Genomic DNA, 144,179 nt, shown 5'->3' on the forward strand with positions numbered 1-144,179 from the left:
GTAACCAAATTAAACGATCGTGTACCAAACAATAGGCAAATCTAAATGATCGTGTAGCAAATATATTATGCGCGCGTTGTTGACGGCGTGGTTGACGGGGCCTTTTTGGTATTTTACACGGTGGGCCTCTGGGCTTTTTCCATTTTTGGAATTGTTCTATACAGTGTAAATACTTTGTCACTTTTATACTTTTGAAAAGACCCCTTATTATTATTATTATTATTGTTATTATTATTATTATTATAAATGAAGAGATTCGGATTGGGTGCGCCATCTCATTCCATCTTCTTCTTAATGTTGAGTAAACCTTAGTAGCCAGCCCTCCGATCAGTTGTCGTCACAAGCTTCATCTTAGCCTCACCACTCAATGTCATCACATGCTTCTACTCCCGAGCTGGTCTTCCTTGTCCTCTCAGTTGTTCGTCCTTTCAATCGAACCAACACGAGTCGACCGCCTTCTGCCGTTTAATGGTAACATTAGTTGGCAGAATTTTGAAGTGCATAAGAAGATGACTAAGAATTTGAAGAATAAAAAGAAGATCGGGGCTTCAACAACGGTAAAGTTTGAAACCCATAAAGAAGTCAGATCACTCTTGTTTATCTCTCTCTCTGTTTTGTTCTTCTCATTCCCTTTATGATTGCTCAAAACTTGCTATGCCATTGGGGTTTCCTTCGTTTTGCATTGTTGAGAAGAGCGAGCGTAAATAATGGGAAGAGGGATATTGAGTCTTAAACTCATTCCCAATCCCAAAACTCGAAGAACAATGTTTCTTAAGAGGAAGAAAAGTCTGATGAAGAAGGCCTACGAGCTTTCCACCTTTTGCGATGTTCAAACTTGCCTTTTCATTGCTTCTGACTATGACCCCTTCACTTGCTTCGAAACTTGGCTCCCAATCACCACCAAATCCATCAGATGATCCGTTCTTACAAATCCCACTCTTTCACCAAACCCAACTCCTCTTATGAGCTTAACCGCTTCTTCTCTGATCGCAAGAACAAAATCCTAACTCACACATCGAAACTTCTCCACAATGTTAGGGATCACCAATCCAAATATCAATTGGTGGAGTTGTTGGCTGCTTTGGATTCCAAGATTAGTGTTGGTAACAACATGATTGAGTTCATGGAAGCCGATTATGATGACTTGATTGACCAAGCAGTTGGCATGGATACACCTCCTTCCCAAACAGAGGATGAGGAAACCATTTAATTTAAGATTTTCGACTTTTTGAATGAGCCAGATCAGTTTGAGGATGAGGAAACCACTGAATTTAACATCTCCGACTTTTTGAATGAGCCAGATGAGTTTAAAGAATACGATGTCGAGGGTTTCCAATCTCTTCTTCAGGACAAGTTTCTGAAAACGTTGGTTTAGAATAATCCCATTCTAAACTTTGATTTTGATTACTAATTCATTCATTACATAGTTTCTCCACGAGAGTTTTCTTGCTCTCTCTTCTCTTAGTTAATGTATTGATTTTCCATAATGAAAAGCAAGTTTTAGTTTTCTATCTTAAACCTTTTAACAACATTCCTAGAAATATCTTAAACCACTTCAAATATTCTAAATTCCTTCGATCATTACTTGTTTTCCTTTGTCTTCGATTATTAGTTGTTCAGTAAACTGTAAGAACATATGCATTGGTCGATCAATTCATCTATCTAAAGATGTATTCATGTTCATAAGGAGATATTAAGTATTGTACAATTAGAACACTTGAAACTATGTTCCAAAAAAATTTCACACTAAAAAATAAAATAAAATAAAAATCATTCTTGATGTGAGGTAATGTTTAAAGTTCTTTAGTATTGTATATAGTGAGATCACGTTGAACACAAATCAATTCTTACATTTACTTTGTGCAACCATAGCTTTCAAGGTGCAATTAATTGTTATTATTTGAGCCCGACTGAACTCCAATGTCAAAAACTTGAATAAATTAAACTTTAGCAGGAGAAAAGACTAAAAATGAACTTGACAAAGAAAACCAATGTTGATCTTTCAATCTCAAAAGTATATTTGTGAAGTCTTTGAAAGAAGAGACCCAACATCTTTTATTTTAAAAACCAAGAAAAAAGAGTTATATAAGTGAATAGTGAATAGTGCATACTAGGCTAATTTTAAATCAAAAGGTCTAAATGATGACAATGACAACATGTGGATCACTCAACACAATTTGATGGCAAACAACACAAGAGACAGATTTTGCTTTATGTGTGTAACAGTCATTGCATGTTCATAGAGTGTTTTCTTTGTTCTGAATTCTGATTGTTGGTTGTGGACTAAAAATAATAACCCTAAATGCAATAATAACTAGCTTTTTAATATGTCTAAACAAAATGCTTTCCTTCTCTTCTTCATTAGCATCCAGTATATGTAACACTTCATTTCTACCTGGTTTTTAACCTTTCAATTTTAACTTCATACCCATTTGATTTAAGAAGTCCTAAATTGCACTCATGTTACAGTATGTATTATCTCCCTGCCAATAATTCATGGACAACTCAATTTGGTTCAATCGTGCCACAACCAAGACCTTTAAAACCTCATGTTTTTTCATCATGACCCTTATTCTCATAAACATCCCCTCATATTCATGGATCATGGTTAGGTCGAAGCTTAATTAGCTTCCGTCCAGTGTTCTTCCAATTTCACTGTCACCATTTTCTGATTGCCACAAGTACCCACATATGTCGCAACACACCTAGAAGATCAATCATGCATGCATATCGCTTGATATTGAATTTTATTTCTCAATCATAAATCACATAGACAATCCAACTACTCCGCAAATGTTATATTATTGGGTATGTTGCATGACATCTTTCAGTATGAGAAAACGTAGCTTTTTACCAATCCCTATATGGTCACTCCAAGAACTATAGAATTCCAAGTAACCCCTATCTAAACTATGTCATGACAACATATGGGCAATTTTCAATGCATCCGTGCTTTATCTAACATGCCTATATGAGGATTGTAAATACCTAAAATGACTGAGTTAGAAAATTCTTCTTATATAAGAATCAATAAATTTCCTCTATTCAAGAGTAGCCAACCAAGCACTCTAAGATACTACACTTATGTATCTCTTGGAAAAAGTGTTAAGTCTCATAAGAATGAGTAGGTTTAGGCATAACCTCGTCCCAAAAAAAAATAAAAATTTCAAGGTAGGAAACTAAACAAGTCTTTGGTATTTTCAACCGAGTCGCGTTTTAATTACCTAGAGATGATAGAGCTCCAAGATATTTGTTCTAGAAAGTGAGCTTCATCAAATACTCACCCCTCCTTCATATTAGATCTCCTTATTCTTTAGTACATATGGGGGAAAAAAATAAACGATGGTTAAGACAAGAATCAATTACGACTTTTCAAGTCAAATTATGAATTAGTTTCCCATATTAACAATTAGCAGAATTGTACAAGCATTTCATATCCAGCACTACCTGCTACGATCTCATCCACCACAACTCCAGTTTTATGCATTCCAACCAATGTTATACCTCAACATCAAAAATCTAATTCTGCTCATAGCAAATCCAAGTAACCAAATCTTTGTTTGACATTTCATCAAGCAATTATTAGGGCCATTGATGCCAAACAAAACAGTCATTGAATTCTAAGAATTAAACTTCTTTATGTCTAGCATATTTGAACATATAATTACTCTATCACCAAATCCAACACAGAACATTCATCAAACATCTTGCACGTATCAGTTCGTATTCAAGCAAAAAGAAAAGCAATTAATGGAAGAATTTTGAATCTAAACAAATGAATCAAAATTCAACTCCTAAACATAATTATTCCATTGTTTTCCCTCCCATTATAACAAACAATTAAAATAAAATATGTGCGTGTAATTTATAAGGAGCCGTATGCTGCAGTAGCATAAATTTGCAGTGGTGTGTTCGAAGACTTCATTTCCTTTTAAATTTTTTGACAATATTAGGGGCACCTTAGCTAGTTTCATTTTTTTTTTAATTTTTAAAATTAAGCCATTCTCCCTCTAAATTTCTTTCTCTGCTTTCCACTCTAAAAAACAAAAACAAAATTTTAAAATTTTTAAAAAATATATAGATTTTAAAACGTTGTTTTCGTTTTTGAAATTTTGCATGGATTTCAACCCTTGTACTTAAAGAATGAGGTATACCATAGCTTACCATGAGAGGAAATAATCTTAATTTTCAAAAAATAAAAAGCAAAAAACGAAATGGTTACAAAATGATGCCTTGATAATTTAATATATTGGGCAATTGTTTTAACTAGTAAAACTGTTAAAAGTATTTACAAATATAGCATAATGACACTTACCACATCTATCAGTATTCATCAATGTTCATTATTGTCTAAGACTTATAGACATTGATACTTTGCTATATTCCTAAATATTTTAATTCATTTTATTATATTTAAAAACATAGGGGTCTTTTCAAAAATATAAAAAAACGGTAAAATATTTACACCCTATAGAATAATTTCAAAAACAAAAAAAGCTCAGAGGCCCATTGTGTAAAATACCAAAAATGCCCCGTTAGCCACACTATCAATAACGCGCGCGTAATATATTTGCAATCGTTTAGATATGATTACAATTTATACGCGATCGTTTAGATATGACTACAATTTATACTCGATCGTTTAGATATAGCTACAATTTATCTTTTCAATTCCATCGTTTAATTTGATTACATGATCGTTTAGATTTGGGGACCCAAATCTAAATGTTTTTTTTCTTTTAAAAATTTGGTACACAATTTTTTTAATTCTTTTGGTACACAATCATTTAGATTTATTTACACGATCGTTTACTTTTTTTAAATGATCGTTTACATTTGGCTACTCCAATCTAAATGATTTTTTTTCAAGATTCTTTATACACAATCTTTTATTTTTTTTACATGATCATTTACATTTGGCTACTCCAATCTAAATGATTTTTTTTCAAGTTCTTTATACACGGTCTTTTATTTTTTTTACACGATTGTTTATTTTTTTACACGGTAGTTTACATTTGGCTACTTCAATCTAAATGATTTTTCTAAAGATTCTTTATACACGATATTTTAGATTTTGCTATTTTTTGTACACGAAAAAAAAGAAAAAAAGAAAGACGATGGAAAGAAATCGCAGCGAAAAAAAGAAGAGGAAAAGTAGAAAGACGATGGAAAAGCGAAAAAAAAAAAGAAGAGGAAAAGAAGAAAAACGATGGAAAGATTAAACGACATAAATAAAGAATTGAACAATAAGAAAGAAAATGGAAAGAAATTGCTGAAAAAAATAGAAAAGAAGAAAGACGAAATCGCAGGAGGAAGACGATGAAAGAAATAGCAGGAGGAGGATGAATCATAAAAGAAAGATAGAAGGGCAAATCTGGAATATTTAAAAAATAACTAACTTTATGAGCTTTGTTATACGGGCCGTAAATAGTTAGGTGTTTTGTTACATTTATGTAAGTTTCTCTTACACGTATTCATAATTTATGAGTACATAAATACTCTCTATTTCAAAAATTAAGTTATACATTTAAATGTTCTCAATCGAGAAAGAGTAAAAATTGCATGCATAATAGATGGTAAGTCTAAGTATTTTGTGGACTCTTCATTTTGATATATTTTAATCCTTCTATTTTATTTTAATGATGTTTGTTTTGGTTTATGTATTTTTAGATTTGGTTAATTTTGATCTTTGTACTTGTAAAATATTGATTTCTACCTCTTGTTTTTCATAATACTTTAAAGTATTAAAACAATCATTTTTTAAGAAATAAAGGACCAAAATATAATTTTGAAAGTAAAAAAGAAAAAAAAGAAAACAAATGTTTTCAAAGTGCACAAATCAAAATAACAAAAATTAAAAGTAAGGGACACAATAGAATTTAAATGTAGATTTTGCAATGACTCTTTCTATTGTGGGTGAATGTTAACCTATTCAAGAGAACCCAATCGAGAGCCTAAGCGAGTCAAGTGGGAGCTTGGTGGACCCATGAAGTGAGCTTAAGCGAGATTTTGTGAGAGCTTGGTGGACTCATAAGGGAAACTTAAGAAAAGCTCATAGACTAGAGAAAGCTCAAGAGAAGTACCCACATGGGAGAACTTTGATTGCTCCGTGGGATCTAGAAGAGGGCTTAAGAGCACCATGGGGGAACTTAGACAACTTAGGGGACCCATAAGGTACGCTTAAGAGAAGTTCAAATGAGCTTAGGAGAGACTTCAAGAGGAGCACCCATAGGGAAAAGCGTAGACAGCTCTATAGGACCTATGTAGTAAGCTCAAAAGGAGCTTAAAAGCACTATGAGAGAGAGCTTAGACAACTTAGTAGGACCCATGAAGTAGACTCAAGAGAAGATCAAAGGAGCATACGAGAGAGCTCAAGAGAAGTATGATTGTTTAAATGTGTATTTTGAACTTAGAGTTGTGCAGTGCTATGTATCGATATCTTATTCTATGCGATGAGGCATGGTCATTACATGCGAATTACTAAGTCCTCGTTGGGTACAAGTTTTCTTACTGCTTGCCCATGTATAAGTGAAACAATAGGTTTCCTAGGTAATTTAGGGTCGAACACAGGGAATTGATATCAAAGGTTAGTGCTAGGATATCCACTCTTTATCTAGGCGGTATAAAATGACTAGTTGTACAGTATAAGGTGTAAGTTTAAACTATATCTACTTATCTACACTAGAGAGTCTATAAAAGGGGGTTTAGAATGGAAGTTGGATGGACAGGTGAACTAACATGTATGTAAGAAAGAGTGAAGCTAACTTGTATATAAGAAAGAGTGAATGAAAGTCTCTGCATTATTAGGCGATGAAACTATGCGACAACCTTAATGAGATACAATTGAACTAACTAGCTTATGATCAAGGCAAGGACCTCTCACTACCTTAAACATCACATTTGCTCGCCTCTTGGGATGCAAATGATAAAGTTTGGTTAAGCGAGATAGATCTAGGAGGGTTACTTACAAGACTTATAGTACTTCCCATTTAAGGGTGGCAACCTTTCGGTGTCAAGTATCCACACTTGTTCTCCTTTCGAGAAATAAATAATGGAAGTCACCTTGCCAAGGTGGAGTTTGTCTTCAAACTCCTGCTCACGTGTGTTATCCATACTTGCTACTTGACCTCTCAGATAGTTGGCGATATACACTAGCCAGGTGATGATTATAGCTCAACCAACGCGATAAGCTTTATAAGCAAAACTTCTTATCAAGAACTTATTACAGACTTAAATTACTTCTAACACAATGACAAATAAATAGTAAAGGAATGTAGGATTGAAAAGGTATAAATATGCAATGTATTAAAGAATGTATGCCTTCTTCCACTGTACAACATGAACAACATACATTATACAAAAATATACAATGGAAAGTGAAGAAAGGGGAATGTTACAAGTTAGGGGAAATGAAAATGGTGGATTCTTCTCTATTAAGACTCTAAGCTTTCACCTATAGACTGATTGGAGAAGAATAAGAATAATTTTTATAGATGGCAGATAGGCTACACTTTTTCGCCCTTCTCTAGGGTTTGGCTCGTTTAGGCCGAACTTTTTACATGGTGGGGATGGAGTCCTTCTATAAGCAACTTTCAACATGAAACTTCTATTTTTGTAAACATGTCAGCATCGATTGCAGCTTTGTGAAGTCATGTCAACTCCAATTACCGTTCTTATTTTCTAGTGAACCTTCCTCCTATGATGACGTAGATCCTCGCTTAGAAATTATACTTGCCAGATGAGCTTTCCTGACGTAGCCTTTTCGCAAGGTCCTCTGCGATTCACTAGTTTCTTCTTTTGTTCCTATTCTTGTGTTAAGGCATGAAAAACACGGTAAAACAGGTATGAAGAGTTATGTATAATGTATTTCCAAACACTTATGAATTTACAACAGAAGCTACGCATTTTAACACTGCTACTATACATTTTGGCTTCATTATTCTATCTAAAAGGCTATAATAACTTGTATTTCTACAAGTTATCACACCCCCAAATTTAGAATAATGCTTATCCTTAAGCATCACTCCATATCATGCTTGTCCCCAAGCACAATTCCTCCTCAAAGTACCTTCTTCCTTGCACTTCTAAACTTCTCAAAATGCAAGTCAGTTTTATTCATTATTTAGAGTTTACTTTCATCGCGTACTTCTCACTGTGGAAATATTTCTAGGTTCAAAACGCAACAAGCTTAATACTTAAAAGACCCTTGTTCATTCCCCACAAGAATCTTATTTTCAAATTTTAGAAATGGCTAAAGTTTTCGAAGAGTTTTGAATCCTTATGGTAAAAAATGTTTTTATTTACTTATTTACATGACTATTAGTGTTGAGTGGGAAATCATAGGCAACTCTATGAGTCCGTTCCTCTTCTCAACTATAACTCTTATCGCCTATGATTACTCAACTCTCAAACTTTTACTTTGAAGTTTTGCTTCTTATTTTTGGGAAGAGGAGGCAACATTTAAGTTGTTATTTTAATCGAATAAAATAAAGAAATATTTTTTTTTTTGGAACTTTTGTACTTTTTGGTTTTGCTTTAACTTTTGTTAGAACGCCTCATTTTAAATGCCTTAGAGGGTTTCCAAAAAGTTTGAAAAAAGCTTTAGGTCGGACCTTACACACCCCAAAATTTAAATATGGTAATGTTTTCATTGCTAAAAATGAATGATAAGATTTATCACAGAAAAATCTTACAAAAGAGGTTTGAGGTAAAGCTTGATCGCCTAATAAACTTTAGAAATGTTTCCTAAGTAAGTTTCCTTCATAAGTTAAACACCTAGATAACAAATGAAACTTTCTTTCAAATTATTTATTTCATTGAAGTTATCATTAAGGTGCAAGAAACAAGTAAAGTTGTTCTTAGATGTAGGAGCCAGTCTCACGACAAGAAAAATTAAACGCATAATGGTAGCATAAAAAAGTGTACTTGTATTGCAAATATCATAAATGCAGTATGGAGGACGATTTCTTGCATCACGAACTGTAGGGTCATGTACGTGAGAGGTTTTACTACATTTAGTAGAATCTTTGGCATAGGAATGGTGCTGCATATCAACAAGTGTTATATCATAGGATAACACTAAATTGATTGTCATTCCATGTGGTGAGTTGCTCAACTAAACCAGTTAATGTTTCATTATATTCGATGATGCCTTGATTATGTGTTTGAAGTTCTTGATTCTGCGCTTTGAGCTTAGTTACTTCTCCCTTGAGTTGATCTATTTGTGCCTGACTGTTAGCATTTGCGTTGTCGCATTTGAGTTCAAGATTGCATAGTTGTTTTTTACTCCACAATTGTATTTCTTGAAGATTACTTTGGCACTGAATTACATCTTCAAATCCTTTCTCCATTGGCTTACATATACGTAGTAATCAATGAACTTGAAGACATAATCCTCGTCAACTTCTTCCTCATCTTCCCTCTCCACCTCCTTCGACTTGTCTTTTCACATAGAGATTTCTTTAGTTGATTTGGGCAGTGACGGGAGGCGTTTCTCACCATCTTCCTTGGGGATTATTTTCTTTTCGCCTTGGAGTGGGTTATCAATAACCTCCTCTACGACATCTTTTATTTTCGCACCATAGTACTTAGAGCCCCCTCTTCAGACTCCTTAGACGCGTCATCCATAAATGTTGTTGGGTCAGAAAGGGATTCGTGGAAAATTTCTGGTTTGATCCTTCAAGGTTCAATGGCATGGTTTGTTTGGTTAGGGTTGCGACAAGAGTTCTTTGTCATGGGATGAAGGTTCCTGTTGAGTTATACAAAATATGGGCAAGAACTTTGTTGGGTTCTTGCGCTGGTGAGAAAGAGATGGATATGAATTCAATAGGTGGTGGAGGACGTTTGGATTTTGAAGGTTTGGATTTTTGGGATTGCAGGGAGGAGTCGGACTTTTTGGTCTTGGAGGAAGGTGGTAGAGGTGAGCCGGATGGTGAACTTATTACCTTGGCCTTTGTTTTAAACTTGCTTTAGAGAAGCGAGGTGGTCTCGGTAGGTTTTGGAAGTATGGTAGACGCGAGAGGCAATGGGTCTTGAGGGTCCTTGGCCTTTGCGATCTTCACCTTCTTTGGGTTTGAGGCTTCCTCCTTGCCCTGCTTCTTTCACTTTAGTGGAGTTTCTATTTCTTCCACCTCCTATACTTCTTCTTCTTGTTCTTTTTCTCTAGCTTCCACCTTGCGAATATGTTTTGTTTTTCCTTCGTCTCTTGTCTTTAGTTTCTTAGTTGTCGCTTTGTTCTCATGTATAGCTATGATGCGGCTTAAAGTTGGCGGGTTGCACATTCCATTTTTTTCGCATGCTACTTGTGGAGACTTCTCTAATTTCGGGCGTGCTTTGAAAGATAACTTTTTAATGAGATATGAAAAGGGTTTGGCTCATCGCGGATGCTGAACCCAAACTTCAATATGCTCATAGATTATCTCGCCCACGTTTACTTATATCTCTTCCACAATGCAGTATAGGAGCATTATTCTTTTAAGTGAAATTGTACTGTTGTCGCGAGTGGACATGAGCTTCTTCTTGATGAATACCAACCAAACCTTACCACGGTCTTCAAGTTATGTAGGGGGAGTTGGTACTTCCCGATTGCCATTATGTCCCATTTCGTTCTTGGCCATGCAACTCTTTCTAACGCGTCTTGCATGTTGCGGTCTGATGGTTCATCAAATATTGGGTGCCCAACCGCCATATAAGCTAGCCCAGATAATGTGTTAATCGCTTTTGGCCCAAAATTTACCTTCTTCCCTTTAACAATGGCATAGTGTCTCTCTGTGTTGATGCTTCCATTGTAGAATAGATTCATGACGCCTGACCTAATTGTCGTCACCCGTTCGAAGAATTGTTTCCATCCAAGTGCCTTGATAGGTGACATCGAGAAACGAAGGCAACTGACCTTTAACTGGGAATAGTCCCTTCTCAATCATAAAATGTTTGCCTAACTCCTCAATGGAAAGGACACCTTCTTGTTCGCTTTCTTGGCTCTCCTTTTCTTGCTGAGCCTTTTTATTCTTCTTTTCTCGCTTCGTGGCATCCTGACCTCCGACGCTCTTTTTTTCTTTGGTTGTTTCTCCACAACCCCATCCTCCAAAGAAATGAACTCCTCTAGTTCCTTTTCGAACTCCTTGTCGTACCCATCAGTAGTCTTTTCTTTTCCTTTGCTCTTATTCACGAGGAGGGCCATCTTGTCCACTTCGTTAAGGAGCTCTTCTCGCTCCCTCAACATACTTTCTTTCTTTTCCTCAGCCAAGGCCTTAATGCCTTTAGCATTAACCTTAATCTTCAATAGCCATTTCTTTAGCTTTTCTGTCTTTTTTAGGGGTTTCCCCGCCACCTTATCAAACTTAGACTCAGCAATTCACAAGAAGGCACTTATCTTTCGTACTCCTTCTTGTTCCTCCTTGCGGAGCTCCTCTTCTATTTTCTTCCACTCTTCTTTGTTCTTCCTATCATTTTCTTTCTTTTCCTTTTGTAACCTTTTGTGTTTCACCTTCTTTTCTTTCTCCTAATTTTCTTTCTCTTCATTAGTTGCTTCTATTTTTGGTTATTTGCCAAGAATCACCTTTAGCATTGCATCAATATTTTCTTGGGTCATCTCTACTTCCATGTCGTTGATGACTAGTGGTTTTGACTTTTAAACTCTCACCCCTTGATTCTAACTCGTTTCTTCAACATTAGTGGTCATGGTGTTGATTTGTGCTTGTTTCGTCACAGGTTCGTTGGAATGTATTCTCATAGTATTGTCTTGCACATTGTCACCCACAATTTTCATCTTCTTCTGGTCATACTCCTTCATGGTTTATTGGTTGCCGACCATTTGGTATGAAGTAAAAGGAAATTGGACGAGAAATAAAAGCTAGAAAGAGGAAAAGTTTACTTAGCTCACCAGAGATGACGATCGAAAAGCTCAAAAAGCTTCAAGTCCTTGAGTGATTCGTACGACAAAAAAGTTGAGATTAGGTTTTGAGAAGGGTTTATAAAGGCAAACTTAATCGTGGTTAGGATTGGGTTACTGCGTGGTTTGCATTATGCATTTTAAATGTGAAGCGACGTTCTGAGAAAGACGTTTGGGCTCTTGATGTGCAGCGTAATCATTAATGTTAAATTTTAAATTCAAAAAGTGACGTTTGATATTCCCCAAAATCTTAATCATTACTAACGAAACTCTTTACTTTACACACTTTGCGAGAAGACCAAAATGCCTAATGCGTCTTGCTATGAACTCCTCTCGCAGAGTGGTTTCATCGTGCAAACCTTTTTAACTCGCCTAATGAATGCATGATGTAAATCGTGTTCCTTAACTTGTCCAACTAAAAGTGTATACAACTTAGAATTATGAAATAATTACAAGTATAAAATAATTACAAAAATACTAAACAGAATTTAAGGTACTTAAAAGTTGCAGATGCAAGTTGTAAAATAGATAGGGAAGGTTTATACGTTACAAAAGCATCCTTTCTTTAGGTTTTCAGTGTGGAAGACTATGATCTCATCGCATAATGCTCCCCATAGTCATCCTAACCGCGTTGTCTTCTCCTGAACTTGATCATTTTTTGCATGACTTGTTGCATCACGATTGTTCATCGCAATGCCTAAATGATTGTTTTTGGTCATTTCTTTGCGTAGTTAATTAAAATAAAAATCTCACTAACTTTTTGCATAGACACTTTCTTTGACGCCTTAATAAAGGTTCTTGATTTCTACTGATTAATCATTTATGATTTTAGGCACTTGAGAATCTCAACTTCATTTTCATTTAGAATGCATGCATTGAGGTTCCTCTTGTCATTTTTTGAAAGATGCACTCAACCCTAGGGCTAGTCCACTTAATCGTAGATTACTTTGGTACTGTAGACCTCTTCACGTGATCTTCGGCTGAACGCATGATTCACTAGCATCAAGTGTTTTGCGCAAAATCAAAGTGAAACCTTATTCCTAATTTTGAAAAATCAACTCCCTCGCAATGACGGCAAAAATGTGATTGTTTAAATGTGTATTTCGGATTTAGAGTTGTGCAATCGCCTAATAGAAGTTGGATGGACAGGTGAACTAACTTGTATGTAAGAAAGAGTGAAGGAAAGTCTGCATTATTAGGCGATGAAGCTATTCAACAGACTTGATGCGATACAACTCAGTTAACTAGCTTATGATAAAGGTAAGAAAAACTTGTTGAGTATTGTTATGCTCGGACTCAGGGATGTTCATATGCGTAATAAATCTATGCGATAAGTCATCGGTCATGATCATTGTATGCGAAGCATTTACTATGTATCTCTTTATCGCATAAGACCTAAGTCCTTGTTGAGTACAAGTTTTCCTATTGCTTGCCCAAGTATAACGAAACATTAAGTTTATCTGGATGACCCTTGTTGGAGACAAATTTACCTTCTTGCATGTTACCACAACACCCGTTTATACTTCTACAATCTTTTCTTTATGTTCTTGAAAATTACTAATAATTTCTTTTGCTAGGTCTAGATTCAAAATGTTGTCACTAGTTCTCTTAACCCCAACTTACCCTTACTACTTTAATTCTATTAAAGTTAGGTTTACAAATAACTTAAAATGTTTGTTTTGGTAGTTATAACCCTTCTGTACTCTCAATTGCAATTATCTTGCTTTTATAATTTTTACACATATTGTTGTGTCAATTTCAATTCTTGCATACCACTTGCATTGTTTGACATCCTTGTGACTGTACCATAACGAAACCAATCTTTCAAGGGTGGATCCACTTGATCCAGCAGATTCTTCAGGTTTAAACCTTCATGATCTTGAGCTCACTTCATGTCTTCTAATTGGTTTTGGATCCTTTGCAATTCAATGGCCAACAGGAAACTATCAACCTTTTCATCTTCCTTTAATTGAACTTTTTTCTTTGATTAATGAGCTCTCGCAAGTCTATGCCTAGGTCAGATTGTTGGAATGTGACTCGCGATCTTCGATCCATGCTTTTTAACTGACTACGAGCTTAGGTAGTCTACATTAAGACTAACAGTTGGTAGTGAATCACCTTCTCAAGTTCGAATGCATTGACTTTTTATTATTTCTACCTAGGATCAACTTGTCCACTGGTCGTGGTCCTCTAGTTTGTGATTCTCCAACCTCTTCATTTGTTAGAGCCTTCCCCTAAGCTTGCTCTTGGATCACCGAAATAGTGCCCTGATTTTCCAACACCACTAAATCTTGCTTCTGCTACGCTCAACAATGGTGATATTCAAGGTATACCTCAATCACTTTTGCCAAGGTTTCCATGATAGGATTTGGATGCTTGAGTAGATTCAAAACCTCGCCTAAACCTTAGTCTAGCCCTTTTACTTTGTCAACTAAGACAATATATTCGTTAGTAAGTTTCTCTGTCAGCTAACGAATTTCTATTGTCGTAGCGCCCTGATCTAAGACAGGTGTCTTCCTAGGGTGGTGATCACAATTGGATTCATCATTGACATCTTCAATCAAGTTCTCATTGTTCATGTTGTTACTCATGGTGTTGATTTGAAATCTTAGAGGTAAAGCACAAGCAAAATATATTCTTACAAGGAGATTCATCCGAGTGCTTGGAAAAATAAAAGAAGGTAAGCATGGGTGTAAATTCTAGCCACATACTCCAACGCTAAAGCCAGTCTAGTGCTTATGAGGAGTTAGACAATAGAGAAGATAGTAGAATATTAAAGCGGATTTTAACATTCCTTCGACCCATGACCTTTGTTGTTTATATTATGTGGTCATTCGTAATTGACGTTCAGGTTATAATTGGGCCTCTTAAACTTTCAGAACCATTGAGTTGATAATCAATGAATAGTTATACTACCATTAAGACAGATCCATGAATTCTTTTAATGACTAATTACACTTTTCTGTTTAGAACTTGAACAACTTTAATTTCAATGGCTCAGAGGTCTTCATCTGTGGATGCTTTAAGCTCTCTTTGGTAATGCCCTAGGAGTGCTTTCCCTTGTGGGACCTTCACTTTTTAGGAGGTTAGACTCTCCCTTGTGGGTCCTCCTCCTACGACTCCTTTGAGAAGAGTCTCTCTTAGATTTTGTTGAGCTCGTCTTAAGCTTTCTCCTAGATTTTATGTGCTTACTTCTTTTGAACTTACTTCATGGGTCCAATGAAGTTGTGTAAGTTCTTGTGGGTGCTTTGATAACTTGTAGAGATACAAGTTATTATAGCCTTTTAGATAGATTAATGAAGCCAAAACGTGTAGTAAAGGTGTCAAAATGCGTAGCTTCTGTTGTAAATTCATAAGTGTGTGGAAATAAATTATACATAAGTCTCCATACCTTTTTTTATTGCGTTTTTAGTGTCTTAACCCAAGAATAGGAACAAAAGAAGAAACTTGTGAATCGCAGAGGACCTTGTGCAAAGGCTACGCGAGAAGAGCTCGTTTGGCAATTATAATTTCTAAGCGAGGATTTACGTCATCACGCGGGGAAGGTTCACTAGAAGACAAGAATGGTAATTAGAGTTGATATGCTTGACAAAGCTGCAATCGGCGCTGACTTGTTCAGAAGGATCTGCAACAAATACAATCATCCAACACTTGAAATACCAACACACTTTTCCACACTTCCATAAAGTACTACAACAAATACAATCTTCCAACACCTATATATAATCACATATTTAAATAAACACACTATATCCAACCACTATAAGTGAAAAACGAAAATCTAAAGATAATATATAAGATCATGATTAATAACTAATGTATATGTACACTAGCAAGTTCCTCCTCTAACTTTAGTATATGTACAAACTATATAACAAACAACAATTAGTACGAGATCGCCCGCCCTTCTAAAAACTATAGGATTGCCCGTCCCTACAAAAACTTAATTCAAAACTTCAAGCAGAAAAACCCAAAATTGAAGTATATACAACAACCAATTCCTTTACAAACTAAAATTAACTACTAACTTAACTCAACAAAAAAAACATGTAAAAGCTTACACAAATCGGCCAACAAAACTTGACCATTTTGTTCGAATCTCGTCAATCTCCTCTTGCATATATGCATTTTTTGTATTGAACTACACATAGAGAGAAAGATATTGAAAGAACGAGTTTAGATCATAAATCGTAACATATAAAAAGTGAAAGTAGAAACTTACAAGGCTAGTAATAGGAGTACTAGAATTATGCACTATCTCATGTATGTACTTTTGCACATAGTACCCACACCCTACAAAATCCAATTGATGAGGGAACTACATGTATATAAATTGGAAACAAATTATTCTTATGTTTCATCGAAAATAATTATGTGTCAATGCAAATTACCTTTAAAAGTTTCCATTTTGGAGTTGACCGATAGTGTTGTATATCGTGTTTAGCTTGCCTTATCTTCAACCCTCTAAATATTTTGAAACATTAGAAGACAATAAAGTAAAATAAGAAGTAATAAAGTGAATACACTTACACATTTATGACTCCATGAATGTCTTCATTGACTTACTTCAAAGAGAGTCCAAGACATAAACGCAATTTTCTTGAAGATCGATGACATGCAACATCTAATGAAAACTACAATAAGCAACATCTTCAATGTTAGTACACATTTAAGCTCAATAGAAAAAAATTAATGTGTTCCTCTTCTTTATTTACTCGGTATTATATGGAATTAGAACTATTTGTTCTAAGCTAGCCGCTTCTCATTGGTTGGCTAGATTTCTGGATTGAAGATCACGATCCTTGATATGTGACGATATTTTTGATTGGTCAATAACAAAAAACTTCCTTGCACATTCACATTCATCCCAAAGATATCTAAGTAAAAGCAATCATAGTTAAAATATGAACAAAATAACTATAGTAGTGGTATTGGAGATAAAGATAAGTAAAATTTGTCTTATACTTACGTAATGTACGCTAGTATACATATATAGCCTATTTCAACCATGCTGCAGTAATGCAACAAGTCTTCACGAGCTAAATAAATAAATTTATCTCTTCCAAATATTAGCTATTTTATTGGGATGCTAATCATGTCTGCATCCTTCATGTTGTTCACGACATGTCTATTTAAGAGCTTATTAGTCTCGTTAATGTCGTGTAATCTAAAGAATACACGACATCCTTCATGGTTGAATACTTCTACCACAACCAAGGTTATAAATTCAAAATACATCCATGAATAAAATCAAAACTTAAAAATAGTGAAAAAGAGACAAACTTGTTTGTCATCGATCATAGAAACAAGCCGACGAGACCATTCAATAATGTTACCTAATGTTTGATTTATGGTCTCTATCTTGCCCTTCACTAGATTGGGTATAGTCAAATTTTCTCGCTTCACCACCTCTACTAAAACTTTAACATTGGGACAGCCAATGTTATCATCGAGTACCGTGGTTACTGCAACGATATTATTAATAGATCCTATAGACAACTTGCATGGTGTTCCCTTTACAAATATTAAAAGCATCGTTAAGATCAATTGATCCTATATCATTAAAAAAATTAAAAGTGACAACAAAGTCAATTACCTCCACTCCTTTGTTGCTAAGTGTGTTGCTCATATTCTTATCGGCATCAAGACCTATGTTAATACTTCCAATGGACGACTAAGCATCCTCTTCTTATAACTTTTGCATCTCGAGTCATCCTCTTCTTTATGACATATTTCAACTTCAGAAGTTATCATTTTCTCCTTCCCTTTTACTGTGTTGAAATATTGTGATTGAGAGACAAAGCCACCCACGCCTCTTACATGTCTACCGTGCTCCTTGGAACCCAATGCATCAGTTAAGATGTCCTTATTTTTATGTGTTGCAACTAATTCATCCTATAAAACAATGCATCAGTCAAGAGGCCCTCATTTTTAAAAATAGGAAGAAAAAGGCTGAGCACATAAAAAAGCAGCAAATAATCAATGCGATAATTAAAGCAAAAAAGAAAAAAGGAAAAGATAGAGAATAGAGATGAAAAAGAAACCTTGGAAAGGTGAAAGTGGTCAAGATCTAAAAGAAGAACAAATAATTTGGTTCTAGACAAACGCGACAGCTGGGCATGGTGAAGGTGACGGCGAGCACAACGTAAACGATGACTGAGCACAATGTAAATGACGATAGGGAAAAGGCAAGGACAACTAAGCACAATGAAGTCTAACAAAAAATAGACGTCCGAACGATTAGGCAAAGGCAAGGACGACGACAGGGCACAGACAACGATAGGGATGGAAGAAAGTGATGTATGCTTGTGGTGGTGGCGGCAGTTGTCTGAAAAGAGAGGGAAGAAATCGATGAGATTAAGAAGGGTGAAAGAAATTTGAGAAAGATGAAAAATCATGTGTGGGGGTTTGAGAAAAGAGTAAAGAAAGAGAGAAAGTTGAATTTCTTACGAAATTAAAAAAATAAATAAAAGGAGCTTTAATGTCGGTTTTAAATCGAAACCGACATTAAAGCTCTATCTTTAATGTCGGTTTAAAACTGACATTAAACATACGCTTTTTTAGAATCGACATTAAAGACCGTTTTTCATTTTTTTCCACCTGACATTAAATGCTAGATTTCTTCTAGTGTTTAAACAAGCATGTTCAAATATGCTAGACATAAAGAAGTTTAATTCTTTGAATTCAATGACTATTTTGTTTGCCATCAATTGTCGTAATAATTGTTTGATGAAATGTGAAAGAAAAATTTGGTTACTTGGATTTGCTACGAGCTAAATGAGATTTTTTATGGCAAGGTATAACATTGGTTGGAATACATAAACTGGAGTTATGGTGGATGAGAGCATAGCAGGTAGGGGTGAGCATCTGGAGGTCGGGGTCGATTTTCTGACCAAATCGCCTCGAACCGACTACAAGTCGGCACGGAAGTTGGAAAACCGGCCTCGACCGCCAGTTCTAACAAAACCGGCTGGTCCAACCGGCGGTCGGGTCGGTCGATTTTCCTACTTTTTTTTCCCTCTCATTTCTTTCTTTCCTGTTTCTTCTCCTCCGCCTCGTTCCTTTTCTATGTTTCTTGCTTTCTTTTTGATAAACAAACGATTTTTAAAACTAAGAATGACGTTATTATGTTTTATTTTACTTTTTAATTTCAATAGAAAAGTCTACGATATATATTCTATATTATCTTAAAATCATATAATTGTGATTGAAAAATAAAATCAAGTTCTATTAATTTCAATGCTTAGTTCATAGGTATTACACAAATTAATAAAATAAACAACATAAAAATAAGAATCTAAACATACTACCAAAATGAAATATATATCAAATATTATAGGGTTAGAAACATCCAAGTTCAATTCACTTCACCACATTACTATTAAGAGTCACAAATACAACCAAAGTATGAAACAAAACTACTATGATAATCTAGTCAATAGAAATATTACAAGTCTTGGATCATAATTAGATAATAATCACTTAATCGGTATTGACAACTTATCAAAATCTGGAAGGTCTTGAAGCTCCTTTTCATTCTCCATAACCACCTGGAATCCTACATAATCAATATGAAGAATTTACTAAATAATTTAAGATTTCACTAAAGTTACACATTACAACTACAAAAGATATCATGTAAAGATTTGAAAATACCTTCTTCAAATTTTGAATCCTCTTCCAATTCATGTTGAAATTGAAGATGTATTGGATCAGAATTTAGCCAATTTTGAGTACATATGAGAGCCTCCACTGTTTTAGGAGCCAATAAGCAGCGTGATGAGTCAACAACACGTCCTCCAGTACTAAAAGCTGACTCAGACGCTACAGTAGAAACTGGAATAGCCAAAATATCTCTAGCCATATGACCAAGAACCTTAAATCGATCATTGTTCATCTTCCACCACTGTAGTATGTCAAAATCACCTTCGGTCCTAACATTGGCTTCCAACAAATAGATATCAATCTCCGATGATCCCTGTTCGAAAGGTGTAGTAGAATCATCTTCAAATTTCTCAACAATCGTGTCGTAGACAAAATCTTCACCCACATTTTCATTTGAATCAAAATCAATATTAGCATGCAAGCCTGAAACAGTTTGTGTATTAGTTGTACTAGTACTACTACATCCTTGTCTACTCCCACTTCGAGTAGTACTATACTCATGAAAGAGACGTCTACAACATTGTTCCACTACATTTCCCATGGATTCAGCAACCTCGGGACCAAAAAAATTTTTCAAACAAAAAGATACAAATCTTAATTTCTTTCGAGGATCCAACACAATAGCAACATACAACAACAAATTATTCTTTTCATTGTTTCCCCAATATTTCTCAAATTTTGCCTTCATGTTATTAGCCATTCCAACTAACAATGCATTTGCACTACCCGCATTCAAACGATCGTGTTGATTATGGCAAGCGATCATAAAGATCATATCCATACAATCGTGTAGTTTGTTTGAAATGATGAGAAAAGGACTTCAAAATCTAAATGATCATGTAGACTATGCTAAACGATTGTGTTGACTTCGTAAGCGATCATTTAGATCGTATCCGCACGATCGTGCAGTTTTTTTATACAATGGGAAAAGTCTTTGAATCTAAACGATTGTGTTGATCGTGCTAAATGATTGTGTAGACAATGGTAAGCGATCGTTTATACTTCTACGTGATCGTTTAGTTTTTCTTACACGATCGTTTACATCTTCTTACACAATCATTTTGACAACTTTTTTTGTTACATTCAGACAGATGTGAAGGGATGAAAACCCTTTACATCGGAAGAATTATAGAAACCTAATTTTAATTGGAACCTTAAAAAATACCAATACATTGGCAAAATTATAAAAATAATTTTTATGATTAAACATGCTTTGAAGAAAATACAGAGAAGAAGAACTTATGCTCGTTGACGACTTTGAATCTATCAATCACTAATTTGGGCACCACCACTTGGAAACCTTCATATTCTCTGATTGAGATGGTTTGTGGGAACCAAAATTGGATTTAGGAAATTTTTCGGAAAGAACAAATTTTTTTAGAGAGAATGGGAGGATCTCGCAAAAATCACAGAACTCTTTCTGTTTTGTTACGCAAAGAATTCCTTCATTTTCACACGAAAGAAGTGGGAAGTTAGAGAGAATAAATGGGAACGTGGGTAAACGTATATTAACTTAATAATTATTAAATTAATATATATTAAACAAATTAATTAATTTAATTAAATAATTAATTAAATCATGTTTAATTAATATTTTCATTTAAATCATATTTAAATGAATATCTCTCGCATAACTATAGTTTTAATTTAATTAATTTAATAAATCAAATTAAACTAAACTATTAATTAATTCTCCAATTAATTAATTTCTAAATTCAATATCTTATATTTAATTTAATAAAAAATTTGAATCATATTCAAATATAAATTTCTCTCATGAACTATAGTTTTAATATGTATCACATACAAATTAAATTTTAACCTATAATTTTAATATGAATCTAATTCACATTAAATTAATATTTGAACTCATTCAAATATTTTATTCTCTCATAATATAATTTTGAATCATATCCAAAATTAAATTTATATAATAAAGTCTAATTAAAATATAAACTTTATATTATAATGTATCAACATACATTATATTAATTTCCAAAGTAAATTTGAACATTTCAAGTTACAACCAATATAAATAAATCCCATTACTCTTTATGAGCTAGGAAGGGGACCTAATGGACCTACATATCAGAAGCTACAACGATATGAGATTAATTAGCTAAACTCATTAACCACATTAATCAATATTTGTTAACTGTGTGTATACTCCACTAAAGACTCACAGCTGAAGTCTTATCACTGTAGATATATTTCTGTGTCCACGGATATAGACCAATACCAGTAAGTTAGTCCTTCACAAGTGTTCGTAAAACCAGCTGAGTCAAATTATCATTTTGCCACTGGGTTACTTCTAGTCCTTAAATAACAGTGCTCCTCTAGTGAACAATTTGTTTATGGTCCAACCACTAAACAGAAACCCCTCTCATGCCATAGAGAGGGTAGGGCCCTTTGTTCAAGTCCCGGAGACACCATTTAAGGGAACACTTATCTACTTATCCTAAAGGTGGAAAGAAGTGAATTCCATCTTGTGTGATTATGTTCCCAGCTCCCCACTCGATCTTGTCCCCAAAATGATAAGCATATTGAGTCGGCAATCTGGCCACTCTCACCCGTACAAATCAAAGAACAATTCCTCGCAAACAGGAGTTCATAATACACTCAGGATTAAGACTAAGTTACCTAGGTCTTCCTAATGAAATAGAAACCCAACTAGTTAACAGAGTTACATCTAGTGATTACTATTTTGTGGTCTGGTCTTATGCAAACTCATTGCATAGGATACCTCACTCGCATGTCACATACATGAACACATTAGATCAATGTGTTTGTATCAAATACAAAGTGAGCCGTATCCATAATGTCAAGAGGATAAGGTACCCAACCTGAACCCTATACTATAGACCCTATAAGCTAATTTTGAACTTTGATCCCCGAATGTCTCTACATACTGTTCAAGACTCATCAAACAGCTTAGAATGTTAATTTATTGGTTTTAGGTTATTAAGACAACTAATAATATAATCAATAACACTTATTGAAATTATAATAATAAAACACTTTATTAATAACGGTCAATTGATTATATTTACTATCTACGAGTTTTAGGACATAAAACCCAATGATGGATAAGAAGAAGAAGTAGCTGAAGATGAAGAACAAGATAATGAAACATTAGATGAAAATGATATTCCACTATCTCTGTCTATCTAAGAAGAATAAATAACTATCATTATCTACAATTCATTGTTCTTATTATTTACTCCAAAAATTTCTTGCAGTTGAGAGAAACAAAGAGAAGATAAAAGAAGAAAGAAAGAAAGAAATTTGGAAGAGGAGCTGAAGAATCGGGATGAGAAGATGAATAAATTGCAAAGAAGAAGAAGAAAGAAAAGTGACGAATTGTCCGCATCTCAAGGGCAATTCAGAAATTTAAGAGATTATTTTACTGACTCCCTTGGCTTTTTGATTTTGTTACACGGGCCGTAAATATTTTTGTGTTTTTTTACATTTATGAAAAATAACCTATTAATTATATAAATATATACTTAATCATTTTAGTTATATAAATATGAGGTCTTTTAAAAACTATAACAAAGTGGCAAAATATTTATACTGTATAGAATAATTTCGAAAATGAAAAAAGCCTATAGGTCCACAATGGAAAATACCAGAAATATCTCATCAAACACGTCGTCAACAACGCGCGTAATATATTTGGTACATGATCGTTTATATTTGGCTATTGTTTGGTACACAATCACTTAGATTTGGTCGTTTAGATTTTGATAGCCAAATCTAAACGATTTATTTTTTAAATTCTCTTTACGCGATCGTTTAATTTTATTATACGATCGTTTATATTTGGGTAAATTATTTTTTTCAAGATTCTTTTGGTACACGATCGCTTAGATTTTTAACACAATCATTTGTTTTTTCAAGATTCTTTTGGTACACGATCATTTAGATTTGTCTACCCTAAACCCTAATCTAAACGATCTTGTTTTAAGATTATTTGTACATGATTGTTTAGATTTGCCTATTTTTTGTACACGACATTTTTTTCAGTCTTTTATATTTAGTACACGATCTTGAATAAACAAATAAAAGTTTGAAAAAAATAGATATTTTATATTTGATACACGATCTTGGACCAAATAACAGTTTGGAAAAAAAAAAGAAAAAGAAGAAAGATGATGGAAAGAAAAAAAATCAAATCGCAGACGAAGAGAAGAAGAAAGACGATAAAAGGGAAAGACAAACTGGAATATTTAAAAAATAGTTAACTTCATGGGCTTTGTTAGTCGGACCATAAATATTTTATCGGTTTGTTATATTTATGAAAATTTTCCTATAAATATATAATTAATAATACTCCCACCAATAAAATATCTCTACCTCGTATTAATTATATATAAATATATAATTAATAATATTTCTACCAAAATTTCACATTCTCAATTTAATTAAAATACTACCAAAATATATTTAATTATTTTCAAATTCAACAAAACCAAATAACTTCGAACTGAAATAATTCAACATAATACCCAATAAATTCGACATAAATAAATAATTATTAATATAATTAAATCCAAAATTACTTAAATTTTGGGGTGTTAGATTTGTTTACAAAGACTCTTATGGCTAGAGTGTTCGAGGGTCATCTAGAAAGTCTAGGTCTTGCGAGATATGTATATTAGGTAATCTAAGGAAAGTTGGAGATGTGTAATTGCTACGAGGATTTCCTAGTTTATTGTATTAGTATATATATACGTTTTATGTAATATACTTGTATAGTTTACCATTTTCAATGTTTGTAGAACATTTTATTATGTACATCCCATAGTCTACCACTATACTAGAGTTCTAGTCCAAGTAGAAGTTTATTAGGTTTTATGTCCTAGAAATCGTATAAGTAAATTTTGGTTCTCTCCTTCTCTCTCTAATCTATTTTTTAAAAAAGCATGCTTAGCCAATAAATAGCTTTTTATAGTAAATTTGTTTCTTTGTTTATGTATGTATTTCCAATATATGAGTATTTTTAATTCCAAATTAAATTGAATAAAAACTCATGTTAAGTTCTTCCACGGTAAAGAGCTTTATTACATGTGTGTACAAAAGTATCCAACAAAGAGTTGAAATTAATTAGGTAATTAATTAAAAATTTACATAAGCTTCTTTTAATTTTGTCAAGTTATCTAATATATAATATTTTTCATGTAAATAGATCGGAGACACTAATGGAGAACCTATTTGAATTAGAATTTAGGAGCTAACTTTACTTGACTAATATGGATTGGTTATGAATGAAGCTACACAAGAGAAGTACAAAATGGATATGTCTGATGTCATTTGTTAGATTTTGAGTTAAGACCATCAATTTGACATCTTTGTCGCTTTGTTCTTGAAATGAATGACTTGAAGAAGTCTCACGTCAATTTTTGTTTTTGTCTATAGTTGAATATCAATCAAGACAAATAATACATTTTGAATTAAAAATGTGCAAGTATTTGGACCAAAGAAACACAAATGCATTGTGGTAATGCGGTAGTTGTTACCCCTTTTGAGTTGTTTCATCTAAGGTATGCAATCTTGAACGTCGCCTTAATAAGTATGAGTAACATTTTACATGAATCTGAACCGCAAAAAAAGTTGAGGTACATGGACTCGAGCATCAAAATGAGTGAATTAGAAAATCATTTGAGAATAAATTTCAAACTATGATGGAAGAGATGCGTAAACATGTTTCTAGTTGGTCGAGTGTTGTAATTTGACGTTATAGAATTTTGATGGTTTTTTTGTGTACTTTTGTATCATTATTGAAAAGAAAAATAGCAAATTTAAAAGTTTACTTTGCAAAAATGACAAAAATTTATTTTAATTGTTAATATGGCAAAATCGAAAAAATGGAAAGAAAATTATTGCTACAAAGTTGCCTTACATGCCCCTACTCTAGTAAAAAAACCTCATCTTCCAAATAGTATCATTCTCCAAACTCAAAATACCCCTAATTAAATCACGCTTTCCAAACCATACCAAATCTGCTTTAATATTTCCCGCAAAACACTAACCATCCTTAATTCCCTACCCTCAAATCCCAAAATTCCCTCCCAAATTTCATCTTCTTTCATTTTGATGGTCATCTCAAACTTTCCATCTCAATCAAATAAATGGGCGAACGAGGAATTCCTTTTGTAGCGAAAATATCATATTAATAATTTTATTAATAATATATTTAATAAAAGAATTTCAAATTATTAGAAAACGAAAATATCAAAACAACGAATAACTAAAATTACGTTTAATTAAGAAAAATCTCAAATTAAAAAAAAAACAACAAATTATTAATATAAATCAACAAAATCCCAACAATATAACCAACAATAATAAATTATTAACATCTATAAAGAAACAAAATCCCAACAACTTCAAATTAAATATATAATAAAAAATAAATAACAATTTGCAATTTTACTAAGAAAAACCTCAAATTTAAAAAATACAACAAATTTCAAATCCCAACCGAATCATCTTTAAATTTATAAGACAACTTTTCCATCTTTTAAAATTATGAATTCAATAACATAATCTTATTTTTTTAAAAGGAAAAATATGCTTTTTACTTTACATGTAGAGAAGGAAAATAGCAGTGAGTAGCCTTTTGAGGATATGGTATAGCAAATATAGCACATTGTTTTAGAATTTTGCAAATATAATAAAATTCTCACTTTTTAAAATACTCTCCATCTTAAAATTGTTATTATTCCCGAACTACGTATCCTTCAATAACTTATTTCTTATCCTCTTTTTAATTCTCTAATCATCTCTTATTTCTTCTCCCACTTTTTAAGGACGTAATAATCCTTTCTTATATGGAAAAAAATGATTTCTTATTCGTGTCATAATCTTGAATATCAATAGTACATTAATTTAACTTCGTTTTTTATTTTTCTCTACTTTCTTCAATGTGTATTTTGAAATGAGTTGAAATACTGAAATGATGATCTCTTGTACCCTCTGTGATGAGAATGCCTAATACTTGTTGTGTGATATGGTATGGGATGTCTTATTCTTACTGTGTGATCTGGGATAAGATGCTCTATTCTTGCCTTGTGATCTGGAATAGAATGCCTCATACTTGCTGCGTTATATAGTATGTGATGTTCTTTTCTTGTTATGTGATCTGACATTGGAAGACGTGTTATACGTGATGGAATTGATGAAAACTTGCTCAATACGTTGAGACTACTTCGCATAGCTGCAACTTGGCAAAAGAGCGTAGTAAATGCTTGAGCTGAGGAAGGGGGTACAAAGATGTAATTAATATGAAGAATAATTATGGAATATGATGATGTGATTATAGCGAATAAGTTTCTGCACAACATGAGCCTTATCCTTGATTTAGAAGGAAATGGTTTTCCACGCGATTTGTAAATGTTTAATAGTGAGATATGAACTGTGTTAATCGCGTAACAAATTGGGATGAATTGCTTTAAACTCAATATTCCATTATATATATAAATGCAAAATATTTGTATCACGTGTTTTGGCTAAATGGTTGTAACGCGTTAAGGCAAAGTTCGATTTATTAAAAGTATTAATAAAAGACCTCATTCACTAGATGTTTCCATAAAACCTTTCAAATGTTTTGTTTTATCCCTCCTTAGTTGCAAACGAAATCTAGTGTTGAACTTGCAGCCTTAATTGCCTACTGTTTCATTCTTGAATGCATCATTTTCGTAGTAGTCACTGTCAACTCGTATAACACGTAGAAGCTAGGTGAGAAGAATCTAAATGTTATTTTGTATTGTGTATAGTTCTTTTGAAGCAAACTTTGTTCTAAGTGTTGAATGTACTTTATTACTCAAAAATCAATGAAGCCTTTTTATTTCCTTTATGCTCACATTTCGTACTAAAGCTTAATTAGTTGTATTTAATTTTGCTAACTAGGTGTTTTGCATGTTATCTCGTAGAGGGACTTGCGTAAAATGTCTAGGCGGTCACGTCTCCACTTGGTTGCATAGAGTGACTTTTGGAGAGGGGCATGAATGATAACTTGGAAAAATACAAGTTATTGGCCTTTTAGATAAAACAATAGAGTCAAAACATGAGATAAATGACCAAAATGCATAGCTTTTATTGCAAATTTATAATGTTAAGAGAATGCAACTTACATAAGTCTCCACGCCTGATTAACTATGCTTTTAAGTGTTTTTTACACGTACGATAGTGGAAAGAAGAAATGAAACGAATTGCAAAAGAACTCGTTCAAGAACTCAGTGATAAGAAGCTGCCTGGGGATTTACATCGTTAGGCGAGATGCCAACACATCGTTACACGAGATGATTCGCTAAAAGACAAAAGTGGTACTTGGAGTTGATGTGACGTGAAACGGCTACTTTTTATGCTTTGCAAAAGATAAGGATGGCAGTGCAACAAAGCATTAATTTTTTGTTGCCCAAATATGCTTATCAGTACCTCCAACTTCACCATGAACAAGAAAAAGAGGGGGCCTCCTTTAAGGAGGTCGGTGGAAGAAAAGTTTTAGAATCCTTCCCTCATTTGTAGTAGAATTTTCTTTTCCAATACCTTTTCTTCGGTCAACTTCTGAGTGAGAGATTAAAGAGAGAAGCTCACCAACCATTTCCCTAACTTGTAAAAGAGCCAAAGAATGCATGATAATGCATTATGCGCTCAACACATTTCTTAACTTTCCATTTTGTATCTTTTAAATGTATTGTATGACCGTATTATTCTTATGGCCGAGAGGCTTACATTTATCAATACAGTGCATATTTATCTATTGTTATTCTCTCATCTCTTTACTGTTCATTGCCTAGTTGAAGTGTTTTAACTAGTTTAAGTATGTGATTATGTGCTTGATAAGAGTTATTTAATTATAAGACTCATCGTGTTTAGCCTGAGATTAACTCTATGGCCTGATTATCTTTAAAAGAAGGAATCAAGTGTTGGTCATCAACTACTCAAGAGAGTAAGTAGCAAAGACCTCGTTAAACACACGTAGAAAGGAGTTTGGAAACAAACTTCATTTTGACGTTTTTCCTCCAATCGTTTGTGTCCCGAAAGGAGAAGAAGTGTGGTGTTTAAGGGCCAATAGGTTGCTAAAACTTGTAAAAATACAAGTTATTGTAGCCTCTTTTATAGAATAACGAGGCCAGAATATAGAAGGAGTGTATTAAAATGCCATAATTATGTTTAAAAAGCATAAGTATTTAGAAATACATTTTACATAAGTATCCATGTCTATTTTACCGCGTTTTTAGTGTCTTAACGCAGGAATAGAAACAAAAAGAAGAGACTAATGAATCACAGAGGATCTTGTACAAGAGCTATGCGAGAAAAGCTCGTCTGGCAAGAATGATTGCTAGGCTAGGATCAACATCATCACGCGAGGATGGTTCATTAGAGGACAAGAATGGTAGTTGGAGTTGATGTGACTTGACAAAAGTTGCATTCAGCACTGACATGATCAGAAGGATAGAAGTTTGCCACAAAAAGTTGCCTATATAAAAGTTTCCTTCTATATCAAGAAAAAGTATGCATGAATGGGCTAAACCTTAGAGAGTAGTGGAAAGGATTCCTTTCCATCGTCTGTAAAGAGATTTCTTCTTCTCTTCGATCATGTTGTGAGTGAGAGCTTAGAGTTTGAAGGAAAGGAAGTCCATTTCCCTTTTTTCCTAACTTGTAATCACTTTCCATTCTCTTTTCTCCCCATTTTTGTATTCTTTGTAATATATGTTGTTCATATTGTACAATGGCCGAAGGCCTATATTCTTTTAAATATATATTGCATGTTTATATCTCTTCAGTTCATTAATCTCTTTACTTTTCCTCTGTTAATGTATTATTTTTAGTTTAGGATTTATGAGAGATTCTTGATAAGTTGTTTTGTTTATAACTCTTATTGCGTTAGTTAAGATATTTTCATCACTTGGCCAGTGTATATCGACAACTACACGAGAGGGCAAGTAGCATGGATATGGTTAATTTGTGCAAGGAGGAGTTTGGAGACAAACTCCACCTTGGCGAGATAACTTCCATCATTTGTACCCCAACTGGAGGACAAGTGTGGTGTTTAAAGACTCCGAGAAGAGCTCGCCTTAATCATAGACTTGTTATGAAAGTTATATCGCATCAAGACCTTCATGGCCTAATCGCCTAGTAATACATAGACATTCCTTCACCCATTCTTAATACAAGTTAGCTCGCATCTTTATTTCTGATTACATTTATTCATTAATTATTCTTTATTATTTTATATCACCTAAATGATAAGTGAATCCTAAAACTAATCTTTGATATCAATTCCCTGTGTTCAACTCTCGATCATTCAGATAAACATATTGTTTTGCTTATACTTGGGTAAGGAATAAGAAAACTTCTACTCAAAGAGGACTTAGCTCTTATGCGATAAAGAGATACATAGTGAGTACTTCGCATACAATGATCATAACCAATGACTTATCACATAGAATTATTTATGCATATAACCAACTTTGGGTTCAAATCTAATATTATGCAACAGTTGCTTGCCTTATATAGAGAGGGAAATGTAATGTTTATAAGTAAAGAAACCTAGATATATCGCTTGACTTATCTTTATCATTTATGTCTCAAAAAGAGAACAATGTGTTTTTAGGCATCAAGATTGGCACCCCTTAATTAAAAGATAGCTAAACGATCTATATCACATCAAGAGGCATATCACATGGCTTAAATCGCCTACAATGCGGAGATCACTTCCTTCTTCTTTCTTAATGCAAATTCGTTCACACTTCATGATCATTTCATTCCACCTTCTATAGAATCCTTGGCATAAATATTAGGATTAGTATACTTTTACTTTCATATTGTATAGATTTATATTGTCTGGAATTAGGAGAAGTCACTAAGTTTGATAGAAATTCCCTGTGTTCGACCTTGGACTTACTAAGAAACCTCTTTCTCCGCTTGCACTTGGCTGAGAAAGAGGAAAATTTGCACTAAACGTTAATCATGATGAAGTTAGCCACGGTTAGGTAGGACTTGCACCTTTTATCGCATAACCCTAACCTAGACGCCAGCTCAGTCGAACTATTAAAACCTCACATGATACATCTACGAATGAATTTTGCATATCACCTAACGAACAAACAAGCAATGACACATAATCCTAGTTTGTAAAAATGGGGGAAAATAAAAATTTTGCTACTAGTTTGAAATTTAGTAAAGAAATATGTTGCTTTCTAAAATAATCAAAACTTTTCGATTCATGGAAAAAATTCTTTTGATATTTTAGATAAATTAAACTGAATATAATAAAATGATTTTTTTTATAAAAAAAAACCAATATTTACTATTTTTTAAAGTTTATATTTTGATATTTTTGGAAAATAATTAAATAAAAGCAAAATATTATTAAGTGGCACTATGAGAATATGTTTTAGCAATAATAACACCAACTTTTCATTTTTGCAAATTAGCAACGTTTTCATTTTAGGTTTCTCCGTTTCGCCTACTTTTCTTTTCTCATCTTTTCATCGTCTTCTTCTCCTCTTCTCCAACGTTCTTCTCTTCTCTCTTCAGTTTCTTTCTTTTAGTTTTCTACTTTTCACCTGCTTCTCTTTTTATCGTCTTCTCCTTATCTTCTTCTCCTTTTCTCCTCCTTCATTCTTTCTCTTGCAGAAAAAACATTTTGTTTCTACAGTATTTCTTCTCCCTTTTTTAAAGCCCTAATCATTCTTTCTTATACTTATGTATATATTTCTCTAATTGTTGTCCAAAATTGATCATCATCCTTTTCTTCTTCTCCTTTTGTGCATCGTTCATATTTATTATTTATTGAAATTAAGTTTACGATTTATTCTTCCACATTTTATTTGTTCTTTTATTTATTTCTCACCTCTTTTATCAAAATTGGTAAGAGAGTTTTGTTTTATTTATTTGTGTTTGGTTATGTTTTGGTTTTAATTTGTATCAGTTTTGTATATCAGTGTTATAATGTACTTTTATTATATGTATTCATTGACCACTACACTTACTATATGTGTTTATGGTTCAGCTTGCAATAATTATTTTTCATAATTGTCAATGGGATGAGCAATAATGCTATATGGATGAAAAAATAAATTGCGTTTTGGTTGATGGAGTGATATCATCGTTTCATTCTTTTTGTGAACTTGATACATACTGAAATTCAAGTTTAGTCATGTATTGAACTTTCAGTTTTGTCTCCTACAGGTAGTAATGGTGTTCAACATGTTCTTAAGATTGTTGAAGATATGTGACTTGGTTCTTGACATTGGTTAAGGATCAACCTACCCAATATCCTTTAGTTGATCATTCTATGATAATGTTTTGGATGTTTCAATTGGTTCATCTTCTTCTTCCATCGTTGAGGCAGATTTAGGAGGTGAATTCGCAATTTTTAAAGATGTTGATATTACCAATATTAAGGATGAGTTGGCTTTTAAGGAAAATATTTTTTTTGTAGTAAAGACTAATTTTGAGTTTAAGAACATTGAGATCTAATTCAAGATCTATTGAGTTGGGATGTAATGAAAATGGTTGTCTTTTATTTATTAGTGCGAGACCCTGATCTGGAGAAAGGAAGTTCTTCAAAAAAAATCCTTGCTGGGAAGTCATCCTGGATAAGTATGACATTCTGCGGAAAGGATGAGAAAAGTGAAAGGCAGTGCAAAAAGAGATGCTTAAGTCTAAGTTCTATCACGAGAAGGCAAGCTAACGACGCGATAAGAATAAGCTGACGAGGAAAAAGCATGCGTTGAACGCCAAGAGTTAGGCATTTAGCATAGTAATATGAGAAGAAGTACCTATGCTAAGAGAGTGAAGCGAGGAAGTAAGTGTCTTGTCATGATGACTTGACAACTCCTGATAGAAGTAAATGTCTGTTACTTCACGAGAAGATAAGATGGTCAGACGATTAAAGATTTTGGCTTTCCAAGGAGATAAGGTATGTGTCTTGAGGTAATGTCCAATCGCCATTGATGATTAGCCTACGTGTCGAGTTTGGGTTGGTTGCATGGTGCGGCAAAGTAGTAAGGTGACACGTGTAAAGCGTTAAAGTGTAAATAGGACCAAAGGATAAAAGGAAAGGTTGTTCAAAAGTGTTGGAATTCTCAAACAAAGATGTCAAGGGGAAGTCCCTAATGTTGAACTGTCGGTTGAGAGAACTGCCAGGTGAGAAGAGGAATCCAAAAGTAGAGAACGAAGGGATTAAGGCTATGTATTTTTGTGAGCGATCCTTATAAATGAATAAATATTTATGAATGATGAAATAAGATTTCAATGTGATTTCTAAGTTGTTATTTATGGTTAAATGTCCTCTAAGTTGTTATTTATGGTTAAATGTCCTAATTAGTTAATGTTGTAAGCCTGTTATGGGAAAGATACATGGTATTGTTGATCATTTGAAAGTACTATGTTATTGATGTTTATTATATGATATTGTTATTGTTGTGTAGTATGTAAGGGAAGTAAGTCGGGAGGTTAACCCTTCTATTTTCCATGATGGTTTGTAGTGTGAAGAAATGAGATCAAATGCAATACACTGGTGGAAATCCCTAGTAAGTCACATGACGCTAGTTAAATGTGAATCCTAGGTTTAAGCGAGGGGAGAATCCTAAGTCTCAATGATGAAATTGTTTATGCACGGGGTATTTGTCACACTTGTTTGCTGATCAATCTATTTGTGGTTTGATGCGATGAGATTTATCTGATGTGGTTTAATCTTGTTGATTATGTGTGTTTTCCCTAAAAACGTATTTCTAAAACTCATCACTCACTAAATTCATTTGACTTATGTTTTAAGTTTTCCCCTCCCTAGGTTGTCAGGCATTGAAGCCAAGTGAAGGATGGTTCTCAAGCGTTGTTGCCTAGTTAAAGAAAGAAGGCAGAGTTACTCTTTACTCTTACATGGCATGTTAGCCATGACATCTCGTCATACATCTAAGGAGCCAGTTGGTAAGCGGATTTCTCCTTAGCATGCATGGCTCGACTCTCTGAAGACAGGCGAGTGGATTACCCAAATTGGTGAGGCCTAACCCGAGAAGCTAAAGAGCTGAGTCAAGGAAGGGATAGCCTTAACGCGGTCTGCTAAGAGAGGTGGTTGAGCACCGAGGCAAAGGATGAAGTGACACCTTTACACCTCTAGGTACTCGCCACAAAGAGCAGTGTTTAGTGACGAAGAAAGGAAAGGAGACCCCGAAGGATGTCCTTGAGATGGATTGTAGATGAAAAAAAGGAAAAAGGATCGGGATTGAAGTCTTATACTTGTGAGCACCTTGGCGTGAAGAGAAGCACGTTGGTGAGAAGAAGAGGGACGGTGTGAAGATCAGACTTGGTTTTATTTTATGCAAAGTAAAGTTTAAGGGTTGTATTTTGTAATGTATGAACTCTGTAGGTGTTCTGTTGAAGAGTTGTTTTTCGCTGCAGAGAGTTGCGGAGGTCTCTAAGGCTAAATGGAAGAGCTTTGTGAAAAGAGACCAGGGACGAAGTTGTTCCGCTTACTAGGCGTTCAGCGCGTCATCTCATGGAGAGATACACGATAGATGTCTTGGCGACATATCCTCATCTAGTTGCATGGAGCATCATTTGGGGCAAGGCATGACAATTAGAGAATTGCATTATAAAAGAAGCTAATTATGGATGATTTGAAAATATGTTATTCATCATAGTTGCTTAATGATTGTTCATTCTTTTCATAAACAAGCATCTTCAAAATTTGTTAGTCAATGTAGGGTTGATTATTTGAGGTATAGTTATTCTTCTTCAACACCAAAAGATATCATCCACCATAAGCGTATGAATTATGGAGTTTGATCTGTTAGTTATTATAAAGCTTGGAGAGCAAAAGAATCTGTTATGAAATTGTTGAAAACAGATGTCGATGATTCTTATGCTTTGATTTCGAGGTTCTTTTCAAAACTAAAAGAAATAAGTTCAGGTTTGTTTTATAACCACTTAATTTAGTATATTGCTCAATTTATTTGTGTTTATATTATTGATATTTTTTTCATTCACTATTTTACTTATATAGTTGGTATACGAGCTAGTTGTATATCAGTTGACTGATATACCTATTTTGAAGCATATCTATTGTATGATGTATGCAATTTTGACTATATGTTTTAGTATTTAATGCATCTATTAAATTGATTGTTTTATTTTGTTCCTTTTTTGTAGGTCCATTTGATGCATACGAAGTAGATCCAAATGGTCATTTTAAATATTGTTTCATGACTATTGCATCATCAATTAATGGTCGGAGATATTGTATACCAATTATATCAGTTGGTGGGACATTTTAAGTGTTAGCATGGTGGAACATTGTTAACTGCAACAACCATGAATGGTAATAGTAAAATTTTCCCTCTTACATTTAGTATAGTAGATTCAGAGAATAATGCTTCTTGGAAATGGTTTTTTGAACAATTAAAACTTTCTTTTGAAGATCGAGAGGATTGGTTAATATTTCTAATTAAGTATTCAGAAGGGTGTTTTAGATGTGTTTCCATCGGTAGAATATTGTGTTTGTGTAGAACATCTTTTGAAGAGTATCAAGTTGTCATTTAAAGACTCTTTAATTAAAAACCTTTTTCATCAATATTCATATTCTTATACAATAGATGACTTAGAGTTATATATGAGATGGATGGAGTGGATATACCCATCAATTAAAGGATATCTTAGGAAAGTTGGTTTTGAGAGATAGTCACGTGCATAATCTAGGAAAAGAAGATATCAAATAATGACACTACTACAAATCTGGGCTTTAACGACGCAAATTTTGCGTCATAAAGACTTTCAACGACACAATTTTCGCATCATTGAAGCCACTGTCAAGAAAAGCTATTTAACGACACTTTGGAAAACGACTATCAAGAAAGGCTTTTTCTAACACCTTTCTCGTATACAAATGACTCCTGAACTCAACACTAATTTTTTTCAAACCATTTTTTTATTTTATTTAAAATTATTTACTTTATTTTGGTGTCCAATCACACCGTAAAAAAGATTGGTCACAACTCCCTTTTTTGTTTTCAAAATGAATCCTTTTTAAGGACGTCGGTCGCTCCGCGTTGTCTCGGGTATGTGGTGACATAAAACGTGTCATGACACCCGTGCAATAACTTTTTCCTTACATCATCTGCTCTAGGAACATACAATCGGTTTACTCTTGTCAATAACAAGTCTTCTTCAACCTAAAACTATATTGTTACACCGATTTTGGTAGAGCAAAAAAAGCTTGAGCAAAAGAATCCTTCTGAATGACTGAGATTGTAACTACAGAGGATTCAGGAAGTCTCTTAGCTCAATTTCAGGTTCGGTCTTCTCTAGTAACTGAGATTGTAAGAAGACAGTAATTTACAGAAGAAGTTTGAGAAATCCAAGAAAGGCTTAGAGGTGGAGTTTGAGCTGAGAACAGATGGAGCCATTGTTAAACAAGGAAGATTATGTGTTCCGAATATCAGTGAGCTTAAGAATGCTATTCTAGAAGAAGCTCACAGTTCAGCTTACGCTATGCATCCAGGTAGCACCAAGATGTACAGAACTTTAAAGAAGACTTATTGGTGGTCTGGAATGAAGCAAGAGATAGCTGAATATGTTGATAGATGTTTGATTTGTCAACAGGTTAAACCAGTAAGACAGAGGCCAGGAGGATTTCTTAATCCTTTGCCAGTGCCAGAGTGGAAATGGGAGCATATTACTATGGATTTTCTATTTGGATTACCTCGTACATCCAGTGGACATGATGGTATATGGGTAATAGTAGACAGACTCACCAAGACGACACGATTTATACCGATTAAAATGACATCTACGTTAGACCAGCTAGCGAGATTATATGTTGATAAGATTGTGAGTCAGTATGGAGTACCAGTGTCCATAGTTTCAGATAGGGATCCGAGGTTTACTTCTAAATTTTGGCCTAGTTTACAGAAAGCAATGGGAACAGGGCTAAAGTTTAGTACATCATTTCATCCCCAAACAGATGGTCAGTCCGAGAGGACCATCCAAACTTTAGAGGACATGTTGAGAGCATGTGTCCTACAACTTAAAGGAAGTTGGGATACCCACTTGCCACTTATGGAGTTTGCTTATAATAATAACTATCAGTCTAGTATCGGTATGGCACCATATGAAGCCTTATACGGGAGACCATGCAGAACTCCTGTGTGCTGGAATGAAGTGGGAGAGCGGAAGTTAGTAGGTCCTGAGTTGGTTCAGATTACGACAAACAATATTAAGTTGATCAGAGAAAATCTTAGGAAAGCCCAAGATCGACAGAAAAGTTATGCGGATAAGCGACGAAGAAACCTAGAATTCCAAGTTGGAGATCAAGTTTTCTTGAAATTATCTCCATGGCGAGGTGTTATTCATTTCGGAAGAAAAGGTAAGTTAAATCCTAGATATATTGGGCCATATCAGATAACGGAACGAGTGGGACCAGCAGCGTATAGACTTGAGTTGCCAATAGAACTTGCACGAATACATGATGTTTTCCATGTATCCATGTTAAGAAAATATATACCAGATCCATCGCATGTGTTGCAAGATCAACCAGTTGAATTAAAAGAAGATTTGAGTTATGTTGAAGAACCAGTTCAGATTCTCGACAGAAAGGAACAAGTTTTGAGAAACAAAACGATTCCACTCATAAAAGTTTTGTGGAGACATCATGGAGCGGAGGAGGCAACTTGGGAACCAGAATATCAGATGAAGAAGAGCTATCCGATACTTTTCAGTTAAGGACATTCTAAATTTCGAGGACGAAATTTTCTAAAGGGAAGGTAAGTTGTAAACCCGATATTTTCTTGGTTTAATTTCTTTAAATGTGGAAAAAAAAAGAAAAAAATGGAAATTAAGTGTAAATATAAATATATATATTTATATATTAAATAGTTTTATTAAATTAATTAAAGAAAAGAAAGAAAAGAAAGGACAAAAAGAAGAAAAGGAGAAGAAAATTTCATTTTCTCTTTTCTTCTTCTTCTTCTCTTCCCTTCACCGCCAAGTTTGAAGACATCCAAGTTCCCTTTATTTTTTTTTTCTTTTTCCTTCTTCAATTTGCAGAGAACTTCTAAGAGAGAGTTTGGAAGAAGAAGAGAAATTTTACTAGAATTTTTAGGTTGAAGAAGAGGAGGAGAACTCAAGCAAAGTGTATCAATGGCTGAATTTTAGTTCATTCTGCACATCACTGGTTTTTAATTCGGTTTGAACTCTTCAAAAGGAATTAAGAGGTGAGATTTACATTTACTGAAAGTTAACTCATTTTTAAACAAACTTTATGAAGAACGTTGGAGCAAATTCGGATTTTCATTTGGTGCTTTTTGATGAAGAAAACAGGGCAGTTGGTTTTCACTCGAAATCAGGAGGTCTCTGGTTTTTCTTGTATTTCAGAGTGTATCGGTGGAGTTAGAACTTCTATTTGGTATGGTTGGAAAGCTTATTCAATTTACTACAACTTTCATGAAGAAATTGTAAACCAAAAACGACTTAAAATTGGTTAAATTGTAGGAACAAGTTAAAGAGGTCGTGTGCGCGCGATTCTGGAAGTGGTTCTGTTTTGAGGGTTATATGTGTTTATGCACGGGGAATCAGATTTATATGTCTTCAGGTAAGTTTTAGAGGATCTCAAAATGAAGAGTTTGATATAAAGAACACTCATTTTGGTTAAGTATTGAGAAAGTTATAGTTCTTTGAAGTTTATGTTAGAAATCTGGAAATTTTAGAGAATTGTTGAAATAGGATTTTATTTCTTAAGCTTTGTTTTCGTGAGCGTCATCTTTGGTGCGACATGTTATGTATATCTTTAGGAAACCAGAATGTTTAAGGTTTTAATACTCGGTTGGGTTGTTGGCAGGCCGAGAAGAATTAAACCGAGCTTATAGACCAAGGATCTAGCCCAAGACTGTGAGTGACAAAACCAACTTTGAAATATTTTCCATAACTGTTATTATGATTGAATGCGATAAATGTTTATTTACGAAGCCATGAAAGGTATTTGAATTTCATGACTATTTTAAAGTATACATTTGGAGACTAGATTTCTTAAAGAAATTTATGCTAGCACGTAGATATTAAATGTTTGGAAAGTATTTAAACCACAATAATTTAAGCAAAGCATGAATTAGTATGAAGTTTTGTTTTAAGAACTACAATTTTCCACGAAAGAGCTGAGTAAAGTTCGAGCTTTGTGTAAAATTTATAAGCAGGCATGTTTTAATATTTTATGATGATTTATGAAATTTTCATTAACTACATGACTGAGATCTTGAGCCTGAGGCTAGAGATTACCGTGTGCACACTGATTAGATTTCGTTGTTGACGTTGAGTGTACTCCGTAACAACGATGCTGTCGTGAGTGCTGGGCGGGCCCCACTACGACAAAGACGATGGGAGTGCTGGGCGGGCCCCACTACATCGTAGTGCTTGTAAACGTTGTTGTACTAGGTGTACCCTACAAAACGTAGATTCGTCATGTTAGTTAAAATGCTTCGATATACTTGATATGCCTTGCTAGATTTCAATGATGAACATGCTGAGTATTTAAGGAAGCTATTCTTACTATTACACATTTACATTTACGACTTGTATAAACAGATTTATATGTGTAAAGTTTTCACGTGCTCTTATCTTTAAATTCATAGTTTTAAACTGAGTCACTCACTGAGCTTCATAGCTCACCCTTTCCAAAATGTTTTACCCATTTTCCAGGTAGAGATCGACTTCCCGGTGCCTGATAGACTGCCTTAGTCTGCGGAAGCTTCATTATCGATTGCCAGTACGTGTTTTGAGTTGGGCATAAAGTCTGTTGTGTTGTGATGTATTCACACCCTTGTATGTTATAGATACTCCACAGTTCGTATAAGCTTTAGGAGCTGTAGTTGTGTAAATTTTGTTGGTTATATTTTGATTAAGGTGTCTTTAGGTTTACTCGTGAAATTGGTAAATTTTGAGGTACACTTCATGTATGTGTTTGACTAGCTGTGTTTGACTAGCCTAGGATCCGATGTGTTTTGTGGCATGTACAATAGTTTATATACTAGATTGGCAAGTTCATCACATGAAAGTTTTAAGCAGAGTCGACAGATACAGGTACAGAATAACGTTGTTCGTCGGCTTCACGCCATCTTTCGGTCTAAGGTAGCAGGTAGTCCGGGAGGGGGTGTGACACTATTGGATGACTCGCTTAGGTAAGGACGCCCCTAAAGGGAAAAGTCCGATGTGTTGGTCTTAACTACAAATAGGATCCCTCATCATTGTCACCTTTAGTACACAAAAGCAATTTGACATTCAACTAGCCATCTCCGAATCGTACCTTTCTTCAACAACTCAGTCAATGGTGCAGTCCTTCTTGAGAATCCTTCAATAAACCTGCGATAGTAATTAATCAATCCAGGGAAGGAACGTAATTCTGTCATGGAAGTGGGGGCTCTCCACTTCTTAATAACTCACAACTTATCTTCATCCATTTGAATCTTTCCACATTCGATGACGTGACCTAGAAAATTGAATTGTTGTTTAGTAAAAGCATATTGCTCTTTCTTAATATATAACTAATTCTGTTGAAGCTTGTCAAAGACTAACCGAAGATGAACCTGTTTTTCAAGGCTGAAACTGAAAACCACAATGTCATTAAGATAAACTACCATAAACTGATCTTATTTCACGCGGAATACCTAATTCGTCAAGGTGTAAAAGTTTGTATGGGTGTTTTTCAAGCCAAAGGGCATTATGATGAACTCGGAGGCCCCATACCTTCTTACGTAAGTAGTTTTCAGTTCGTCCCTTGTGCTATTCAAACTTAGCAATAGCCTGACCGAAGGTCGAGCTTCATAAAGTAATGAGCTTCATTCAATTGGTCAAACTAATCATTTATGATCAGAAGGGGATATCTACTTTAAACTATAATCTTGTTTAAAGCTCTGTAGTCTATACACAATCGAAGTGTCCCAGCTTTCTTCGTTTTAAATAGCATAGAGGACCCATAAGGTGCTTTCATAGGTCTGATAAATCCGACAGCCAACAACTCATCTAATTGCTTCCTAAGCTTAGCTAACTCATAGTCATTCGGTAACCATTCTTTGATGGGGGCTTGGTTCCTAAGACAAGCTCAATCTTGTGATCAATCCCCCCGTTGAGAAGGTAGTGACTTTGGCAATTCATGTGGCATTTATATCAACATATTCATTCCAAACTTTCAAGATCTCTACTAGGGCAGACCCAGTTTCCATTTGCTCATCCACCAACGAGATGGCCATTAAGGATAATAGTTCTCTATTGAGTCTCTTTTTCAATTGCAAGGCTGAAATCATTCTCACCCCACTCGGTTGCTTAATCTTCACTTGGACCGTTGTTGGATTACTACTTGTTACTACCATACACTAAGCCAGTGGCATGGGAATGACTTTATGTTGCAAGAAGACTTTCATATCGAGTACTAAGTCAAAGTTATCCATGTGAACCACAACTAAATCAACATCTCCTCTCCATTTGCCTAATTTTGGAGATACCCTTTTCGATACTCCAACAATTGGAAAAGCTTCGGAGTTAACAGCTTTCATCTTATCTGTGTCTTTCTCGATTTTTAACTCTAACCGACGTACTTCTTTTTCAAAAATGAAATTATGAGTTGCACCCAAGTCTACCTGGTGCTCCTTGCGAGTTTGAAGTTTACGACCGCATCGACAAACATGAGTCCCTTTTTAAAAGCACTCTTTTGATGAGATGTCTTATTTTGAATTGCTTACGAGAATTTTAACGCACACATTTGAGGGATGTGTTGGAATTAATGTCCTAAAACTTGTAGTTTGTAATCATATTTTTTTCAATAAAGTTGTTATTGAAAATTTGAAAACTATATTCTTAAATCCAATGAACATAGATCCCAAGACTATTTCTAAGTAAACTTGAACTTTATGTAGAGACATAAACATGGATTAAGTTCGAGTAAATAGTCTAAATAGTCTATAGTATATGATTAAAGGTTGGGCGCTTTATTCAGAAATACTATCGATGCGGCCCACTTTGTAAATAATACAAACGATGTAATCCTAAATCGTTCATGTAGAGACATGAAAGAGGGGCATCCTATGTAAAAGGTTTACATAAGACAGAACTATGAAATAGTCACTTTTATGTAATAACACCGATTACTGTTGAAAACTGACTATCTCGTTTATTGATGACTTAGGTAACTTAATCTTAATCATGAGCTAACTGTGAACTTCTGTTCACACGAGATTATCCTTAGATCTGAATAGGTAAAGGCAACTCATTAGCGTTGGCCTAATAAGCCTCCCATTTCAGGGATAAGATCAGCTAAATAGTTGGGAGCATAGGGTATCAAGACGGAATTCACTACTACCCGCTTTAGGGTTAGTAGATAGATTGTTCCCTTAAGAGCTGAATCCAAGTCTTAAACATAGGGGCCCCAATCTCTCATTAGCCTGAGAGGGATTCGGTTTATAGTTTGGACCTTAAACCAAATGTTCAATATTGGATCAGTGGGACTTAAGGAACAAAATGTAGTCTTAGGGGTAAAAACGGTATTTTGACCCAATCGAGGTTACGAACAACCTGTGAAGGATTAACAAACTGATTATGGTTATATCAGATGGACAGAAATATTCTATAGGGAGGAGAGTGCACCTACGAGACTTTAGTGGAATGATTCGTTAGTTAACGAATGTTGATTAGCTTGGTCTAAAAGAGTTTAGCCAGTTAATCTCGGATCGTTGGAGTCCATGATCTATAGGTCTATTAGGTTCCCCTGCTAGCTCATACGAAATTAACTTAGAAGAACATGTTGGAATGATTCGAATTGTTCGAATTAGATAAAAAGAGAAAAATCGACGAATATATATGTGATATAATCGTCGATTATAAGATTTTATGTTCAAATGTGATTTGAATATCAAGAAAATGAATGCGGATTCATACTCGAGAGGTCGAAATTAGTCAAAATGGACAAAATGGTAAAAAGTCAAAATGTTGACTTTTGACTTAAAAAGTCAAAGTTTGACTTTGACTAAAATGGTCAAATGACCGATTTGCCCTTAACTAAAATTAATGGGAATATACAAAAATCCCACTAAATGGAATGGTGAGTAATTCCACTAAATGTTAGTGGAATACAAAGTGTTGAAAAATTACCTAACTAATTACATGTAATTCGGTTATAAATAGTTCATTTTCTTCGAGCGGAAAAAGGATGATTTTTTCGCTAATTTTATCAAAAACTCCATTCCATATCTCTCTAAAATTCCTTCATTCGATGAGTACCACAACCTGGTTCTTAGTCTTGAGTATAGCGGGTGAATTTTGGTGGTGGTTCCAAGTGTGTGATCATGAGAAGATTTGGAGCATCAGGGAGCTTCATAGGTAAAGAATTTCTTTTAACCCTAATCTTTGTAATTATGTCCTAAGCATGTTAATTACTAAAGTTTTTAGTTGCATATAGAGTTTTTTTTTAATCCTGTTTCCGCTGCGTTTGTATGTTATCAGCAGGATGTCCCCCTCATCTTCCCTTTCCAATTTTGTTCTACCTCGAAATCGTAAGAACACTATAAGGAGGCTTGTAAAGCTGTCAACGAGCCTCGATGTGGGCATTCAGCTACACGATAGGGACCTTTACACAAGAAATAAGAAATAGGTTTTGTCTGATTATAATTTGACTGGTGTGCTCCTCTAGGAGTACTAAAGCTTGAGGTCTGCAGCTATTTCTTATTGTTCGTGAAGTTTCTTGGGGAATTAGGCTTGGAGACCCTATTCTCACGATTATGTACGGTCACATTCTTCTTTTAAAACCCTTGGTCGCCACCGTAGTCAAACAATCTCTACGCAACAGCAAAAGCAGAGGCAAGATCTTGAACTTTCAAGTAGTATAACTTAGTCTTGGCCCACGGTTTCAGTCCTTCTACAAAGAAAAATACTTTATCCTTTTCCAATATGTCTCGAATATCCAACAGAACACCGGAGAACTATTTAACATACTCTCCAATTCTTCCCGTGTGTTTAAGTTCCCGTAGTTTTCTTCTAGCAATAAATTCATCATTTTTAGGGAAGAACTAAACCCTTAGTTCTTTCTTAAGGTATTCTCACTTATCAATGGTACATCGACTATTTTGAACGTCGTTCACTTTCGATCTCCACTAGAGCTTTGCATCATCAGACAAATGCATAGAGGCTAATGTCACCTTTGTTTCTTTAGAGTTAGTTCCACTAGCCTTAAAGTATTGTTCCATATCAAAGATGAAATTTTCAAGCTCTTTAACGTCGCGGTTCCCATTGAAGGCTTTGGGTTTCGGGATCTTAAACTTGCTTGAAACACTATGTACTTGATTTTTGGTCTGGTTCCCCACTAGTCGCATCATTAAATTCACATAAATTTTCATCTCAGCCATCTCAGCCTTAATTGTCTCAATCGTTGCTCTAAAGTTGTCTAACATATCACTGAAAAACTTTAGAATGGTCTTCTGGGAATAATCAAGCTCTTCGACACGCTCTTCATGTGTGCAACAGAACTTGAAGAGCTACTCTCTCATTCAAAACTACCCACTTGGGCGATTTTATGTTCTACTGAATCAACCCTCGGGGTCAATTCATTTATGGGTGTCTACCCGAGCATTCAATATGTCTATTTCTTTGACTTTTTCTTTCAACCCTTTTAGCTGGATCTGGAGAAATTTTACTCCTTTAGGCAATTCTCTCAAATATAAGAATTTCTCTTCAATCTCAGTCAGTCGCTCAAACTACGACTTTGACAGTTCTTTTATTGACGACATAATTGTGTCTCTCAAGGAGATAACAAAGCTCTGATACCATTTGTTACAATCGCAACTTTTCAAACACGGAACTAGCGATTGTGCGGCGCTTGTTCTAACTCGGTGAATAAGTCAACCATATGAAATCAAAAGGTCGCAGACAAACTCAAGGTACGATATAGCCTCCCTTCATGTTTTGAGAGAAATTGGTTTTATTAAACGTGAGAGAGAAAGAAAAGCATTGAGAATCTCTTGGAGAAAGCATTAAAGACTGTCAATTGCAAAGAAAGCTTAGATTGCAAATAGTACAACAAGGCTTGGTCGGGGATTCAACTACTATGTCTCCCTTATAGTACATTTTAGACTTTTTTAGCTTTGATAGACTGGCATATGAAAAATGAAAAACGTCACACCTTAGGTTGGTGACTACAAAAAGAAAACAATAGACTAAACTAAGTACAAAACATAAAGATAATGTGGTTTGAGGATGCTCGAGCATGCGGCCATAGGCAAACAAGGCCTTAGTGAAGCATGCTCGTGACACCTACAACCACCCTCCGTTGGCGGCCTTCGACAACCACCATTAATAACCTACTCCAGTAAAACTTTTAGCAACCATGACTGGTGACCTCCACCAACAGCCAACACTTATGTGGCAGCACCGTTAACCTTACTCTAGCCACAAACTTTAGATTAGACCACCACCAGTGGGCACCTTCTTATTACCACCACTAATGAGCATGTCCCGCAACCACCACTACGGACTTTGGTGGCAACCATTCTAGACAACCAACACTGGCAACCAATATTTTAAGTTATTAATTAGTTCATAATATTTTATAGTTGCATTTAGAATAATTTAATATGAATGGAAATACTTTTGGTAGTACATAATAAACCAAACAAAATTCTATATAAGAACACTTTTGAAAAAGAGACATGAGTTTTTTTTTTTTTTAGCATTTATTTTATTAAAAGTGTTTAAATGAGACTAAAGGAGAAAAATTCTTCCATAAGTGAGTACGAACAAGCCCTTAAATTTGTTTAAGAGATGAGGTTTCCTTTTAAAGCTAGTGTTCAACACAAGTGTTAATTTTAACTGCAAATTTTTACGACTAAAATAATATTCCATCATGAACCACCAGCTAATAGACCACATAAAATAACTTAACCAATTTCATCTAGATTTAAAAGTTTGAAATACACATGTCACATTATTCCATAGGTTTGTTAATTTAAAAATATGAACGAACATGTAGCTAAGTTCAAACCAAGGTTTTTTTTTTTTTTTTTTTTTTTTTTTTTTTTTTTGCTAGGGGAGATTTAAGCCTTTGGTAAACGAAGTAATATATAACGAAATTGATAACATCCCACCCTATATTAGTCAAGTTATGGCTAACCACAACGATGATGATTGATATTGTCTCCGGTTATGGTTAACCACAACAATATTAATTGATATCGAGGTGGGGTACATAATAAAATTGTTAATTAAATAGGAAACGAAATTGGTAAATGTGTAACTAAAAGATATATATTAATGGAAAAATTATTTTATAAAAAGAATATATACTAAATAATTCACATACAAGAGAAGCATTATTGCAATTGCATGCCCTGATGAAATACAATTAGCAACTTGAACATTTTGAAGGCGTTAAAATAGGAAAACAGAAACAAAAACCCAGCTAGACCGTAGAGAAGTAACACAAAGATATATATATAGCCAATCAACTTCTGCTTTTTTTAAAATTCTAAAGAAACGATCTATGGAAAATTTTGAAACAATATGAAATCTTAAACTTTTATTGAAAGGATGGCAACACAAAGATATATAGAAGAAGAAAATTATATAAAGAAAATCAGCCTGCAGCTGTGTGTGTGGACATTGAGGAAGCTTTTCAGCCTCCCTGTTGGGCTCCCAACAATCACTACATCATGTATATCATTTCCAATAATAATGTAAAGAATATTGGAAGCCTTTGAGGGAGGTTGTAAACCATCTTCATTATTATTTGCAACAACTACTACCTCTCATATCCATCCATACCTTGCTCTGCATGCCTTTATATAAAAACCTTTATCTATAATTCCGTGTGTGGTACTGATAGTGGATTATATATATACATATACATTTCTTTTCTAATTCTTTTTTAATTGCTTTTCTACGGAATAATTAATAATAATAAATAATACTCCCTTTACCTAATTTCTTTTCTACTATTTTGTTTTCTATTACCCTTTTCTTCTGTCTTCTAATATATCTCTTTATATTTATTTTATGATTTTACCCTTTCTTGGGTTTATCAAAGCTAAGGTGCTATAACGTACAACTAAATTACTCTCTCACTCTCATGCAAAAGGACAAACGTAACATTATAATGCCTATGGCTTAAACAACACATATTTGTATCACTAATTTAACTACCTCCATCTCAATATTTGTTAACTTAATTAATCTTTATGGTTTATAAATAAAAAAAATTTATTATAATTCGTTTAATTACGATAAATCTACAAACCTCACAAATTTTATTCGATAGTTACAAATTATAAAGTATAAAGATATTAATTATTACTTATTAATATTTATAAAGTAATTTGTTACGAATTCAAAAAATATAAAAATTAAATCGTTGTCCTCCAAACCTTAGGTACTAAGTAAGACTAATACTACTCTTTTAATTCTTTCTATATTATTATGTTTTGAAATTTTACTTAAATTCAAAGAACTATTTTTTAGTATTTGCTTAGAATTAGAATGATAGTGTTGAAAAGTAAATGATAAGGAAAGAAAATTATTCAGTATAAGGAAAGAACTTTTTAAAAGGAAAACAAAAAATGACAGAGGCAAGAATAATCAAAAGTAAATGAGTGTATGAATAAAAGTTATTTTTAAATACAATGAAATAAACTAAAATATTTATAAATATATCAAAACATAATTGTCTATTAATGATAAATAACAATAGTTATTGATAGGCTATGATTGTTTATCACTGATGGACAAACATTTATCATTATCTATCACTGATAGATAGTAAAACTTTGCTATACTTGTAAATACTTTCAACAATTTTGTCGTTTAAAATAATTACCCTAATAAGTAACATTTCTCACCTTTATAACTTTATGTTTAATAATGTTTTTCAATTTTAAGAGTTACCAAACATGATCTTTTAAATTTGTGAAAATGAAGAACCTAGCGGTGTAAGAATAACCTGAGTAACCCGACAATTCGGACTACCCAACTCATATTATATGGGTTGGATTGGGTTAGGTTAAAATGTGGGTTGGGTTGGGTTGAAAAACTTAATTTTTTTTTTTTTTTGGTGGGTTGGGTTTCAGGTTGAAGGGTTGGAAAATTCGGTTCAACACAACCCATTATTTATTTAATAAAACTTAGATAAATAATTAGGTTAAGTCCAAACAAGCCCAAGCGTCGCTTTCTCTCTTCCAGTCTTCCTTGCACGTGCTTTCCTCTTTTCTCCTTTTCTCTTCCTCCTCAAATCAATAGCAACAATGGTCATTCGTCGATGGATCTCTCCGCCTACTCCTCATCTTTTCGTCGTGGTCGTTCTCTGCATCGGAGTTTGATTAGCCATTTACTGAGCAACAACTCCAAGCAATCGAGGCCATTGAAGCTGCTTATCAATCCACCAACGGCAAAAAAAAAACAACGACCAAATTCCACACCCAACGAAACTGAGGTCTCATGCGTTTCTCCCGACACCGACCGTCAACTACGTTCCATTTTTTCTCAATAGTCTCCACATTTTTCCCCCTATCGCCCTGTCGAAGTATTTTGTTATCTCTATTGTAAAATGTATTGTGCATATGTGGGGAATTTGGAGAACCATGACCTGTAATTTTTGAACTATCTTTTGGGGATCTAAGGTTTTTACTTCTATGCTAAAATCGGGACTATATCAAAATAAAATTCAAACTATATCAAGATCTACAGTTTTTACTTAAATAGATTAATGTTCATTGGACATGACAGACTTGAATTTAGAGAAAAAAAAAAAAAAAACACTACAATCCGACAACCCAACCCATATTTTACGATATGGGTTGGGTTGGAAACTTAATTCGGGTTATTCGAGTTATCAACCCAAACAATCCGAAAATGTGAGTTGGGTTGAGAATGTCTCTCAATCCAATTCATTTCCACCTTTAGGAAAACCTAAAATTTTTAAAAAATTAGGAGAAAAATTAAAACCAAACGAATTATATAAAATATACAAGACAAACAAAACCAGTTCGAGTGTTCATTCTACCTTTTCAAACATTGTAGTTTAAGCTTCAGTAACCTATAACTTTGTATAGGGCATTTATTTTATTAGAAGTTACAAAGAAATGTGTATGCTTTTTTCAAGGACAAATAGTAATTTATATCCTTTGAAACATCGCATCAATTTAAATTTCAAACTAATAATTGTACTAATTTAAACTTTAAACATTTATAAATGTATTAATTTAAGCTTTTAAGTTTTCTAAGTATATCCAAATAAAACATAATGAATGAACGTTTTAATAATTTTGATGTACTTATAAAGGTTTATTAGAGTGTAAATTGAGATAGTGTGGTTAGTAAGAAGTTTAAATTGATAAAACTCCCCAAGTTTAAAGTTTTAACTGATACAATTATTAGTTTAGAGTTTAGATGGATATAAACAACTAAAGTTTATCTCTATAACTTTAATATTTTGCCTTTTTTTTTAGAAAAATATGTTAGATATTGTGAGAGAGTGATGAAAACAAATCAAACATGATATCTAAATTTAAAACAAAAACATATATTTTAGGAATATTTTGTATAATTCAAACTCAAATAGTAATGTTTTGCATTCATATACAAAAAGTATTAAGAGAACTAAAAACAAACAGAAATGACACTGAATTTAGTTTAATTGTATTTGTTGAGATTTAAAATTAATACAAGTGGTCTAGCTTCTAACCCCCTAGGCTTAAGATAAATAATATTGCTATTTTTTAGATTTAATAAATAATGTACCTTTATATATTGTGCAAATATTATATGCTTTAGTATCGAAAGAGGGAATTTAAAATGTCTTTAAACTTGGACAAATTGTTCTTTCAAGACTCCAAAGGTCAAGAGCATCTCATGTGAATCTCCCCGTAACACTTTATTATAATTTCTTTACTTTTTTTTTTAATATTTTTTTCTTTTTTTATTAGAGGGCGGTATTATATTGAAAAATTATCAAAAATAACAAATTTGACAAACTATTTATAAAATGTAACAAAATTTCAAATTCTATCAATAATAGATATTTATAGATATTGATATACTTCTATCAATGATATTTATAGATAGTTATAGAAGTTTATCGGTTTTTTTATTGATAGAATCAAAATCTTAATATATTTTGTAAATATTTTAATTTATTTTATTATATCTGAAAATGTCAATATTATATTTGATGTTTTTATAAAATTCAAAGGTTCTATAAAGTGAATCTAAAAACTAAAATTTGAAGCACATGGAGGATTCAATAAAAACGTAGTTATATTCTATGTATTCAATTATGTATTTGGTACCGAACTGTTAAATTTGGTTATAGTTTAAACAAATTATTTAAAATGTGTTTGGTATACTATATTTATAAACTCATGTTTAATTGTAGTTACTCACTTAATGTTAGGTTAACTATAAATTATTATTGTTTTAGATAATTTTAAAAAATAAAAAAATAAACTAAAATAAACTAAAATATTTACAAAATATAGCAAAGTATTAGTTTATCTGTGATGAACTGCAATAGATTAAGATAGACTATTATATATGTCTATCATAATGTATGATAAATACATATAGTAGCCTATTTTAATTTATCGTGTATATCACAGGTAGATTATGATATTTCGTTATATTTCTACATACTTTCAGAAATTTTAACATTTAAAATAATTTTTCATATTATTAATTAATTTATGAACATGTTTTGTATTTTGTAATACTATATAATTATAATAGTACTTTACTAATATATATTTAATTAGAAATAAGAGAAATTATTGTAAATTACAAAACTGATAAAATATTTTCAAACATAGCAAAATTTCAGGTTCTATCGACAATAAATGTTGATAGATTTCTATTAGTATTTATTAGTATTTATCATTGATAAAATCTAAAATTTTGTTATATTTTGTAAATATTTTTTATTCATTTTGCTATATTTGAAACTGTCTCTAAAAATTACTTACCTCTATAACAATATTTTTAAACAATTTTATTTTTATTTAATATACATTTTCATTTTAAAATTTAGACATAATAAATCATAAAAATATTGTTTTCAAAACTTATATCATCACAAAATTTAAAAAGAAAATGTAATAATTATGTGTAGCATTGACTAAGGTAGCCAAAAAAAATTTATTTGGGCAATTGATGAACTACATAAAAATAAGGGATAGTTGCAAATGTAGCAATTATATTCAAAATAATTAAGTATATAACAACATTTTAAAAAAATTGCAAATATAGCAAAATCTGTCAAAATCTATCAATGATAGGAGTCTATCACTGATAGACTATATAGTAAATGTTGGTCTATCACTGATAAACCATAAGAATCTATCAACGATAGAAGCCATAGATTTTGCTATATTTGCAATTTTTTTAAAATATTGTTATATACTTAATAATTATTCTAAAAATTGCTACCTATTATAATTACCCTAAAAATAATTGCAGCAAGCTATACCCAAGTTTTTTCTGGAAGCCCACACATTTTGTTGGTTGAAGAAGTAACTTTCCCATGTAGATTTTACATATATTTTTAAGATTTGTTTTTAAATATAGTAAAATAGATTAAATTATTTATAAATACATAAGGTATCACTAATAGATTTTGATAGACACCGATAAACTGCTATCATCTATTACTGATAGATGTTGATACTATTATCTTTGTTTATCACTAATAAATTAATAAATTTTGTTTCATTTGTATATAATTTTCAGTAGTTTAAACGGTTCTAAAATAATTTCTATATTTTTAATTTACATCTCATATCTTATTTTTCAATTTTTGATTAAATCCTAAATAGAGTTCTTCCTAAGAATATTAGCGAAAGGTAGGTAATTTGAAAATTATTTCTTTTCAATCTCATGAAGTTGATTTTTTGAAAACCACAACAAAATTTAAAGTTGTGCCTTCACGAAAAAACACAAACCACATAAGACAATTTGAATTACAACCAAATTCAAATTTTGTTTGGAATTATTGCAGCTTTTAAAATAATTGATGACAGTTGTACTTTTAGAATAATCAATTATAAAAAGAAGTAAAATAGTGTGGTAAATTTCAGTTTAAATGATTAACGGTCCATCCTCACACAAAACAATGAAATCTAATCTTTTATTTACGTTAAAACACACTATCACTATTTACGTAGTATCACGTTAGAAATGGTCATGTCTATTATAGACTTAATTTGATGAGATATTTGTGTCAATGTTCACTTTTCTCTACTTGACCGCAATATTTCATAACGAAAACATAATAAAATGCGATAAAAATGACCATTTTATTAAAGTTACAATAGACATAATTGTCTCTAGCATAATATGATATGATATAGAAGTGTGTTTTGATGTAAACAAAAGATTCACTTTATTTATTTGTGAGGGGTAGATTTTTAATAATTTACAAGTAATTCTTAAATAATAATAATTATGATTATTGTTATTAAACATATCCACGTTAAAAAGTTGTAAAAGTAGCTAATAATAGTTATGCATGTCCATGACCAATAACAATCAAAAGCAATTGTTTTATAGTTTTCTTATGTGCAAAGGAATCTTTTGGCTTAGCTTTAACTTTTAGAAGAGCTAAAGGATCCTTGAATTGTAAAAATTGAAGTTGATAGATAGGTTTATTTGAACTTTTTTTAAATATTGAAGTTAATTAAAATTAAAAATTGAAGTTGATAAAAGCAATTGTTTTATAGTTTCCTCGAGAAATGTTAAATCTTGTGCAGTTAAAGCTACTTCAAATTCTTTAGCCACCCACTCTTAAATTTTGTTGATCTAACTTGATAGAATTCATATATGAAGCCTTTTCTCATTTTAATTAGAGAAAAGAATATAGTTTCCGAATTGCTTGCTCGGTTGCTATTTTGTTTTAACAATCACTCTTGATCACGCGCTCTATTTGGATTCTTGTGCAATACAAATTCTCATTCTTCCTTATACCAACTATTAGAAGCACGAGCATGAGATTTTGTCAAGCAATTGATGGTTAAGCACAAGCACGATGTGTGATCAAAACCCAGTCACAAATGAATGCTGAGGAGAATTTAATACTTGCTAGTATTTTGATGTAGCCCAGTTTGGGTCATCCATCCTAAAAATCTCTAGTTCTTCCATATTTCTGGATTGATTATGACACCGTAAAAGATTCTAGGTAAACAATGAACAAGGTTAAAAAAAATTGTCCGAAATAGAGGGGAACTTCATTGATTTTTATCATTGTGCTTGAGATGCTACTACTTGACACATCTTTCCACATGAGATTGAACAATTCCAAATGATAATAAACAGGTGCATAAGATACAAAAACATCCTACTTCATGATGAACTGCCAAGATTATATATCTAAATCATCGTCCGGGTCCTCGTCTGAATCTGGCATCTCATCATCTGAATCGCGGAAATATACGATCTCACCTTTTCCCCATCCATCATCATTGCCTTTCTCATTGCTCATGAGAGGTATATTGTCATCTTTGCTTTCAGACAAAGATCGTCGACCATCGTATATTTGTATCGGTTTACCAGTTCCTACAATAAAAACCAAATGTTGTGACAGTGAACAAGAAAAGGCAGCAGTGTCAAAAGAATTTATTCATCTAGATAATATCAACTCCGATCAGAATTTGGTTAAATTATAAATTTCATCCTTGTAGATTGGATAAAGTTAAAATTTAGTCATTGTAGTTAGATAAAGTCTCATAGATAGTTATTATAGTTTGATAAAATCCTCGAGAACTACTTGAGGGTTTTATCAAAACTATTATAGGGACTGAATATTAACTTTTTTTAAATCATAGAGACCAAATTTGTAATTTAACTTCGAATTATTTTGCGAAAAGTAAAGATAGAGAGTCAAAATGTCGAACCTTGATGTTCAAAAGGAAGAACAACTCTGGCCCTGTCATTTAACTCTTTCTCTGACAACTGAAGATTGAACTGCACCTGAGAGAAGAAAGTCATCCATTTATCATTTCTTTATTCATGTAAATTATGAGAGAGAAGTTTCAATGACTATAGTAGCTATGGAAAGATCAGCCTATATCTAGAAATGTTCTTTATGTTTGTCCTTCTAAACTTAGAAGCAGACATAATTTAAGAAGACTCCTAAAGCTATGAAACTCAATTCTGATAAATCCGAACTTTGGATTAAAGAAAAAAGAATTATGAAAATAATTGAAAGAAAGTAAAAGGCACGATAAACCAACCTTCGGTATAAGGACTTGATTGATGACTGCATCTTCAGATGAAATGGATGTAAATTTGATGCCCGCCAGCTCGACATTAAAATCTTCAGACTATAATAGAACATCAAGGATATAAGGACAACCAAAAGTTTCACAAGTAAATACCAAAAGTTTTGCAAAGAGAAGAGAATTTACAATGACTCGAACACGTCCATTTCTTCGTTTAATCCGCACATGAAACCTCCCTTTCGTAGATCTGCGTTCAAGATAGGAATTGTCCACATTGCTTCTGCTCTCATATGGGGGCGGAGTTAATGCCTCAAGTGTGGCCACTATGGAGGACATATATTCCAAAGCAGCTATAACCTTTTCCTCATGAAGGTCTTCATGTACCAACCAAAATGTACTTGAAACCGAATCTACAATTACATGACAACAGCTAAAGGACCAATCAAAATAAGAGCTACTAAGTGAGAATATCAAGCACAACTCATGAGATGTGATTTATTTCAGCATCAGAAATTTTGAGAGGTAATTATTATATCCATACCATTGCTCCGAAGGCTGCTTAACAGACCTGCAAGTGCTGATATAGATGAATGTCTCAACATGTTGGTTACCTGGTAAAATTTCATAAAATTAAATAACGAAAAAATAAAAGCAACAACATCAGATTACGAATTAATAAAAAAATAAAAAATAAAAAATGAGCAAAAATCTACCGAACAGATATACAACTTGTGAAACTAATACCTAGAGAAATCTGACGAGACGGAACTAAAAATGAAAACAACTCAACAGATTATTCACATTGTTTATTATTAAAAGTGGTAAAGAAAATAGACACCGAGTTATGTGGAAATCCAAGTACTGTGAGAAAAACCACGATCTAACTTTCTTATTAATGTCTCTTATTAACAAAAGATACAAAGGGAAAATAAATAGACAACAAGCTTATGATAAAAGAGGAAAGGAAATTAGGTTAAACCCTTGCTTGGGCCAAGCCCAATAATTCTAACACTCTCCCTCAAGCTGAAGATGTAAATATTAATGAAACACAACTTGCTAACCCATTAGTCAGAGCTCTGTTTGAGAAGCCCCTTGGTAAGAACATCAACAACCTATTGGCTCGAGGGGATGTAAAGAATGCATATGCTACCATCGTCCAGTCTTTCTTTAATGAAATGTCAATCAATCTCCACATGTTTAGTGCTATCATGTTGAACTAGATTGTTGGCGATGCTAATAGCTGTCTTATTATCACAAAATAATTCCATTGGCACCTCATAGTCCTAAAGAAGGTAGGACAAAACTTTCTGAAGCCAAATTTCCTCACATATCCCCAAACTCATAGCCCTCTACTCAACTTCAGCACTACTTCTAGTTAAAATCCCTTGTTCTTTACTCCTCCATGTTAAGAGATTGCCCATACGAAATTATAGTAACCAAAAGTGAATTTCTTGTTAACAACAGACTCTGCCAAGTCAAATCAGTATAGGCTTCAATAACTCTCTTTTCGGTATTCCTGGACATCAACCCTTTACCAGTAGTTGTTTTTAAGTACCTTAGGATTCTATTAATTGTCTCCATATGTTCTTCATAGAAAGCTTGCATAAACTAGCTAGCGACACTCACAACATAGGAGATATCTGGTCAAGTATGTGACAAGTAAATCAACTTTCCTACAAGACGTTGATATTTTTCTCTATCAACTAGAACTTTATCACCTGGATTTCCCAGTTTACCGTTAAATTCAATAGGGGTATCAGCAGAACAACATCCCAACATACCTATCTCAATCAACAAATCAAAGGTATAATTCCTCTAAGGTACGAAGATACCTTCTTTTGATCTAGCTACCTCCATCCCAAGGAAATACTTCAGATTCTCCAAGTCTTTAATTTCAAACTTATTGCCCATCACTTTTTGTTGGATCATCTCAGCGGTGTCATCCCCAAATAAAACAATGTCATCAACCTAAACAATCAACAAGGCGATCTTCCCAGCCTTGGAGAATTTTGAGCCTTGGAGAATTTTGTAAACAAAGTGTGATCAGAGTGCACCTGACTGTAACCTTAGGACTTGCAAAGGTAGTAAATCTATCAAACCATGCTCTCAGTGAATGTTTTAGTCCATATAAGGATTTCTAAAGTTTGCAAATCCAATGATCAAACTAGGCTTCAAACCCTAGAGGGGGCTCATATAGACTTCCTCTTCCAAGTCTTCATTCAAGGACGTATTCTTAACATCTAGCTGATACAAAAGCCAGTCTTTATCCACAGCAACAGATAACAGGATTCTAACAGTATTTGGTTTTGCAACTGGGAAAAAGTTTCGAAGTAATCGACACCATACGTCTGAGTAAATCCTTTTGTAACTAACTTGGTCTTGTGTCTGTCAAGAGTTCCATCTGCCTCGTATTTGAGTGTGAACACCCATTTACATCCCACGGTTTTATGACCCTTGGAGAAAGTACAAATCTCCCAAGTATTATTCTTTTCAAGAGATCTCATCTCTTCCATAAAAGTTTTTTACACTCACAGCATCCTAAATCAATGTGGATAATTTTAGGTACCAAAGGCTGGCTGTGAAGGCTCTGGACTGTGGTGGTAGACTCTCATAGGAAACATAGTTACAAATTGGGTGTTTTTTGCAAGACCTGGTACCTTTCCTCAACACAATAGGAATGTCAAGAGATGGATAGTACTCATCTAGATTACCTTAATGATCCTGTTCAGCCTCATTACCACTAATTTCTGCTCTAACATCGGTCTCATCAATACTATCCTTTCCTCCCATATCATCAGGAATAGCAATATCGGACCTGTCATTCTCACTTATTTTACTCTTAACACACGAGTCGATATAACTAGCCATACCTTGATCTCATGGAGATTCAGAGTCTTGACCGAAGCAAGCTAATCAGTAGGGGACTCTATTTCCTTTCTAAGATTCCTCTAATAGTAGGTTTTCCAGGGACTAAGGCATACTTGACAGAGCAATGGCACTCTGGCTCCTAGAGTGGAAGGTGGACTAGGAATGGCCTGGTTACCATAAGGCCAAATGGTTGAGGTTCCAGCATACTCACTCATATAAGCACGCCTTGAATTCTATTTATTATTTGAGGAACGTTTCTTACCTTCTAAAGGACGACCATGAAGATTCCAACACTGATCCTTAGTGTGTCACTTTTCTTGCAATGCTCACAGATAGGGATATGTTTCCTGTTGTTCTTCTCACTATCATGGGTAGGGCGTCTAGCACCGAAAGTAGCGGAGTCAGTAGCAGGAGTAGTCAGAACATTCATGGCACTCGTATGGTCTTCTTCAAGACAAACTTCATAAAACACTTCCATTAAGGAGGAAAAGGTCTCTACCTAGTATACAACCACAAACAATGTCAAACTTAAGGTTGAGACCTACAAGGAAATCATAAATTCAATAAGCTTCTTTGAGTCTAGCATACCGTATGCCATCATTCGAAGTATCTCATATTGTCTCTCTGCACAGGTCCATCTCTTGCTAGAGTAGGGAAAGTTTATTGAAGCAGGAGATAACACCTAGATTTCCTTGCTTGCAATCATGGACTTGTTTCCTCAGTGTATATGATAGGCATTCTGACACTTCAAATAGAGTTTCTAATGTCCCATAGATCTTTCGCAGTTGCATAAAGTAGAGGCTTGCCAATTTGTGCATACTATTAATCAATATGGATCGAATAAGAGAGTCCTCTCCTTTCCAAAAATGTTTCTGGACATCACCATGTAGGGGGCGAGGAGTCTCCCCAGTCAGAAAACCGAATTGGTGACGTCCCTCAAGAAACATTTTGACCGTTTGAGACCAGCAAAAATAGTTCTGGCCATTCAACTTCTCTCCTGGAAAGACACCTGTACATGGTGGCAAAGAACTAGTTATATAATTCAAGGACAATGTAGGAAACGAAGTTATCAGGTTCTTTGAATACATCGGCAAGTCAGTTGGTTTGGATTGTGTTGAAGATTCACCAACTTCAAACCCAGATTTATTATCAAGTTGATCAATCCCGGTACCATGAAAGTGCGGTTGCTATAAAGGATCAAAAAGCAATGGTGCGTGAAAAGAGGGCAGCATTGGTGCATGGATGTGCAAGTGGACAGAGGGCCACGGTCGAGAGTAGTTCAGCTGAGCTGCAGAGACTAAGGACGACAGCACGTGAGAGTAAGCACTTGGAAGCGATAGCGTGATGTAGCCTAGTAACCTCAAGGAGAAATCCTCCAAGAACCAAGAATGTAAATCTTTTATTAGAATGATTAATGCGTTTCATACAAGAGGAGAAACTCCTATTTATAAAGTTCTATTACAATTGGGGGTAAAAAGGGAATTAACCTAGAATATTACCTAATTACCCAATTAACCCTTAGTCTTCTTACATCATTCTACCCCTCTAAAAAGAAAACTCGTCCCAAGTTTGAAAAAGAAGAAATCTATGAAGCAAAAAAGAAAAAAAAAATGAAATAAACTTGTTCAACGGAGTATGACCAAACCTCCTACATTTTGAACAAAATATTATGATTGAAGGGATAAAATCGAAAGAAAAAATCAAATATGGCCACTAAAAGATGAACTTCTCCATTGGTCGTAAACTTGGAAAAGATGTTTACTTCAATCTCACTCAAAACCATATTCAAGGAACAAATTTCAAAAGAATCAGCTTTGAAGATAATTCTTCAAGAATCACATTTTCTTTATCATTCACTTCAAGTTCTTTGACAATTTGAAGATTCATTTCCACCGCAACCAATGTGTCGTTCTTGTTCGATTTTTGCTCGGTGTTCGATACTTCTTTTTCATCTTCTCCGTTGGATTTTTCTTCACTTGAGACCATTTTCAAACTCTTGCTCTTCAATTTTATCTTCAAGATTTTTTATTTGAAAATTTTCCAACTGTGACTCCTTTGTTTTTTCTTTCGTATATGAAACAAATTCGTTCTTGAACTCTTGATGAATTGATAGTTGAGTCATTTCTCCCAATGAATGTTGAATTTCTTTTATTGTTTTCTTTATTTCTTCCAACGTTGCAAGATCGAAGTAGTGCTTTTGTTGAATTCTTGAATGTGTTGCAATCTGATAGCGGGTATAAGACTCATCCATTGATTTTCTTGAATAAATCTTTCTTGATCGTGTTTCATAACCAAAAGAGTAATTTTGAGTCTTGGATGTTCTTCTTGGATGGTAAAAATTCATTCTTGATGATTCTTGACGATTCTTTAATTCATCCAACTTCCAATCTTTATATCGATTTCTTGAAAAATAGGTTTGACTGGATCGTTGGGCCATTTTTTGGTATTGTCGCCTTCTTATTCTGTCCCAAACTGCCTTAGAAAAATTATCGAAGTCACTAGAATCACTAGAATCAAATTCCCAATTTGGATAATGATGGTTCTTTGAGAAAATCGAGCATGACCAAAATTGGAATGTTGAAATTCTTCTTCTGAATCACTTGAATCAGAACTCCAACATTGTTTATGGAAGTAAAATTGATTTTCTTGTCTACTGTTGGTTTTTTCTTGGGCATCTTCTTTGATCGATAGAAGTCCATTCTTAAAAAATCTTGAAAAATGTTTGGTCTCTTCTTTCTTTATTGGAATTTCAAGGGTTCTCTCTAATTACATGTGTTGTTTGGAAACAAGCACAATACTCAAAGCTCCCTCTCGTGATCGACGTCAACAAGAGTTTTCCGGTCTTCCACGGCGGTAGTCAACGTTGGCCCAAACCTTTGCTCTAATACCAATTTTATGTAGCCTAGTAACCTCAAGGAGAAATCTTCCAAGAACCAAGAATGTAGATCTTTTATTAAAATGATTAATGTGTTTCATACAAGAGGAGAAACTCCTACTTATAGAGTTCTATTACAATTGGGGGATAAAAAGGGAATTAACCTAAAATATTACCTAATTACCCAATTAACCCTTAGTCTTCTTACATCACAGCGCATAGGCGGACAGGTGTGGCGCATGCAGCTCTTTCCCTCCACTAGACGGCATGGCTGACTTCGAGGGTGGGCCCATTGTGATAACCGGTGGCTTCTAAAGCTAGTGGAGCAACTTTTCCATGGTGGTGGCGACGGCAGCATCCACGGTGGCGCTGATCCCGACAATCGTGGTAGCTGTCTTGTCTATCTCTGTTTGGGTTTCATCAACAATCGTGGTAGCTGTCTTGTCTATCTCTGTTTGGGTTTCATCAACAATCGTGTCTAGGGTTTCGTCTTTACCCTGCTCATATACCATATTAAAAGCAGTAAAGAAAATAGATACCGAGTTATGTGGAAATCCAAGTACCAGAAGAAAAACCACGATCTGACTTTTTTATTAATTTCTCTTATTAACAAAAAAAACACAACATGTTTGTGTTAAAAGAGGAAAGAAAATTAGGTTAAATCCTTCCTTGGGCCAAGGTCACTAATTCTAACTATTAAATCACTTATTCAACCAAAAGCTTAAACTAGTGGTTGAAGGCAAATTTAATTATATATCACAAACACCCTTCACTTGTAGGCTTGAAAGGCTTGAAATATTTGAAAGGCACAACAAGTGGAAATCATTTTTAATTGGGGAGGAAACAACAATGCAGGGTTTAAACATAGGACCTCCCCAGATCACCTGCTCAGATACTATATTAAATCACTAATTCAACCAAAAGCTTAAGTTGATGGTTGAAGACAAATTTAATTATATATCACTAACCCTAACATTTATACTAATACTAACACTTATATTTCTTACTTCCCACAAAGAAAGTATCATCATTCAACACACAATCTAGAAAGGAGAATACTATTTGATAGTCTTAAAATTTAACTTGATTGTGTTTTGGGCTGGATGTTTTGATTGAGCATTTCCAAAACGACTTGTAAAGCCAAACTCATTTCGTTCCCACAATTTTCAATCCAAACCTCTTTTCCACTGTTTTTAAACTTTATGATTTCATTTCTGTTCCACCCTTTATTTCTCACAAATTCCACCCACCCCTTAAATTTCCACTAATCCCGATTATTCCACTCCCAAACAGCCTCTAATAGTCTAAAGTTCTTATCGATAAAAACCCCAAAGTTTAGGGGTATAATTGATATTTGACCTAATAAACGTCTTAACTATATTCAACAAGTAATATGTAGGAGAAACGAAATATTCGTAATTGTTTGAGAAAGGGAAATACTCCTCGACAGCTTGATATCCTTATTATTTTTAATGGGTAATATGCACAAGAAAAGAAATTAGAAGGACGGTATAAGAAATTGTGGGAGGTAATTGGCACATCTAAAACATCGCATGTCATGAAAGAGAGAGTCCATACAGAGTCTACGGCAACACAAAAGCGTACAGTTCCTTCTCCAACAAATCCTGCTAGAAAATTCAAAATTGAATTTTAACTTGTAACCTTTTCCTAAGCCAAAAATCATAAACTATACTCAAAATTAAGATCATAGTCACACCTTTTCCGAGTGTAATAATTGAAGAGAAAAGTTTATCCATATCCCCCACATTTGTACAAAGATGAGATAAATTTGAAACTTCTTGGTCGACATTTGAAACGTTTTCACCCTCCATAAACCGCTGCTTCCAACCAAGAGGATCTGTATAACAGTCCAAAATTTGAATCCTATAACACAAATAAGGTCAAATGAACTTGCACATAAAAATTATTAGTAAAGAGAAATAATGGATATGAAATGTGAAGGTATATTATTTTTTCCAATGATAAATTCCATTTAATTAATTTTCAGAATATCAAGATTCATAGCATCTCTCTTGGTGAGGAACAAAAGTTGTTGCTACTCTGTGGTGTCAGTTTCACCTCGATTGATTAATATTGAGATAATCTACTTGTTGAGTCACATGCTAATTTCCAATCATGAAAGTTAGAGAAAACGTTACGACTATATTTTTAAAAATTAAATGTACAATAAAGTATCATCTGAGCTTTTGGATAACTCACTTGCACCAGTCAATCAGCCATTATAATTTGGGTCTCGTGACCACTCATTTGTTCAAGAGATTGTTCAGATTGTCTCATACCACATGAAGAAGCACTTTTGCAACCTTTTTGTCGATATCATTTTGCTCTTAATTAATTAGTTATTTCTTTGCATTAATTCCTTCACATTACCACCGCTACAAAATCAGGTTCTCTCACCACTATTACAGTCCAAATAAACAAACTACTAAATCACCAACTAAATGTAGGAACCATTTGCCGAGCTCGTTCCTGCAAGCATTAATCTACCAAAAAAGAAGGTGAACTCCCAAGGCCATGTTTGAAAACCATTTGGTTTTTTGAAAATTAAGCTTATAAAAGCTACTTCCACTAAGTTCCTATGTTTCGTTACCCACTTTGTTCCAAAGTTTCCAAAAACCATGCAAATTTTTTAAAACTGAAAAAGATTAGTTTCAGTTTTGTTCTTTGTAATTCGACAAAGAACTCAAACATGAAATCAATAGAAATGAAAATCAGAGGAAACAAACGTAAATTTAAAGAAAAGCGCCCTGTAAATATAAGTTAACAACCTGCGACTCATTGTAAGGAAGAATTGTAAAACTATCTATGCAAACAAGTTATCACACTATGCCATGTTGCCATTGGGTCACTATTAAAAGTAGAGACAAAGAACACACAAATTTACGTGGAAACTCGAGTACCAGAAGAAAAACCACGAGATTTTTCTTCTTATCATTTTTGATAATCATAAAGGTACAAAAGAGGGAAATTTATAGTCTAACATAAGCCTAATTAAAAAAATAAAAAATTAGGTAAATCTTAACTACCCATGGTTTTCGTCAAGGCCCAAGCCCACTATTTCTAACACTCCCCCTCAAGTTGGGACGTATATATCAATGAAACCCAACTAGCAAACACAAAAGTCAAAGTTCTAGCTGAGAAGTCCATTGGTGAAAACATCAGAAACCTGTTGGCTCGAAGGAATGTACAGAATGCATATGCTATCATTGTCCAGCCTTTCTTTGATGAAATGTCGATCAATCTCAACATGTTTAGATCTATCATGTTGAACTGGATTGTTGGCAATGCTAATGGTTGCCTTGTTATCACATAATAATTTCATTGGTATCTCACAATTCTGACGAAGATCCGACAAAGCTTTCTGGAGCCAAATTTCCTCACATATCCTCAAACTCATAGCCCTATACTCGGCCGCTTCTGGCCACACCCCTTGCTTCTTACTCCTCCAAGCTACAAGATTGCTCCATACAAAGGTACAATAACCGGAGGTACATTTTTTGTCAACAGTAGACCCTGCCCAGTTTGAATCAATATAAGTCTCAATAGGTTTCCTGTTCGTCTTTCTGAACATCAATCGTTTACCGGGAGTCGTTTTTAAGTATCTCAGTATTTTGTTTACTAGGAGCCTGCAAGAGCTGGCTCATAGCACACATAGCAACGGAAATATTTGGTCGAGTATGAGACAAGTAAATCAACTTACCCACGAGGTGCGGATATTGTTCTTTATCAATTGGAACTTTATTATCTGAATTTCCCAGTTTACAGTTGAATTCAATAGAAGTATCAACAGAACGACACCCCAGCATACCTATCTCGGTCTACAAATTAAGGGTATACTTCCTCTGAGCTACGGAAATACCTTCTTTAGATCTAGCTACCTCCATACCAAGGAAATATTTCAAATTTCCCAAGTCTTTGATTTCAAACTCATCACCCATCCTCTTTTTCAATTGGATGATTTCAGCGTAGTTGTCCCTAGATAGAACGATGTCAACATAAACAACCAATACTACAGCCTTCCCAGCCTTGGAGACCTTTGTAAACAAGTATGGTTAGAATGCCCTGATTATACCCTAGAGACTTAACAAAGGTAGTAAACCTATCAAACTAGGTGACTGTTTCAGACCCATATAAAGATTTTTTAAGTTTACACACTTGATGACTAAACTGAGCTACAAACCCTGGGGGAGGGCTCATGTAGACTTCCTCCTCTAGGTTCCCATTTAGGAACGCATTCTTAACATCTAGCTGATAAATAGGCCAGTCTTTGTTCACAGTAACAGATAGCAGGACTCTGACAGTATTTAGTTTAGCAACTGGGGAAAAAGTTTTTGAATAATCAACATCATAGGTCTGAGTAAATCCTTTTGCAACTAAGCTCGCCTTGTGTCTGCCAAGGGTTCCATTTGCCATGTATTTGAGAGTGAACACCCATTTGCATCCCACAGTTTTATATCTCTTAGGTAGAGCGTCAATCTCTCAAGTCTTGTTCTTTTCAAGGGTCCTCATCTCTTCATGACAATATTTTTCCACTCAAGACATTTTAAAGCAATGTGGATACTTTTTGTATCACGATAGAGTTAAGACTAGTTGTAAAGGCTCTGAACTGAAGAGATAGGCTTTCATAAGAAACATAGTTAGCAATAGAGTGCTTAGTGCAGGACCTAGTACCCTTCCTTAGTACAATAGGCAAATCAAGAGACATATCATATTTACTAATAGTTTCCAGACGACCCTCCCTAATTTTATTTTTAGTAACTCTTGCAATAACCTTATTTTCATCATTACTACCCTTTGCATCCAGGATGACCTCATTATCAATATTACCCTGTACACCTATATTTTCAAAAATAGATGGATCAGACCTGTCACTTTCACTCATTTTACTATCAATATGTGAGTCAATAGAACCAGTCATACCTTGATGTTATAAAGGTTCAAAATCTTGGACCGAAGCCGACTAATTAGCAAGAGACCCAACTTCCTTTCTAAGATTCCTTCTATAGTAGGTTTTCCAAGAAACTTGGTTCGTAGGTAGGACTGTGTAGTGAGGATCTGGGCTTTACATGGTAACGATAGTTTTGTTAGGGGGGACTTCTAGTTTTGTCAATATTAATGTTATTACTGTATCTAAAGCTATTTGGCAAAACGTTCGGGCCACCTATCTTTAAAAACTTTAAACTCTATACTTAAAGGATTGTAATTTGCTTGTTAATGATAAATAAGAAATCGTTTTTTGTGATTCATGTCAATTGGGTAAGTCCCACAATTTTCCTTTCTTTGCTTCTCAATCTCGAGCAATTGGTTCATTTGATCTTATTTACACTAACTTGTGAGGCCCCTGTTCTGGTTATATCATCTTATGGGTGTCAATATTACATACTATTTTAGGATGACTTTAACAGATATAATTTGACTTATCCTCTAAAAATGAAGAGTGTTGCCTTTGATGCTTTTAAAATTTTGTTGCATATGTTAAAACTCAGTTCAATAAATCTATTAAAGCTCTCCAACTGAATAATGGAGAAGAATGCATGAAGATTCATCGTTTATGTATCTCTATGGGTATTATTTCAAGATTTCCTTAACCATATAGAACAGCCCAAAACAGCCATGTTAGACCATATGGTGGAGACAAGTCTTACACACTTGGCTCAAGCTAAAATTACCTTAAAATTTCTGGTGAGATGTGTTTCTTACGGCTACAATTCTTATTGATTGCATGCCTCTACCAGTGTTGGAAGGTAAGTCTCCTCTTGAAATTTTGTTCAAACACAAACTAAATTTTTCCGATTTGAAGGTTTTCAGTTATGCGTGCTTCGCTTATGGCCTATCAGAATAATAAATTTCAATTCCACTCTAAGAAGTGCGTTCATCTTGGCCCAAGCCTAGTTAACAAAGAGTTTAAATATTTAACCAAAGCAAGCCAAATTATTATGCCCGTCATGTCCAGTTTAATGAAAATGAATTTCATTTTGCTCAGACTTTCAATCAGGCCCCGTCATCACTTTCTCAAAGTTCACAAACCAACTCCACCTCTCAATTCGAGTTTTCTTTCCAACATGAGGTAAGTTCTCTCTCTCCCTTTCTCTCCTTCCTCTCTCCTCTCTCATTTGTCTCCTCCTTTTCCCCTTCTTCGACTATCCCTTCTCCCGACGGCAACATGGAAGTGAAGAGCTATAAACTTGTTGAGTCCTTCTACTGCATTTGGTTCGACAAGGGATATTTTAACATCGAAGACGTTGATTTTCAAAGAACCAACTAAGATGGTTTATCATCGCTATATTGGATTCAGTCCAATATGAGGAACATAGCTTCTTTCTTAAAAACAGCAAAAACGTATATGGTGCTACAAGACTCATAGAGTTCAGAGCTCCTTCTGGATGAACAGTCAGATATGTTGCTCGAAATTCTTCTAGGTTTCAATCCTTCGTGCACGTATATTCAAGGGGTGAGAAACAAGGATGGGCTTCTTTCTTACAAATGCTGAAAAATGTCTAAGTGAACCACGAATATGGATGATTGTGGCACTCATCTCTTCAACCAGTCTCTCGTTCACATGGAAATCAGTTGAATCAGTCTATTCACCCAGACCTAAGCTACGCATATAAAGTGCCAAACTCAAATTTCTCCCCTGCACAACATATCAAAAAACAGAGTCTGAAGCCAAAGGACTCCATTATCCATTCCTCGGCTCCACCTCCAAAAATCCCAAGTTTGCAACAACAATGAGTTCAAAAATGATGATGTTATTAGAGAGGATTTTCAACGATTTATGGATTTTTAAAAGGTTATTCATTTTTATGACTGGAATGAAATATCTCTATTCTTGGAAGGTGAAAATCATTAACCTTTTGTTCGTGACAAAACAATTTTTAAAGTTAAACAAGGTCACATTGAAGATTTGATCATAACCCGGGGGAAATGGAATGATTATAGGAAGTACCACCTTCTTTTCAAAAAATGGGATGTGATCAAGCACAGCAAGCTGTCTCTCATCAAAGGCTTTGGAGGGTGGCTGTCCATTAAAAACCTTACCTAGACTTATGGAGAAGAGACACTCAAGAAGTTATTGGAGCACATTTTGAGGATTTGGAGAGCATTGCACTTGCCCTCAATCTTATTAACCCCTTGAAAGCCTAAATCCAAATCCAAAAAAACCTATGTGGTTTCTTACCGGCTGCAATAGAGCTGAAAAATGAAAATATCGGCAACTTCTTCCTTAATTTTGGAGATATTGAATCACTTGATACCCCTCATATTGTCAAAAACGGTCTCTTTTCTAGTGACTTTTCTAATCCCATTGATATTTGTAGATTACAATCAGTGGCCATAGATGAAGATGTTATGATTGACATTCCTTCCTCAGAATGGGATTTTCTCAAGGATAATAAGTCATCCCTTTTCAAAAACCCTTTTGAGGCAACCAGAAAGACAGTCACAAAATCAAACTTTAGGCGGCAGGAAAATTTCATATCCATAAGAGCTTCTCCAAAAAAGAACTAGCAGTCAAAGGGTCAGACAACTCCCCTTTTTACAGCAGGCCCCACTGCATTTACAACAGGCCAATCCTCCCCTGTTGATAATCATTTAATGCGAAACTTGAAGACAGCGAGTAAAGACGGCCAGGACGTTAATTATTTGCAAAAAGATCCTGAACCCAACAGTCACACAGCTTTCATCCAACCAAAAAGCTCCTTTGTCTCCCTTAAAATTGCCAAGTGTTCAGCCAACTTTGATAATATCTTTACTGCAAAAACCCCTGGATTCTAGTATGCTGATGGGGCAGACGAAGAGTCAGACAAGATCCCACCACTACAGATTGGCTCCAAAACACCTAGTAGTGATCTCCCATCCAAAGAGAACTCACCACCTAATATTAAAAAAAGAAGTGCTCCAACCAACAAAACCTCCTCATCATCGCTCAAGAATCGTCCTCAGCACTTCAAGGTCTTCCCAAAGTTCTTTAAAAAAGGGTGTACGTCCTTCCGCAATGCCTGGACAGCTTTGCAAACTTAGACTTACTGGAAGAGAGTTGTGTGAAGCTCCTTACTCCTGATTTTACTCGTCACAGATTCGTTAGCTCCTCCCCTACTCCAAAAGTTCATTTTTTCCCATTTAAAATCCCAGGCTCAAATTGTGACTTTGTGCAAGGTATTCCTACCTCAACAATTTCAAGGGCAGTAGATGAAGGGTCTGATAATGGAGATTCAGTGTTCAGTGTCAACAGTGAAGATCTTACCAGAAGACGATTTATGTACAGGGGAAATAGAGGCGTAAAGTGGAGAGGCGGAGGATATAGATTCCCTTGGTTCTGATTTGGCTAATTTGTTTCTCTCACCAGAAAAAAGGGAAAGATATGACCGAAGAAAACAACATTCCTCCCCATCTGATTCAGTTCATTAAAGCTTGTGAAATTAAATTAATCTGAGCTGCCAGAGAAACAGAGTAGTTTTAGCCTGCCTCGAACTATCGGAGATATAACACAGATAGAAGATTTGCCCCATGAAAATACTATCCTGGAACACCAGGGGGATCCTAGATCAGCCTAAACAATTGGCCAAGATTGCTTAAAACACCAATCCAGGTCTAGTCTTGATTCAGGAAACCAAACAAGAGGACATTGACATCAACCTCATCAAAGCACTATGGAGTTCAAAGGGTATTGGATGGAGCTTTCTTGAAGCTCGTGGAAAATGAGGAGGTTTATTGACTATGTGGGACAAAAGCAAACTTTTGTCATTGATGTTTTCAAGGGGGCTTCTCGTTATCAGTTAAATGCAGAACATTTTGTAAATAAGTTGTGCTGGGTAACCAACATATATGGACCAACGGACTACAAAGAGAGGAATTGCATATGGCCAGAGTAACTTTCCCTTAGTGGGTATTGCAAAAGCTTGGTGTTTGGGAGGGGATTTTAATATGACCAGATCAAGAGGAAAGTGCTCTCTAGAAGGAAGATCGACACATGGCATAAGGAAATTCAATAAGTTCATTGATGACCCAAAACTCATTGAAGTTCCTTTATTGAATGAGAAGTTTACATGGTCAAGAGAAGGAAGAACAGCTTCGAGATCCTTGCTGGACATATTTTCAGTTTCTTTTGACCGGGACAAGGCATTTGCAAACACAAGAGTAAACCGACAAGTAAGGATATTCACAAACCACTTCCCTAATTTACTAGAAGCAGGGGCTTTCGAATGGGGGCCTTCCCCCTTCAGATTTTGTAACAGCTGGTTGTTTGACAAGCATTGTTGCCAAATGATTGAAAACTCTTTATCCTTGAGCACTCTGCTGGGATGGATGGCCTTTGCACCATCGAATAAACTCCAGAGCATCATGGACCAGCTCAAGACTTGGCACTTAGATCACAAAAAGGAACAGAATTGTCAGGAAGAAACCCTTTTAAAAGCCATCGCAAGAAGAAAGCACGTACGATCAACCAGAGAGACATCATGGATCAACTATTGGTTTGTAGTTTCAGGGGATCAGAATAAAAAGCTCACTGCAAAATTCAGTCCACTGAAAATTATGGAAGCTCTAAAATCAATGAGAAGAAAAAAAGCCCCAGGCCCAAATGGGTTCTCAGTAGAATTTTTTACTAAATTATGGTACCTTCTTAAGGATGATATTCTCAAATTATTCAATGAATTCTAGGAGAATGGGAAACTAAATGTGTGCGTAGAGGAGAACTTTATTTGTCTGATCAAGAAAAAGGAAGATGCAATAAAGGTAAGAGACTTTCGACCCATAAGTCTCACTACTTTGCTGTACAAATTGACTACCAAAGTGATTGCCGGAAAATGAAAATAATCACGCCCAGCATATTAACCCCCTCTCAAAATGCCTTTCTGGAAGGCCGCCAAATCTTGGATCCTATTCTTATTGCAAACGAGTCAAGGCAAGGTTGGATTATCAAATTGGACCTTGAAAAGGCATTTGATCGAGTCGATTGGGGGCCTAGGGCTTCTTAGAAAAAGTTTGATCCAAAAGAAATTTGATCTAAGATGGATGTCTCGGGTCATGGGTCGTGTTAAAAACCTAAGAAGCATGGACACTTCAGTTTGGATTGCATGTCCGTATCCAACGCATGTCAGACATTGGACACTCTAACACTTGGTGGACACCTATTAGACGCTTGCTAGTGCAACAAATGTATTAGACATGCATAGAACACTAGTTGAGTTATGAGTAAACTAAAAAGACACATGTATGATAATAATAATAACTTTTGAACATGGAATACATCAAGCTTAAGTCTTTTAAGCAGATAAATGCATAAGTTCATTTACTATGAATTTTCTTTTACTATCAAAATGATATATATATTTTAAAACTAATATTTTAATAAGCGTGTTCTTGCCCCGTCGTGTCCTAGATTTTTAAAATATGGTGAGTCGCCGTGTTTGTGTTGTGTTGTATTCGTGCCTCGTATCCGTGTCCATGCTTCTTAGTTAAAAACCCTCAAGAGATGAGTAACAATTTATTCATTATAATTATGAAATTCTTATGCACTTATTCTTTATTATTTTATTCCAAATTAAAGGGATTTTCTACGTAAGAATTTTACCATATCAATCAATAGAGAAAAGCCAGATAAAACTTCTCTCAAATTTCCAATTTCTTCAAACCCTATTTCTGATAAATTGAACGATTGAAACGGGCGAAAATGCAAAATTTTGTAAGGATAACTTTACCATTTAGCAGACGACCCAACATTCAGCCCTCTCTTCTTCAAGAGCTGGACATAATACGCCGGACTTCGAGAGAACGAAAGTAGAACGAGGCCCCTAAGATCAAAATCAGACCAGCAAAGCAAAACAATCAAAACGACCGGCAAAGCTAAATTTCAATTTCCGAAACAGTATCTCTAAAAGGGAATTGAACTAACCGAGACTGCGATTTACCGGCCAAAATATTGCTCGAGAGCTGCGTCAGAACATGGGAAAATGCATGAAACCCAAATGGGGAATTGATGTTGTCCTTTATGGTGAGAGTAGGGGCGAGCTCTCCCTGTAAAGCACCGTCTCTAAGTGCTCTGCAAATAGATTCCGCCATTACTGGGAAGGATTTGAGAGCTTGAAATCGTGAATTACGAAACAACTTGGACCCTCAATTTGGAACTAGAATAACTGAAAGAAGGTTGTGAAGAAACAAAAGAAGAAATTCAGAAATATAAATGGTGCGATATTATGGAAGGGAATTGTGGACACAGGGGCAGGGGAGAGAGAAGACACTGAAAGTGAGAAAGAAAGAGAGGTTTAGGGTTGAGAGAAACAAAAAGAAAAAAAAATTAAAAAAAAAAAAAGAAGGAAATTATACCGGCAAACGGAAACTTGAAAAAATACAAACGAATATTAGAAATCCTTCTTATTTTTAGAATCTCATTAGGAATTCAACAATGGAATGATATGATTTGAGTTTACATTGATTTGATGGGGGTTTGATGTCGAGTTATTTGGTGGATTTTGTGAGTTCAGGCTTAATTGGTTCATAGGTTAGTACTTTGATCTTAATTATATGAATTTGGGTTGAGTATTTAGATTAAATTAAGTCCCTTTTTTTTCTCCATTGGACTTTAGTTTAAATAATAATATGAGTAACAAGAAGAATAGCAATCCACAACATGACTGTTTTATTTTTAAAAAAATAGCAAAACGAATAAAAAATGCAATGTTTAGGAATTTGCAAAAACGTAAAGTACCTTTATACACATAGAATGCCATCTACTTCGTAACTCTAAAATAAATCATAATTATATTTTAATAACTTCATAAATATAATTATAAATTCACCCGACCAAATCCACCAGATCCTTTATCTCCATTTTCCACCCTCCTTTTTGCAAATCCGATTTCAAGTTACATTCCATTTTCTTTCATCGAGTAAACCCTAAAATTACACCTTGAAGCAATAAACCCCAATCTCCACCCTCATTTTTCCAACTTCATTCTACATTTACATTTGAAGTATCAATTTCATCCTCAACGTCATTTTGCATTTTCAAGAAGAATAATATAAATAAAGTACAGTCTCATTTGAAGCACACACATGCTCATTTCTATTCTCCATCTTCCATTTTTTATCTTCAAGTCTACAACCTACAATCTCAAAAACTTGGGGTTGAAGAACAAAAACACCTTCACTCGAAAGAACAAACAAAGACAATATCTTAGCCTATTTGTTGGAGAGAAAAAAAAAACATAATATTAAATCCTTTTAATTGGATATGATTGACACTAACTTGAAGTCAACACAAATTATCGGACATGTAAGCCTAAATAATTTAAACCATAATTATAAATTTGTGAAGCACCTGACAAAATGTAAACATTATGCTAAGAAAATTAATTACTGCTTCTTAATAGTTAGGTACAACTACAAGAAGCTACAATTCTACAAATACATCAATGGGAGGTATATGAATGGATGCATTGAAGGAAAAGTTGTCAAAATGATTGAAAGAAAATGTAAATGCACCATCATTTAATCCTCACTTGAGTTAAGCATAAAGGAACATGACCACTGAACTTGTGTTTCTTTTATATTTAGTTGTTTTGGAATTAAAAATATTGATTTTTTTATTGATACACCCGAAAAATCATGTAGCTTATATTTTATTTCTTCACCTGATCACTAAATGTTTTTTTTAGATGTAGTTGTTTTGGATTTGAAAATACTAATTCATTTTTTTTTCTTTTCTAAATTTCATTGATACTCTCGAAATCATGTTAGTTGGTATTTTATCAAGCAAATGAACATCCAATTATAGACGTCAAACCAATATTGATAGAAATTATAGTTTAACTAATGTTATTCAGTCAAATAAACATGTTTTGGTTTAAAAGTTTTTCTAAATACAATTAATGCAAATATTTTTAAATTTTATTTTTTTTCCACCATTATATGAATTAATTGTACTAAACTAATTATATATATAATGCTAATTTTTAGAATAAGTTAATTTGAATTTAATAAGAAATATTGAGGAAAAAAATTAGTGAGTTCTTACTAAAATAAAAAGTATGAAGAAGAGAAGATTGATAAAGTAATCTAGATTTAAACAACCGTTATTTATTAAAATTACACAAAGTAAACACACAAAACATTATCACTATTATTGCAAATATATAAGGAAATAAAATCCCAAGTAAATATATAACCAACCTAATAAAATTCATAAGAAAACAAATTTCATAAGTACTTGTCACATACAATTATTCATAAATATTCCAAATGAAAAACATTAGCTGAAAGTGTAAAAAATTAAATACTCAAGCTCAACGAGGTATGGTCGATAGCAAAAGAAACATCATCATAGGAGGAATTAGACAGAAAAGACAATAATCATATCTTTATCTTCGACAATAATTATAACATTAGTATTGTTGCAACCATCAAGATACAATGTAAATCGTGAAATTAAAGATTCAGAAGAGGGAAAATTTTAGATTGAATTAAACAAATAAGCTGGTTGAAAGATTTATTTAAAGGGACATGCACTTCAATCAAATTGAAGCTATGGTAACAGTTGTTTTCATCCCATCTATGATTGAGCAACTCTTAAACGTAGAGGGGATGAAAAAAATATTGGCTATGAGTTAAAAATTCAAATTCAAAAATAAATTAAAATCTAATACGAAAACTAATTCTAATTTCCAAATTATTAAAGGTTGAGATTCTGCCAATAAAAAATAATAATAAGGTTATTTTGAAATTAAAAAGAAAACAAATAAAGTTATTAAAATCTTCAACCAAATTGTTAAATCCCAAAATATTAGGAAGATGTTATGTGTTTTTTCAACTGTCTCGAAGCGTAAGCTATTACATTTCCTTCTTGCAGACCTTGTCTTGAAGCATCACAATAGACGATAAATTCCTTTCTTGTAATAGGAAGTCAAGATGGATGTCGTGACCAACCTCTTCTTTAGCTCTTGGAAGCTTTGCTCGCACTTTTTTGACCAAACTAACTTAGCATTCTTCCTAGTCAATGATGACAAAGATAATGCTAACCTAGAGAAATTTTCAACAAACCGTCTGTAGTATCCTGCCAAGCCAAGGAAACTATGTACTTTGGTCACACTGGTCAGACTTTCCCAACTAACAACTGCCTCTGTCTTTTGCGGATCCACACTAACCCCTCCTGCTATGATCACGTGTCTAAGGAATAGTACTTAATCTAGCCAAAACTCGCACTTACTAAACTTAGCATAAAGCTGCTCATCACGTAGTGTCTATAACACGATCCTTAAATGCTCTTCATGAGCTTTCTTGTCCACAGAATAGACCAAAATGTCATCTATGAATACTATCACAAATTGGTCCAAATACGGATGAAAAATCTTATTCATGAGATCCATGAATAGTGCTGGCACATTTGTCAGACCGAATGGTATCACTAGAAACTCATAATGCTCATACCTTATTCTGAAGGTTGTCTTCAAAATATTTGATTCCTTAACCTTTAACAGGTGATATCCAGACCTTAAGTTAATCTTGAAGAACATCGTTGCACCTCTTAACTAGTCAAACAAATCATTCATATGTGGTAAAGGGTATTTATTACGTCTTATGACCTTATTCAGTTATTAGTAGTATATGCACAATCTAAGCGTGTCGTCCTTCTTCTTGACAAACAAATTGAAGCTCCTGAGATGATATACTAAGGTCTAATGTATTTTTTATCAACCAACTCTTAAAGTTGTTCTTTCAACTCACTTAGCTCCCTGAAAGCCATCTTGTAAAGTGCTTATGAGATGAGTATTGTATGAGATTTATGAGAATGTGTTTGATGAATACTAAGTTTTGAAAGTATTTGAGCAAAGAAGTTATTTAAGCAAAGTTAGATTTTAGACTTTCATTGTATTTGTGATGTAAACTTCATGGCCGACAAGCCTAAAGCTTTATTTATAAATACAATGCCTTTCTACTTCCATTCTCCCATTTCATTATCTCTTATATTCATTTATATCTAAACAAGTAGGGGTAAATAATGTAAGGAATAGTTCATGATAAAGAATCTAGATGTCTGCATTATTTATCTTATTTAGTCAAAAGCAGCCATCAATGCCCTGTCTTATTCGAGAGAAAAGATAAAGTGTTAACTATTGTCACTTGACGCATGATTATCAGAATTTAGCTAAAGGTGGCAAAATAGTTGCAACAATGCAATCCTATAGTCAAACTTATCCTTAACGTACATATCAGAACTGCGAGAGTATGCAGCAAAAGCACCAATAGGTTGCTCGCCTTACTATATGATAGGTTGCATGTAATAAATTCAAAAAGATTAGATACAAATCATCTCTTAACTTTAAGTATTCAAATCCGAAAAGGTGAACAAGTATGGCAAAGACACCGAGAGATTGCTCACCTTAAATATGAAATTAACAAATACTTTCTATCGTCCCAATGCATTAATTACCCTTGCTTTACACTTAATTAGCTAAACTTTCTTGCATATCATCACCTATTATACGAGTTCACATTTCCTCGCACTCCATCGCCATCTCTATCTTGGTGCTTCATCGCACTTAGTGTAAATATATAGGGTAAATCATATTGTGCATATCAATTTATACTATATAGATACCACATGATTTTGGGATGCATGATTAACCGAATAGGATCGTTAATTCCCCGTGTCCCTAACTTAACTAGGAAACCTCTCTTCACTTACACGTTGGACAAGAGAGAGAAAAATTGTACTCAAAACAATGAATCACTACAGTTAGCAACGCGTAGGTAGGATTATGTCCCTTTTATTGCATAACCCTAGCCTAGTCGCCGACTCTAGTCGCATACTTAGAGCCTATCTAGAATATATTCATGAATTGATATAGAAATAAACCAGCACTGTACAGAATAATCTCAATGCATTCAGCAAACGTCATCAATTCCATAATGCACAACGCATCTTCCAATGTTAGATCACAAAGCAAGCAAAGGGTATCTTACACCAGGTCACAAAGCAAATGTAAGACATTTTCATCATATAGAGCACTAAAATATTTCATAAAGCATAAATCATAATCCATTTTCGGAACATATCCATTTATAAATCCAATGGCAATATTATATTAAATAAACATCAATACTCAAGAGTTCAAATATGAGTCAAAAATCATTTGGATTTTTCAGACATTTTAAAACCACACATAGTCAAGATAAGATTTCCATTTGGCCTAAGCATTTGGTCAAACTCCTTGTCAATCTCAAACACATGGTAGCTTTGAAAAGCCTTCTCAATGCCTCGTAAAATCTCTAACTCTTACTTAGCTAAGAATTTTTGATTAAGCTCTAAAACTTGCCCGAAAGTCCCCTATTTATACACTTCTTTAGTGAGAATTTCAATGTCAGAATGATTACCTCTGCCCATCGATAAGTTTTGACAAGTCATGTTTTACCACGTAGCTCTGATCGTCTAAATTCTTATCATCAGTGGACGATTGGGCTAGAACACCAACTTCCTAAGCACCACCCTTCCGATGTAAGAATGACATCAAATACTTCTTTGCTAAGAAACCTCCAGTGGCCAACTTCCCAGAACATATAGGAACTTCCTCAACGCTTGATTGAAACGCATCCACATCAAATCACAAGAAACACTTCCAATCGACAACTCTTTATCGACTATCGTTTTATCGCGTGGCTTAGGACGCGATCAGGGCCCCACAGTATAGCACAACTATAATACTCTAGCATAATTGGTAGTCTAATGTACATCATGAGTTGTACACGTCCAAATATAGCGTATGATGTAAGCATAACTAAGTCGTTTTACAAGCAATCCAAGTCAAGATCACCGGAAAGCTATTTTGAGAATTCTAGGATACTTAAAGCACACTAAAAACTATGGCTTACACTATACTCGATATCTTCACTCGAAGGTTATAATGATGCTAATTGGATATCAAGTACTAAAGACTTCAAATCTACAAGTGTTTACATTTTCATTTTTGGGGTGGGGTTATGTCTTGTAAATTTTCCAAATAAACATGTATAGCACGATCCACAGTGGAATTTGAATTTATAGCTTCCGATAAGTTTGGGGAAGAAGTAGAATGACTTCAAAAAATTCTGGAAGATATTTCCAACTAGTCTAAGCAAGTGTTTCCAATATATATACATAATGATAGCCAAACGGCAATTGGAAGGACACAAAATATTATGTAAAATGGTAAGTCTTGACATATATGACAGAGACATAATACAATCAGACAACTATTCTCTAGTGGACTTATAACAATTGACTTTTTTAGATCAAAAGATAATATTGCATATCAACTTACTAAAGACCTTACTAGAGAGTTGGTTAAAGTTCATAAAAAATGGGATTAAAACTTATAATATAAAATTAGTCGGAGTGACAACCCATCCTAGTTGACTAGAGATCCTAAGATCTAGGTTTATTGGGCAGAACGATCTTTAGATAACATAATGAGCATTGCGTTGAAATTTGACCCTTTATCCATTCTAAAGATGATGAGACTGTGCTAGTATGGTTATAGGGTAAGCACTATACTTTTAATGATTTCTATAAGTGGTTGGATAATTATCAATAAAAAGAGCATATACGAGTGTTCTTTACGGGAATCACATATATGAATGTGAATGGGTCTCTTCTATGAGAATTTTAAGGTGAATTATCTAAACACTCATGAGACTAGGTGGTATTCAAAGCCAAAATGAACACTTACGAAAACAAACTTTGCTCTAATGGAAACTTGTGTGATATCTAGTGTCTTAGCTTACTCTAAAAACGGTTAACATATCAAGACATCAAGTCCATTGATTAACCAAGTAAACTCAATGCTCACTAAGGAAAGTTCAAAGTTTTTACTACTTATCTTTATCCTTATGTTGGATATCTATTGGAATATACCAAACGTTTTCTTCCTTCTTTTATCTTAATTTGTCAACTTACCATATATAAGGGAATTGTTGGAATAAACATACATTATGTTCCCTCATAAATGGTTGCATCATTTCATGAATAACTAAACTGAAGAAAAGACACAACTATTCGAATGACTACATACTGGTATTAAATAAGTTATTTTTTCAATTGTTCTTTACATATTTTTTTCTTGATCTTTGGCCTTCTAAAAAGCTCTCTCCATTTTAAAAATATTGAAGTTCAGTATATCTACAAAGTTTCATTCATAAAGTTTCATTCATTAATCTTTTGGATGTTGTACTCCTTCTAGAAGAAATATAGTCTATTCTATTCTGAAAAATAATTACTTTTGAAACTCAGACACTAGGATGATTAAATTTGTCTTTAAGAAGACAACGTGAAATTGTTCAACATAGATCTTGAATGTATGTGTTTTTCTGCTTTAACATGGTATTGCTTTTATAATAATTCCTACTTTCTACATGCTTTTAAACCTTCTTCCAAGTCTTGGCACTTGTTTTCAATTGTAGCATAATAGATTAGGCCACCTTTCCCTTTCTACTACTCAAAATGTATTGAATTCATGTAAGCTTTCATATACTTTGAACAAGAATGATCACTTGTGTCAAGCTTGCGCCTTAGAAAAATCTCTCACCTTCCTTTTACTGATTCAACAAATCCGATAAAAACAAACACCATGAGGCACTAAACCCCTTTCAAAGACTGCTCCTCCTCCCTCCAAAAGTTCTATTGATTCTATCATTCTACACTCCCCATAATGTACAATAAGCCTACCACAAGCCCTTTCCCATATCGTGTATAGGAATAGCAAGAGTATGGTATAACACTGTACTCCAGTAATAAGATGTTCTTTTTTTCCCTTTATTAACTCAACTGATTTTGAGAAAATATATTGACTTTTCTTCACAATAGCCATCCATAGTTCAATCGAACTCTTTCTCGTATGCCAACCTTTTTTCTCCTTAACCAACCGACAGCAATAAACTAACAGTTTTTGGTTAACTCTGTGTTCCAAATGCTTCAAACCGGGATTATGTATTTAATAGGCAAAAAAGATACGCAAGGGGAAGCAAATAAAAATGTAGAGTGCAAGGTGTTAGCAACTATACCTTCTGTTCATTTTAATCAAAGAACAACACACTCTAAATGCTAGTTCAATTAAGAATACTAGTACATGAACAAGGTGGAATTCTTTGTAATCAGAAGAAACTAGAGATTAACATAAGGTTAAACACGTTTTGGTGGTGCATATTGCACGCGCTCCTCTTCACATAAATTCTGCAAAAAACAATAGCGTTACATAAGAACTCTAACTTTACAAAGTTATGTTGAAGTACTCAGACAGCAATGGTAAAATGATGGAAAAATGAAACATTAAGATACTCAATACAAAACTAAAAATTTCATCTTCAGGCACTAATAGTTAGATATCGAAGACTATTAATTAACTTAGAAAAATTCCTCCCAGCTCTACAGGATATGGGACTTGTCAAGCTACTCTGCACTACCACTTTGTTGTACCCAGTTAGATTATCAATGGTTTTGGATATTAACAAAACCGATGAAATCCAAAAACATGCAACCATCTCATTTGAGATATATAGCTTGAGTGAAGAGCCCATTCTTTCAGCAATCTGTAAGGTATCCCTTACTAATATTTGTATTAATATCAAAGAGTTGCCCAGAGGCTACAATTCCTTAGAGCGTCAGAGCTTAATCTCCCTTGCTTTTTGGTCCGGAGGACTCAGAAAATTCCACTAAAAGCCTCAGACGCTAGGATCAAAGAAGATTTCAAAGACGAAGTCGCACGTAGGTAGGAGTCGTTTTCTCCCGTCCGGAGGACTGATTAATGCTCAAGACTACTGGTTTACTTACCAAAAGCTTACCCTAGACAATAATATCCTATTCTATATATAGACTGCCCACTCCTCACTCCCATACAGCCCCAGTGGTCCCTACCATAACCAACTCTCACTCTCTCATGTTACCCTTTTTACCCGTTCTGCAATATTTCAATAGAATTGGGGCCCTAACATAATCATCTCAATAGAGTTGTCTAATCAGAGAAAAAACGGTTGTTGGGTGCAAATAGGAAACATAAACAAGCACTCTGATGGTCTTTCAAAAGTACAAAAGGTATGAGCCCTTCATTGTGCATATCACAAAAATTTATGAGAAGAAGGGATTACACCATCAATTGAAGTGCAAAGGAGACTTATCAACCAAAAAGCGAAAGAGGTTCGGGGTGAAGTTTTGAAATGAAAGGGTCTAGTACATGTGGTAATAAAGAAAGGAAGAAAAACAGTGGTAGAGAACGAGAACAATGAGTTGATCCTCGCAAGAATAGTCATTGATTGGAGAAGCTGCATAAATTACAAGTAGTTAGACAAGGCAACCCTTGCCCTCTATTGACCAAACGTTAGATTGATTGGCACAACATAAACACTAATGTCTTCTGGATGGTTACTCAAGATATCACTTTTTTTTTTTTTTTTCCTTTCTTTCTTTCATATATATATATATTTTTGTTTGAAAAGGAAACAAAATTTTATTGATAAAATGGAAAGACACTAATGCTCCAAAATACACAACACCCAACCAGAAGACAAAAATAGAATACAAGTCAAATAAGACGAAAAACCTTTAACTAAGAAGCACAAAAAGGACTTAGAGAGAGAGCCCTCATAAGACTCTAAGAGACAAATTGAACCAAAACATGCCAGGCCAAACAAAAACGTCAAACCAAAAAACTCACAAGATTGCACAATTCTGAAAGAAGTCCTTATGAGAGGGAAACGAGACCTCAAGGCAAAAAGGGTCGTAGAAACTCAAGGTGAACACTATTAAACTATAACTCCTGGAGATCTAGAAGGAAATGTTGCAGTTGAAGACCACAAGCCTTAACTAAAAAATTTAACTTGTCAGGAACATATGGAGAGAACATTAGTGATGCTGCAGCAAAAAGGTTTTGAACTAAATGATCCAATGTCTTCATTTGCAAAAATAAGATTACAGCTTTCTGCAACTATATCCTTTGATAGTAAATCCTGTTGCACTATTTGTCCATAGGAAATTCACTTCCTCACTCCTCATGCTTACAATTGATTCCTCACCATCATCAAAAGAAGATAAAATTTCTTTAGGAGAGAGGGGATTGGATACCCCTTTAATAAACATCTTGTCCGGGAAGAGGGATAAAAGATTGCTTAAAGAACTTGTCAGGATCCAAAGACTGATGTTGTTGTGAAGCCAACAAATGAAGAAACCAAAGATAAATAAAAGATTTTTCTAAAGCATCGGAATTTCTTTCTTGCAATCAAGAACACTGAGAATTTCTTTCTTTTGAGAATAATGCAGAAGGAAAGCTTTCATGAACCTCGACTTCACCCTGTTTGAATGCAGGGTAGGTTGAAGAGGTGATGAAATGTTTAGTTTCATCTGGAGGCTCTTCTTGTGGAGAAAAATCATCTATGGGAAGAAAAGGAGTACCTATATCATGACCATAGTCATCTGAGTCATTCAAAGTAAGGAGCAGATGATGCTCTAGGAGAACTTTTGGACAATCCTCTACTTTATTCAACTTACCATCATTTGACACAATAAAAGCTACATCTTCCATTGACTTTTTTATCCTCTTTAAATCAATTGAATTAGAGAAGTCTTTATAAGATAAATCGCCATGTAAGTAACATTTGTAATCAAGGTAAGTCGACTGTTCTCTCGTGAATTACTCTCAAGCCCTATTTCACTCACCACAATGTTGCCCACCTTTCTCATTCCCCTAGCCGTTAATTACAACAAAATTCCAGAAAAACTTCCCAAACTAATTACCAATATACTTTTATAATAATCTAATCACATTCCTATCAATATCATCAATTAGAATTAATTCCAGAGAAGACCCCGTCCACATCCGATATGGTACTTCTGCATTTAGAAGAATGCCCTACACTATGCATCCATCACATTCACAAAGGTGCACAATGGTGATCTCTTCCCAGATGGTTAAAAGATACGGAATTATCTAAGAATAAATTCTCAGTATTTGAAGTTTATTCTTTTAACGGGACATGAAAAATGTCAACAACAAGAAATATCTCTAGAAAAGATGAAATGTTCTTGCAGGACATTCTGAAGTGAAATTATTCAATGGGTTTGGAATGAATTTCATAGGGCCTTTCATCCTCAAGCAACAATAAATACATTTTGCTATTGATCACATGTCAACATGGGTCATGGGTAAAGGCAATACTCCTACAAATGAAGGCAAGGTAATCTTTGCGCTCTCTTGGCTAAATGTAGGGTAAGACATAGAATAACCCTAGCCTTTCACTCTCAACCAAATGGACAAATAGACTTTTGCAACAAAGAGCAAGGGTATACTTCAGAAGACAATGGACCATTCACTCAAAGATTGGACAAAGAAATTGAATGGTGCATTGTAGGCATGTAGGACCGCATCCAAAACTCTCCACATGGGATCTCCCTTTACACGTAGTTTTTGGCAAAACATGCCACCTTCTAGTAGAGTTGGAAGGTAGGGCATATGAGAACGAAATGAGTTTGTAACTAGTTGACAAGAAAAGATTGTAACAGTTGAACAAGATCAATAACTTATGAAATGATGCTATGAGAATGCTTGAATTTATAAGGAGGAAAGAACCAAGGCATCGCAAAACAAGTACATTTGAAGAAAAACTTTGTTCGGGTCAATGGGTGTTGCTCAACAATTCATGCCTCAAATTATTATGACCATGAAAATTGAAATCTAGGAGGTTGGGTCCTTTTATAGTAGTCTAACTTTCCCATGGACCAGTTGAAGTGAAAAATCTTTGTTTTAGTTTTTCTTTGTGAGAAACTGTGTATCACCAAAATAAATAAAAGTACAAGGGTAACTGAATCCTCTCCAATTTTAAAACTAAGCCAATCCAACCCAACTGCACTGTTTTAAATGGAAAGACTAAGGGTTGTTCCCAACCCAAGGAACTAGATGTCCTCCAATTCCACATGCACCAATTTCCCAAACCTGATGTTTAGTTTTTGAAGTTACAGGCAAGAGAAGCCGCTGAATTTATTGATAGTTTAAAACAACAAAAAGAATAAAAAACAAAAACAGAAAACAAAGAGAGAGAGAGAGAGAATTAAATTAGAATAGTAAATCAATGAAAAATCCCTGATGGCTTTGGTACAAGATGAACACAGAATAATGAAACATGTAAACATGTCATGATGAAATTTATGCTACGAAATGATTGGTCGCAAACCTGCAAATCCTCGGGGAGAGCCTCTGAGACTGCAAGAGTGTAACAACCTGGAACGAATCTTCCTACAAGATTGGAAGGAAATATAAATTCTGAAAATCAAATGCCAAATGCTACTATAGAGCTAACAAATTATACACAAAGCTAAAAGATTACAAGCAAGAAATTTAATGAATTATTAAAATTAGGTGAAAAGAAAGGTAGATAAAACAACAAAGTTCAAAGAAGAGGAAAAAAAGAAGCAGAAATGCTGGTTTCATAAAGGTCATTGCTCCAAGTTGCCAACCTTTTCATCAAGTATACAAATAAGTGAACTAACAATAGCGCATGCAATACATTATTCACTGACAAAATTTGGGATATTGGTCAGTTTTTAGGCGTTCAGCACCACAAAGCGGTTTCTTACAATTATAATTCAAAGGATGTCAGAAAGTGCACAGTTCCAAGCTTAAAATGAACAACTGTTCATGGTATAATATTAGGCTTGGAATATGGACCAATTTCTATATTGAAAAATGAAAATAACATCCTTTCCTTTGTTCTATGTACGGATGTTCTTGAAAGTTGAAACGTGGCCAACAGAAGTTAAAAAGTCAGAGAGGAAGACATTATCTGCTACTACTCAGGTTAGTCAATTCTTAGACAAAAACTAATTGTGGGGGGGGGGGGGGGGGGGGGGGGGAGGGTGAGAAAGAGCCTCATATGGTAATAATTAGCTTTACCAATTCGCAGCCATCTAGCAGCCCAACTTCTGGCAGGATCCATGACTGAAATTATCCTGCAAGATATGCAAAAAGGGCAGAACAGCATGATCATAAGCTGAATATTAATTCTTTTAATATTGATCGAACCTTTTAAGGTTTCATGTAGAAATTTGGTAGATTTCCATTGAAACAACTGAAATTATATGTCATGCCCAACCTCCTACGTATTAAATCACTGATTGACCTGATACCTTAAATTGATGGATGAAAGTAAATTTAGTATTGTATCATCCAACACTCCCCTCACTCATGGGTTGAAACAGCCAAATAGGTTGAAGATTAAAGTAAAAATGAATATTAATTGAAGAGTAAATAAGATTGCATGAGTTTAAAAACAAGTTCTCCTAAACCACATGCTCTAATACCATATTAAATCACCAAAAGTTTAAACTAACACTATCCAACGCAAAATGGGAGCGTTAATTCCAGAAGAAGATGACAAACATGTAAAACAAAAAGGGAATAAAGAAATAGAAAATTCAAACCCATTAAAATTAGGGGTTGTGCATTCTACAACACGCTCATGGTCTTCGTCCATCTTGAAAAAGGGGCAATTCTCACAGCCTGATTCTCGAAACTGTAGGCATGACCAATACTCAATATAACAAATAATTCGAGAAGTTCAAAGATCTTAAACATTTAGATACTGAATGCAAGCATTGATAAGAACAATCAAAGATTCTTGAAAAAAGGAGACTGCAAGCTCACCTGATCGTAAGTTTTGACAAGACGACAACGAAGACAAGCTCGGAGCTCATGCCCGAAGCTGGTAGGAATTTGAGCAGGTGCGCTTGCCATTACTTCCGATCCCTCCCAGATAGTTTCCAATCACCTACTGGAACCTTCTGCTGATTACTCCAACTATATTGTCGGTGAGATTCCCCCACTTTAGAGGGGGAGAGAGAGAAGTTTTAATAAACGAAGAAGTTACTTGGATGTATGGACGGCGGTGGCGGAGGCAAGGCAGCGGGTTGAGGGAAGAAATGTCCGGCGGGCGGCGTCACGGGGCCTGAGCACAATAGGGAACGAATAATCGTACCGACCGCGAGGGGAAGGAGGAGAAAATGAAATTTAACCAAAACAGTGTAAAATTATCGCTCTAATCCAAAATGCATCATCTTCCTCGACTCCTAGTAATAATTAATTTCATACCACACAAACTTATTGTTCACAAAATTGACCAAACCAAAACGGACAATATCACAAATGTCCTCGATATACATTTAATACATATAAGCTTAGGATACATATTTGATAGACTTAGTATCTCTTGATACATTTGATACTCTTTAATATATTTGATATACATTTGATAATTCTTGATATCCTTTGGACCTTGATACACTTGATGCATCATGATACTCTTTGTTAGACTCGATATTCTTTGAAACACCTTGATACACCTAATACTCCTTGTTACATTTGATTCTTCTTAATACACTACATACCCTATAGATCTTGATATACTTAAAGGCTTTTATGATAAGTTTGATACACTTGATGTACTACTAATATGTAATAACCCAACTCCTTATAACTAAGCTGAGATCATTACTTTAAATTAAATAACCATTTTTAGGTTGAAGAAAAAAGAGAAAAAACTAAATCTTTAATAAATAATTCAAACACATGTTCATAAATCATGACGAGGCAAAAACAAGAAAAATAGTAGGTAACATAATCCTAGTTCGGGCTCTATCTAAATTTTAAAGAAAATAACATGAAATAATTAACAAGTTCAAATAAAATACTAAAAGTCAAATATTGAAAATATAAAGAAGGCGGAAGCAAAAACGAAATCCATATAGCAAGTTACGAGCCCTTTTTGTCGCTCGCCAACTGTCCTCTACCTTTACCTTTGTCTAAGATATTAAACATAGAAAAGAGTTAGTATAAACATATATTCAATAAGGAACCCACTACTAGCCCGCTAGATGTCTGTTAACTTCCAATTAACTTCCCATTAAGATCCCATTAGGAGGTACTCAAAACTATCGTGCGCTCGATGGAACATACACAATCTACTGATCCCGTGGGAACACTCTTATCAGTTGGTGTATGTAGTGATCTCGTGGGAACACTCATATCATTTGGTGAACCCGAAGGAACACACATGATATCGAGTTGTTATTGATCCCATCGGACCACTCATAAACGTGGCATGAAAGACTGATGGTCCCGTCGCGTCGGAATGCACACAATCATAAATCTGTGAAAAGTGGTGATCACGAGGGACATCATACATGTAGGTACAATCCTAATGGCCAAAGTTAACAGAGACACCACAGTCCACAACATGTAGCAACATCATAAACTTCATCAATATGACATGAAATATCAATCGTAAAGTCCTTAATCATGTGATTAATATATCAAGCACCATAAATATATCAGTAATCAACTACAGCAACAAATTGTGCATCTTAACTACCTCAATGCATAATAGTAACTGTAAATACATGCAAGCCCTTAAATTCATACTTATTTGAGGTCTAGTAGTAGAATTCTTTACCTGAGATTAGTTAAAAATTAATTTCTAGCTGACAATTGAGAGTTTTCCAATTAACTCAATCCTAATCACAAAGGGAAATTTCAGTAACTTTAATCAACATAATAATGGTCAACCTCTAAATTTTTTCCAAGTTAACTTACCCACCAATCAAGGTTGAAACCAATTCAACCTTAATGGAAACAAAATTCCACGATTTAATCTTTTTTCAATTTGCCAACTACCTTCAAAGAAATGAAGTCCAAACTTTAATCTAATATTAAATTATTTTAGACCAAAAATTATTATTGGATGGGTATACCAAGACCCATCAAATGCTCACAAAAAATCCACCAAGAGTTGGCTCGAATCGAATGGGAAAGGAACTAAAATGGCTTGGCTAGCAGAAGGACTCGACTAAAAGAAATCGATCAGCTTGCATCGGCTCGGATGAAGGAACGTGCAACTGAGGATAAAGGAGACTCGCAACTCAGATCTAGACTGTAGCATGGGATGGAGGCTCGGCTTGGACGTGAACAAAATAGAGAAGGACTTCGGGAATGGAGCTTAGTGGGGGACGATGGATGGAGCTTTGCGATGTGGAAAGACAAGCTTGATGGGGATAATTGGCTTGAAGGAGAAGCAAGAAGATGGAAAGGAAGAAATTGGAGTCGCGCAAAATTTAAAAGCGGCAAGGGCAAACCTGAAATATTTAAAAAAATTGGCGGCTACGTGGGCTTTTTTATTTTGTTACATGGGTCTGTAAAAATTTTGATGTTTTGCTATATTTATGAACATTAACCTAATTATTTCTCACTTCCAAAAATTAATTAATTAATTAGTTAATTAATTATATAAACTATATAATTAACCATAATTCCTTAAAAACCCACAAATTTAACTAAACTAATAACACACCACTTAAATCAATTCTTAATGAAACCAAAAATTCCAAATCCTCAAATTAATTAAATGTTAATACAATAAATATTTAATTAATTATAATTTCCATAAAATTAAATAATTCTCAATTAATTAACTAAATATTTACACCCAATAACAACCCGAGTTTTGGTGGGAGACATGAATGATCTATTATCACATTTGAATAAGAGGGAACCTAAGGATATGAAAATAAGGTTAAGAAAAGCTTAAAAGAATTAAGAATTAATACCTATATACTAACAAAGTGCATCCTTCCTTTTCGATGGCTTGATCATCGGAACTCCAAAGTTAAGCGTGTTTAGCTTGGGACAATTCTATGTTTGGTGAACTTTTGAGAATTTTTCTAGGATGCATGTGAATGAGGACCAAGCATACTGAAAGAACTCATGTTGGTTTGTATGGACAACTTTCACTCTAATAAGCCTTTAAAGTAAGGATGACGTTGTTAGGTCGCAGGGGAATGTCGGGGACCCAAAATTTGAATCCTGGTCTGAATCCTTGAGCCTGGGGTTCATATGGTACCAAAGAGGAACCTCTCCTAGTAAGATGTAGTTCGAAATGAACTAAGCATAAAATGGTGGGAATGTAACACCCCGAGTTTAGGAGGGGAACATGAATGATTCAATATCACATCTAAATGAGAGAGATCATAAGGACATGAAAATAAAGTTAAGAAAGGCTTAAAAGAATTAAGAGTTAAATACCTATATCAATAAGCACCTTCCTTTTTGGTGGTTCGATCATAGGAACTCCAAAGTTAAGCGTGCTTAGCTTGGAATAATTTATGTTAGATGACCTTTTGGGCATTTTCCTAAGATGCATGTGAGTGAGGATTGCTTGGTTTGTTGTATGTGGTGCAACATTCGTTCGTGGATATGTTGTGTGTAAGCTCTCTAGTTGAGCGACTTATTAGGCGCAGTTAGAATAGATTCATGCGATAAAAGTTGCAACTCCTATCTGTGCGTTGTTGATTTCTACATGAGAAACATGTAGTACAAGTTTTCCTATCGCTTACCCAAGTGTAAGCGAAATGATAGATTTCATGGGTAAGCTAGGGTCGAACTCAGAGAATTTTTATCAAAACTTAGTTTTAAAGTCCACTTCTTCATTCAAGCGGAATACAAATCTATACAGTAACATGAAAGTATATCTATATACTAAACCTAATATATGTACACTAGAGATTCTAGGTGGCATGGAAGGTAAGAGTGCGAGGAATGAACTTACTTGCCTCAAAGAAAGCTAAAGGAAAATCTCTGTATTATAGGTGATTTAAATACGAGAGATGCAGTTTGATGCGGTATGGATCACTTAACCATCTTGTATTTAAGGCAAGCAACCCGTTGGTTCATAAACATCACACTTGTTCTCCTTACGGGATACAAATGGTAAAGATAGATTAAACAATTTATATCTAGGTTTTCTTACTTATGAGCATCACATTTTCCTTTCTATTTAAGGTGAGCAATAAACCTCTCGGCGCCTAAACACCACACTTGTTCTCATTTCGGGACACAAATGATTGGAGGCAATGAAGTTTATTTCTAAAACTCTCTTATACACGCGTTTAGCTAGGTTTTTGCCCCTTACTCTCTCGAGCAGTTAGCCATGAGTACTGATTAGGCGAAGAGTTAAACTTAGACTAAGCACGAAGAGTCTTATACTTAAAGAACCATTATCAAGCACATAACTCACACTTAAGTACTTATAACACTTTAACAGAATAAAAAGTAAGAAAATGAGAGACAGACAATGGATAAACATGCATTATATTCACAAATGTAGGCCTCTTGGCCATAAGATTAATGCAGTCATAAAATACATTGGAAAAACACCACAAATGAATAATAAATAAAGGGATGTTGAGCTGTAGAATGCCTAAGCATTCCTTGACACTTTTACAAGTTAGAGAATAGAAGATGGCGGTTCTCACTCTCTAATCTTTCTCTAAGCTCTCACTTACAAATGACCGGAGAAGATGAGAGAACTTTTACAAAAGGTAGAAAGGTTAATCCTTTTCGCCAGCTCATTAGAGTCAGTAGATAGGTTGTTCCCTTATGCACTGAATCTAGGTCTTGAACAAGGGGTCTCACCCTCTCATTAGCCCTAGAGCGATTTGGTTTATAGGTTGGACCTTAAACCAGTTGTTTCATTAGAGGATCAATGGTACTTAAGGAACAAGAAGTAATCTCAAGGGATAAAACAATAAATTGACGCAATTGAGATTACGAATAACCTGTGAGTTAACATACAAATCATGGTTATATTAGGTGGACATAAATATATCTATAGTGAGGGGAGTGCAGCTACATGACTTTAGTGGAAATGACCTATTAGTTAACGAATGTTGATTAGCTTGATGTAAAAGAGTTTAATCAGTTAATCTTGGATCATTAAAGCTTATGATCTATAGGTTCATTAGGTTTCTCTATTAGCTTATTATGGTAAATAAAATTTAGAATATGGTGAAAAAATTCAAAATAGTTCGAACTAAAGAGGTTACCATAACTATCCTATAGCCAGAATAAACTAACCACAAATTACTTCAATCTTTACAAGCTACCTAACCCTTCCACCAAGCTTTACAAGCTACCTAACACTTCCAACAAACAAAACTGCTAACAAATGAAAATGTTATAAAAACAACTTTTTAATAGCGTATTCTTCTACTTATATGATTTATGATAGTTTTTTTTAAAGTTATGAAAAACGTTTTATAGTAAGTTTAACAAGTTGTTGATTGTTTATAATAGCATTTTTTAACAAATATAAATAAACGTCATTTAAATAGAAGCTACAATAATGTAGTATTCTCATATATTTTTATCTATAATATACTTTTTAAAATATCAATATTCAATTCCCAACATCAATATATAATATCCATGCCAGTTATGTGAATGAAATCTATTTAAAAAAGACTATTGTTCATATCTCATACATTGTTAGCTAATAAAATGTCAAATAACAAAAAATGATCCTTATAATATAGAAAGAGTTGTACCATCAAAATGTTATTAATGTTGTTTTCATAAAAGATTCGTATTGCACTATACAAAATGCTATTTATGTGATGAAGTATTCTCACAAAAGATAGTCTCTAATATCATTCAATCCAACACAATGATCAACCCTACAATCCATTGGTTACAAAATTTGTTAGAATATATAAATTTAAATACTTGAAGCTTGTTGTGTCTTGAAGATGACATTCTAAGGATTTGTACAATTGTTCTTTTATCAACCTACAAAAAAATAATGGGCAAAAACTAAATGAATAATTAAGTTTATACACAAAGATTTTAATTGAAAAACCTAGCTAGAAGTTAGTAGTTAAAGAATGTAAATACTAGCCTGTGTTGATACTATCTACACGATCATGTATCATTTACGACACGATTATGTATCATTTCCTACACGATTATGTATCATTTCCTACATGATCGTTTAGAAGAAGAATTACATGCGTGCATGTGGCCGATTAATCGCGTGTTGAATGATGACATTTTTCGTATTTTTCAATGTGGGCCTATGAGCCTTTTCCATTTTCAAAATTGTTCTATATATGTAAAAATTTTGCTGGTTTGTTATATTTTTTAAAAATCCCCTATTTTAAAAATATTTTTTTTTAATTTAAATTTCAACTAATTCAATATATTTAATTAAAATTAGCATCCACTTTGGCACATAGTGGTCCAATAAACATTTTGCAAGTAAGGGAATACTTAAAAATATGGCTAAATTATAAAAAAAATCTCATCAATTGTATGGTTTGGGCAAAAAATATCCCTAGACTTTAAAAAACTTCAAAAATGTCCTAAACTTTTTAAATTGGTCTAAAAAAAAATCCTTGTGGTTAGTTTTGGATGAAAATTTTTTGTTCATAAATATTCTTTGGCCATTGAAAAGTTTCATAAATACCATTAAACTAAAACAAAAAAGTTAAAAATTACTCTCTCATTAATATAATTTTTAGAACCAAATTTTTTAGCTCAAAATAAAAACTAAAATTTAAAGTTAAAACCATAATTTAAAATTACATTGAGTTCGATCTCGATAGAAGGATGAATCAATTATTCAATTAGATCCTAAAAGTCCATGAATGACAAAAAAAAAAAAACATGTTTACTTGTTTGAAAATAATAAAATATTTATTTATTAATTTAAATTTATTTTTTGAATTTTTTGTTTTTATAATTTTTTTCAAAAATATCCGTTAAAATCAAAACTTTTATAAAATTAAGATTTCATATTTTAAACTTCCGTTAAAAATAAAATTCTACAAAATCTCTTAAAAAAAATTTCACATTAATAAATCTACCCGACTATTATAGTGTGGTAATAAATAAAGTCTTTTTATTTCACAAGTAACTGTACGTCGATTATACCTATATCTATTGTGATGGATTGTTTTTAATGTATTTATAAAAAAATGGATAAATAAAGATGTTTTTAAATTTTTTAAACTTATAGATATTTATAAAGTTTTTTTAACAATGGAAGAGTGTTTTTAAAACAAAACTTTCACCATTTTTATCTAAAACTTATAGATATTTTTACCTTTGTTTTTAGTTTGAAGACGTTTTTTAAACTTTAAAAATTTGAGAGTTATTTTTTCTGCCAACTACAAAATTAGGAGTTAAGTTTATCCTGAAAATATTTAGAAAACGTGAGAGTTAAAAGTGTCGTTTCCTAGAGTTCTGAAAATTTCGAGAGAAGTTCCATTTCTTTCCATTCCATGGAGGATATTTGATTCGAACTCTTAATCCTTCTAGATTCAACTAGAATTCTCCACACTCACTGATCCTATGCTTTTTCCACTCCATCCGTCCACCTTCATCGGAGCATCTCTCGTCCTCAACTATCAATACCTTTCCTCTATCGCAGGTTCATCGTTTCATCTATCTAAACACACAAATCAGCGAATTCGAACATGTTCGGCGTCGTCTTTCCCAATCGAAGCTTTCCGATGGACATTTCAGCTTTCTCTCAAATCGACACTTTCCATTGGGTTCTCGACATGAACACATTCGTCGGTATGTTCTATAAACATCTCTTCCATTTCTCTTTTCTCTTTTCCAAACCCTAATTTCAACTCCTAATCGTCTTACTAGGTGAAGCTTACGATCAGATTCGTGAAATGTGCATTTTCTTATTGAATAATTTCACTCTTCCGCCCGATAAAGCTCTGGCTGTCTATATTCAATCCCCTGGATCTCCGTTTCTCTTCTGTGGTGCTGTAACCCTAGCCAGACCCTCGGCAGTGCTATCTCTTCCATGGCCGGAGCCGGGTGGTCAGATGCAGCTTATGCCACCCGATTCGGCTCCTCTCTCTGCTAAAATTGGAGTCTCCGTCCAGGATTTGGCTTCCTTGCAGTCGCTTGATGTGACGGCGGAAAAGCGGATTGAGCGTCTGGCTCTAAAAGTTGGTGAGAATCTGTTCAATTTCATGCAATCTTTCTGCGGTGTTGATGGTTCAAAGTTGATTGTGCCAATGGATATCTTGGATAGATGGTTCAAAAAGTTTCAGGAGAAAGCCAAGCGTGATCCTGAATACTTGAAAGGCTTCGTTTTGTAAGGATCCATTCTGCCCCCATCATCTTTTTTTGTTGGGAGGGGAAGATTTTTGTGATGCTGTATTGTAAAGTAGTTTGTGTTAAATGAATTAGGTTCTGTGTTTTTTTATGGATTGCGAAAGTCGATTTTTCCTTCAAATCTCTGAATTTCTGTTCTTCTGATTCTGTATCTCGTTTTGATATGAAAGAAAATGGGCTTCTGCCATTGCTGCAGAAAAGAGCAGCTTGTGGTTTGTTACTATCGTTCGAAGCTCATTGATTTCGAACTCTAGACTCTATCTCAATTTTGGGGCTTTATCTCTCAATCTGGCTGGCGCTTTTTGGGATGAAGAGGGTATTGCTTGTGCTATTTTGTAAAAGCTTTGAGGAAAGAAGCAACAAAATTTTTGAAAAATCTGAGGGGTCAGATGACCCTTGGTAGAATGAAGAATCATACTTCTCTTTGGGTTTTCCTTTGTAAAGAACAACAGAATTTTGCTTGATTGGAAGGGTTCTTTTTGCATTGCCCTTGATCTTGTTCTCGTTCATTTATTCTCAATGAAAGAAGGTAGGGTGTTTACCAAAGAAAAACGATCATCACGATAGATTATTGTAGGTTTGAACGTGGGCTTTCAGCAATGGACTCAATGATGGCTTGGCAGGGTTCTCTCTTTTTCTCGCCACCATGGTAGAGCCCTTTTGGGTTGACTAGAGTTTTATTGCATAACTTGTAAAAGGGCAAACAATAGAATGTTAAGGTTCTAGGTTGAAATTAATTATTTCTTGTTCTTGGAACTTTGCATCTATGTTAAGCGTGCGTTCTTTTATCTTTTATCTTCTGTGTAGTGTGTTAAGTTCTTTCAGTCTAAATTGAGACGTGATTTGATATCTTCAACCAAACTCAAGTTTCTGGCGTTTCAACTTGAAAAGTAGTTAAATATCATAGTTCAAGTAGGACTTCTCTTTGTACAAGATTTTCATCCAACTTAGATCTATTTCTAATTTGGATTTTGAATATTATGCACATCCTTATTAACTCAATAGCAGTTTTGCCGAAGAGTTTTCAAACCACTTATGCACCAAACGTCTGGATGTTTAAGAGAAAATTGCAAATGTATACAAATTAAATTGTACCTATGCTACAGTAAATATTTGATGGGAATTGAAGAGAGATGTTCTTAGATCATTTTGGATGGGAATTGAAGAAACGTTCTTCGATAATTTTGGGACAAAAACAAACGAAAAGTGTCCACATTCACTTCCCACAGGCTAGTTCCATTTAATTCTACACTACAAGTTAAGTAGATGATCCATAGCCCTCTTGTGATTGAATTCGATTATTACATGGAAACAAACCTTAAGATCTTTGTAATTTTTTAGTTTTGAGATGTTGCTTGATAGTTTGACGTATATTTTTGAACATTTGGTGTCAAGAAGAATTATGGAGAATAAAAAGAGTAAATAGTTAAGAATTGAAAAACTCAATTGAAGAGGAAAGAAGAAAACATGTCGAAAAGAAGGCAATGCAACCATTCTAAGCCATTCTGGGCGAGGTGGTAAGTAGTAGCGAGATGCTACGCTAGTGTTTCGACCCTTTGAAATTTGACAGAAAAAACGCAGGTGAGCACTTCAAGTCATTTTACTACCTAACATTTCGAAGTTTCAATAAACCTGATAGAGGAAAAACAACATATTCTGAACCTCTACTTAGTTTTCATGACTACACACTTGAAAGGGGGAAAAATTTCAAAGCTTGTGATTAGAAGAGATCACATTGGGACACATAGTAGTGTGTTTTTTTTTCGTCACATTTATCAAACCGTATTGAAAATTGGTGTAACTTGCAGTGAAATTTCATTTATGGATCAATTGTAATTATGAGATTAAATTACAAATGTAGTTGAATTCTTTCTGATCACTTTTATTTAAGGTTATAACTTTTTTCTAGTCGACTATTACATCATTATTACTGCTTAATCCTCAAAGATAACCATGATGGTAACAGTAAGGATGCCAAATTGACAATTTTTTCTTTGGATCGATATCAATAAAGTTAGTTGTAACAACAACGACATGATGTAATTTTCGAGCACTATTTGATTGAGCAATTAGAATTAGTGAGTCAGTTTGCATCTTTTTAGACTAAATGATAAAAAAAATGTCATTCAACTTTGCATTTTGTGTAAAAAATATTCCTAAATTTTCAAAAAGTTTCCAAAGTATCCTTAACTAAGCTTGATTCTTCTCTCATCAGATTTCTTCGAGTTCTAGTGAAGCTCTTCGCTTTAGTCTTTCGGACCTTCAAATTCTTTGACCCTTATAATTTCATCGAAGAACTTTTACCCTATTATCCTTCTACCGGTTGATCTTACCTTTCGTACTATTCTTACCAGAATCTCCACCCGTCCCTCAAACTTTTCTTTGTTTCATCTTGCGGGACTGATTTATGGCATGCTTAAACTCATATTTCATTGAGTCTCCTTCTACCTCTTCCTTTCCCTTTTTCTTCCTCTAGTAGAAAAGCCTTAATGGTAATCCTTAACTTTCTCTTCCCTTCGTTAGGCTTTCTTCTTTCATTGCTTAACACATGCATCACGTGCATTTTTTCATTCTTCGATCAGAAGGACCTCTTTTTGGAACCGCTACATGTCAACTCCTTCAGAGCCTTGCTAGTTGTGACTCAACTCTCAAGGGTTTGTTTGATTTAGACGGGGAATGAGTAGAAAGAACCTATCATACCTATTTGGGCACGAGGCTTAGTCTGATCTGTAACGCCCCAAATTTAAGGTAATTTAGTTGTAATTATCTTAAGTTAAATTTTGACTTTTTAGTGTTATTTGGTTCATTCCTTGAATTATTTGATTTATAAAGATTGAAATTTATTAGATAATTGAAAAATATTTATTTGTTTTAATGTTTGGAATTTATGATTGAATTGGTTGTGTTAAGTGATTTGGTATTTGGAAGAAGTTTGGTTAATTATATAAATGATTATATAATTAATTGATTGTGAAGTTAAAATAATTATATTATAAGGATAATGTAATCATTTAAGGTTATTATATTTTGGAATAATATAATTAGGTAAGGATAGTTATCTTTTTAAGATAAAGGTGATTGGATTGGAGAGAGAGAATTTTTATTTAAAGAAAAGATTTGGTGGGTCTTAAATGATGAAAGAGAGTGTAAAGATTTTTGGAGAAGAGAAAAAGGGAAAATAAAATAAAAGGAGTTATTATTATTAAATAGAGCATTGGGACGCGTGGAAACCTATTCACCTTCTTCTTTCATAAACAAAACCCTAAAGTGTCAACATTAAAAACCCTAGCCGTCACTCACCTCCGCCACCGCCACTTTTCCGTTCGTCAGCCACCGCGTCAGCCGCTCTCCTCTATTGTTAGCGTTGCCCCTACTTAAACCCGCGCATAAGATCCGCGCCACGCAGCTACAACCTGAGCTGATCTACTGCCCCTGAGCTTTCCAGCTATAGATTCAAGGTGAGTCTCACCGTCGTCTGCAAGCCACCTTTGTCTGCCGTTTCGGGCGTCGCCGTCGAAGCCCAGCCAGCCGCTGTTCGCGTTTCGTTAGCCACCATAAGTTGATTCGTCAAGTCGAACGTAGTAGTGTAGCTAGCTGTCTCCATCGATCCATGTGTGTCATCGTTGGAGCTTCACCCAGCCGCGTCGAAGATTATCGCGAACCCGAGCTGCTGGCTGCGTCGCACATCTGCTGGAAGCCGAGCTATCCTTAGCTGCGTCCGTATAAGCCATACCTGAGCCGCCCCTTTCCTCAGCCAAGCCATTTTCCCTCCTGAGCTGAGCCGCCTGTTTTCCTTCAACCGAGCCATTTTTCTCCTAGCCAAGCCATATTGAGCCACCAAGCTTATTTTTGGCTTTTTACCTATTTTTGGTAAGTTTGAGTTGGATTTTGGTTAGTGCCCAACAAATATTTATTTTTGGACTCTAATTAATGAAATTTTGAATGTTGGATTAAATTGGTTAGATTTAACTGGAGATTTAATTGGTAACTGAGCTGGAAATTTGTCCAACTAAGAGTAAATTGAATTCGGCCTCATTTTTGAGTAAGTTAAATCAACTGGATTTTTGGATTTTTGGATCCAGGTAAGAGATTCTACTATTAGACTCTCGAACTGAATTTAAGAGACCGCATGTATTTATGGTGATGCATTAATGATAGCTAAAATTTATAACTGGATGCTATTGATAATGACTGTCAGTGTATGGGTGTTTAATGGTGATAGCTCTTAACATGTTTATTACCGGTAGTATATTGATGATGACGACTATGTTATGTCTTTCATGACAATGTTTGATTAAAATGACATGATCGATACTTATGCCATGCTTATGATAATGTATGTTATGTTACATGGTATGGTTAGGTTGTGCTGTTAGTTTTAGCTATTAGAGTCGTACCTACATGGGTGTCCTTCGGGATCACCACCTTTTTATGACTGTGTAGTCCGATGGGATCACTAGTCCAGTATGACATAGACATAGACATGATTATGAGTGATTCGACAAGGTCACTCACAGCTCGATTGTCTTAGTGTTTCCTTCGGGTACACCAAGACCAATTGTCTTAGGTGTTTCTTTGGGTTCACCGAAGACCAGATATGTTCTTATGGGATTACAGATTGCACGTGTTTGGGAACGTGCTAGTTTAGGGGTACCACTTTATAGGACTATAATAGGAAGTTAACAGACACCTAGTGGGACTAGTAGTGGGTGCCTTACTGAGTATATTTTTATACTCACTCTTTCTTGTTTAATTTTTCAGGCAGAGGTAGAGGTAAGGGCAGAGGGAAGCTAGCGAATGACAAGAAGTGATCGTGGCGAGCCATAGGGATCTTTTTGCTTCTGCCTTATGTCATTGATCATATGCACTTTTTATTTTATTTTATTTTTATTCATTTTTTTTCTTAAAACTAGATAGGGTCCGAGTTAGGATTTTATTTAATTTTATCTTTACGTACATTTGTTTATGATTTTTAATGAGTATTTGAGGTTTTGTTTTATTTTCTATTTTTAAATTTAAGAAATTTTACTTATCTTTTAATTAGTAATGACTTCGGCTTAATATAAGGAGTTGAGTCGTTACAGTTGGTATAAGAGCCTAAGTTTTAGGTTATGCAGACTGACTTATGATGTAAGTCTTTGTTTTTGTTTTTACCCCTATGGCTAATACGGTCCTTCGTCACTTACCAAGTATGTTTTATGATTAAGATGATGTTGTGTTTATAACCTTGCCTGAATTAAACTAGTTAAAGTATGAATGTTATGACTGTATTGTGAAAACTTCTGCTGGTGGAATTTAGAAAAAATACCACCATGTAGAGGTGCACGTAGAGGTGGTAGGGGAGACAGAGGAGCTGGACGTACCCAGCCTGAAGAGCAACCTGTCGTACAAGCTGCCAACCCTATTGCAGCCGTCACTCAGGCAGATCTCGTTGCCATGGAGAAGAGGTACCAGGATATGTTGAGAGATGCTTTAGCACTGTTTCATGCTGCCCAGCAGACCTCAACTGCCTCTCCTCTGGACCCAGTGGAACCTCAGCCCGTGCCAGACCAATTGTCAGCAGAGGCCAAGCATCTGAAAGACTTTAGTAAGTACAATCCTAAGATGTTTGATGGGTCCATGGATAACCCCATCAAGGCCCAGATGTGGTTGACTTCTACAAAGACCATTTTTTGGTACATGAAGTGTCCTGATGACCAGAAGGTTCAGTGCGCAGTTTTCTTCTTGGAAGATAGAGGTACTGCTTGGTGGGAGACTACTGAGAGGATGCTGGGTGGTGATGTCAGCAAGATAACCTGGGAGCAGTTCAAGGAGAGCTTCTATGCTAAATTCTTCTCTACCAACCTGAGGTATGCTAAGCAGCAAAAGTTCCTGAACTTGGAGCAAGGTAACAAGATTATAGAGCAGTATGACATAGAGTTCGATATGCTATCCCGTTTTGCTCCCGACGTAGTGAGGGATGAGGCTACCAGGACTGAGAAGTTTGTTAGAGGTCTCAGACTAGATCTCCATGGTTTTGTTCAAGCCTTCAGGCCAACCACCCATGTTGATGCACTGCGTCTGGCAGTGGATATGAGTATGCACGAGAAAGCTAATCTGTCCAAGACTGCAGGAAGAAGGTCAACCCAAGGTCAGAAGAGGAAGATTGAGTTGCAGCATACTATAGCACCAAAGAGGAACCTGAGCTCAGGAGGTCTTTTCCAGCAACATCGCCAGGAGCTTGTTGCTGCAGGAAAGACTTTGAGAGAGCTACCTGCTTGTCGTAGCTGTGGGAGATCTCATGGAGGTCGTTGCTTGGCAGGAAGTGAAGTTTGTTTCAGATGCAAGCAACCAGGGCATACAACCGACTTTTGTCCTAAAAAACTGCTTGAGACCACTTTGAACCAGACTCCAACTTCCCACAGGGAAGAGTTTTTGCCACTACTCGTCAGGAGGCCGAACAAGCTGGTACCGTGGTGACAGGTACACTCCCAATCTTGGGACACTTCATATTTGTATTGTTTGACTCTAGGTCATCCCATTCTTTTATATCTTTAGTTTTCGTTCGATAAATGTGTTTAGAAGTATAACCATTGGGTAGTATACTGTCTGTTTCTACTCCATTAGGAGAAGTTATGTTGTATAAAGATAAGATAAAGGCATGTCAAGTAGAGATAGTAAACCATGTGTTAGATGTAACTTTGCTAGTTTTAGACATGCAAGATTATGATGTAATTCTAGGCATGGATTGGTTGTCTGCTAACCATACAAGTATAGATTGTTCTTGCAAAGAGGTAGTTTTTAACCTTCATTCAGCGGCTAGTTTCAAGTTTAAGGGGGCAGAAACTGTGGTCCTACCCAAAGTCATCTCAGCTATGAAAGCCAGTAAGCTACTCAGCCAGGGTACTTGAAGTATCTTGGCCAGCGTAGTGGACACTAGAGAGCCAGAAGTTTCTTTGTCATCTGAGCCGATGGTGAGAGAATACCTAGACGTTTTTCCTGATGAACTTCTAGAACTTCCACTTTCTAGGGAGATCGATTTTGCTATTGAGCTAGAGCCAGACACTACTCCAATATCTAGTGCTCATTACAGAATGGTCTAAACAGAGTTAAAAGAGCTAAAGGTCCAGTTGGAGATGTTGCTGGACAAGGGTTTCATAACCTAGTATGTCACCTTGGGGAGCACTAATACTGTTCGTGAAGAAGAAGGATGGATTGATGCGTCTTTGCATCGATTACAGAGAGCTGAATAAGGTGACAGTGAAAAACCACTATCCATTGCCCAGGATTGATGACTTGTTTGATCAGTTGCAGGGAGCCACTGTTTTCTCTAAGATCGATTTACGTTCAGGCTATCACCAGCTGAGGATTAGGGATAATGACATTCTTTAGACTGCTTTCCGTTTCAGATATGGACATTACGAGTTTATTGTAATGTCTTTTGGCTTGACCAATGCTCCTTCAGTATTCATGGATCTGATGAACATGGTGTTTAAAGATTTCATAGACACTTTTGTTATAGTTTTTATCGACGATATCTTGGTTTACTCCAAGACAGAGGTTGAGCATGAGGAGCACTTACATCAGGTTTTGGAGACTCTTCAAGCCAATAAGCTATACGCTAAGTTTTCTAAGTGTGAGTTCTTGTTGAAGAAGGTGTCTTTTCTTGGCCATGTGTTATCCAGTGAGGGAGTTTCGGTAGACCCGACGAAGATTGAAGCTGTTACTAGTTGGCCTCGACTATCTACAGTCAGCGAAGTTCGTAGTTTCTTGGGTTTAGTAGGTTATTATCGAAGGTTCGTGGAAGATTTCTCTCGTATAGCCAGTCCGTTGACTCAGTTGACCAGAAAGGGGACTCCTTTTGTTTGGAGCCTAGCATGTAAGTGTAGTTTCCAGGAGCTTAAAAAGAAGCTTGTAACTGCGCCACTCCTTACAGTGCCAGATGGGTCTGGAAGTTTTGTGGTCTACAGTGACGCCTCTAAGAAAGGACTGGGTTGTGTTTTGATACAGCAAGGTAAGGTAGTTGCTTATACCTCTCGTCAATTGAAGAGTCATGAGCAGAACTACCCCTCCCATGATCTAGAGTTGGTAGCAGTGGTTTTTGCACTGAAGATATTTAGACACTACTTGTATGGTGAGAAGATACAGATTTTCATTGACCATAAGAGCCTGGAATACTTCTTTACCCTGAAGGAGTTGAACATGAGACAGAGAAGATAACTGGAGTTAGTAAAGGATTATGACTACGAAATTCTGTATCACCTAGTTAAGGCAAATATGGTAGCTGATGCGCTTAGTAGGAAGGTGTCGCATTCAGCAATGCTTATCACCAAGCAAGCTCCTTTGCTTAGAGACTTTGAGAGAGTTGAGATTGCAATTTCAGTAGGAGAAGTTACTTCACAGTTGGCTCAGTTGTCAGTACAGCTAACCTTGAGGCAGAGGATTATTGTTGAGCAGCTAAATGATCTATATTTGGTTGAGAAGCGTTGCCTGGTAGAAGCAGGGCAGGATGAGAAGTTTTTCATATCCTCTGATGGTGGACTTATGCATGAGACGCATTTGTGCGTTCTAGTAGACAGTGCAGTCAAGACTAAGCTTTTGACTGAGGCCCATAGCTCCCCATTCTCTATGCATTCTAGCAGTACGAAGATGTACCAGGACTTGAAGCGAGTCTACTAGTGGCGAAATATGAAGAGAAAAGTAGCAGACTTCGTTAGTAGTGCTAGAATCATATAAACATAGCGGAAACATGATCGAAAAATTACTCTATATGCAACTAAACACTTTAGTAATTAACATGCTTAAGACTACCATAATTACACTAATTAAGGTGAAAATAATTTTTTTACCTTTGAAGCTCCCTAATGCTCCAAATCTTCTCACGATTACAAAACCCGGAACCACCACTAGAGATCACCTACTATACTCCGGACTAAGAACCAGGTTGTGATACCCGTCGAATGGAAAAAGAATCAGAGAGAGATTTATAATGAAGCTTTTATAAAAAATTAGCCAAAAACAAAACTCTCTTTCAGCTTGAAAAAGAGAACTATTTATAACTTAATTACATGCAAATATGCATGTAATTAGATGGATAATTTCTCAACACTTTGTATTCCACTAACACTTAGTGGAATTACTCACCATTCTATTTAGTGGGATTTTTTGATATTCCCATTAATTTTTGGTCAAGGGCAAAATGGTCATTTAACCATTTTAGTCAAAGTCAAACTTTGACTTTACAAGTAAAAAATTAACATTTTGACTTTTCACAACTTTGACCATTTCCATCAATTTTGAACTTTCGAATATGAATCCTTATTCATATTTTTAACGTTTAAATCACATTTAAACATAAAGTCTTATAACCGACAGCTTTATCACATATATATGTCAGTTTCTCTCTCTTTACCTAATTCGAACAATTCGAATTATTCCAACTTATTGTTCTAAGTTAATTTCATATGAGCTAGTAGGGGAACCTAATGGACCTATAGATCATGGGCTCCAACGATCCGAGATTAACTGGCTAAACTCTTTTAGACCATGCTAATCAACATTCGTTAACTAACGAGTCATTCCACTAAAGTCTCGTAGCTGCACTCTCCTCACTATAGATATATTACTATTCATCTGATATAACCATGATCAGTAAGTTAATCCTTTACAGATTGTTCGTAACATCAGCTGGGTCAAAATACCGTTTTTACCCCTGAGACTACATCTTGTTCGTTAAGTCCCACTGATCCACTATTGAACATTTGGTTTATGTTCTAACCTATAAACTGAATCCCTCTCAAGCCAATGAGAGGTTGGGGCCTTTATGTTCAAGATTTGGATTCAGTTCTTAAAGGAACAACCTATCTACTAACCTTAAAACGGGTAGGAGTGAATTTCGTCTTGCATTCTTTATTCCCAACTATTCGCCTGATCTTATCCCTGAAATGGGAGGCTTATTGGGTCAACGCTAATGAGTTGCCTTCATATATGCAGGTCTAAGGATAATCTCGTGTGAACAGAAGTTCACAGTTAGCTTAGGATTAAGATTAAGTTATCTAGGTCATTAAAAAACGAGATAGTCAATTTTAAACAGTAAACGACGTTATTACATAAAAGTGACTATTTCATGGTTCTGTCTTATGTAAACCTTTTACATAGGATGCCCCCTCTTTCATATCTGTACATGAACGATTCAGGATTACATCGTTTGTATTATTACAAAGCGGGCCGCATCCATAGTATCTCTGAATAAAGCGCCCAACCTTTAATGATATACTATAGACTATTTAGACTATTTACTCGAACTTAATCCATGTTTATGTCTCTACATAAAGTTCAAGTTTACTCAAAAATAGTGTTGGGATCTATGTTTATTGGATTTAAGAATATAGTATTCAATTTCTCAATAAAGACTTTATTGAAAAAATATTATTACAAACTACGAGTTTTAGGACATTAATTCCAACAAACTCCCACTTGGACTAAAACTCCTAGTGGGATTAAAATGTTCGAATTTAAACATAAGAGAGAATAATACATATGATTACAAACTAGGGCACATGTCCATTAAGTCTCCCACTTGTCCTAGTTTACAAACATCGTAGACCTAAACTCTGTAGGTGGCTCTCAAACACTTTAGCCATGAGGGCCTTTGTAAAAGGATCAACAATATTTTCCTCGAAAGAAATTTAGGTTACAACGTCACCATGATGTACAATTTCCCTGATAAGATGGTACTTGCGTTCAATATGCTTTCCCCGTTTATGGCTTATAGGTTCTAGTGAATTTGCAACTGCACCACTGTTGTCACAATATAAAGTGATTGGCAGATGCATATTTGAAACAATTTCCAGATCAGTTAAGAATTTCCTTAGCCATACTGCTTCATTTGCTGCTTCGCAAGCTGCAACATATTCAGTTTCCATTGTGGAGTCAGCTATATAACTTTGTTTTACGTTTCTCCATACTACTGCTCTTCCGTTTAGAGTGAATACTGATCCTGATGTAGACTTTCTAGCATCTTTATCCGTTTGGAAATCAAAATCAGTGTATTTAGTAAGGATCAGATCCTTGTACCATAAATGAGCATGTAGTCTTTTTTTCTTCTGAGATATTTTAGAATATTCTTAACGGCTGTCCAGTGATCACGTCCAGGATTGGACTGATACCTACTGACCATCCCTATTGAAAAGCAAATGTCAGGTCTAGTACATAATATTACGTACATCAAACTTCCAACAGCGGAAGCATAGGGAATTTTTCTCATATCCTCAACCTCTTGAGGTGTCTTAGGACATTGTTCTTTTGACAAATAAATTCCATATCTATACGGCAACAGACCCTTTTTGGAATTCTGCATTTTATATCTAGACAACATTTTATCAATATAAGATGCTTGAGACATGGCTAGTGTTCTATTTTTACGGTTCCGAACAATTTGGATTCCAAGAACATATTGTGCATCTCCCAAATCTTTCATTTGAAATTGTGTAGCTAGCCATTCCTTGATATCAGTAAGATAACCTACGTCATTCCCAATGAGTAGAATATCATGTACATATAATACTAAGAATGCTACAATGAAATTGACGACCTTTTTATAAACACAAGTTTCGTCAACATTTTGTTCAAAGCCATAAGACTTGATCGCAGTATCAAATTTTATATTCCAGGATCTAGATGCTTGCTTCAAAACATAAATGGATTTCTAAAGCTTACAAACTTTTTGTTCTTGACCCTTTTTAATAAACCCATCTGGTTGAGCCATATAGATACTGTCCTCAAGATTTCCATTCAAAAAGGCTGTCTTGACATCCATCTGCCAAATTTCATAATCATAAAAGGTGGTGATGGATAAGAGTATTCTAATCGACTTAAGCATGGCAACAGGAGAGAATGTTTCTTCATAGTCCACTCCTTCTCTTTGAGTATAACCTTTTGCCATAAGTCGAGCCTTGAAAGTCTATACTTTACCAGCTTGGTCTCGTTTTCTCTTATAGATCCATTTACAACCAATAGATTTTACGTTATTTGGTTGATCTACTAGAGTCCAGACAGATTAAAGAACATAGACTCTATTTCGAAGTTCATGGCTTTGATCAATTGGTCACAATCTACATCATTCATTGCCTGTTTATATGTTAATGGATCCTCTATGCCATAATAAGGTATCACAACATGAGTTTCATTAAACCTAAGTAGCGATTAGGCTGATGAACAATCCTCCCACTACGTCGAGGCTCTCTCAACTCTTGAGAAGGATGTGTTTGACCAGATATCTTAGTTTTATCAACTACTTTAGTAGATGAACTAGGTTTACCTGAAGCACTCTTGGAAATCTCATTTAACACTAATTTACTACGAGGTTGATGATCCCTGATGTGGTCTTCCTCTAAGAATGTGGCATTTATTGATACAAATACTTTATTTTCTTGAGAATCGTAAAACAGAACACCTCTAGATTCCTTTGGATATCCTACAAATAGGCATAATTTTAAACGATGTTCCAATTTTTTAGGGTTTTGTACCAACACATGTGTCGAACATCCCAAAATTCTAAAGTGACGTAAACTTCCTTTACGCCCTTTCCATAGCTCATAAGGTGTTTCTGAAACACTTTTGGAGGGAACGTTATTCAAAATATGGATAGCTGTTTCTAAAGAATATCCCCAAAAGGAATTTGGCAACCGAGTAAAGCTCATCATAGAGGAATCTGACGTAAACTTCTTGGAATCTGACGTAAACTTCCTTTACGTCCTTTCCATAGCTCATAAGGTGTTTCTGAAACACTTTTAGAGGGAACGTTATTCAAAATATAGATAGCTGTTTCTAAAGAATATCCCCAAAAGGAATCTGGCAACTGAGTAAAGCTCATCATAGAGCGAACCATGTCTAACAAGGTTCGATTTCTTCTTTCTAATAACCGTTCTGCTGAGGCGTACTAGGTGTAGAGAATTGTGACTGGATTCCATGTTCAATAGTCTTGGAATCGTAAATCCAAATATTCTCCACCTCGATCTGATCAAAGTATTTTGATTGTTTTTCCTAATTCATTCTCAACTTCAGCCTTATGTTCTTTGATTTTTTCAAAAGAATCAGACTTATGATGAATTAGATACACATGACCATATCTCGAATAATCATCAATAAAACTAATGAAATATTCGTACCCTCCCCTAGTTTTAATGTTTATTGGTCCACAAAGGTTCGAATATACGAGCTCTAAAGGAATTTTGGCTTTGAGACTTTTTCCAGTAAAAGATCTCTTGGTCATTTTTCCTTCAAGACAAGATTCACAAGGAGGTAAAGAGTTATCTTCTAACTTACTTAGAAGTCCACTTTTAACTAATGTCCCAATTTTATTGAGATTTATGTGACCAATTCTTAAGTGCCATAAATAGGCATTACAAGGAACCTTTTGTCTTTTATTCTGAGTTTCGACTGTTCTAAACATTTCAGTATTTAAGACAAAATTTGCTCGTGTTGGTCTTAACTTATATAAGTTGTTTTCATGTATGGCAGAACAGATTGGAATACATTTATAGGAAATGAACGCTTCATTGATTTCAAAAGATATTTTATACATATGTTCTAAAATACATGAAATAGAATTACAAGATATATAATAATGAAAGTCCTTTATCTTTTTCTTATCTTTCGTACTCTATTATTATATTCTGATATATAATAATGAAAGTCCTTCATCTTTTTCTTATCTTTCGTACTCTTTCTCTCTCTCTTCTTCGAGCTCCTACGCACCTTTCTTGACCTTTATTCTCTTTCATACTCTTTCTCTTAGATCTCGCATCCTTTAAGCCATCAAGTAAAGATGTCCTCGCCTTGCTTCCTCATTCAACTTCCAATTCTAGCTTTTGATAAGCTCCCAACAAGAGATCACTTTTGACTCCCCGATGTGGTATCTAACCTCTACTTGTCCTCAACCATTCAACCCTTGTTTTCCTTCTTTTGACGATATTAATTGACAAAGATGAGATTAGAATCCGAGAAAGTCCTCGCACGCATTTAAAGCCATACTCTTGATTGCTTAGAATACGAGATAAGTACTCATCCTTTTTTGATTCAAATTACTATTCCACTTTGAGTACTTCTTAAAGATAAGATAACTTGTATAAATACTATAATCATTGGATACTCTATGAATGATAGCAAACTTCGTATGAACTAGGAGAAGTGACTGAAATTGGCGGCATGCTAGCTTAGCTAGTCCTACTTTCAAGAAAAGAGATTCGAAGAATGACCTATTCACAACTCGAAACTGAAATCAAGTCCTACCTCTTCTAGAACTCAGTCTTTTTATTGAATTTGTCTACCCATTCCAAATTTTAGTCCAATAAACTCTAAACTTGAGAGGTGAGATTCAACTCAATTTCATCATTTGTTTGAAATAACTGGAGGTTTTTTATGGTGACGAGGACAATATACGACACATAATCAGACTCTTTAGGAGGGATAAAATATGTATCTTAGTTGAGATATCTCTTCTATTGATTGAGCAAGAGGCAATGACTCGACCATTATTAGTGGTATCAACTCCTTTTGCTTAGGAATCAGTTTAAGTTCTTTGCTCGATAAGATGAGAGCGCGAGGTTCTCTATTGAAAAGGCTTTTTTCCCAAGTTACTAAAAGAGGGAATCACTACCCCTTTTTTTAGCATTGAGGGTGGTACTCCTAATTGGATGAAAGATCCGTCGATCGACAAGCTTGTATGAATGATATGGAAAATTTGGACTTTCAATCACCTACACAGTACCATTTGATAGGGAAATTTGTCCCTCCTATTCTCTGTCCTGCCCTTTTTAAATTTCAGATGCAGAAGTGGTTGAAGGAAAGGTTTGATCGAATTCAGGTGTAGGGAGAGAAATGTTCTCTTCATCCTCTTAATTGGTAGACCCACCGTGAGTCGTGAGGAATCCATCACGTTGCCCTTCTTGAGAGAGTTGAAGATGTAGTGGGTCTTGCTGGAGATTGCATTATGGACTTGTGAATAAGTATGATGATCTAGAAGCTCGTAGGAATCAATATTTGACTGCTGAATGATCCTTAGGCTTCATTCTTGACTCTAAAGAAAAAACAAGGGCGTAAATAATTTGCAAATAAATTCAAAGCTCATTGAACAAAGGCTCTCTTTCTATCTCGTTCTACAAGTCATTTGACTGTTTCCCTTCTTTTTGCTTCGCCCTCTCTCCTCCCGGTCTCTCATACTCTTTCTGACGGAGGGGACATCTCTTCTAACCTTTTTTCTTCTTATCCTTCTTCCTTAATAGAAAGACCTCGCTTGAGCCTTGATCCTCTTTGGTGGAAAGGATGAGGACTTTCTTTCTCCTGCCTCTTCCAAACTTGTATCCCTACATGGGCCATGAATTTTTCTTATTCATCAATCCATAATCCACCCAAAAATGTTCTTATCCATTTCTTTTCGTTGCATCTACTACAATATTCTCAAATATTAGCATTTATCTCAGAAATGATGACTGAACAAAAGCGATCGAGACAAGAAGGTGAATAAGGTAGAATGCTTTGTTTGAAAGAAGAACTTGGATGTGGGATTTTTGCCTCTGCTTCATGGTATGGGCCTGGGATAAAGGAAATGATTGGGAAAGAGAATTGGGTGGATCCCGAGCATACCATGAGTTAGGGAAAATGTGCAATTCTTTTTTGGGCCTCATCCTTTCACCTAGCTTTATGTGGATTCTTGAATTCTTGTTAAAGAGTTCATGAGTTCATTCTCTGGGCTTTGGTGGGCTTATTCTCTTTTCTTTACGTAAACGCTTCGTGCGTTATTTATTCTTTTTGATGACGAAAAGTCTTTTTCAAGGATTCTATATCAATTTCAAAATTCAATTCCTTCTGCCTTAATGAACAAGGGTTGAGACTGACTCAGTTGATCGATCTAGACTTCAGTTACCTTGTTTTCAGGCTTTCTATCCTACTAACAAAGATGGGTGATAGCTTTCTCTTTTCATTTTCTTATCTTCTGCTGAGTGGGATGATTCTTTTGCAGACTTTTCCTAGGCTTTATTCCTTAGCATAGGTTCTTTAGTAGGAGTCTTCTGCCTTCTTATCTTCCTTCGACCCAACAAAGATTACTAGCTACTCTTCCTCGGAGACTTCTGATGATATGCCCCTGGATTCTTCTTCAACTAGTAGAAGCAGCTCAAACAACTATCCTATTGAGTCATTCCTTTTCTTCACGATCGAGACTTTTCCTCCTTCCTCTGAGTTCTCCAACCTATGAATTATTCATTAATAAAAAAAGATCAGGAATTTCTCGTAACTGTACTAAAGCATACGAGTGAGAGATTCCTCATCCTAACATGCCCCTTTTTTATCAGCAGAAGAGGTCTACCTTGGTAGAAGGTCTTTACTAGCCATCCCGCTCCATGGGATCCCTAACCCTGGGGTGGGAGCTTCCTTATTAGTCTCTGACTCTGTATCTTTCCTAGCCCTCTTCCTAAACTGATCCTTCTCATTGTTCTGGAAGTCTGATTCTTCCTTTTTGCGTATGATAACCTTCAACTTGGAAACTCTTAAGAATGAGTTCGAGCTTACTGCTAGCTACATCAACTTATTCCTCCTCACCTAATGAAGATGAGTTCAAGCTTTCTCTTCATAAGCAGGCAACTTCGCTTTTAATTCAAGGACAACAGATTCCCCTTCCTTTATCAGTTACCTTAAGTACTCTGAGTCAGTAGGAAGGGGCCTTAAGCCTAATATTTCTTGCTCTAGCTGCCTCTCCTTCTACAACTTAGTCGAGTGGCTATAGGTTCTTGTGGTAAGCTAAATTGCAAGAAAGGCTTTGATCCTAAATTACTACGTAGTTAGCCCGAAGAAAAGTCTTTCATGCCCCCTATTTGCTATTTTCTTCCTCAACTTCAGTCTTCGATCTTAAACTTCTCTTTTTGGAATTCTATTTGAGATATGAGAATTTTGTTTGCATCTTTCTTCATCTTCCAATCCCTATCCTGTCTCGGGCCCTCATCTCACTTGCATATAGCATGAAAGAGAGAACTACCTTCGCCTACCACCCCTTACCTAATACAAGGCAGTCTCATTCCCAATTCGATGTGCGACTTAGCTTAGTAATTACCTTTTTCAATAAAGATAATACTCGGTTAAGGAGCATAACCAATTCTTTCTATGCTATTGGTCCAAGTGATGTCCCCAGTATGGATATGATAGATACCCTATCGGTCGAGCTATTTACTTTGGTCTCCTTTTGCTTCCTGAAACCTATGAAATTAAGAACCGAGAATGAAATTCGCCATGGCCTCTGCCTTGATTTTGAAACTTTTATAATTTCTCTAATGGAAAGCATGTGAACGCAGTGGAAAACAGGATCGGAATTTTACCCTAGATGCATCCAAACTAATTTAGATGTTAACATGTTTAAGAAAAAATGCTCTAATTATACTAATTAGTGTTAAGATAAAACACTTACCTTTGTAGCTTCTCGAAGCTCCAAATCTTCTCCCGAGCTCGAATCGAACCACCACTAGAGTTGACCTGCTATACTTCGGACTTAGAACCGGGTTATGGGACCCATTCAACGAAGGAAATAAAGAAAGATGGATGGAAATTGGAGAAGGAATTTTAGGGTTTGAGATTTTGGGAGAGAGAAAAGTTTAGGTTAATTTGTAATTCAAAATTACAAAATGACAAAAAATCTTCTTCAATTTGAAAATTACCTCTTAAATAGACTAGTTACATGCAAAAATTGCATGTAATTGAATCAACAAAGCCCAACACCTCACAATCCACTAACCATTAGTGGATTAATTCACCAATCCATTTTCTCTTAGTGGGCTTGGTGTCATCACCATGAGCTTCCACATAGCCCACTGAAAGTTAGTGGAATTATCTAACAAAATTTTGGATTTTTCCACTAACTTTGGTCAAGGGACGAAATAGGCATTTGACCGTTCTAGTCAAAGTCAAACTTTGACCTTTTTAAGTCAAAAGTTAACACTTTGACTTTTTACCATTTTTTTTCATCTTGACTAATTTCGACCTCCCAAGCATGAATCCACATTCATTTTGCTGAAATTCAAATCATGTTTGAATATAAAGCCGGTAAAAGTTTTACTTTTTAAAGTCAAAAGTCAATATTTTTGACTTTTCAAAGTCAAAAGTCAACATTTTGACTTTTCACAACTTTGACCATTCCATAATTTTCGAGCTTTCAAATATGAATTCATATTCATATTTTTAACATTTAAATCACATTAAACATAAAGCCCTATAACAAACGACTATATCACATATATTTAACGGTTTCTCTCTCCATACCTAATTCGAGCAATTCGAATTATTCCAACATATTGTTCTAAGTTAATTTCGTATGAGCTAGTAGAGGAACCTAATGGACCTATAGATCGTGGGCTCCAACGATATGAGATTAACTGGCTAAACCCTTTTAGACCGAGCTAATCGACATTCGTTAACTAAAGAGTCATTCCACTAAAGTCCCGTAGTTGCACTCCCTTCACTATAGATATAATTGTGTCCATTTAAAATAACCATGATCAGTAAGTTAATCCTTCACAGGTTGTTCGTAACCTTGGTTGGGTCAAAATACCGTTTTACCCTCAAGACTACATCTTGTTCCTTAAGTTCCACTGGTCCACTATCAAACATTTGGTTTAAGGTCCAACCTATAAACCGAATTCCTCTCAGGCCAATGAGAGGGTGGGATCCCTTGCTCAAGAATTGGATTCAGTCCTTAAGGGAACAACCTATTTACTAACCCTAAAGCGGGTAGAAGTGAATTCCATTTCGCACCCTATGTCTCTAGCCATCCACCTGGTTTTAACCCTAAAATTGGAGGCTTGTTGGCCCAACGTCATTGAGCTGCCCTCACCCATGTAGTTTTAAGGATAATACCGTTTGAATAGAATTTCATAGTTAGCTCAGGATTAAAATTAAGTTACCTAGGTCATCATAATCAAAATAACCAATTTATATAGTCAACGGTGTTATAGCTTAAAAGTGACTATTTCTTGGTTCTAGTCTTATGTAAACTCTTTACCTAGGATGCCCCCACTTTCATGTCTCCATCGGAACGATTTAGGATCACTTCGTTTTTACTAACTATAAAGCGAGCCACATCCATAGCTTTTCCAGAATAAGGCATCCAACCTTATTCATACACTATAGATCTTTTGAGCTATAAACTCGAACTTGATCCATGTTTATGTCTCTACATAAAGTTCAAGTGTACACTAGATAGCCTCGGAACCTTAGCTAATTGTATTTAAGATTATAGTATTCTATTTTCACTAATAAGTCGTAATAACCACTTTATTTAATAGAATATAGTTTTAACTACAAACTACGAGTTTTAGGACATAATTCCAACATTCTCTTCTTCTCTCTCTTGAATCCCTTGATTTATGGATGTTCATTGAGTTTTTCTTTGATGCGAATGAGAAGATTTAGTCAGGGATCTCTGTTAGGTTCACTGTTGGGTTCTTCAAAGGAGCTTGGTCTATGGTTAGGGAAGATTTTTGTGACGCTGTTTTGCATTTTTTTAGACTTGTTATCTTCCACAAGGAGTTAATGCTACTGCTATTACCCTCATTCTTAAGCGGTGTGGGGGCCAAGCATGTAGAGGAGTTCGACCTATTTCTTGTTGTAATGTGATATACAAATGTACTTCTAAGCTTTTAGCTAATAAGCTTCATGTGTGGCTTCCTTCTTTTATCAGTGATAATTAGCCTGCTTTTATTCTTGGGAGGAGTATTATTGATAATATTATGCTTTGTCAGGAGCTGGTCGGGGGTTATCATCTTAACTCTAGTCAGCCTCGCTGGACTATGAAAGTTAATAATTATAAAGCATGACTCTGTTAACTGGGACTTTCTATTTGGCCTGCTAATTTCTATTGGTACTCCCTTACGGTTTATGAGTTGTCTTAGGGCCTGTGTTACTTCCCTGATGTTCTCCATTATGATTAATGGCTCCTTGGAGAGGTTTTTTCATGACAATAAAGGTTTAAGGAAGGGTGATCCATTATCTCCCTTCCTTTTTGTTATGGTGATGGAGGTTCTTTCTCATATGCTAAATAAGCCTCCCAATTTAGCTTATTTAGAGTTTCCAATTTCATCAACGATGTGAAAAGGTTAGCTTAACTCATCTGACCTTTGCTGATGATCTTATGATATTTTGTGCTGCTGATGAGCCCTCTATGAATTTTGTTCGTGAGACTCTTCAGAAGTTTGGGGAGCTTTCGGGTTTGTTTACAAATTTTGGGAAAAGCTCTATTATTGTTGCGGGGGTTAGTAATGAGGATACTTCTCATATAGCTACTAGTTTGGGTTTTTTCCTTGGGAACCTCCCTCTTTGCTATCTTGGACTTCCGCTACTTTCTGGTAGGTTACATCCTAATGATTGTGGTCTTTTTATTCAACGTATTACTAATCGAATTCATTCTTGGACTGTTAGAGTTCTATCTTTTGCTAGTCGATTGCAGCTTGTTTGTTCAGTACTTCAGAGTCTTCAGGTTTACTGAGGTAGTGTGTTTGTTCTGACTATAAGTGTGCATCATGAAGTGGATAAGATACTGAGGTTTTATCTTTGGAGGGGTAAGGAGGAAGGTAGAGGGGGTGTTAAAGTCGCGTGGGTGGAAATGTATCTTCCTTTTGAGGAGGGTCGGCTTGATATCCGTGATGGGCCTTCTTGGAACATTGTGAGTACTTTAAAGATTCTTGGAGTAATGTTGACGAGTTCGGGTTCTCTTTGGGTGGCTTGGGTGGAGGCTTACATTCTTAAGGGGAGATCGTTATGGGCGGTTGAGAGTGAGGTGGGTCGGTCTTTATGTCTTTGGGCTTTCTTGTGTAAGAGGGATGGTCTAAAATAACATGTTCGAGTGGAGGTAGGTGATGGGATGAGATGTAGAGTGTGGTTTGATCCATGGTTGAAGGGGAGTCCCATTCTTAAGCAGGTTGGAGAGAAGTTGCTTTATAATGCAGCGAGTCAGAGAGAGGCTAGACTGTCTGAGTTTATTGGGCCGGATGGGGAGTGGTAGTGGCCGCGAGTTTCTATGGAGTTGATGGATTTATGGGATAGGGTTTATGCTATATGTTCGTGTCTTAGTGTTAGGGATAGATGGATTTGGGTGTCTAGTCATCAAGGTGGTTTCTCGATCGCAAGTTCGTGGGATACTATTTGTCTTCGATGTGGTCGGGTTCCTTGGGCTGGTTTATTGTGGGGTGGGGGAAATGTATCTAAGCATTCCTTTTGTGCGTGGTTGGCAATTAAGATAGATTGGGCACTAGAGATAGGTTGCATAGGTGGGATAGTTCAGTTCAGCTTTTGTGCATTCTTTGCTAGGGGGTGTCGAGTCTCGCGATCATTTGTTCTTTTTATGTGCTTTCAGGGGGGATGTTTGGTTTCAGATCCTACATGTCATGGCTTCCTCTCACAGAATTGGTTATGGGAGGTTGAGTTGTCTTGGATTTGTCGTTAGGGTATTGGGAAAGGTGTGAGGAGGAAGCTATGACGCGTTCTTTGGTGCGTAACTATCTATTTTATCTGGAAGGATCGTAATCATCGTCTCTATGTGGTTAGGCTCGTGATCCCATTGTCCTATTCTAGCTTATTTATACCTATATTCATGCTCGTGCTCGGGCTCGAGAGGATGCTCAAGTTCTTATTTAGCTTATTTGTACCGCTTTCTTGTTCGAGAGGATGCTCAAGTTCTTATTTAGCTTGTTTTATTTTTGGTTTTTATCTGTTGTCCTCGGGCTGTGGGGTTTTCTCTTTCTTTATTTTTTTGTTTTCCTTTGTTTGATGGGATTCTTGTAAGTTTGTTGTTTTTGTGTCTTTTTATGACGTTGATGTGCTTTCTTTTCGTGCTTTTGTTATGCTTTTGGTTTTTCATTGTTTTTTGTAAGCGTTTTCTGCTATGTTGCCTTGACCTCAGGCTGTGAGGTCTTACTTGTTGTTGTATAATAATATTACCTTTTAAAAAAAATGATTTAATTAGTGATCTACGTACGAAGCAGAAGCAACCTGAATCTTTGAGAGTTGAGAAGAAGATCAAGGTTTTCATTAAATGTCATCAAAGTTCATATGGATCAAAATCAATCCTTCGCCTTCAGACTCCTAACAGAGGGGTTCGGTTCGAAGGAAGCCTTATACAGATCAATGAACAAGGCTCAAAGAATTTGAGAGGGAGTGTAGGTTCAAAGAATTTGAGAGTGAGAATAGGAGAAGAGGACTTCCAACAAAAAATAGGTTCTCAGTTCTTGCATGTTAGAAGTGGGACAAGGTCAAGTAGCGCTCTGTAGTCAGGCTAAGAAGAAGCTCAAGTACCCACCATAAGATAGAGAAAGGCTAAAAGTTTATACGTTTATAGGGCTTAAAGGGAAGACTTTCTTTTCTTTTGTTAGTAGCTTTATGTGGAAATCTTTCTATTTCTTTAGATTATGCTTTTAAAAAGCTTGACCTAGCCTTGCTCGAACTCAAAGCAGAAGTAGCTTGGAGGAAAGATGTAAACTCTATTCTATTTGGAAGCATGCCAAAGACAAATGAAAGAGGAAAGAGGTACCTCAAATCAAAGGAAGAGGATCAAAGTCTCAACCAGTCTTTAATCTTCCCAAAAGAGTGGGAGAGGTCTCGGCGCAAAGAGGTCTCTTTCGGTAGTTTCATCCTTTTCAATTGTTAAGTCAGTTCTTCTTGAAGAAAATGCAAGAGAAAACCCACGTAGCGAAGGTTCACAGGGAGACAAGACTACAGTTCCTGCTTCGTCTTCTGCGTAGTGCTTTCTTGATTATCCCGTGTAGTATGATGCCATAACAATCTAGTTCCATAAAAGAGTCCCATAACAAAGCTGAAAGAATTGAAGAGGAAGGAAAGCCTAGGAATCAACTATCAAAAGAAAGCCTACCCTAAATCAGTCCTGCAACAATGCCATATTCCATAAATCAGTCGGGATATAGAAGGAGTCAAACTGTTATTGATCAGTAGTTGGGCTAAACCAACCGATAGGTCCTTGCTGGAGCAGATCCCAAGCTGAGTGAGTCAATGCTTGAGCTTAACTTGGTCATGATCGTAGGTAAAATCCTTCAGTATTTGAGTCCTTTTTTAAGGGTACGATTTGCACTCGTAGCGCATATCAGATCGAAAACAAGGTCGAAGAAGACTGATCTATAGGATAGTTACCCAGCTTGACCATAAATCAAGCTCAGGAGTGTTAGAGTGCGAGCTTCCGTCAAGGCCAGGCCAGACCAGTCAGCTCGTCTTGCTTAGGATGTTGACACTAAGGCGAGGCTTGATATAATTGAGTGAGAACGATAGGGAGAGGGACTAAAAAGTTCAATAAGTAAAGACAATTCATCTTTGGGGGATAAATTCCCCTTCCTTCCCTTGAAGAGTTGCAAGTTTTGACTTCCTTTAGCCGACGATCTTTTCTATTAAGAATGAGACATAACCAGCTAGGCGCCTCCACCCGAGCTCTGTTCTTTCGTAATTGAATAAGTATGGGTTGGTCCTGCGAGACAGACAGTTTCATGAGAGATCTTTCGGAATCTCTGTCAGAGTGAAAAGCAAGGGAATGATTAGACTTGGTTAGGGGCTAAGCTATGCTTGACCTAGTTTCAGCTGCTTCTCTTCCTACTATGCCGTCTTATCCCAGAAGTGACGTTTTTGAAGCAAGAAAGGTCAAAGACTACTTCTAGATCTGTTGAAGGATCTGTTTCGTAGGTAGAGTCAGCCCACACAAGGGTGATCAGGCTAACATCAGGATAGGAGTGAATGATAAAGTTAAAGCTACGAACTCATTAAAGAAAGAGAGAAATCAGACTGAGAGTTTCATTCTCAATTCAAAACAGCTAGAAAGAAATCAAGATCAAGCCTATCAAAAAGCATGAATGAAGAGAAAGTAGTCATAAGTTCAAATCTCTCTGAATGAGATCTTGAATGATCTCTGAATTCTCTCTCGATTTCTCTTCTTAGCAGCTCTTCTTCCATTGTTCATTGCTCGTTCATATCCTTTTATTAGTTAGGAAGGCTTGAGTTTATGAACACATCAAAATAGAAATTTGAGTTTCTCCAAAGTCATTATTTTATATGGCTTCCAAGATCGGGCTAAAAGAAGGAGATTCTGAACTTGAAGAAAGAGGGACTCAAGACCTAGTTTAGTGAGCACTCTGCCTTTGTTAGAGAAGAAGACACCCACAGTGCGGTGCTGTCATCTTTGATTGGATCATTGAGTTCCTCTCATTCAAGGCCTCTTTCTTCTTCATTATCTTCGACTCTCAACGGTGAGAACAAAAGACTATTGACGTGCAAACTCAACCAGAGAGATGATGCAAACCCCTTACATCCTCCATTAGGACAGGAAAAGATCCATAAGGAATCTGACTGACTTCTGAAAGGTCACACCAATAGCTAAAGGGGTTAGGCTTGATGATCCATCAGATTGACTGACAGGGCATTGTGACTGATCCACACACGTACGCAGGTCCACCAGTTCTTTCCCTTTCCATAGAGGCAGTTCAGGCTCGATCTAGGATTCTTGCATCTATTAATGAATAATTTCTTTATGTCGTTGAAGTGGTTGCTACCTCAGCAACTATTGACCATTCCCAAGTCAAATACCAAGGCTGAAGACTGAATTGATTACTTCCCAACTATAGATCCGGAACTTAAAAGGACTCCTGCCTCATTAGCAGACTCATGAGAAGTTGTGGACTCAGAATAGAGAAGTAGCTTTAGGAGAAAGGAATTCTAGGTCCTATAGTCGCTATCACTTATATGGATCCAAACTAAAAAGGAGCGGGAGAAGACTTCTTATCCTTACCTTCCTCCTCAGCTTTTACACGAGATGGCAGATGGTCCTACTTCTATAGAGCATTCCTTCAGCCTAAGTGAGGGGAGGGGCTTCATTCCCTATACCAAGGGTTCTTCTTCCTTCTTTTTTCAGCCTTTATCGCTATATAGGCACCGATGTATGCGTGGGGACGACCTCTTTATGGGCTTCTGTCGATGGCTTGGGTCGATCCTCTTGACATGGAGTTGCCACGGGGTGGTAGGTCTTGTGGAGTATCTTTGTCTTACCTTTTTAGGCTTTATAGGTTCAGATAAGATATAAGGAAGAAAATCGGGTGAAGGCAAAGATATAATAAGATAAGAGTCCTCTCGTCTGATTCCTTTTCTCTTGTCTTCAGTAGGCTTTTTCTCATCTGACCTTGATTCCATCTCATTCTTTTCTTCTTTTTCTTCTCTTTAATAAGCTACTATGGACCCTTCTAAACCTACTATTTTGAATCAGATTTCTATTATAGCGGACTACCTACTTAAAGGAATAAGACGAGAGAAGTTCGAAGGAGAGGAAAAGGTCAACTTTCTTTCTATCTTTTCCCCACGTAGTGCTTAGCTTTTGCTTAAGACTAGAAAGGTGAACAAATACCAGTTCTTCGCGGTACCTAATATCCATACGTACGAAGCCCAAGAAAGTAGCTTAATCCTCTTGGGTCGAGCGACTTGTGCCCTTTGTGTGCTGTTGCCACAAGGGCTTATACTACATATTAGGCTAGTTTCTCACGAGTGAAGAGCTGCCATCCACAAAGTGGCTGGCTTGATAGTGAATGGTGATCGTTGTGAAACGAGTTAAAGGGTAAAGAATCTCACCTATTGGGATTTGTCCTAACACTAGAACTTTGGTCTCCTACAACTCTTTGGAAGGAGGATTGTAGCTGCTAATGAATAGATTGACTTGTGATGCCTTCCTTTACCTTTGGCATTTTTCCTAGGAGTGAAAACAAAGCCTTCATTTAGTCGCTGGCTTTAGACTTGACATGGTGACTACTGCTTAGACTAGAGGGAGTTCAACACTTAGATACCCACTTGCAAGAAATGGGCTTGATTTTAGCAGACAATGGAAGAAGGTCTCATGTCCAACTTTTTTTGAAGGCTTGGGCCTTGGCCACTGAATGATGGCCTTTACTCTGAGCCTGGCTTTGTCCTCCTCAACCAACATATCCTGCATATACTAAGGACTGGAGAATTCACACTTCTTCAAGTTCAGCCGCATGCTTCAAAGCAAGCATCCAAAAAATATCTTTGACTTTCCACATGCTCTCCCCATTCCTTGATTTCATCCCAAGCGGAAGAAAGAGACATCTGGTTAAGGAAAGCCCAATAAATCACATATGATGACAGAGAGGGCAAGAGCACAATCAGCTTGGTGCCTTCTAGTTGCTAGACACGTTGAAGTTTGGAATCTGCAGCACCTAGACTCATCAATTAGCACTGAACTCTAGCTTCAATGGTGAAATGACATTGAGACTATTGCTTCTTAACCCAGCTTCACTAAAAAACAAACTGATTTTCTATAATCAATTCACCATTTAGAACCCAACTCTATGTAAGGAGCCATATGCCTTATCTTCCTCCATAGACAAGATCCTTTCTGGTAGAGGTGAGGTTCCATAGGAGTTAAGAGAGGAAACTTCTAAAGTAGTATTGCTTTATTCAATGGGCCCAAAGTGTAGAACTTGATTGAGCTTGCCAAGTTAATTTTAGCAGACAAGCATCATTAAGATCCTGCATTTTGCACAGCCAGCAAGAATTAAATTCTTTGAACCGCTCCATGGGTAAAGGACTTTCTTCTTCTTTTCTAGCCTCTTTTACCTTGCATGCTATTTGCCTGAGAGTAGTATGAATTGTTGATAGTCTTTAGGCAGGTTATATTCTCTTATGCATCCACCAACCTATTTGTGATAGGTGAATGAGTCACCTAGGTGAAAGACAAATTAATGCACTTTTATAGAGGACTCTTGCTTCTATTTCTATATATGTCAGGTATACTGCTATCACAAGATACTCTTGTACACTACGTAAATTCATCGACATCTGACATCTCAATTTCTACCTTTTAGAAGATCAATCCAAAACTTCGATCGTCCATCTAACACAGTCCAACTTATCCCTGCTAACTGACAACTAAAACATTGGACAACCGTTAGTAGATATCAGTCCAATCCTGGACGTGATCGTTGGACAACCGTTAAGAATATTCTAAAATATCTTAGAAGAACAAAAGACTACATGCTTGTGTATGGTTTTGAGGATCTGATCCTTACTGGATACACTGACTCCGATTTTTAAACTGATAAAGATGCTAGAAAGTCTATCGTACAACGAGGAGATGTTAAGTAACAAAATTTCCTCCGAGCAAAACATGGCTGATCCGTTTACAAAATCTCTCACGGCTAAAGTGTTTAAGAGCCACCTACATGGTTTAGGTCTACGTGGTTTGTAAACTAGGACAAGTGGGATTGTGCCCTAGTTTATATATGTTTATTGTACTCATATATATACTCTTCTCTCATTATAAAATTCTAACTTGCTTGGAGTTTTAGTCCAAGTGGGAGTTTGTTGGAATTTATGTCCTAAAACTCGTACTTTGTTATTTGATTCAATAAAGTTTATTATTGAATGCTATAATCTTAAAACCAATAAGTATTAAGGTCCCGAAGCTATTTTACTGAGTTTGTCAATATACTTGAACTTTATGTAGAGACATAAACATGGATTAAGTTCGAGTTAATAGCCCAAATAGTTTATAGTGTATGAATAAGGTTGGGCGCGTTATTCTGGAAAAACACTATGGATGCAGCCGACTCCGTAATTAGTACAAACGATGTAATCCTAAATCGTTCATGTAAAGACATGGGAGTGAGGGCATCCTATGTAAATGGCTTGCATAAGACTGGAACCACAAAATAGTCACTTTTATTTATAACACTGTACACTATAAACTGACTATTTCAATTATGATGACCTAGGTAACTTGATCTTAATTCTGAGCTAACTATGAACTTCTGTTAATTCGGTAGTATCCTTAGATTTGCATAGGTGAGGGCAGCTCATCATCGCTGGCCCAATAAGCCTCCCTTTTCAGGGATAAGATCGAGTGGATAGCTAGGGACATAGGGTGTAAGATGAAATTCACTCCTACCCACTTCTAGGATAGTAGATAGGTTGTTTCCTTAATGACTGAATCCAAGTCTTGAACAAGGGGCCCCACCTTCTCATTGGTCCGAGAAGGATTCAGGTTTATAGGTTGAACCTTAAACCAATTGTTCAATAGTGGATCAGTGGGTCTTAAGGAACAAGATGTAATCTCGGGTGTAAAACGGTATTTTGACCCAGCTAAAATTATGAACAACCTGTGAAGGATCGACTTACTCATCATGGTTATATAAGGTGGACAGAAATAGATCTCTAGTGAGGGGAGTGCAACTATGAGTCTTTAGTAGAATGACTCATTAGTTAACGAATGTTGATTAAGCTTGGTCTAAAAGAGTTTAGCCAGTTAAACTCGAAGTCGTTGGAGCCCATGATCTATAGGTCCATTAGGTTCCCCTACTAGCTTATATGGATTCAACTAAGAACAAGAATGTTGAAGTTGGAATTCGTGTTCTGAAACTTATACTTTGTTATTTGATTCAATAAAATTTATTATTGAATGCTGTAATCTTAAAACCAATAAATTAAGGTCCCGAGGCTATTTTCATGAGTTTGTCAAATACACTTGAACTTTATGTAGAGACATAAACATGGATTAAGTTTAAGTTAATAGCCCAAATAGTCTATAGTGTATGAAAAAGGTTAGGCGCCTTATTCTAGAAAAACACTATGGATGCGGCCCGCTCCGTAGTTAGTACAAACGATGTAATCCTGAATCGTTCATGTAGAGACATGGGAGTGGGGGCATACTATGTAAATGGTTTGCATAAGACTGGAACCACAAAATAGTCACTTTTAGTTATAATACCGTAAACTATAAACTGACTATTTCATTTATGATGACCTAGGTAACTTGATCTTAATCCTGAGCTAACTATGAACTTCTGTTCATTTGGTAGTATCCTTAGATCTGCATAGGTGAGGGCAGCTCAATATCGTTGGCCCAATAAGCCTCCCATTTCAAGGAGTAAGACCGAGTGGATAGCTAGGGACATAGGGTGCAAGATGGAACTCACTCCTACCCACTTCTTGGATAGTAGATAGGTTGTTCCCTTAAGGACTGAATCCAAGTCTTGAACAAGGGGCCCCACCTTTTCATTGACCAGAGAAGGATTTTGGTTTATAGGCTGGACCTTAAACCAATTGTTCAATAGTGGATCAGTAGGTCTTAAGGAGCAAGATGTAATCTCGGGGGTAAAACGATATTTTTACTCAGCCAAGATTATGAACAACCTGTGAAGAATCGATTTACCCATTATGGTTATATTAGATGGAAAAAAAAATATATATATATATATAGTGAGGGGAGTGCAACTAAGAGTCTTTAGTGGAATGACTCTTTAGTTAACGAATGTTGATTAAGCTTGGTCTAAAAGAGTTTAGCTAGTTAATGTCGAATCGTTGGAGCCCATGATCTATAGGTCCATTAGGTTCCCCCACTAGCTCATATTGATTCAACTAAGAAAAAATGTTGAAGTAACTCGAATTGTTAAAATTAAGATAAGGGAGAGAAATCGACAAATATATAAGATATAAGTCGGTAGAAATAAACTTTAAGCTTTTTGTTTAAATATGATTTAAATAAATATGAATATAGATTCATATTTAAAAGCTTGAAAAGTTTTGAAACGGTCAAAGTTGTAAAAGTCAACATGTTGACTTTTGACTTTAAAAAATCAAAACTTTGAACATAATTTATATTCAAATATGATTTGGATTCTAGAAAAATGAATGCGGATTCATACTCGAGAGGTTAGAATTAGTCAAGACAGGTAAAATAGCAAAAAGTCAAAAGTTGGCTTTTGACTAAGAAAAGTCAAAGTCTGACTTTGACTTATTTGGTCAAATGACCAAATTGCCCCTTTGACTAATTTCTTAATTAACTAAAAGTTAGTGGGTAATGTGGGAGCTTATTGTGAATTAGAAGCCACTAATTCCATTAAAGAGTTAATAGATTAATTAGGTGTTGAGATTATATGAAATAAATTGCATGCAATTTGCATGTAATTTTCATATATAAACTTCTGATTACAAAATGAGTAAAGGATGATGTTTTCTTAAAAAGATTATCTAAACGATACACCTAACTGCCTACCTTCTCTCTAAACAATTTCCTTTACAAAAACGAGTCCCACAACTCAGTTCTTGGTCCTGAATTTATTAAGTCAACTTAGTGGTTGTTCGTTGCTTGTGATCTTCAGGCCGAGAAGTTTTTTGGAACGAAGAAGAAGGTGTGAACTACAAAGGTAAGCTCATCGTTTACGTTTTATACTCTTTGTTTAGGTCTATCGTGTAGTAATTGCATGTTAATTTTTAAATCGTTTAGATGCATATAGAGTAAAGTATGATCTAATTCTTCCGATGTGCATGCCATCTCTGATGTTTTTTATTCCATCATGAATAGGTCACATAAAGTGAAGGCTGGTACTTGAATCAATCTACCATGCATAAGTAGATAAGTAAAAGATAAGCAACTTTTCATACACCAAGGCATAGTGATTGCCTTCCTTCACCCCTTAAAAAACAGAAAAAAAGAACTTAATATCGTACAATATGTTTTGAAAGTTGCAAAACATAAATAGAGAAAAAGAACAAGAAAGTTGACCGTGACGGTCCTAGCTCTATGAAGTAGGTATGCCAAAGACTCATAAACCTCTATCGTCTAATATAATCAAAGTGGTAGTTGAATCCATTGCGATCTTGGGCATCGCCAAAGAAGGGAGTTCTCAACACCTATGCTTAACATGACTCCTATGATAGTAGCAGAAAAGGGGTTGTGCTAATCGTCCTTGCTCTGAACGACTAACTAGGGCAATAACTACTATTCTGACTCTTTTGACGTAGTATCGCTAATCGTCACTCTGGATAGCTTGTTGCATGCTTAGAGGAAGTCTAACTGACAACCCTTATTGGTCTTGCACACTATAAGAAGCTTATAAGGTTGACTTTCTCACTTTAGATGTTTACTTCACTCGTCTTTCTGGTCTCTGACTTAGTTCTAGTAAGGTGCCTACACTGCTCGGTGCCATCAATGCTTAGTTGCAATTATACGATTCCATCAAGTTAGTAAACCCAATCCTGATACAAAAATTGTGATAATGAAGATGCATTTGGGAGCTCCTTTAATACCTTTGTCTTGGGCAGTGCTAGGCAATCTCAATCGTCGTTGGTGCTTTCTACTCCTTCGACTAAGTCGAGTGCTCCATTCTTCTTGAATATCTGGAATCAAGATTTTTTTCCTCTTCAATTGCTTTTTTGGTCGTAGAACTAGAATGGGCTATGCTTGGGGAGATCTCAACTGTCGGGCAAAGAATATCTCCAACTATGATAAATACCGGATTGGAGGTGACAACAGGTTGCTTAGGATGGTTTATTTCAATGATGCCATAATTTCAGAACTTTTGGATCTTTCTTGTTGAACCCAACAATCATCTATTGAATGACTATTAACCCGATGTAATTAGCAGTCTTTGGGATCAACTACTTGCCCTACCGCTCCGTGGGCTACTTTCTTAGGGTCGGGAAGCTCGATCAACCTGCTCTCTAGTTAACCTTTTGAGCCAAGCCCCTTCATTATTATTAGTCAGATAATTGACGAAGGACTTTTCTCCTGCTTGACTTTTGTTTTCAAGTCGCGTTAGCGCTTTACTAATTATTCTCATGTTCTTCATCTGGATCCAGAATGAATAGGAGATCTATTAGTACGCCATTCCCTCTATATCTTTCGTAGTTTAGGAACTCGTCCATCCATGGGATACCTTTCGTAGTGAGGCAACTCATCTCTTTACGAGTGAATTTAGCTTATAAAAAAAGAAAAAAACCAAGGCTCAAAGAATTTGAGAGAAAGAAAAGATGAGTGACAAGGGACTTGAATGACTCTCCCTAATCAATAAGCAAGAGAGAGGCGACGAAGCTCAATCAACTACTATAGATGAGCAAGAGCCAAGGACACGCTCGACAAGCAGACTAGGGATGAGTGGTGGGAGTCGACAAAGAGTAGCGTCAGCTCAGTGAAGTCAAGTTTTGACGTCTAAAGGGGCTCCATGACGATTTCAGACCTTCAAGAAGTGTTCAGGTATGCGTGCTTTCTTGACGCTCTTTTTCTTTGTTATGCCAACCTAAAAAGAGGTAAGGATACAGAGCTTGACTTGAAAAAAACACCCCATAGAACAACAAGGCAGATAGGGCACTTTTTACCTAAGTGAAGTCGAAAAAAATGCCTCCCCAATAAAATCAGCGATTAAGGGTGGATTTCGGGTTCGATAGTGTAGAGAAGGTATTAGCCACCAGGGACCATACATTCGTAAAAGCACCATTAGGATTAAGTTCGTCCTCGATATCTCATCTTGAAGAAAAAATTGATCTCACCCTCGTTTAAGAGTTCCAAATCGAAAAAGTCAACAACACTTTACTTAAGACGAAGGAACTATATGCCGAATCTCAATCTCAAAAAAGAAAAATGAGAAGTCCCCACTAGTTTTATTTAGCTTCAGTTGAGACCTTTTACTCTTTTTTTTTGTAGCCTACCCTGTAGTCTCGTGATTAAAAAAATTTCCGATCTTCCACTAAGAAAGGCATCGTCACGACAACTCAAGTTGCCCGTTAAACTACTCAGGGCTCCTCATGGTTTAGTAAAAGTAAGGGGAGATTTTTTCTTCATTCATTATGAACTTGAAAGTGGTTGGCTAATTAGTGGGGTCTTTAAAATAGAATACAAGAAATGATCAGCCATTGCATTTGTGCTTTCAGTAAGTAGGCGAGGCGAATCTATGCTTTTCATCAGATACCAATTGTTTGGATGACTTTGAAAGCCTCGAGATGACTTATAGAAAAAAATGCTTGATAGGTGGATTGTATCTGTCTCTGTAACAAATGGTCAATTTATTGATGGATGAAGGATGGAGGTTGAACCCGCGGATGGCGGATTCATAATCCACTACTTTGATCCACTTGGCTACATCCATCTCTACCCCTATACAGGTTTCAGTCTTGAGAAAGGATTTAGAAAGGATTAGATCCTTTCTAAACCCTGACCGCTATCAAAGAAAAGCTTTTTTTTTTTATACTATAGTATTCTATTCTTGTGCTTTAGAATGAGGGGAAGCAATGCTTTAATAAGTAGTTACTTTTTGAAAATTCTTTAAAGAAAGGGGTTGGGCTTTCTTTATTTGACTGAAGTTGACTTTTGATTCAAGATAGGGGTCGGGCGGGCAGTGAAGGCTCGTTTAGTAGACAACAAGTAGAGCTTGAAAAAGCGAGCCTCTCTAAAAGAAAGCTTCTTGTATAGGGTTCCAAATCCACACACCCTGAAACCTTTGAGAAGCTCATTACTATAGATATGCTAGCATGCCTTGACTAATATTCTAATATAACTTTCTCAAAGTCAAGTTTCACACTTCTGACTTGAGTTTGATTGTAGGGGCGCTCACGCGACCTTCTTTCAACTGGCTCTGCCCTGTCTATTTATTCACATCTCTTTTTTCAAAAGTATTTTGAAGGATCTCTCTTGTTCATAGATCTTGAAAGCTAATCAATCCAATTTTTCCTATCTATCTTTCTCCAGAAGGAGATAGATCTCTATCTTCATATCTAAATATGGAAGAACGAAGACTGAAAAGGTGTAATCAACGGAAGATTCTCACGTTGTCCCCAATATTGTTCTCTGATGATGTCCCCGAGCGAAAGGGGCCACCCTTTTCTTTCTTCAATCATTCTGATTAGAACAAGGTAGTTTTTAGATGAAGGGCTGTTCAAGGGCGATTCCCTCCTTTCCAGTTTAGTAGGGCGGGCTTCCTTCCCCACCATTCTGGCCTTTTTCCTTATTGATAGGGATTTGACCGATGCTAAAAGTAACTTCTTACTTACTAAGCCACCTACTTGACAAGCTAGTTCTCGCGACGAGGAATGCTTTTTTGTTCTTGCTTGATTACCGGAGCCACCTAATTAATAGTGTGCTCTTGAAGTTTTTGGAGCAAGAAGAAAGAGTCAACTTGAATGTCAGTGAGAGGAAAGGAAGAGAAAGAATCACATCTGCTTGGCTGGCCAACAATGTTCACTTGGGAGCATCTTCTTGCTATTGTTTTTCATAATTGGCTTTTTAGGGTGTTAAGATAAAGCTTTCTGTTTTTTGGGATCTACTAGGGCTCGACTAAAAGGAGAGGCTTGACTGAGAGGTTTTTTTCTCTTCTAAATATCTTTAATTGAGGAGGTTTTGAATTTTGATTATTCAGAACAGAATGATTTTATCTACGCTTTTCTCGGTCATTAACCCTTCAATTCCTCGAAAAGGGTCTGATGAAATTCAAAATATGGTGCAAGTCTAGGCTCGCTAATTTGCCGTTTACCTCTCACTAGAAAAAGTGTCCTTATCTAATGAGAAATGAAAAGGCAAATTTTCAGTCCCTTTGAACCTTCTTTGAGCGTCTCACTAATAAAGACATATTCATGAACCGAAGGACTCAACTATTAAAAAACAAAAGGCGCAAAGAATTTGTAAATAAAGTCAAAGAATATTGAATTCCATTTCATCTTGAATTTGGCATCTTGCTTTCTTTCTGCATGAAGACCGACTATGAGTACTTTATATTCGATCGTGCTGTTAGAAACCTAGAAGCAAGCTTTCGGATTCGAGTCCATTAGGAGAGATGAGAACAAACCTCGCTTCTTATTCTCCTTCTGTAACTTTTCCTCCTTAGCTGATGCCTTCTCTGTCTTTTTCTTTCTTTCCGAATAGTCCTAGCCAAGGAATTCACCTACGAAAGATCTTCTGTTTATGTTGGAGAGTGAAGAAACTCCATAACTCGAACTTCTGACTCGTAGCTAACAACTTAAGCAATCCTCGCTCCTTTTTAAATTGAAAAATCTACTTATCTTGAATACGAACTCGAACATGGATATTCTCTAAAGTTCAGGGATTCACCTATCAACTCGTGCTTCTTAACCAATTTGTACTCTTTCTTTTCATGTGCAACCCTTATCTTATTTCATGATTAACCAGTTGGTATGAAATTGATCTAGTCTAGGCTCCTTCCCTTATCGGATAAGAGTTTCACGGAGGGTCAAACCTTTCCTCTTGTCCATTAGTAGTTCATTCATCCCTGAGGTCATGTTAGTCTAATCCGCAGGGAAAACTGTATCCACCTCTCAGATTAATGCTTGACTTGTTGTCCTTCAATCATCGACTAATCGTTGTTAGTCAGTAGTGTCTGGAGTGAATGGGACTGAAGTTGTAGGAGTCTTCCCTATCTTGATTCTTTCTTTTGGTAAGGTTAAGGCGAATTGCCCTTTTCCTTTACTAGGTTCAAATGTCTAGAGTCCTAACCTTTGTATCCAGTCTCGCTATGAATTAATTCCTCTCCGCGCAAGAGGATATTTTTCTTCTTGTAAGCGCCTTCGCAGCAGTTCATGTATTTCTTATTTTCTTGCGAATGTTGACTAGAAACTCAAATGAAAAAGGGTTCGCTTTCTTAATCATATTTAAAGCAAGTAACCTAAGAAGATTTTCATGCTTACTTGTTCTTTCTAAATTGGTTGCGAGTTCATCTCTTTCTCTAAGAGTCTTTGAAAGAGCAAATCTTACAAGACTACAAGTCAAGTCTCAATAAGGAAGATTTAGAGCTCCAACGACAAAGGAACGAGCATTTTCTGGGACTATCCCGCTTCCCATTACTCGCCAACGGAAATTCCTCACACATAATTCAGGGAGCCATTGAAAGGGGACTGAATGACCAGAAATTCAGACTACCCAAGATAGGGGCAAAAAGACTTTTTGGCTAGGCTTGACTATATAACCAACCAGACATATCCCATTAAATCTTTTACATGTATCATAGTTTTCAGCTCGTTCTTGACAGAAAAGACTACTCAATCTTTTTGAAGTGAGAGAAGGAGGAGCAAAGAATTTGTGAACAAGGGCCAACTGAAAAAGGCTAGCTTGCTAAGCTAGTGTGCAATGGCTTTCTCTGCCTTGGGAAAGCTTCTTCAAGCTCCGCGCAACCTATACATGGTGTTGCTCGCTTTCTCTCAGCTACAAGTTGCTTATTTATATAGTGGTTAACATTCCTACGTGCTCCTCCTTTGCTTGCTCACCAACTAAATAAGAGAAAAGTGAGAAAGGGAGATTGTCGTGAAGCTTTGGTGTAGAAGGTTGTCGGGAGTTTGCTTTACCCAACTCTCCTTTTGATAAGAAGGCGGAATCCCCCAACCTAAGATTCATTAGTTTCTCATGGTCAATAAGGTAACTGCAAGCATCTACTCCTAGAGAAATGAAAAACAGAGCTTTAGGCTTGATTAATAACAAAGTCAGGCCGAAAGTTCTAGCTTTACAAGGATAGAGCATAGATAGGGACCTTGATTATTATAAGTATAAGGTTTGAAAAAGGCATAGACAACGATCAATGAGCAAGGTAAAAGCCTAAAGTCCAAGGAAAAAGATGGTTTTTCGCTTCAAAAATTGGGTCAAGACGAAAACTCTCAAAATAATGGATTTCTATTCAAGAGGAAATTAAGCTACATAGAACCAAAAACAAAGGCACAAAGAATTTGTGAATAAAGAGAATATTTCTTTAGTGGAATATACTCATTCGGGGGGGGGGGGGGGGTCAAATCTGTCAATAAAGAAAGAGAAGGCTCGATTGAAAGGAGAGAGCGTAGGAGGCTCAAAGAATTTGAGGTTCATTGAGGACCCCTTCCTTTGAGTCTTCTGGCTTTTTATTGATGTTATGAGCAAAGAATTTGCGAAGCAGATTTTCCACTCGAAAAAGTGTTGAGGACAGACTCATTAATTCCACTAATAGGACGAAGGCGTAAAGCAAAGCAACTGTGAAGGAGCCCTTGGATTAATAACTCAACTGAAAACGAAAGGTGCGAAGAAGCTCAACTAAGAAGGAGAGGATCAAAGGAGAATAATTTGAAAGTGAAAGTCCTTATCCTTATTCTTCAAATGAGTGCATTAATGAAATAACTCGATTCAAAACAAAAGGTGCGAAGCAGCTCGACTAAGAGGGAAAGGAGAGGGGTGAAAGCCATTCGAGCAAGGTTAGGAAGGCGGAGTAGGAGATTGATTCTTTGCTTCTTAAAATGAGTGCAACTTAGAAATTCTCCTTGTTTCAGCGACTGATCGATGTTGTTGTCAGAGGCAATGAGGGTTTTCTATTAGAGGAAGAAAAACATATATCATAATATCTTTTCATGTTTGGAAAAGGAAGACTAATCAATAAACATGGAAGAAGAAAATCAATGAATAAAGAAGAAAGTCAACGAACAGGGGCTCACCTTACTAGTAAGAGGAAATGAATTTTGATGCCTTTGCTACAGAAGTTTTGGAATTCATGAGTTTGACCTATCCATAGACTCATATGGATCAAAGAGGTCATTCTGACCTGTCAGACTTGTTCATTCCACTTATTTGATTCACTAAAGAAAAGATAAAACTCTTTCCTTATGGGACTCCCAAAAATAAGAAAAGCCCATCCTGAGACATTTAGTTCCATAAACAAATTCGACTATCCTACTAATAGGCCGAAAAAAATAAGATAGGCTTGATTTTGTAGGTTTTAGCAGTTCAAGGTTTGAATTGAAAGGCATCAAAAGATCATAATATCTAAAGAGCCATAAGAAAGAGTTCCATCTTTTTCGAAAAAAGAGGTTCGACAGCTAAGTGAGAATATATAGGATAAAAGTAGCGGAGCAATCTGATCTTCTTTTTCTTTTTCTTCCTTCCATTGACTTTGATTCTGTTTGGTTTGGTCCTACGTAGCTTAATAGACTCCCCCATCATAATGAAATTCCATAAAGAGGTCTAATAACAATCAGTGGAACGCTTACAAGTTTAACTATCATGAACCTTGTCAGTCGTTCTAACCTCTCGGTTGAGTACATTGACCCTGTCCTCTAATACACCCTGATTCTAGTATTAGCAAGTCTTTTCAAAGGACATGCTTTGGTATAGGCTTTGAATAAGGCTTGTTCCCAATGCTCACCTTTTTTGGCTTCAATCACGAATTGGTAAAGACCCACGCCTTGTTTCAGTCAGAATGAGTCCCCGGAACCCCAGGACATTGGCTTCCACCAACAATGGACTATTAAGGATCGCATCCTGTGCATATTCTACATTATAGCCTGCAATTGATTCAGCTTTCGCTTCTGAAAGATTAAAGGGAGCTAGATTAGTTTCTGCTAGACGAGAAATAAAGAACATAACCAATACAGGGAACAAAGGAATACCGAGCCATATTTGCTTTTGCGCCATGATAATCTCACTTAAATTATGGTGACCTACCCGTATTAGTATAGTATATCGGGGTCTTCGACCATAACCATATGTGCAAGTTTCCCTGCATGTGGCTCGTTCGTGCTTTTTGAGGCGTTGCCTACTGTGACTCAGCATGAGAGAAGGGTGTAGAATTGCACACTTGAGTGTAAAGAGCACTCTGAAGTAACTTTAGAAATTAATCAACTCTGAAGTAACTTTAGAAATTAATCATTCTTCTTATGCTTCCGAAACATTTGACGAAAGATCTCATACAAAGAAGAAAGCTGTTAATCTCTTATTCATCAAATGACGTCATATTACCTCTTTGAATGCCTTTCTCTCAAAGTTTTAGCTTGAGCTTTTTTGAACGCTAGGTTGGTTCCTTGCCAACAAATTGGATTGAGATTGGCATTCTGCTCTCGATGGGGTGGAGTCCTGAAGCGAACTACTCATTGTTGAAGGGAAAGGCATGGCTGACAAGCCACTTTGAGGAGGCGACTGAACTAGAGTGCTTTCATCAAGCATATGGGCTAAGCCATTCCCACAACTTCGGGTGGCTCGAATTTGGCCCAATCGGTAAGAGATGAAGATAGAGACTCTAACGTTACGAAATCTCTTTCTATGTTAGCGGAAGGGGTCCTTCCTATAGTAGACCCACTGCGACCTCTAACCGTTCGTCCTGTCTCATCTTTCTTTGGTTATACTTGGATGTAGCCAGCCATATTAGCTTCACATGAGAGAGTTAGCCTTTAAGGCTCTACACTCTCAGCTTGGCCCTTTCCTATTCCTCTTTGCTGCCTATTAAAAGAATTGGTCTCGTTGAAGCCGCCCGTCTTTATGAATCTATACCAGCTGCCACGCATGACCTAATAGGAACAAACATGAAACTATAATGAAAGAAAGAAGTTGAAAACATAAGATATAAGTTTGTAGAAGGAAACTTCAACATTACTAGGAGAAATCAAAAGGTCCAGATTATCTTAATCTTCCATTGACTTTTTCTTCCATAAGGAATCTGACAACAATATCGATCAGTCGCGTCTCAAATTCCAATTGTAAGGCTAAAAGAATTTGAGTTGAATAATGTCATATTCATCTGTGGATCAAAGAGGTCCGACTATTATATTAGTTCCATCTTTAATACATCTACATTGTGAAAAGAAAGCCTATTTCAATTTAATGTTTCTTCTTAACTCCTCATCTTTCATTCTTGCTTCTCCTTGCAAATTCTTTCCACCTCTCCTTCTTAGTCGAGCTGCTTCGCACCTGTAAAGTTGCTTCGAGAATTCTTCGACCTCTTACTCCACCTTTCCTTCCAAGTTGAGCTACTTCACACCTTTTAGTCGACTTATTTCATAACCTTTGCAAATTCTTTGGTCCTAACCCTTGTTTTCCTCTCTTGTAAGTCGAGCTGCTTTCGCTCGTGTTGACCCATCAGAAGGACTTGTTTATATCCATATTCATCTGTCTAGAGGCTCAAAGAATTTGAGACGAGACTGAATCAATGAACAAGGTGTTAACTGAAAGGAGAGAAAAGAACCATTAGATTTTGGTCAGAGGCTAAATAAATATTAGTTTCTTTGATCAACTAAAGAAAAGATGGAACTCAAAGATGCGAAGCGACGGATAGTTGGTTATTAAGAAAGAAGACGACTTTGCTACTTTCTAAATATGGAATATAAAGCCTAGGATCATGAATTCTACTAAAAGATTTGCTCTTCTTCTTTACTAAAGTTTCTTCTAAACTTACTAAATCAAGGCTATCAACCATGTCAGAAGAGAGCCTACCACTGAACTTCCTTTCTTTCTGGTTCTTTGTGTATAGGATTTACTTTCGCTCCGTGGGCTTCAAACCTCAAACTTCAAACCTTTCACCGTGACAGATCTTTCTCCTATTAACATAGAAGGCATAAAAAAGAAGCTTTCTTTTCTTATCTATGGGCTTCTTCTTCTCGAATTATTTGAACCTTTCCGTGTAGAAAGTGTAGAAGTCAACTCCTCTTCATAATCTAAGGGCTCCTTTATAGTCGCTTCGCTTCGTAGAAGTTAACTCCTCTTCACTTGTGCTCCTTTTAAAAATAAGGATAAGAACTTTGTTTTCAACTCCAATGGAGCCTCTCCTTTCAGATTCATATAGATTTTTTACTCGTCCAGAGTAGTCGGGTTAGTGGAATTTCATGAGTCCTCTAGACCAGTCTCGCTTGTTTGCAAATTCTTTGCTCCTCTTCTCTTTTGATATAGAGACCTCTCAACTCATCTAAAGCTTTCCTTTTTTGAAATCAGATTCTTTTCATCCTTCATTACCGCTCTTTCTCTTTCTTCCTGTTTCTTCTTCTTCCTTTTAGAATATCGTTTAGAGATTTTTTGCCTTTGGCTAAAAATATGTTGAAGCTCTTTTCATTTCCTTTCTCTTTTAGATCTCATAAGATCAGATTTCAAGGTCCTATTCTTGTACTCAGTCTTTCTATTATCTGAATACGTTCTACAACTCATTCTTGCTCCTTCGTACCTTTCTTCCTCTTTCTCTCCAAGATGGTCGCCTCTCTTTTTTGATTTGATGGATTCTTCTCATTATTTTAGAACCCTATCAACAAAAATGAACCTCTCTTTCTAAGAAGCAGAACACACCATCACTTACAACCCTTTCTTTCCTTTACCGAGGACTTCCATGAAATGAAAAGGGGCAACATCGTCGTATGCTCAACGTTTGTTGCTTTGGTTTATATCTCTAAATACTGTTATGGCTGATATGTCACCCATCTAGAGTTATGAAATAACTTGATTGAAAGGAGAGGCTTCATTGGAGTTGAATGAAAGCGAAAGTTCTTATCCTTATTTTTCAAAAGAGCACATTAATGAAATAACTGAACCAAAAAACATATTTTAAAGCTTACACAAATCTGCTAACAAAAGCTACCCATTCAGTTCGAATCTCGTCAATCTCTTCTTGCCTATATGCATTTTTGGTATTGAACTACACACAAAGAGAAAGATATGGAAAGTATGAGTTTAGATCATAAATTGTAATATGTAAAAAGTTAAAGTAGAAACTTACAAGGCTAGTAATAGAAGTACTAGAATTATGCACTATCTCATGTATGTAGTTTTGCACGTAGTACCCACACCCTACAGAATCCAATTGACGAGGGCACTGCATGTATATAAATTTAATACAAATTAATCTTATGTTTCATAAAAAATAATTACGTGTAAATGCAAATTACCTTTACAGGTCTCCATTTTGGAGTTGATCGATAGCATTGTAGATCGTGTTTCGCTTGCCATGTCTTTAACCCTCTAAATATTTTGAAATATTAGAAGACAATAAAGTTAAATAAGAAGTAATAAAGTAAATACACTTACACATTTATGACTCCATGAATGTCTTCATTGACTTTACTCCGAAGAGAGTCCAAAACATAAACGTAATTTTCATGAAGATCGATAACATGCAACATCCAATGAAAACTACAATAAACAACATCTTCAATGTGCGTACACATTTAAGCTCAATGGAAATTTATTAATGTGTTTCTCTTCTTTATTTACCCGGTATTATATGGAATTAGCACTTTCTGTTCCAAGTTAACTGCTTCTAGCTGGTTGGCTAAATTTCTGGATCGAAGATCACGATCTTTGATATGTGACGATATTTTTGATTGGTCAATGACAAAAAAATTCCTTGCATAGTCACATTCATCCCAAAGATATCTAAGTAAAAGCAACCATAGTTAAAATGTCAGCAAACTAACTACAATAGTGGTATTGGAGATAAAGATGAGTATAAGTTGTCTTATACTTACGTAATATACGCTAGTATACACATATAGCCGATTTCAACCATGCCGTAGTAATGCAACAAATCTTCACGAGCTAAATAAACAAATTTGTCACTTCCAAATATTAGCTCATTTATTGGGATGCGAATCATGTCTACATCCTTCATGTTGTTCACGGCACGTCTATTTAAAAGCTTAATAATCCCGTTAACGTCAGTATAATTTGAAGAGTATACGACATCCTTCCTAGTTGAATGCTCCTATCACAACCAAGGTTTTAAATTCAAAATACATGTACAAATAAAATCAAAACTTAAATAGTAAAAAAAGATACACACTTGTTTGTCATTGATCGTAGAAACAAGCCAACGAGCCCATTCTATAATGTTACCCAATGCTTGATTTAGAGTCTCTATCTTTCCCTTCACTGGATTGGGTATAGTTAAATTTTCTCCCATAACCACGTCTACTAGAACTTTAACATTGGGACATCCAATGTTATCCTCAACTATTGTGGCTACTGCAACAATATTATTAATGGATCCTATAGACAATTGGCATGGTGTTCCCTTTACAAATATTAAAAGCATAGTTAAGAACAATTGATCCTATATTGTTAAAAAACTAAAAATGACAACAAAGTCAATTACCTCAACTCTTTTGTTGCTAGGTGTGTCCTCATCGGCATCAAGATCTATATTAATACTTCCAATGGATGACCTCGAGTGATTACTTCTCTTCTTGTCACTTTTGCATCTCGAGTCATCCTCTTCTTTATGACATATTTTGACTTGTGGAGTTATCATTTTCTCCTTTCCTTTTACTGTGTTGAAATATTGTGATTAAGAGACAAAACCACCCACGCCTCTTACATGTCCACCGTGCTCCTTGGAACCCAATGCGTCAGTCAAGATGTCCTCATTTTTATGTGTTGCAACTAATTCATCCTATAAAACAATACAAGTATTTTCATCATCAGCTAGGTTAGCGAAAGATTATGTATTGTAATCATAAGTATACTTACAATCCGAGAGGCACAATCTCGAGTAGCAACATCAAAATAATCATTATTTCTTTCTCTTCGTGCTTCTTTCCAAAGAGTTGAACGATAAGAAACATCATGCGTTATTTTCTACAACAAAAGATAGATATTTAATTAACAACATATTAAGATAAATTATTGAATTTAATTAGAAATACTCACTAGTTCATCGACAAGATTAGCATATCCCTTACGTGACATGTGGTGATTGTATAGACATTTCGACCTTCTTTCCCTTTGAATACGACTATAATCCTGCAACGCATTAGTTTGTAGGTAGATATTAAAACAAAATTAAAGTGAAAATGTAAACTTATTTACCTCCCATTCTTCACTTAGTCTAGCATCCACAAACGATTCCCAATCTTCTTGATTTATATGAGAATAGATTTTGGGAGGAAACTGTAAGAGTGATGGTTGATCCTTAGACGGAAGTATATACTTCTGAGTTAACGTGGTCTTGAAAGTTTGAAACTTTCTTGATGCAGAATAAGTATAGAATGTTTAGCATTGAGTTGTAAATCGAACGACATCTACACAAAAAAAAAAAAAAAAGAAAAAAGAAAAGCATAGTTAAACTTAAAGTGTAAAGCAAACTACATTATATGTAAAACATAATAATAGAACTCATACCGATATACAATCATAGATTTTATCTTTCAGCTCACTCGAAACTTCTTTCCAAGAGTTGTATGTGATAGGAATCTATTGCCAAACGCACACACCAATGTAACTTTGCATTTTCTTAGACGTGGCTCCAACAGGTTGCCCGTGTTCATTAAATTGAATGGGCAACTTTTGCCCAGAATTTCTCATTGAGGCCAACTCAGACATAGTAGTTGGCCCACGTGGAACAAATGATTTCTTTCTTACTTCTGGAAGCATTTCTCTTTCATCCTCACTGCTACCCTCCATCTATGAATCTGCAAAAAACAGAAATACATTAGTAAGCAAAGTCAACATACATAAGCATATATAACAATTATGTTACCAACTTAAACATAAATACATTATAAAGCAAAGTAATGACATACCATAAATATAGCAGTTATATTACGAACTTTAAACATAAATACATTATAAAGTAAAGTAATAAGATACCATAAGCATATCAATTATATTACGAACTCTAAACATAAATACATTATAAAGCAAAGTAATGACATACTCTTCTCTACCCATCTACTCTCACAATCATGTCTAATATAAGTTGAATTTGTATCATCAGTCTCATTAGGTGTATCGACATTGGGCATCCTTTTAATGGTTTCATAACCACACTCTTGAAGCATATCTCCTATTTCATCTTCAAAGAAATCTTCTTCAATAGTTCTTTAAGGAGATGTTAAAACCATCGACCATTCAGGATTTGTAGAATCTTGGACATAGAATACTTGTTTTGCTTGAGTGACTAAAATAAATGAGTCTGATTTATGCCCAATACGTTTGAAATCCACCATGGTAAATCCAAGCTCGTCCACTTTGACTCCACTTCTATTGTCAACCTAATCACACTTAAATAAAATAAAAGATAATTGATGGTAATCAATCTCTCATATCTCTTGTATTACACCATAAAATGTCATATCTGACATGACAGGGTTTTTGTCCTTCGAACTACAAGACTTGCATCGTAGTAGCGATTATACTAACTTCACTATTTTGAACTCTCCTAATATCATCATGCCTTTTTGTATGACAGTAATAACCATTAATTATGTAACCAGAATAAGTGGCCACATCTGGAGAAGGTCCGTGAGCTATCCATCTTAAAGAAGGCGTGATGGAATTTTTAGGTACTTCGAGAGCAAGTGCAACCTACACAATATATTGGATTTAGTTAGATCCAAAAGAAACATAAAAGAGTATGATTATAGTGATTACCCGTGTGGACAACCACCGACTGAATGAGCGATTATGCTCTTCTTGAATCCATTTTTTACTTTGAGCTTTACCAGAGTTAAGCTTACGCAAACTCTCCATATGTTGTCTGTCATAAATGACAAGTTATTAAGTAATTACATAACCAACTTATATAGAATGAGAATAGATAGGATTTAGCACGTACTCGACGTATGGTAGAACATCATTTACATTCTAAATGACATAAAGATGAGCTTGATCTAATTGCTCCTTACTCGGTCTAATAAAAGAAGAAGCTGATAGTGCTCTATCCACGTTTGAATTCTTTTTTATTACAGATGAGTTAAGTCCAATAGAACTAACTTCAGCAATAAATTTAAAACAAAACTCTATAACCTTTTCAACAATATAATTTTCTACCATACATCCTTCTGATCGATTTCTGTTTCGCACACAAGCTTTTAGAACTTTCATATATCGTTCAAAAGGATACATCCACCTTAGATGAACAGGTCCACAAAACTCAATTTCTCTTACGAGATGCACTACAAGGTGTACCATTATAGTGAAAAATGATGGTAGAAAATACTTCTCCAATAGACATAAAGTGACAACTACATCTTCTTGCATTCCTTTCAAGTGTGATGTATCAATTGTCTTCTTACATATAGCATTAAAGAAGAAGCATAGTCGAATAATTGCAAGTCTTACATGTTTCGGTAGAATACCACGAATTGCCACAGGTAGCAATTGTTGCATAAGAACGTGATGGTCATGCGACTTAAGTCCATACAGTTTCAAATTTGTGAGTGACACTAAACTTTGAATGTTCGATGAATAGCCTTCTGGTACTTTCAGTTCAGATAGTGCTTACAAAAACTCAACTTCTCTGCTCGAGATAATGTATAACATGTCGGGGTAAAAAGATCTTTTTCTCCCCTACTTGAGGGGCTAGCTCTGATCTAATGTTCAATTCAACCAAATCTAATCGACTTTTTACTCCATCTTTCATTTTATTGGGAATATCAAGCAATGTGCTAATGAGATTTGCACAGACATTCTTTTCAATGTGCATCACGTCTAAACAATGTCGCACATCAAGAAACTTCCAATATTCTAATTCAAGAAAATAGATTTTTTCTTCCAATAAGTTCCTGAAGAACTCATTTCACTGTTCTTTTCGTTGATAGTTCTCTTACCAAATGAGTGTTTGTACTTACTTGTTTGTACGAAAATTTCTTCCCCACTCAATGGTTCTTGAGCCAATTCTAATTCTTGTGCACCATTGAAAACTTTCTTTTGTTTCCTATATGGATGATGACGTGGTAGAAACTTGCGATGCCCAATATATGCCATCTTCCTTCCTTTTGGAAAATAAATGGATGAAGTTTTCTCCCCACAAATTGGACATGCATGATATCCTTTGACTGTACAACCACACAAGTTGCCATACGCAGGAAAATCATTAATGGTTCATAATAAAATAGCTTTTAGCTTGAAACATTGATCTTGATATACATCGTAACATTCCACCCCATCATGCCAAAGTATTTTCAAATCATCAACTAACGGAGCTAAATAAACATCGATTTCATTTCCCGGTTGTTTGGGACCAGATATTAGTGCGGTCAACATAAATTTTTTTTGCTTCATACACAACCATGGAGGTAGGTTGTATGTCACTAACATAACTGGCCAACAACTATATCTACTGCTAAGATCTCCATGCGAATTTACCCCATCTGTGGAAAGAGCAAGACGTAGATTTCTAAACTCTGGCCATAAATTGTTTATTTTTTTTCCATGATAATGCATCTTTTGGATGTTGTAATAGATCATTCACTTCTCTTTTTTTGGTATGCCACGTCAATAATTTTGATGTTTCTTTGCTTCGAAACATTCTTTCAAATCTTGGAATTGGGGAGAAATACCACATGACTTTCACTGGAACATTCTTCACCTCCTTTGAATTTTTAGGAATCTTCCATCTTGACATACCACAAGAGGGGCATACATTTATATCAGACAGTTCTTTCCTAAACAAGCAACAATCATTTCTACATGCATGAATCTTCTCGTACTTCATTCCAAGAGTGCACAAAATCTTTTTTGCTTCATAAGTAGAAGTAGGGAATTCGTTGGGAGTAGGTAAGATGTCACAAATTAATTGTAACAACTCAGTGAAACTCTATCACTCCATCCAAATTTAGCTTTCAAATTATATAACTTTATCAACGTAGATATTTTGGTAAAATTCGTGCAATTAGGATATAATGGTTTCTTGGCATCATTTACTAGTTCCTCAAAATTTTCTGACTTGTCATTAAAATAATTATGTGCAGCCTCAAACCTTCCAATTGTCATCAACATCGTCCTCGTCAATTTCTTCTTTTACACTACTAAAGACACTTTCATTGTTTCTCTTTATTGGTAGTGATTCACCATGAAAAATCCATTCTTGATAACTTTGATCGATGCCATTAAAAAACAAGTGATCTCTAATTGTATTCACATCTAAATTTTTTGCATTCACGCACTTTAAACAAGGATAGGCCATGACGTTCGATGTCTTCGAATGTTTCAACCCATTTTTAATAAACATCTCAACCCCATAAGCATACTCAGATGACGTTCTATTCTTTTGCATCCACGACTTATCCATATTATATAAGATTCAATTTAATCTACAAAAAAAATCAAGAAAACAACGAAATTAAGTAAACTTAAACTGAACCCACATTCCAAAAACTAAAAACTTCTATATAAACCAAACAAAAAGCCTCTATATTATACACTCAAACAACTACAAAACTCATAATTGTATCACTAAATCAACTAATAGGAAAATCTCAAATTAAAACCATCCACAAAGACCAAACACAAGCTCAGTTCGAGTCATGAAGAAGAATTCGTGAGTCGGAATCATGAACTTGCTCATTGAAATTGTGGTAAAGTTTTGATCGAAGTCTTGCTACCTATAAATATCACACCATAACCATAAGCTAGCTTTTACCCTTCTTTTTCTTTGTTTTCTTCTTTTTAAAAATTCTATTTGTTTTTATTAATTATTTTGTATGTGTTAAATGTATAATTCTTGAGATACCTATTTCTGTTAATTTAGGTTTAGATTGTAATTAATGTTAAATTTACTATACTTTTATTACATAATTTGATGGATCTTGGCTCTTGGTTTAGGCTTATATTGAAGATTTTATTCTATTTATTATGTTTCTTCATTTTGTTTCTAACTAAAAAAAATCTGCTCAACTTCTATTAATTAAAGTCTGCACGGGAGAAGAATGATAAATTTTCTTCTTTTATATGTTTAGCTTTTGATTTAACTTCATTTAAAATGCAATAAGTCATGCAATTATATAGAATAGTACGGGAAGAAAAAGAGTATATGAATGAAAACTCAACTATGGGATCGATACAATATAATGCATAAAGTCTGAGACAATATATATAACAACTTCATGGAACCACACCCCACCACTTGCCATGCAGACATGATAATAAATCCCTAAAAACACTAAAAAACAGTACACAAAACCAATGAATTCTATCCAATGAATTAGGAAACAAAACCTAAAAACATTAAAAAAAACTTTATAACAAACATGAACATTACACAAAACCAAAAGAAAAACTTACATTTAACTTCTTTTGTCTACCAACACGAAAACCACAAAGAAAAATCAAGATTTTTCTTCCTTGATAGCCAAACAGAAACTTCCTCAAAAACAGCTTCACACTCTAACAGAGGAAAAATCTAAAATAATTAAATCAACAAACAATTCAACGATGTGAAGAAGAAATTAGAACAAAAAAAAAAACATAACAAAAAGATCTGTAGGAATAAAAATAGAAAGAAAAAGTTTCTTCTAAAACTTATCAAACCAATAAACAATTCAATGAAACAAAACAACTTTACATCCCAAACACGGACATATGATTTTTCCAAACATATGATGAACTCCATATACATATGAACTTCTGACATTCTATCTCAACTCAACGCTTCAAACAATCTTTAAATTTCTTTAATAAAATATCAAAAACAACAAAGGATGATGAACAAACATATGTCACAAAAACTCTACTGTCTGAACATTTCTCAAAAAACACTAATTGAAAAGTCTACAACAAAGAAGAGCAAAGTGTTTATTTACGACAAATGTAGGGACAAAAAAGGAATGTACTAATTCTTCCCCTTTTTAATATAGTATAAGTAGTTTAAGTAAAATTTCAAGTTTAGTCCCTCAATTTTAGGGGTTATCTATAGATTTATTATACTTTTGATTTTGTGCCAAATAGGTAACGAACATATTTGACATATTTAAAAATCTAATGGATATGTTATACACAAAATTCTTGAAAAATAAGAACATTTTTTCTCCAAAAATTTGAACACTATAAAAAACAATAAAATCACAGTTTCCTGCTGCCAATTCAACAATTTTCGATATCCAAGCCCTCAGCAAACAAGTAGATTACTACCCAAAAAAATAAAAGACAAAAGCACAAAAGGAAATATATATATATATATATATATATATATATATATATATATATATATATATATATATATATATATATATAAACATCATAACCAGAGTAGAGAAAAAGAAATTGGTATTCAGGCAATACACTTGCTCCAAGATGCATATTCGAAAGCCAAACTTTGATCAAAACCTGGATATGAATAGTTCACAAAATTATCAAAAACAAATCAATCGCCCGTAACATTCCCACTGAACGGAACGGGGGAACAAAAACTCAGAGGAAGGAAACCCAATGAAAATCGAAAATCAAAATCGAAGATGAAGAATGGAAAATGTAAAATACGAATTTACCTCTACAAAAAGTGGATGAGCATGCCTTTGGATGAATATGGGAAGGATTCAAAAAAAGAAAAGAAGATGAGAAAAACAATGAGAAGGAAGGCCGCGATCTTCCCCAATCATTTTCTCTCTGCCAAACCAACGCCAAGGATGCCGATTGAGTTTTGAAGGAGAGAGGTTGAAGAAGGTTTCCAAAACCAACGCCAAATCACAATAGTGGCGACAAGCTTAATGGGCATCAGAGAAGAAAAAGTCGTTGGAGAAGAAATGGGCATCGAAGAAGAAAAAGTCGTCGAAGAAGAAATGGACTGATTCATTTGGAGAAGAAAAGGGATTGCGAGTAGGAGAGGGTCAAAAGAGTAAAGTAAGAGAGAGACATTGTTATCTTTTCACAAAATAAAATTATTAAAAAAATTAAATGGACCTTTAATGTCGGTTGTTATTTTTTTAGAAAATAAAATTATTAAAATTAAAATTTAAATGGACCTTTAATGTCGGTTTTCAAAATGGCGAACCTTTAGTGTTAGTTTAAAACTGACATTAAAGCTTAGTCTTTAATGTCAGTGGAAAACTAACATTAAACATCCGCCTTTTCAAAACCGACATTAATGTTCATTTTTCATTTTTCCCCACCGACATTAAAGCCTATATTTTTTCTAGTGTCAGCCCCCAGGCTCCAGCCTCTGTGCCTGAGTGGAATCTTTGACTTAATAGATCAAAGAGGTTCGAAAGACCGGTAAAAGAGTGATCAATCAGTCTTGCACTACTAGGCATATTGCAGCTATTCCCCAGGGATTTTCAATTATGAAGTTCTGACTGAACTGACTAATAGTGACTTGTAATAGAACATCTATTATGATTTACAGGTAAAATACTAGTTTGAATATGATTATTTGCTCGGCTTAGCCTCACATACGAATCTCACGGATTGATCGAACTAAAGAACTCTCTTCGGAAAGAGCGCTGCCACTGATCCTTCTAACTGACCTGGAAGCTCCGATCGAGACTGATTGATTACCCTTAGCACCTTTCCTTCGATCCGGGTACTTTCAGGGGATTTCCTTCTAAGAATAGATGAGAATAGTTCCAATTTCTTCTTCATTTAAACCTTCTTCAACAGAAGCCATTGACTCTAGTCAAGCAGGTGGGTTGTTCAAACCTTAATGAAAGATTTGAAAATGTAGATTACCTTTGTTCTTACTACAGGTCTGCTACGGTGGGTGCTTTCTTGTGCCTATCTTTCAAGAAGAGTCCTTCATTCCTCCCCTCTTTAGTTATTTCATTCTTCTTTGATTACCGCCTCAATGAACAACTTACTTTCGCCCCTTTCCTTAAGGGGTTAGTTAGCAACTGCCAACCACTCATATCCTGGATTTATTGCTTCTTTCCGAAACTATTAGAGCTTTAGAAAGATACTATCTTTTGAGAATTCCCTTTTGAAGTACCTACCCGAGGGTACGACCTGTGATGAAATGGAAAGGAAACCTTATGGATGGGGTACAAATGAGACTCATTTCTTCAACTTCTTCGCTTCTTAACCTTCTTAAGGAAAGGGAGGCAAGAACTTACGATGAACTTGATAAAAAGCATACGAACGCAGTGGAAATAAGATCGGATTTTTACCGTAATTGTAACTAAACTTAATTTAGAGATTAACGTGGATACTAAACAGAACCCTAATTACATTAAATTAAGGTTAAAAGAAATACTTACCTTTGTAGCTTCCCAAAGCTCCAATTCTTCTCCCGAATTCAAACTGGACCACCACTAGAATTGACTCATTATTTTCTGAACTTGGAACCGGGTTGTGGGACCCGTTTAAAGTAGGAAAAATTGAGAAAGAGATTGAATTTATAGGTGGATTTTGGTGTAAGATTTGGGAGAGAAAAAAGTTTTCTTTT

General features: G+C 35.2%; 4 protein-coding genes, 1 long non-coding RNA gene and 1 other non-coding gene across 10 annotated transcripts; 2 read left to right on the plus strand and 4 right to left on the minus strand.

Annotated features, from left to right (window-relative positions):
- Positions 1–44,559: 44,559 nt before the first annotated feature.
- Positions 44,560–46,395, minus strand: LOC107991841 (uncharacterized). The gene is made up of 2 exons (XR_001764115.2): positions 46,358–46,395; positions 44,560–45,102 (listed from the first exon to the last, which is right to left on the minus strand). It is a non-coding gene; the product is annotated as an uncharacterized LOC107991841 (long non-coding RNA).
- On the minus strand, positions 46,202–46,310 carry MIR477A (microRNA MIR477a). The gene has a single exon (NR_120707.1). It is a non-coding gene; the product is annotated as a microRNA MIR477a (primary transcript).
- Positions 46,396–52,775: 6,380 nt separating the features above from the next.
- On the minus strand, positions 52,776–70,842 carry LOC103500130 (elongator complex protein 5). 3 transcript variants are annotated; one of them, XM_008463338.3, is made up of 9 exons: positions 70,446–70,842; positions 70,252–70,344; positions 61,251–61,417; positions 61,112–61,158; positions 54,332–54,401; positions 53,977–54,200; positions 53,803–53,892; positions 53,464–53,539; positions 52,776–53,125 (listed from the first exon to the last, which is right to left on the minus strand). In XM_008463338.3, exons 1-9 carry the CDS (start codon positions 70,610–70,612, stop codon positions 52,932–52,934), a joined length of 1,128 nt encoding a protein of 375 aa, XP_008461560.2. In that variant the 5' UTR covers positions 70,613–70,842; the 3' UTR covers positions 52,776–52,931. The 3 variants fall into 3 exon arrangements, with proteins under 3 accessions (XP_008461560.2, XP_008461558.2, XP_050941734.1); XM_008463336.3 differs by having other exon boundaries at positions 61,112–61,161; positions 70,446–70,837; XM_051085777.1 differs by lacking the exon at positions 61,112–61,158 and having other exon boundaries at positions 53,977–54,220; positions 70,446–70,839.
- Positions 70,843–78,568: 7,726 nt separating this feature from the next.
- On the minus strand, positions 78,569–84,687 carry LOC103500131 (transcription elongation factor SPT4 homolog 2). Of its 3 annotated transcripts, none has more exons than XM_008463340.3 (6): positions 84,431–84,679; positions 84,208–84,331; positions 83,985–84,076; positions 83,458–83,513; positions 82,739–82,800; positions 78,569–78,752 (listed from the first exon to the last, which is right to left on the minus strand). In XM_008463340.3, the coding sequence occupies exons 2-6, from the start codon at positions 84,295–84,297 to the stop codon at positions 78,702–78,704; spliced, it is 351 nt and encodes a 116-aa protein (XP_008461562.1). In that variant the 5' UTR covers positions 84,298–84,331; positions 84,431–84,679; the 3' UTR covers positions 78,569–78,701. The 3 variants fall into 3 exon arrangements, with proteins under 3 accessions (XP_008461562.1, XP_008461563.1, XP_008461561.1); XM_008463341.3 differs by having other exon boundaries at positions 84,208–84,334; positions 84,431–84,629; XM_008463339.3 differs by having other exon boundaries at positions 84,208–84,687.
- A 6,899-nt stretch (positions 84,688–91,586) lies between these two features.
- Positions 91,587–92,746, plus strand: LOC103500133 (protein OPI10 homolog). Its single transcript, XM_008463342.3, has 2 exons — positions 91,587–91,968; positions 92,047–92,746. The coding sequence occupies exons 1-2, from the start codon at positions 91,866–91,868 to the stop codon at positions 92,508–92,510; spliced, it is 567 nt and encodes a 188-aa protein (XP_008461564.1). The 5' UTR covers positions 91,587–91,865; the 3' UTR covers positions 92,511–92,746.
- A 4,938-nt stretch (positions 92,747–97,684) lies between these two features.
- LOC127149734 (uncharacterized) lies at positions 97,685–101,184 on the plus strand. The gene is made up of 10 exons (XM_051085600.1): positions 97,685–97,715; positions 97,826–98,835; positions 98,931–98,988; positions 99,133–99,408; positions 99,520–99,602; positions 99,709–99,803; positions 99,915–99,993; positions 100,093–100,301; positions 100,395–100,519; positions 100,772–101,184. The coding sequence occupies exons 1-10, from the start codon at positions 97,685–97,687 to the stop codon at positions 101,182–101,184; spliced, it is 2,379 nt and encodes a 792-aa protein (XP_050941557.1).
- The last annotated feature ends 42,995 nt before the right edge of the window (positions 101,185–144,179 follow it).

The sequence above is a fragment of the Cucumis melo genome, chromosome 6, assembly GCF_025177605.1.
Source record: "Cucumis melo cultivar AY chromosome 6, USDA_Cmelo_AY_1.0, whole genome shotgun sequence".
NCBI classification, from domain to species: Eukaryota; Viridiplantae; Streptophyta; class Magnoliopsida; order Cucurbitales; family Cucurbitaceae; genus Cucumis; species Cucumis melo.

Coding starts and splice junctions, on each gene's coding strand:
- LOC103500130 (XM_008463336.3), bottom strand. CDS start 70,612: ATGGCGGAATCTATTTGCAGAGCACTTAGAGACGGTGCTTTACAGGGA. Junction 61,418..70,251: donor GTTGGGTCGTCTGCTAAATG/GTAAAGTTATCC, acceptor TTTGTGTTATAG/GATTCAAATTTTGGACTGTT. Junction 54,402..61,111: donor TTTGTGTTGCCGTAGACTCT/GTATGGACTCTC, acceptor AAATTTTACCAG/GTAACCAACATGTTGAGACA.
- LOC103500131 (XM_008463339.3), bottom strand. CDS start 84,297: ATGGCAAGCGCACCTGCTCAAATTCCTACCAGCTTCGGGCATGAGCTC. Junction 84,077..84,207: donor TTGTCAAAACTTACGATCAG/GTGAGCTTGCAG, acceptor TCATGCCTACAG/TTTCGAGAATCAGGCTGTGA. Junction 78,753..82,738: donor CTCTCCCCGAGGATTTGCAG/GTTTGCGACCAA, acceptor TGTTTTTTGCAG/AATTTATGTGAAGAGGAGCG.
- LOC103500133 (XM_008463342.3), top strand. CDS start 91,866: ATGTTCGGCGTCGTCTTTCCCAATCGAAGCTTTCCGATGGACATTTCA. Junction 91,969..92,046: donor CGACATGAACACATTCGTCG/GTATGTTCTATA, acceptor TCGTCTTACTAG/GTGAAGCTTACGATCAGATT.
- LOC127149734 (XM_051085600.1), top strand. CDS start 97,685: ATGGCTAATACGGTCCTTCGTCACTTACCAA. Junction 98,836..98,930: donor GTTGCTTGGCAGGAAGTGAA/GTTTGTTTCAGA, acceptor AACTTCCCACAG/GGAAGAGTTTTTGCCACTAC. Junction 98,989..99,132: donor AGCTGGTACCGTGGTGACAG/GTACACTCCCAA, acceptor CTACTCCATTAG/GAGAAGTTATGTTGTATAAA.